Source organism: Mytilus edulis, chromosome 6, assembly GCF_963676685.1.
Source record: "Mytilus edulis chromosome 6, xbMytEdul2.2, whole genome shotgun sequence".
NCBI lineage: Eukaryota > Metazoa > Mollusca > Bivalvia > Mytilida > Mytilidae > Mytilus > Mytilus edulis.
In genome coordinates, this window is record NC_092349.1 from 90,160,754 (window position 1) to 90,285,813 (window position 125,060).

The 125,060-nt window shown below is 32.2% G+C and overlaps 5 protein-coding genes across 18 annotated transcripts; 3 read left to right on the plus strand and 2 right to left on the minus strand.

Annotated features, from left to right (window-relative positions):
- Positions 1-581: 581 nt before the first annotated feature.
- On the plus strand, positions 582-18,996 carry LOC139528862 (splicing factor ESS-2 homolog). Its single transcript, XM_071325079.1, has 7 exons — positions 582-776; positions 2,585-2,738; positions 3,975-4,097; positions 4,866-5,011; positions 14,194-14,670; positions 16,829-16,944; positions 17,541-18,996. Exons 1-7 carry the CDS (start codon positions 627-629, stop codon positions 17,854-17,856), a joined length of 1,482 nt encoding a protein of 493 aa, XP_071181180.1. The 5' UTR covers positions 582-626; the 3' UTR covers positions 17,857-18,996.
- Positions 18,997-25,551: 6,555 nt separating this feature from the next.
- On the minus strand, positions 25,552-42,293 carry LOC139528863 (WD repeat and SOCS box-containing protein 1-like). 7 transcript variants are annotated; one of them, XR_011665700.1, is made up of 10 exons: positions 42,008-42,293; positions 40,119-40,206; positions 35,689-35,869; positions 34,530-34,789; positions 32,774-33,006; positions 32,053-32,225; positions 31,521-31,634; positions 30,384-30,497; positions 26,230-27,104; positions 25,552-26,138 (listed from the first exon to the last, which is right to left on the minus strand). XR_011665700.1 is itself a non-coding variant. In XM_071325080.1 (9 exons), exons 2-9 carry the CDS (start codon positions 40,174-40,176, stop codon positions 26,930-26,932), a joined length of 1,308 nt encoding a protein of 435 aa, XP_071181181.1. In that variant the 5' UTR covers positions 40,177-40,206; positions 42,008-42,086; the 3' UTR covers positions 25,552-26,929. The 7 variants fall into 7 exon arrangements, 2 of the variants coding, with proteins under 2 accessions (XP_071181181.1, XP_071181182.1); XR_011665702.1 differs by adding an exon at positions 29,006-29,085 and having other exon boundaries at positions 25,552-27,104; positions 42,008-42,086; XR_011665701.1 differs by lacking the exons at positions 40,119-40,206; positions 42,008-42,293 and adding an exon at positions 37,531-37,666.
- On the plus strand, positions 41,653-49,332 carry LOC139528864 (uncharacterized). The gene is made up of 2 exons (XM_071325082.1): positions 41,653-41,760; positions 48,001-49,332. The coding sequence occupies exon 2, from the start codon at positions 48,052-48,054 to the stop codon at positions 49,165-49,167; it is 1,116 nt and encodes a 371-aa protein (XP_071181183.1). The 5' UTR covers positions 41,653-41,760; positions 48,001-48,051; the 3' UTR covers positions 49,168-49,332.
- A 5,566-nt stretch (positions 49,333-54,898) lies between these two features.
- Positions 54,899-120,259, plus strand: LOC139528865 (protein retinal degeneration B-like). 8 transcript variants are annotated; one of them, XM_071325089.1, is made up of 25 exons: positions 54,904-54,994; positions 66,282-66,309; positions 84,145-84,731; positions 88,236-88,286; positions 88,369-88,452; positions 91,567-91,770; positions 93,117-93,362; positions 94,240-94,599; positions 95,008-95,100; positions 96,077-96,121; positions 98,129-98,236; positions 99,196-99,327; positions 100,019-100,199; positions 100,617-100,824; positions 101,157-101,667; positions 103,812-103,982; positions 104,895-105,041; positions 105,965-106,113; positions 108,011-108,136; positions 108,632-108,748; positions 109,529-109,674; positions 110,308-110,457; positions 116,690-116,873; positions 117,334-117,462; positions 118,287-120,259. In XM_071325089.1, the coding sequence occupies exons 7-25, from the start codon at positions 93,281-93,283 to the stop codon at positions 118,617-118,619; spliced, it is 3,372 nt and encodes a 1,123-aa protein (XP_071181190.1). In that variant the 5' UTR covers positions 54,904-54,994; positions 66,282-66,309; positions 84,145-84,731; positions 88,236-88,286; positions 88,369-88,452; positions 91,567-91,770; positions 93,117-93,280; the 3' UTR covers positions 118,620-120,259. The 8 variants fall into 8 exon arrangements, with proteins under 8 accessions (XP_071181187.1, XP_071181190.1, XP_071181186.1 ...); XM_071325085.1 differs by lacking the exon at positions 88,369-88,452 and having other exon boundaries at positions 88,236-88,368; XM_071325090.1 differs by lacking the exon at positions 96,077-96,121.
- On the minus strand, positions 55,589-56,197 carry LOC139526748 (uncharacterized). Its single transcript, XM_071321913.1, has one exon. It carries the CDS (start codon positions 56,195-56,197, stop codon positions 55,589-55,591), a length of 609 nt encoding a protein of 202 aa, XP_071178014.1.
- Positions 120,260-125,060: the final 4,801 nt, after the last annotated feature.

Here is a 125,060-nt window from a genome sequence, read left to right on the forward strand (position 1 = left end):
TATATTCTAAACTTTCTATTGAACTAACATTTGTTTACCAGACATTTATTTTGAAGAAGTTATTTAACTTTGTATTTGTATTTGGAATAATTTCAACAAAATTTCTAACGTGAAAGGCTACTGTCCTGGCAGATTTTTTTATCTTTAAAAGTTGAAAAAAATATTAAATTATAGATTTTTAGAATGATTATTTCATAATCTTTATAATCGTACAAAAATATTATGCCAGACAGTTGTTTTGGGAAAAATATTTCAATTATAAGTAAACTTTTCTCGGCAATTTCAGCCATTTTTTTCATAAAATTAAACTGTCCTGGCAGGTTTTTTTTAACTTAGTTATTATTTATTTTTATATTTTTTGCAAATAATATAAGTAAATACCATGTTCTTTATTATGCAATTTAAATTTTAACAATATGTTGAGTAAAACAAAAGTTACAGATAAAAACGTATCGAAAATAACTGTCCTGGTTTTATCTGTCCTGTTAATAGACCTTCCCAGGAAAACAGCAAACGAGGCAGCGACCCAGACTATAAATTCTTACGGTCAGATGAGTGCTTTTCGCAAGATCAGATTTTGCGTTTTCATTAAGTTCTGAATTCACTTTGAAGTAAACGTTTGTAAAATGTCCAAAAACGTAGATGATGACTACCAGAAGACAAGAGCGCTTGTTAAACGTTTAGACGGAACAATATCTCTATCTCATTTACCAAACGATGAGGATAAAAAGTCCGTGAAAAGCCTTAAAGTGCTAGATGAAGAGACCTACACTAAGGTGTGACTAAGGCGTTAAAATTTATCAAAATAAACATTGATAAATGTGTTCAAAATTATCTTTGTTTACACCTAAAAATATTCGCGATGCAACTAAGAAATATGAGGCAGGCATTACCTGTGAAAGGGGACGAAGTCTGTATGATTTTTTATCAATTCAAACATATCTTAATTTTAACCCTAACCCTATAGCCGGCTACCACGGGTCTCGACCGCGGGTCAGTAAGTGGCCGGTAAAACGTTTCTGATTTTGGTTCTGTTGTTAGGGATTTTAGTTGTGACGTTATTTAAGTTATGACGTCATATGCAATGTAAACAAAGAAACGCTATCATTAAGTAACGTTTTTTCGTATCAAGGAATTATTAAAAATGAAATTGATATTGCGTTCCTTCCTATTTTATACTAGACTGATAAATATATATTTTAATACTCAAAGTTTCATGCAAACAAGACTGGAAAAACTGGAAATACATTGTAGATTTCTGCGCAGATGCGTGAATTAAAAACATGACATAAAAAAGTTTGAACAATTTTGAGTTCATTAGTGCAATGAAAATTTTCTGGAAAATTTTTCTTATTTTTTTTTTTTTTTTTTTTTTATTGAATTTTCTAGTGTTATTGGGGATTTCATCCCCATACAACTTAGTAAGCTGAGACAAGTTGTTTGTTCTTCTCTTCCGGGATTCTTCATACTCTCACTCCTCTTCACTATCCATCTTTTCTGAGTAATTGAGAAATGTATGTCACATACAAATTAAAGGTTGTATATATTGTCCCTTTAAACATGTAACATACTTATGTTATCACAGGTTTTTTTTATATTTTACCCACAATAACGACATGTATGTTATTTTTCTCTGATAACTTATTCAAGCGCAACCTTTACATATACACTAGTACTAAAAAAATAGTATCTACAATATTATAAATAAATTCAGTTAAAACAAACAGAAGAAACCCAAAAATTTGGAATGAAATTTCAAATCTAACAGATACCAAAACAAAAATATACTCATTGGTTATAAATAAACAAACAAACATATCTTTATATCTGACCACATTTATAAACATTGCATTGTATATATATATATATATATATATATATATAAAAGTCTAAATTGAAAACTACGTTCAAACCTATATATATACAAGTCTAAATTGAAAACTACGTATGTATATACACAACTCGTCTGAACATCAACCCAACAATGTTAGATCTGTAAATTTGCTTTCGCAAATATTTTGTTCTTCCCTCGCCGGGACTCGTACCCATGCTACTGAGATATCGTGACACCAAATCACCTGCACTGTAGCTGTCTGGATAGACCGCACAACCACCTCATCTTTATAAAAATGAAGCTTTCGGTGGCCGGTTGTTATCTTTCCACGTCAGTTTTAATCTAGCATCGTACTACAGTACATGATATATAAGGCATGAAGATGTTATACTTACAGGTCAGCTAAATTATCTATAGTAAAGGATCCTACAAATTAATGTAAGATACAGTCACAGAAAATAATTATATTAATAAGTACGTCTGGGCCAGTGACAACTCTACGACTATATATATGAGGAGGTGGTACCACAAAGTTATACCTTCTACCTAACTCCTCTAGCATGCATATGGAGTCTTGTCTACCAATACCTAATGATATGGGACCGGTTTTGGCAAACTGAAATATTTTCAAGCTGGTCTTTCATTATCATGATTATGATGATTATGATAAGCTAACATGCAATCTTTGAAAGGGGCATGAGAGGTGAAGTTAATAATTTTGAATTACCAAAAATATTGTTTTATTTATAGGATTTAGAAGACATTATAGTTAGAGATTTTTATCCAGAACTTTCAACCCTGCAAGAGAAAACTGAATATTATGAGGCATTAAAAAGTAATGATCTTGGTAAACTAAGGGAATTCCAGTTGAAATATGGAACAGAAGGAAGGCCCTCTTCTGTTTGTAAGTATTTGATTATAGCAATATTTTCATGTGCCAATGAAACAACTCTCCATCATAGGCACAATTTGTAAAAGTAAACCATTAAAGTCAAAGTATGGTCTTCAACACATAGTCTTGGTTCACATCAAACAGCAAGCTAAAAAGGGCCCCAAAAATTACTAGTTTTAACCGTTGAAACAGGAAAACCAATGGTCTAATCTATAAAAAATGAAAAACCAGAAACACTTACATGCATGAACCACATCAACAAAGTCAACCACTGAACATCAGGTCCCTGACTTAAGACAGGTGGAAACAAATGTAGCGGGTTTAAAAGTCTTAATAGGTACCAACATTCACCTTTACCTGAAACAAAAGTTTAACATCACAACATAGAAAGACATACTTGAGGTAACTACATAACATTTATAAGTCAGACTGTCTTTAGTATATAAGTATTGATAAAATGTGAGGATAAAGAGTAGGAAATCTATAGTAAGTATTGGAATAATTGTAGTAGTCATGCAAGGTTACAGACTTATACCAACCCATGCTTCTTAAATTTCTATTGGGACTAAAAAATTATACTTAAGGCCAAAACAAAACATACAAAATATTTTTAAAAATAAGCTTGTGCCCTGTGACTTTAAAAGTTTATTGTAATGACTGTCATTGTATAGGGAAAACATTTGTATGATTTTATACTATTAGCCAAAATTCTACAGTTGTCTTGTGAATTGCATTCCTCACAAAGTAATTCTGCTTCAAAGCCATCAAAGTCTATGAAATAACGAATAGAAACTGACAATACCACCACTACGAAACAAGAAGACATGTATGTGAGTGTCATCATTGATTTCTTGTGTACGGTCAAGCTCTGAAATTAGAGAACTATAATTTTAAATTAATACACCCAGATAACAAAATAAAATCAATTAGAAATGTGGGTGCCTTTACAATCTTTGTTAGTTATTTATATACTTACTATTCAATGTATCTTCACCAGCTAGATTTTATTTTCAGATTCTTGCAAATAACTAAGTCACATTGATATTTTTTTTTTTTTATAAAAATAAAAATAATAAAAAAAAGTCACATAGATATGAATTAAAAATAGCATTCATTGCTTGCACGTACATTTTGAATGTGTCAATTGTGACTTGATGCCATGAAAATTGGTGATGTTATCCAATCAAAATTAAGATACAAACGATGTTGCATAAGAATGATAATTTGTATGTTGTTATATGACTGTAGATAATACACCAGCAACCTTTGAAACACCAGAACCAGAAAGTAGAAAAGATTCTCCTAAACAACATTCAAAACAAGATCATGTGGAGAGGAAAATAGAAGAGACAAGTAAAGACAGTAAAAGTGGTAGGTTTAGATTTAGGGAGCTACCATTTGATTTTTATGGGGGGGGCTAGGATGAAATTTGAAAAAAATAGGCTGAACAGGAGTTTTGAGTAAAAAAAAAAGGCAGGATGAGAAACTTGTTAAAAAAAAAAGGCAGAATGACAATTTGTGTAAAAAAAGTCAGGATAAACTAGTAAAAAAAAAGGCAGGACCGAATAGAGTAAAAAATAAAAAGGCAGGACAGAGATTACAACTAAAAAAAAAAAGCAGGACAAAATTTTTCATCCTAGCCCCCCCCCCCCCCCCCCCCCCCCCCATAAAAATCAAATGGTAACTCCCTTAGGAGATAACTGTATTGTATTTTAAGTTTGGCCATCATCAAATGTAGATTTTACTGTCACAAATTGACCTAGCGACATGTTGCATTGTTGCAACTAAACCATGTGAAGTCATTTGTATACTAACGATCTGAAACATAAACACTAGATGTATTTATACCTTTCGTACACTTAGAATGGTTTCAACCTTGAAAAATTGAAGATTTTGAGGCTCCAAATGTGATTATCTTGTTTATTTTGTAACAAATTACATACCAAAAATATCTGAATTCAAATTGGTGGCTTTCTTAGTCACTGACTGGTAGAATGTGAATCTTACCCCTTCAAAATATTTGTCAACGTCCAATTAAAATTATCGTTACAAACAATCTGCATTAGATTATTACTGACACATGTTGTTGATCCTTAGATCAATACCTAGACAAGAATATCACTGCTATTTATTTTATAGGTACTAAGAAGTTATCATTAGACCAGTACCTAGCCAAGAATACCAGTGAAGATAATGCATCATTTACAGAGATACTGGAAGAAACCCATCAAAAACACAGAGATAAACACGCTTGGCTGTTTGAAAATGAAAATTCAAGAACTGAAGTATGTAAACGCAGCCAGAGAATCAGTAAAACCATTAAACAAGCAGTTGCCATATAAACAATGGTGCTACAATGTTTGCCATAGATGATAAAGCATCAGTCACCCATGTAGCTGCATCTTTTAATCAATGAAAAAAATATATCATTTATAGTGGATTGGGAAACAAGTTATTACAACTTAAATTAATCCCTTTCTACTTTGCGGGTGAAAGTGCTGCCTTGTAGCAGCATTAGCCTGCTCTTTTTCCAAATCTACAAGGGTGTCATTAATGTGCCCCTTCCAACAGACTGTTATTGTTTCCTCAAGACCATACTCGCAAATGGAAAATATTCATATATGAACAAAATGGTTTTTATAACTTTTGGGTATTCCAGGAAAAAAGTGTATGGGAGGGTTTGACCCCACATGCTATTTTGTTAATAGGTTATATAAGGGAGGATACAAATATAATTCTGTTACAAATTGAATGAAACTTTGAATTATGGGTGGAGTCATACAAAAAAAATGGATGTCTAACTCCCCAGTATATTTTCCTGGAATAGTCCTTATAATGATTTTAAAAGGTTTTAAAAAGATTATGTAACATAAAGCAGTAATACCAAATTTATATATGTTCTGGACCATATGAGTATTTGGACCATGTGTATACTCGTATGGTCGGACCATATGAGTATATACTTGTTTGGTTATTAATGGGCCAGACCATATGAGTATGTGGACCATATAGGTATTTTTTTAATAATATGCATTAGAAAACTTTATAAAAAAAACAACAATGATTGCTACATGCAATTGTATTATTTACAACTAAAATAACATTAATTATTGATGCCAAAATTAGTTTTCATCGATAATTGTATTCTTGCATGTATATGTATAGGGTGACATTTACTTCCACACAGTACCATAGCTTTTATTGGGTACTGGGTCATTCCGATGTGTCTACAGTGTTTTTAAAAAGCTCTAGATCTCTAATATGGTAACAAGACTGAAGTACATCATATCATCAGACAACTTTGAAAATTAAACTAGGGTCCTTACCAATGACCATTATTCATTTTAAAAAAACCAAAAACACGTATAAGTATATAAAATTTCATAAGTAGGCAAATTATTAGACTCTCTGTCCTGTCAACTTTCAAGTCAGTTTATAGTAAAACAGTTGACTTTTTGTGTAACAGCTTATTAAGATATTTTTGGAAGTTATCTTCCCAGATCCTCATTTTGCCATTCACTCGTAATAACATATCGGTTATTTAAAAAAATGTGTTTACTGTAGTTATGACCTAGTGATGAAATTTGCTATGTGAAACTGTTTATTTTATATTGTTAAGCTTGTTATTTTTATTTTTTAATGTAGTGTCTTTTTAATGACGTGTATCTAGAAGTAAACCTGTTAATTACCCTGACCATATGAGTATATACCCATATGGTCATGACCATACGCGTATGGTCCAAATACTCATATGGTCCAGAACATATATAAAACTCCTTAAAATAGTAAAATAATATGGATATTTAAAATTTATAAATTGTTTTTTGATCCATCAAATATCTGCTAACTGTTAGCCGTATTCATATGTTCTTTTTATTGATGCAAGTATAAGAAACTTTCATTGGATTTCCCGAGCAATTTCAAACAAGAGCTTTTTATACGACCGCAAAATTTGAAAAAATTTTCGTCGTATATTGCTATCACGTTGGCGTCGTCGTTGTCCGAATACTTTTAGTTTTCGCACTCTAACTTTAGTAAAAGTGAATAGAAATCTTTGAAATTTTAACACAAGGTTTATGACCACAAAATGAAGGTTGGTATTGATTTTGGGAGTGTTGGTCCCAACATTTTAGGAATTAGGGGCCAAAAAGGGCCCAAATAAGCATTTTCTTGGTTTTCGCACTATAACTTTAGTTTAAGTTAATAGAAATCTATGAAATTTTGACACAAGGTTTATGACCACAAAAGAAAGGTTGGGATTGATTTTGGGAGTTTTGGTTTCATCAGTTTAGGAATAAGGGGCCAAAAAAGGGCCCAAATAAGCATTATTCTTGGTTTTTGCACAATAACTTTAGTTTAAGTAAATAGAAATCAATGAAATTTAAATACAATGTTTATGACCACAAAAGGAAGGTTGGTATTGATTTTGGGAGTTTAGGTCCCAACAGTTTAGGAATTAGGGGCCAAAAAGGGACCCAAATAAGCATTTTTCTTGGTTTTCTCACCATAACGTTAGTATAAGTAAATAGAAATCTATGAAATTTAAACACAAGGTTTATGACCATAAAAGGAAGGTTGGTATTGATTTTGGGAGTTTTGGTCCCAACAGAATAAGGGGCCCAAAGGGTCCAAAATTAAACTTTGTTTGATTTCATCAAAATTGAATAATTGGGGTTCTTTGATATGCCGAATCTAACTGTGTATGTAGATTCTTAACTTTTGGTCCCGTTTTCAAATTGGTCTACATTAAGGTCCAAAGGGTCCAAAATTAAACTTAGTTTGATTTTGACAAAAAATGAATGGGTTGGGTTCTTTGATATGCTGAATCTAAAAATGTACTTAGATTCTTGATTATTGGCCCAGTTTTCAAGTTGGTCCAAATCGGGGTCCAAAATTAAACTTTGTTTGATTTCATCAAAAATTGAATAAATGGGGTTCTTTGATATGCCAAATATAACTGTGTATGTAGATTCTTCATTTTTTGTCCTGTTTTCAAATTGGTCTACATTAAAGTCCAAAGGGTCCAAAATTAAACTTAGTTTGATTTTAACAAAAATTGAAATCTTGGGGTTCTTTGATATGCTGAATCCAAACATGTACTTAGATTTTTGATTATGGGCCCAGTTTTCAAGTTGGTCCAAATCAGGATCTAAAATTATTATATTAAGTATTGTGCAATAGCAAGTCTTTTCAATTGCACAGTATTGCGCAATGTCAAGAAATATCTAATTGCACAATATTGTGAAATAGCTAAAAAAAAATTAATTAGAGTTATCTTTCTTTGTCCAGAATAGTAAGCAAGAAATATCTAAATGCACAATATTGTGCAATAGCAAGAATTTTTTTTAATTGGAGTTATCTTTCTTTGTTCAGAATCAACTTAAATCTTTGTTATATACAATATACAATGTATATTCACTTTTTACTACCAACTGATAAATTAAAATAATCTTTACCATTCAGTGATAACAAGCAGTTTTTATACGACCGCAAAATTTGAAAAATTTTTCGTCGTATATTGCTATCACGTTGGCGTCGTCGTCGTCGTCGTCGTCGTCCGAATACTTTTAGTTTTCGCACTCTAACTTTAGTAAAACTGAATAGAAATCTATGAAATTTTAACACAAGGTTTATGACCACAAAAGGAAGGTTGGGATTGATTTTGGGAGTTTTGGTCCCAACATTTTAGGAATTAGGGGCCAAAAAGGGCCCAAATAAGCATTTTCTTGGTTTTCGCACTATAACTTTAGTTTAAGTTAATAGAAATCTATGAAATTTTGACACAAAGTTTATGACCACAAAAGAAAGGTTGGGATTGATTTTGGGAGTTTTGGTTCCAACAGTTTAGGAATTAGGGGCCAAAAAAAGGGCCCAAATAAGCATTATTCTTGGTTTTCGCACAATAACTTTAGTTTAAGTAAATAGAAATCAATGAAATTTAAACACAATGTTTATGACTACAAAAGGAAGGTTGGTATTGATTTTGGGAGTTGAGGTCCCAACAGTTTAGGAATAAGGGGCCAAAAAGGGACCCAAATAAGCATTTTTCTTGGTTTTCGCACCATAACTTTAGTATAAGTAAATAGAAATGTATGAAATTTAAACACAAGGTTTATGACCATAAAAGGAAGGTTGGTATTGATTTTGGGAGTTTGGTCCCAACAGTTTAGGAATAAAGGGCCCAAAGGGTCCAAAATTAAACTTTGTTTGATTTTCATCAAAAATTGAATAATTGGGGTTCTTTGATATGCCGAATCTAACTGTGTATGTAGATTCTTAATTTTTGGTCCCGTTTTCAAATTGGTCTACATTAAGGTCCAAAGGGTCCAAAATTAAACTTAGTTTGATTTTAACAAAAATTGAATCTTTGGGGTTCTTTGATATGCTGAATCTAAAAATGTACTTAGATTTTTGATTATTGGCCCAGTTTTCAAGTTGGTCCAAATCAGGGTCCAAAATTAAACTTTGTTTGATTTCATCAAAAATTGAATAATTGGGGTTCTTTGATATGCCAAATCTAACTGTGTATGTAAATTCTTAATTGTTGGTCCCGTTTTAAAATTGGTCTACATTAAAGTCCAAAGGGTCCAAAATTAAACTAAGTTTGATTTTAACAAAAATTGAATTCTTGGGCCTCTTTGATATGCTGAATCTAAACATGTACTTAGATTTTTGATTATGGGCCCAGTTTTCAAGTTGGTCCAAATCAGGATCAAAAATTATTATATTAAGTATTGTGCAATAGCAAGAAATTTTCAATTGCACAGTATTCAGCAATAGCAAGAAATCTTCAATTGCACAGTATTGTGCAATAGCAAGAAATCTTCAATTGCACAGTATTGTGCAATAGCAAATATTTTCAATTGCACAGTATTGCACAATAGCAAGAAATATCTAATTGCACAATATTGTGCAATAGCAAGAAATTCCAATTGGATTTCAATTGGAGTTATCTTTCTTTGTCCAGAATAGTAGTTGAATCAACTTAAATCATTGTTTTATACAATATACAATGTATATTCACTTTTACTACCAACTGATAGATTAAAACAATCTTTACCATTCAGTAATAACAAGCACTTTTTTTACATTTTAATATTTTATGATGTATTTAAATGAGTAGTTATTGTTGCAAACTTCATTAGAAATTTGAATTGAGATCAGTTTTGAAATAAGGAAAAGGGGGATGTGAAAAAAAAATTGGGGGGTCAATTTTTTTCATTTCAGATTTCATAAATAAAAAGAAAATTTCTTCAAACATTTTTTTGAGAGGATTAATATTCAACAGCATAGTGAATTGCTCAAAGGCAAAATTTTTTGTTTAAGTTCATTAGACCACATTCATTCTGTGTCAGAAACCTATGCTGTGTCAACTATTTAATCACAATCCAAATTTAGAGCTGAATCCAGCTTGAATGTTGTGTCCATACTTGCCCCAACCGTTCAGGGTTCAACCTCTGCGGTCGTATAATGCTGCGCCCTGCGAAGCAACTGGTTTTACATCTTAATATTTTATGATGTATTTAAATGAGTAGTTATTGTTGCAAACTCCATTAGAAATTTTAATTGAGATTAGTTTTGGAATAAGGGAAAGGGGGATGTGATTAAAAAATGGGTTCAATTTTTCTCATTTGAAATTTCATAAATAAAAAGAAAATTTCTTCAAACATTTTTTTGAGAGGATTAATATTCAACAGCATAGTGAATTGCTCTAAGAGAAAATAAAAATTTTAAGTTCATTAGAACACATTCATTCTGTGTCAGAAACCTATGCTGTGTCAACTATTTAATCACAATCCAAATTTAGAGCTGAATCCAGCTTGAATGTTGTGTCCATACTTGCCCCAACCGTTCAGGGTTCAACCTCTGCGGTCGTATAAAGCTACGCCCTGCGGAGCATCTGGTTGATATTTAAAAAGTATTAAGTTTCGTTGAGTAAGTCAAAGGATGTGGCACATTTCTGATCGGTCATGTGTAAACATGCCTAGACCATTGTTTACTTGTTCAAGTTTGTATTGAGTCAATTCAAAAGGAACCTTGTATGGTAAGTCATGAGAGTTTGTAGTTCTCATTTCATTGGATTTTATTTGAATCTGGATTCTGTATCTTCAGTCATGGTTTATTGTCATTAAACATGTTAAATGTTTTGCATATATTTTATATTATTTTCATTTTAGTCAAAATGACATAAAGGCACACCATATCGCTATGTCAACAGTTTATATGTAGTATGCATATATATTTTCTTAGCATCTACAAATCATACATAGCTTCTTAAAATTTGTTTTTATACGGCCGTTAAATTGAAAAAATTTTGGTCGTATATTGGTATCACGTTGGCATCGTCGTCGTCCGTCGTCGGCGTCTGAAGACTTTTGGTTTTTGCACTATAACTTTAGTATAAGTGAATAGAAATCTATGAAATTTAAACACAAGGTTTATGACCATAAAAGGAAGGCTTGGATTGATTTTGGAAGTTTTGGTCCCAACAGTTTGGGAATTAGGGGCCAAAAAGGGCCCAAATATTCATTTTTTTGGTTTTCGCACTATAACTTTAGTTTAAATAAATAGAAATCTATGAAATTTTGACACAAGGTCTATGAGCACTAAAGGAAGGTTGGGATTGATTTTGGGAGTTTTGGTCCCAACAGTTTAGGAATTAGGGACCAAAAAAGGGTCCAAATAAGCATTATTCTTGGTTTTCGCACAATTACTTTAGTATAAGGAAATAGAAATCAATGAAATTTAAACACAAGGTTTATGAACACAAAAGAAAGGTTGGGATTGATTTTGGGAGTTGAGGTCCAAACAGTTTTGGAGTTAGGGGCCAAAAAGGGGCCCAAATAAGCATTTTTCTTGATTTTCGCACCATAACTTAAGTATAAGTAAATAGAAATCTATGAAATTTAAACACAAGGTTTATGACCATAAAAGGAAGGTTGGGATTGATTTTGGGAGTTTTAGTCCTACCAGTTTAGGAATAAGGGGCCCAAAGGGTCCCCAATTAAATTTTGTTTGAGTTCATCAAAAATTGAATAATTGGGGTTCTTTAATATGCCGAATCTAACTGTGTATGTAGATTCTTAATTTTTGGTCCCATTTTCAAATTGGTCTACATTAAGTCCAAAGGGTCCAAAATTAAACTATGTTTGATTTTAACAAAAATTAAATTCTTGGGGTTCTTTGATATGCTGAATCTAAACATGTACTTAGATTTTTGATTATTGGCCCAGTTTTCAAGTTGGTCCAAATTGGCGTCCAAAATTAACCTTTATTTGATTTCCACAAAAATTGAATTCTTGGGTTTTTTTGATATGCTGAATCTAAACATGTACTTAGATTTTTTATTATGGGCCCAGTTTTCAAGTTAGTCCAAATCGTGGTCCAAAATTAAACTTTCAACAAAAATTGAATCCTTGGGGTTCTTTGATATGCTGAATCTAAACATGCACTTATAATTTTTGTCGAGCCTGCGACTTTTGTCGCAGAAAGCTCAACATAGGGATAGTGATCCGACGGCGGCGGCGGCAGTGTTAGCTCACTTCTTAAAAGCTTTATATTTTAGAAGGTGGGAGACCTGGATGCTTCATACTTTGTATATGGATGCCTCATGTTACAAAGTTTCCGTCAGTCAGATGTCCAATGTCCTTGACCTCATTTTCATGGTTCAGTGACTACTTGAAAAAAAAGTTAAGATTTTTTGTAATGTTAAATTCTTTCCTATTATAAGTAATAGGATAACTATATTTGGTATGTGCGTACCTTGCAAGGTCCTCTTGCCCGTCAGACAGTTTTCACTTGACCTCGACCTCATTTCATGGATCAGTGAACAAGGTTAAGTTTTGGTGGTCAAGTCCATATCTGAGATACTATAAGCAATAGGTCTAGTATATTTGGTGTATGGAAGCACTGTAAGGTGTACATGTCCAACTGTCAGGTGTCATCTGACCTTGACCTCATTTTCATGGTTCAGTGGTTAAAGTTAAGTTTTTGTGTTTTGGTCTGTTTTTCTTATACTGTATGCAATAGGTCTTCTATATTTTGTGTATGGAATGGTTGTAAGGTGTACAGGTCTACCTGGCAGGTATCATTTGACCTTGACCTCATTTTCATGGTTCAGTGGTCAAAGTTAAGTTTTTGAGTTTTGGCCTTTTTTTCTAATACTATATGCAATAGGTCAACTATATTTGGTGTATGGAAATATTTTATGACCTACCTGTCAGTCGCGCAGGTTTTATTTGACCTTGACCTCATTTTTTACGGTTCATTGCTCAGTGTTAAGCTTTTGTGTTTTGGTCTGTTTTTCTTAAACTATAAGCAACAAGTCAATTTTATTTGTTGTATGGAAGAATTGTTAGCTGTACATGCCTACCTGGCATGGTTCATCTGACCTTGACCTCATTTTCATGGTTCAAAGGTTAATGTTTAGTTTTCTTGGTTTATGTTAAGTTTATGTGACAGTTGTAATAAAGCTTTATTATTAGGACTATCAACATAATATCAATGATTAGTAAAGAAGGCGAGACATTCCAGTGTGTGCACTCTTGTTATTATAGGCCCAGTTTTCAAGTTGGTCCAAATCGTGGTCCAAAATTAAACTTTGTTTGATATCAACAAAAATTGAATCCTTGGGTTCTTTGATATGCTGAACCTAAACCTGTATTTAGATTTTTGATTATAGACCCAGTTTTCAAGTTGGTCCAAATTGCGGTCCAAAATTAAACTTTGTTTGATTTCAACAAAAATTGTATATATGGGGTTCTTTGATATATGCTTAATCTAACCATGTATTTAGATTTTTGATGTTTGGGCCCGGTTATCAGATTGGTCCACATTGAGGTCTAAAGGGTCCAAAATTGAACTTTAATATTTAATTCCATCAAATATTGAATTCTTGGGGTTCTTTGATATGCTGAATCTAACCATGTATTTAGATTTTGGATATTGGACCATAATAGGTAATGTCCAATTTAAAATTTAAATTTTTAAGTTTAAGTTCTTAGACCACATTCATTATGTGTCAGAAACCTGTGTTGTGTCAACTTTTTAATTACAATCCAAATTCAGAGCTGTATCAAGCTTGAATGTTGTGTCCATACTTCCCCAATGTTCAGGGTTCGAACTCTGCGGTCGTATAAAGCTGCACCCTGCGGATCATCTGGTTCTAAATTGGTTAGCTTTACCTTTTGCTTTTGGTTTATACTGTGGATTCTTTTATTTTTACAGTTTTTAATTTTCTTCAATCAAAGAAAGTTTGTATTTTGGTGGATATTTGAATTCCTGAATTTGCTATTTAAAGTATACTAATAATTAAACAACCTTATAGAAAATTTGTAATAAGTTAAACATTTAAATTTGTGGTTCACCTGTACCACGAAATCCACGAATATTGGTATCCAAAGAATAATGATTATTCCATAGTAACCACTAAATCTAAAAAAAAAATGATACAATTTCCTACTTTTAGGAAGAGAAAGAACACCTAGCACTACCATCAGTTGAACAGCAAGCAGCCATTGAAGGGAACCATGATATAATCAACAGTTGGAAATATAAAACCAGAAATTCTCTGATGTATGTGCCCGATGGGGCGGAGTTTAGCAATGAGGAACTTGTCGACATGAAGAAAAAGAAACCAAGGAAAATAGTACATGACAACACACGCTTTCAAATTAACCCTTGGAATCGGAATAAAAGTCGTGAAATGATGAAGCAGGCTGCATCAGCTAAAGCAATGGCTAATTGTGGTAAAATAGGGCATGATGGGAAGGAAATCTTGCCTTCAGAATCCCCACAGATTAATGGATATGGATTTGTGGGTACTCCGTCACCAGCCCCTGGTGTAAACGAGTCTCCCTTAATGACTTGGGGAGAAATTGAGGGTACACCATTTAGGTTAGATCCTGCAGATGCTATAGCAGCGACACCTGGTCCTACGTTTAAGGTAAAGTTGTTAGGTTACTGTCATATCGATATTAACTAAATATTCTGAGATGTACAAGGTCTACTAGCATGTTAACAATGTGTACAAAACACTGGTTTTTTTTTACATGATAAACTTTTTTATCAAATAGAATTCTAGAAGAACATTTTTTCAATATAGCAACTTTCTTACTGGACTCTGATTTAAATGAATACACTGAAAGAACAACCTGTGAATTAGAACTTAGATTTTTGGACATTTATTGATATTTATATTATAAATCTCAAAAGAATATATTAACTTTCTTAAGATGTTTCATTTGTTAATAATTATATAAATTAATTAAAAGTTAGATATTGCAGTTTATTGATTTCTATGCAAATTCTTCTGGTCAGGGTACCTTTATGAGTACTTCTAAATATTTCTTTCATTTTTAAGTATGAAAATTTAGTATCTGTGTTACTTACATGCAAATATGTTGCATTGTCAATATTACTACAAGGTTTATAGATTGTAGACCATGAGTTACTGTCATGGGTGTGATCATGTGTGTCAATATTACTACAAGGTTTATAGATTGTAGACCATGAGTTACTGTCATGGGTGTGATCATGTGTGTCAATATTACTACAAGGTTTATAGATTGTAGACCATGAGTTACTGTCATGGGTGTGATCATGTGTGTCAATATTACTACAAGGTTTATAGATTGTAGACCATGAGTTACTGTCATGGGTGTGATCATGTGTGTCAATATTACTACAAGGTTTATAGATTGTAGACCATGAGTTACTGTCATGGGTGTGATCATGTGTGTCCGTATTTCAGGCTTTTTGGTTCTCAGGACTTATCAACAGTATGTGCATTATGTTGCTCTTGTAATAGAAAATCATAATCACAGCACACTACCGTAACATAAATAACATGGTAGAAAAATGAAGGGTTATAGATGGTCTTCTGTGGTTTATTTTTATTATACAACCCCAAAAATTTTTGTCGTCTGCGTTGTCGTCCGAAGACACATTGGTTTCTGGATAATAACTTTAGTTTATGTGAATAGATCTTTATGAAATTTTTTCAGAAAGTTCAATACCACAAAAGGAAGGTTGGGATGGATTTTTGGGATGATGGTCCCAACCGTTTAGGAATTAGGGGCCCAGAAGGGGTCCAAAACAAGCATTTTTCTAGTTTCAGGATTATACAGCATTGTTTAAATCACAAGTAGAAGGTTTTGGATTCATTTTAGGGGTTATGGGGCCAAAGTTAAGGAAATAAGGGCCAAAACAAGCATTTTTCTAGTTTCCAGGCAAGAACTTGTGTAACTGTATGGATCTCTCTGAAATTGTACCACAATGTACCATATAACTAAAGGGAGGCTGGGATTTAGTGTTGAGATAATTGCCCAAGATATGTAGGAATTAGGGGCCAAAAAAGGCCCAAAAAGAAGCATGTTTCTAGTTTCCAAACAATCATCATGATCATGACAATAACTTGTGTTTAAGCTCTCTGAAATTATACTACAAGGTTCAATACTACAATGGAAAGCATGGGATTGAGTTTAAGGGTTGTTGCTCCAAGGGGATTTCAAAAAATTGGGGGGGGGGGGGGGGGGGGGTAGGATTTTTTGTTAACCATTATTTTTCCTTTTTTTTCTTCAAAATTTCAAATTTTGAAATGTTTCAAAAAGAAATCTTCAATTGTACAGTATTATGCAATAGATTTGTTAGATCTTTGACCACATTATTTTGTGACAAAAACCTATATTATGTCAAAAATTTTATCACAATCCAAATTTAGTATCAAGCTTGAATATTGTGACCAAATTTGCCCCAACTGTTCAGGGTTCGACCACTGGGGTCGTATAAAGCTGCACCCTGCGGAGCACCTGGTTATTTTTAAACTGATGTTGCTGTTTAATTTAATCATTTAACTAAGACTGATAACGTATATCCTTGGCCAACAGAAAAAGACCAAAACAACCATCTAAATCAATAAAACACTACGCAGAAATCTAAAAATAGAACAACGCAAACTTTATCAGAAAAGAGGGTTGGACTCAGATGCTCCTATAATAAAAGAATGTTATTTCACCAACAATTAGGCACCTATAATCACTTTATTGCTATAGTGTATTGCAAATAAAAGAAGTTGCAAGTTAAAATGTTTTGTTTTGTTATAGATACCAGACGTTCCGAGAAGAGATGAAATAGCGCTAGAGTTAGCTGAAAAAGCCAGTAAAGCTCATAGAGATAAGAAAGAAAAAGCCATAAAATCAGTTCAGGCCAGACTTTCATCGTAAGTATTAAACTTGTATTTCAAGCAAAACTAACAAGGTAAATTTTAAATCTATTTTTTCAGGCTATACTTTCGACTATGAACTATAAATCTGTTCAGGCTAGATTTTGAACCTAAGTTCAGGCTAGAATTTCAAGGTAATTATTAAATTGCACTAAAACAAAAAAAACATATTGATCTTTTGATTGGCCTAATCTTTCCCGGTCTCTCCACCTATACACATACACATATGTCATTAAGTAACTCTTTGAAAGGAAAGAAGATGTAACCTTTGACCTCAGTGAAACAGCAACCCAACTACTAAACCATTTTAAAGACATGGTGTGTAACAATAGACAAATATTTAGGGCATTTTCCAATTGTAGGCAAATTATGACTAAATTTCTCACTAAATGCAAGAGAATTGTTGTCAACAAAAAACAATAAGATATATACATAGTATGCTTTGTCAACTTTAAATGAAATAATAACATAAGTGAAATTATGTTTTAATATTTTTACTTTTCCAATTCTGAAGTTAACTGACATTCATCATAAATAAAAAAAAAGTGTTTTTCTATGTCCAGCCTTAATTTGATTATCCATTTCTTTCACAGGCCAGCAGGCAGATTTGGTATGAGTACAACTGACCGTGTAGCATCAATGTCTCCTGCAGCACAAAAACTGGTCAACTCTCGATTCAGGATCCGTACAAATACAGATAAAGCTCTCAGAGACAGTTATAGTCCTTCACCGATACATAGACTACCAGGAGACAAAACTCCTGTCAGACTCACACCGACAAATACGCCAAAAAGTGTCAAAACTCCAAATCGGACACCTGGAAGTAAACATGAAGGAAGTGATATTACCTCCCTTACTGACAATCTCCTCAAATTACCAAAAAGGAAAACAGCTGCAGATTTCTTTTAATGTTGATGATTTTTATCATTTATTCCAAGAAATATTAAAATCTGCCAACGCTAAAGAAGTGGTCAATCATTTCAGATTGATTGACAGTAAAAATTTCTTTGTGAGATACCCTGAAAGAAATTTAAAGTGTTTTGTGGCAGGGTATGATGGAGTTGGCATACAGTAACAAACACAGTGTAGTCTAAGATCCAAACACATAGCAGACGTGATAGAAGGAAACATACAGTCTGAAATGAACAAATTACAGACATCATATTACAATCCAGTGTAACTTGTTAAAAAGATTTATAACGCAAAGTAAATTGAAATGCAAAGTAAATTGAAAAAAATTGAGCTATGTTTTATTAGTTTTATAGAAATTTGAAACTGCATTTAATAATTCTGTTGGGATTTATTATCATCTAACTACAGATCAATTATTTGCTACAAAAAGGAGTCACATGGTTTATAAGTAGAGAGGCAATGGTGGAAATGTTCTTTATCAAATACTTTCAAACTTCTAGAAATACCAAAATCTTGATACAGAAAAATAGGGGGCACTTACCTAAAACAATTGGCATATTGGGGGAAACAGCTGCTTTATTGGTGTGACTCTTTCCATGTGACCCTTTCCATTGTAATTTAAGGAGAAACTAGTTATCATCTGTGATTGCAGAGCATAGAATTCTTCTCGCATATTCTATGTCAAATCCATCAATATTTTGATATATAGCATTCCACCATGTCTGTTTATGCCACATATACATGAAATACATTTTGAGAAAATAATTATCAATCCAGATATTATTGCATTGTTTATTACTTAATTTGTGAAACTTTTTATGAAAGGACAAATATATAAAATTATTTTATGTAAATTTTTTAAATGCTGCATACAAGTTATTTTCTTTCAAAAGTTTTAAATGGATGACAAATAAGGTTATGTTAAAATTTTGTGTTGACAAATATTGATGGCTAAAACTATTTTACTGTCTGTTAATATAACTGCTAAAAACTGAATTTCATGTAGACATGATTCCGCTGTGATGTTATAAAATAGAAGCCATTTAAGGTGCTACCTTCAGTGTAAGGAGTCTTGAAAATGTAATTGCTGTAAAAAAAAAGATATCATTAAGTTTTTCAATAAAATGTTTACAATTTTGTGTTGTGGTATATTTCTTATATGAAAGGGGATAACACCTGGTGTACCAGTCGAAAAATCTGCAAGGTTTAATACCAATTATTAATTAAGTACTTTAGTGGTTAATCCAGAAATTTTCATACATGGGAGCATATTGACTACCTAAGAGGGGACTCCCTCCAGTCACACTTCAGTGACTGCCTAAATAACCAACAAAATTTCCCCCCTCCCTAAATCCGTCTCCTACTTCAATTTTAGAATTTGAATCAGAGTGAGGGCATGTGGGCAATTTTATTGTTTGTAAAATATGAAAATGATTTTTGTTCTGCCTGCAACTTTTGTTGCAGAAAGCTTTACATAGGGATAGTGATCTGACAGCAGTGGCTACAGCAATGGTGGCAGTGTTAGCTACTAGTAACTTCTTAAAAGCTTTATATTTTAGTAGGTGGAAGGCCTGGGTGCTTCATACTTTGTATATAGATGCCTTTAGGCTTATATTTGTAATGAAGTTTCAGTCTGTTACATGTCCATTGTCCTTGACCTCATTTTCATGGTTCAGTGACTACTTGAAAAAAAAGTTAAGATTTTTTGTAATGTTAAATTCTCTTATTATGAGTAATAGGATAACTATATTTGGTTTGTGCATACCTTGCAAGGTCCTCATGCCCATCACACAGTTTTCACTTGAACTCAACCTGATTTCAAGGATCAGTGAACAAGGTCAAGTTTTTTGTGGTCAAGTCCATATCTCAGCAAAAGGTCTAGTATATTTAGAGTATGAAATGATTGTCAGGTGTACAAGTCCAACTGACAGGTTTCATCTGACCTTGACCTCATTTTCATGGTTCAGTGGTTATAGTTAAGTTTTTATACGAACGCAAAATCAAAAAAATTTGGGTTGTATATTGGTATCACATTGTTGTCCTCTTCATGGTCCTCGTCAGTGCTGTCTGAAGACGGATGATTTCCAGATAATAATTTGAGTAAAAGTAAAATAGTAATCAATTAATTTTTAACACAAAGTTTATAACCACTAAAGGAGGCTTGGGATTGATTTTGGGGGTTTTGGTCCCAACAGTTTAGGAATTAGGGGCCAAAAAGAGGCACAAATAAGCATTTTTCTTGGTTTTCGCACAATAACTTTAGTATAAGTTAATAGAAATCTATGAAATTTAAACACAAGGTTTATGACCACGAAAGGGTCATTTTAAAACTTTTTGAACCAAAACTCCCAAAATCAAAACTTTAGGAATTAGGGTCCAAAATTAAACTTTATTAATTGCATAAAAAATTGAATTATTGGGGTCTTTGATATGCCAAATCTAACTGTGTATTTAGATTCTTAATTTTTGGTCCTGTTTTCAAATTGGTCTACATTAAGGTCTCGCATTTTTTTTACCTTGGACTCATTTTAATGGTTCATTAGCTAGGAAACTAGAATAAACATATTTTTGGTGTTCTATCAAAAAGTAAAAAAACAAAATACCAAATTCCAAGAAAATTCAAAACAGGTTGTCTGTTCACAAATGGGAATATCAAAAGGTCAAACACATTCAGCGAATGGAAAACAACGGTCATATTCCTTTGAACAGGCATTGCCTAACGAAGAAAATGGTTGATTAAACCTAGTTAATCTACAGTAAGAACAATAGTCTGACATCAGAGAAATGGGTTAACAATGAATATCTACATTTTTAGCTCACCTGACCCAAAGGCCAAGTGAGCTTTTCTCATCACTTGGCGTCCGTTGTCCATCCTCGTCTGTTGTTGTTGTCGTTAACTTTTTACATTTTGAACTTCCTCTAGAGAACCACTCAATGGAATGAAACCAAACATAGCATGAATGATCTTTATGAGGTGCTGACCAAGTGTTGATACTTTGTAGCCAATCTATCATCCAAGATGACCGCCAAGGGGGGGACTTAGTTTAACATAGGACCCTATGGGAAATGCATACAAATGACTTCTTTTAGAGAATCACTGAATGAAATGAAACCAAACATAGCATGAATGTTCCTTATTAGGTGCTGACCAAGTGTTGTTACTTTGTAGCTGATCCACCATCCAAGATGGCCGCCAGCGGGGGAGTTAGTTTAACATAGGACCCTGTGGGAAATGCATACAAAGGACTTCTTTTAGAGAACCACTGAATGGAATGAAACCAAACATAGCATGAATGTTCCTTATGAGTGGCTGACCAAGTGTTGTTAATTTGTTGCCGATCCGTCAGCGGGGGACTTAGTTAAACATAGGACCCTATGGGAAATGCATACAAAGGACATCTTTTAGAGAACCACTGAATGGAATGAAACCAAACATAGCATGAATGTTCCTTATGAGGTGCTGACCAAGTGTTGTTACTTTGTAGCCGATCCATCATCCATGATGGCCGTTAACAGGGGACTTAGTTTAACATAGGACCCTATGGGAAATGCATACAAATGACTTCTTCTAGAGAACCACTGAATGGAATGAAACCAAACATAGCATAAATGTTCCTTATGAGGTGCTGACCAAGTTTTGTTACTTTGTAGCCGATCCATCATCCAAGATGGCTGCCAAAGGGGGTCTTAGTTTAACATAGGACTCTATGGAAAATACATACAAATTTCTTCTTTTAGAGAACCACTGAATTGAATGAAACCAAACATGTTTATTCCTTTCCTTTTAAGGTGCTGGCCAAGTGTTGTTACTTTGTAGCCACATTTTTTCTTTTTTTACATAATTTCAAAAACCCAAGAAAAGTCAGGTGAGCGATACAGGCTCTTGAGAGCCTCTAGTTGTCATTTAAAAGAATATGTCCTGATATCTGATCTTAGGTCACCATAAGAATGACATAACAATTAATATATGCTCAGGTTGTACCTACAGTATAGAAACATATTAATTGTCATGGTGATCTTTGGTTATATCATTTTTAGCTCACCTGGCCCAAAGGGCCAAGTGAGCTTTTCCCATCACTTGGCGTCCGGCGTCGTCGTTAACTTTTACAAAAATCTTCTCCTCTGAAACTACAGGGCCAAATTAAATCAAACTTGGCCACAATCATCATTGGGGTATCTAGTTTAAAAAATGTGTGGCGTGACCCGGCCAACCAACCAAGATGGCCGCCATGGCTAAAAATAGAACATGGGGGTAAAATGCAGTTTTTGGCTTATAACTCAAAAACCAAAGCATTTAGAGCAAATCTGACATAGGGTAAAATTGTTTAACAGGTCAAGATCTATCTGCCCTCAAATTTTCAGATGAATCCGACAACCCGTTATTGGGTTGCTGCCCCTGAACTGGTAATTTTAGGGAATTTTTGCTGTTTTTGGCTATTATCTTGAATATTATTATAGATAGAGATAAACTGTAAAAAGCAATAATGTTCAGCAAAGTAAGATTTAAAAATAAGTCAACTTGACCAAAATGGTCAGTTGACCCCTTTAGGAGTTATTGACCTTTATAGTCAATTTTTAACCATTTTTCGTAAATCTTAGTTTTTTACAAAAATCTTCTCCTCTGAAACTACTGGGCCAAATTAATCCAAACTTGGCCACAATCATCTTTGGGATATCTAGTTTAAAAAATGTGTGGCATGACCCGGCCAACCAACCAAGATGGCCACCATGGCTAAAAATAGAACATAGGGGTAAAATGCAGTTTTTGGCTTATAACTCCAAAACCAAAGCATTTAGAGCAAATCTAAAACTGCTGGGCCAAATTAAACTAAACTTGGCCACAATCATCATTGGGGTAACTTGTTTAAACTAGAGGCTCTCAAGAGCCTGTATCGCTCACCTGATTCTACTTGGGTTTTTGAAATCATATGAAAAAATATAAAATTTGGCAAAAGTGACAACACAACCTCATTGATAAGGAAAGGAACATGTTTAATTTCATTCAAAAGTCCCCCACTGGCGGTCATCTTGGATAATGGATCGGCTACAAAGTAACAACACTTGGTCAGCACCACATTAGGAACATTCATGCCATGTTTGATTTCATTCCATTCAGTGGTTCTCTAAAAGAAGTCATTTGTATGCATTTCCCACAGGGTCCTATGTTAAACTAAGTCCCATGCTGGCGGCCATCTTGGATGATGGATGGGCTACAAAGAAACAACACATGGTCAGCACGGCATAAGGAACATTCATGCCATGTTTGATTTCATTCCATTCAGTGGTTCTCTAAAAGAAGTCATTTGTATGCATTTCCCATAGGGTCCTATGTTAAACTAAGTCCCCCGCTGGCGGCCATCTTGGATGATGGATTGGCTACAAAGTAACAACACTTGGTCAGCACTCCATAAGGAACATTCATGCTATGTTTGGTTTCATTCCATTTAGTGGTTCTCTAGAAGAAGTCATTTGTATGCATTTCCCATAGGGTCCTATGTTAAACTAAGTCCCCCGCTGGCGGCCATCTTGGATGATGGATCGGCTACAAAGTAACAACACTTGGTCAGCACTCCATAAGGAACATTCATGCTATGTTTGGTTTCATTCCATTTAGTGGTTCTCTAGAAGAAGTCATTTGTATGCATTTCCCATAGGGTCCTATGTTAAACTAAGTCCCCCGCTGGCGGCCATCTTGGATGATGGATCGGCTACAAAGTAACAACACTTGGTCAGCACCCCATAAGGAACATTCATGCTATGTTTGGTTTTATTCCATTCAATGGTTCTCTAAAAGAAGTCATTTGTATGCATTTCACATAGGGTCCTATGTTAAACGAAGTTCCCGGCTGGCGGCCATCTTGGATGATAGATCGGCAACAAAGTAACAACACTTGGTCAGCACCTCATAAGGAACATTCATGCCATGTTTGGTTTCATTCCATTAAGTGGTTCTCTAGAGGAAGTCATTTGTATGCATTTCCCATAGGGTCCTATGTTAAACTAAGTCCCCCGCTGGCGGCCATCTTGGATGATGGATCGGCAACAAAGTAACAACACTTGGTCAGCACCTCATAAGGAACATTCATGCCATGTTTGGTTTCATTCCATTCAGTGGTTCTCTAAAAGAAGTCATTTGTATGCATTTCCCATAGGGTCCTATGTTAAACTAAGTCCCCTGCTGGCGGCCATCTTGGATGATGGATCGGCTACAAAGTAACAACACTTGGTCAGCACCCCATAAGGAACATTCATGCTATGTTTGGTTTTATTCCATTCAGTGGTTCTCCAAAAGAAGTCATTTGTATGCATTTCCCATAGGGTCCTATGTTAAACTAAGTCCCCGGCTAGCAGCCATCTTGGATGATGGATCGGCAACAAAGTAACAACACTTGGTCAGTACCTCATAAGGAACATTCATGCCATTTTTGGTTTCATTCCATTCAGTGGTTCTCTAAAAGAAGTCATTTGTATGCATTTCCCATAGGGTCCTATGTTAAACTAAGTCCCCCGCTGGCGGCCATCTTGGATGATGGATCGGCTACAAAGTAACAACACTTGGTCAGCACCTCATAAGGAACATTCATGCCATGTTTGGTTCCATTCCATTCAGTGGTTCTCTAGAAGAAGTTCAAAATGTAAATTGTTAACGACGACGACGACGACGGACGACGACGACGACGGACGACGGACGCCAAGTGGTGAGAAAAGCTCACTTGGCCCTTCAGGCCAGGTGAGCTAAAAATGTGTGGCATGACCTGGCCAATCAACCAAAATGGCTGCCACAGCTAATAATAGAACAAAGGGGTAAAATGCAGTTTTTGGCTTATAACTCAAAAACCAAAGCATTAAGAGAAAATCTGACAGGGTTTAATTGTTTATCAGGTCAAGATCTATCTGCCCTGATGTTTTCACATGGATCGGACAACCCGTTGTTAGGTTACTGTCCTGAATTGGTAATTTTAAGGAAATTTTGCCGATTTTTGTTATTATCTTGAATATTATTATAGATAGAGATAAACTGTATACAGTAATAACGTTCAGTAAAATAAGATCTACAAATAAGTTTACATGACCAAAATAGTCAATTGACCCCTTAAGGAGTTATTGCCCTTTATAGTTAATTTTTAACATTTTTCATAAATTTTTGTAAATTTTTAGAAAATATTTTCCACTGTAATTACTGGGCCAAGTTCATTATAGATAAAGATAATTGTAGCAACAAGAATGTTCAGTAAAGTAAGATCTACAAACACATCACTATCACCAAAACACAATTATGTCATGAATTTATCCGTGTCCATTGTTTAATATGCACAAGACCAAGGTGAGCGACACAGGCTACACAGGCTCTTTAGAGCCTCTAGTTTGGTTAGTTATATTCTATTGGTTCCATGATATTTTTATAGTGGTTTTCTCATAGCTTTTTACATTTGGTGTGATGCTTTATCATTTTTATTGCACATCAAATTCTGTCAAATTTTTTTTAATAAAAGTATTTTTTTCAAGAAAACATATGAGAACTTCCTTCAAGTGAACAGGATTTACCATGTGATGAATATTCAACAACTTTTTGTTTATTGAACACTTATATTGAGGGTATCATTAAGGAACAATAGCTGATTGATATTTCTTGTTTTCCAGATATTTTTACATACAACATGACAACATGCATTGATTAAAATAAACACAATGTGGAGTATTAATTACTTTAATCACAAAGCTGTACAATTATTTACATCTATACATATGTATAAGAAAATATGTACACAGGCCAAAAAAACACTTGGAAAAAAATTGACATAATCAACAATAATATATAACAAATAAACAGAACAAATGACTTATAAAATAAAGGATTGAGGGAGTTTAAGAACTGTTAATGTGCCTCTGTTACTTAACAATACATCCAAATACCTCAATACAGAGATGGAATTTATCAGGGGAAATTACTCTTATTCAAGGTCTGTGGTTAAGAGCATATATTCTATTTCTTACTGAAATGTCTGTCTTCTGACCTGTGAGGAGCCGTACACATCATTCAGTTCTATGATTTCTCTTTGACTTTTAACTTTCAATTAAAGTCCTTTCTTCTACTTTAACCCCAATACATGTAACCTTTTGTTATCATTATGAAAATGATAATTTGAAATAAAAAAAAAAGAAATCCATGTTAAAAAGAGAAGGTATGATAAAGCCTCTCTTTTGGTCCCTTGATTTCAAAATTATCAAAAAATATTAAAAACAATCCTATTATTATAATATGGAGTTACTGCTTAAAACTTTTTGAATTAATGACATAGTTTAAAGTTGACAAAAAAGTCTTATTTCAAGAATTTTTCATTAAAACTGGTTTAACTGTATTCAGTAAACTGAAACAGTACCAGTGACCTGCCTTGTATCAGGAATAAATCTTATTGGGCAAAGATTTTTTTTTTAAAATGAAGTAGAAAATCTGAAATCAAAGCCAGGATTTTTTAAAGAAAAACTAATGGGAAATTACAGAAAGGCACTTTGTATATAAGAATTATGGCAAAGAGAAGGTCATCATGAATAAATTAATACAAATGTGACGCTTATTCTAAACTTGTAATAATTCTTCATTCATTTCCTTGATAGGTAAATACAATATTATTTATAAGGATGCCCAACCTTTATCAGACAAAGAAAATGGATAACCAATCATTATCTATATTTCAGACAAAGAAATATTATAAAAACAATCTCATTCAAATACATAGAATTCTTCATTAACCATTAAACTTCACAACTTACAGGTTCTATGATAAGACTGAAAGAAGAATAATAAACTAAAACAGGATGAAAAGAAATCACTAAATTATAACTTTGATGAACCAGACATAGTTATTCATCAGTTTCAATGCACCAAATACATAAGTTTTCAATGTGCCATGAAAAATATTCAATCCATCTGTTTTGTTTTTAAAGCTGTATCATAAGAGTTTCCCAATCACCTAGCTGCCCTCCAGAGTAAATCGGAGATTCTTTATTCTGAACAGGAAGTGGAAAACTAACAATATAAAAAAAGTCTGTTCAACATTCGACTGTTGTTTTATCCAGTCTTCGTGAAGTTGTGATACTTCAGATATTCCTTTATTCTGCATGGAAGGCGTAGGAAATCGATTTTTGTTGATTTGACATGATTCCTTATGACCATTCGACAGAGATGTTGGAGACGAGCTACTTTTGGTGGCGTCTGATAAAATCTGATCGTTCCGTCTTTATCCCTGTGAAGAAAAAAAAATATGGTTGAGAGACAATTCTCATAAGATAATTCTTTCAATAGTATGTAGGTATATGTGTGATATATGTCTGCTGCTTGATTCTAATCTTTTTAAACAAGCCACAGTCTTTTGTAGATGATAGAGCTTATGTTGTAGTATGTTTGTCAGTATGTCCAATCAAAATAAAGTTTTACTCTAACTTTATTTTATAATACAAGTTTTAAAAGGCTGAAGAAATAAAAGTAGCGGTCTGAAGGTGCCTGTAGGGTTAACCTGGAACATTGAGTATTAAATATGTCTTAAAGATTTTTAACCTTAAAATAATTTATGGAAAATTAAGCTTCAAATGGCATTGTGTATGGTTTTTTTTTTCAATTCCATTACTTTTGACAATTGATGATTATCAGACTGACACAAGTGATTACAATGGCTCAGAAGAACCATTCTGTCATGTGATGGAACTATATATTAACCCAGGTCAAAGATAGAGGACATTATTGATTCTTCTGTCCACTAAAACTCACTTCCATCAATACAAAAGACTGTAATTTGTTTAAATAAGAAAGTGAAAATGAATAAGAATTAACACAAAATTCAAGCAGTGGCAGTGTTACATTTAGGTTCAGTCTATGAGTTAAATTCTTTTTAGATCAATAACCTTGTCAAAACCTTTTTTCATACCTACAGGTACAGTGTAAGTTTTTCAGAAATTGTTTACTTTGTCAATTTCTTTATAGTATTTTATCAAAATTGAACAGAAGCTTTTTAAAAATATAATGGAATTTGATGAGACTGTCATCAAAGTTAGAGGGTTAGCGCTATAAAACCAGGTTTAATCCACCATTTTCTTCATTTGATTTTGCCATGTGATTATGGACTTTCCGAATAGATTTTCCTCTGAGTTCAGTATTTTTGAGATTTTACTTTTTATCATGATTAAAAGATTGAATCTTCAGAAAAGTTTGAAATTTTTTTTTCGATTTTGCCATATTTTCCAAATAAATGGACTGAAGCTGGTGGGTGATTTTCTCACTGGGTTGAAGTCACATTGCTGACTGTTTGACACAATTATTTTAACATTCTCAATTCTAATTTTTTTTTGCAGTTAGGGGTGAAATTTGGGATTGAAGTTTATAAGATATCTTTCAATTTCTCAAATCATCAAGTTGCTCAATCTTTATTTTTCTATGTTGTGTTTTGTATACTGTTGTTCGTTTTTTCTTTTTTTGTCTTTTCTTGGCATTGTCAGTTTATTTTCAAATTGTTTGTTTGAATTTGAATATTTCAATCCATTCATAATAGAAGAAAGATTCAGAATATTTTACTTGTATGCTCAATAAATATTTCATAATTTTACATTTCTAACTTACAGTAGTAAGTTGCCAGAGTAAAATGACAGATTGAAAGATAAAATGTATGGTTGGAGTTAACTCCCTTTATAAATACAAAATAACTATTCATAATGGATATCAAATGATGACATAGATAAATCTAACTGTAAGTTTGGAGTTAGGGACCATCCGCAATTGTCAACCATATTCAAATTATACAAAACATACACTTTTTCAGACCCCCCCACCCTCCCTCAAAAAATGTACATCAACTATTTTTAGAATTCAAGACAAGAATCAATCATTCTTAATAAAAAGAAGATCCTGTCTATTACAGTTAAGTTTAATATAAAAATTTGCATTGAAAATAAACTGAAACATGTTTGACTGTTTTATTTGATGACATTAGGCTGAAATTAAAAAAAAACGTAATGTTGATGTTTTAACCCCCTCCCCCCAAGTGTATGTTTCATACACTTTGGAAAATGGTTGACAATTATGGATGACCCCTTAACTCCATTTATAAATATAAATACAATAATACAATGGACATCAAATGATGTTTACACCAACCTGAACCTTTGTGATGATGCTGAGAGAAAGGTTTACTTTCTTCCAGCTTTCCTCACTCTCCGACAATCTACTGGGGCTTTCTGCAGAACAAACAATTAGTATAACACATGACCTTTGACCTTCAGGTCTAAAGGAAGTAGAATAACTTTAATTTAAGAGGCAATTTATCATTTAAATGTGAACAAAATTACACAATATCTTAAGCTTATTGAAATATAAATAGGGGTCTTTTATCTCTCACCTAATTAAGATTGACCACTTCCCCTCTATTCAAGACAGTAGTAATGCCCTTTACTGTCAGACGTCAAATAGTAATTTTAGGCTTCCTTTATCGACAAATTGGTTAAAAGTTTACTGTGATTCATTAAAATAACCTTATTGTGATTTGTCAGAGGTCTCAAATAATTATCAATGTTATTTTAGGAAAAAATTTAAAGTGATTCGTCAAGTTTGTTTAATTTTTTATCGGCTAAAAGAAAGTGTACATTTTATCGTCATGCACCAAAAATTACAGTTAGTGTCATTTGGCAAGAATTTTTACCTTTATTCATCATGAAGATACCCCCATTACGACCCCCATTCAATGAATTACATAATACTGATGATGGATGTAGAAGTGATGGCTATCATGACTGCCATAGGTTTTTTCCTATTTTTTTTATTTTTTTTTTATTATAATCTAAATAGAATTTTAAAAAATCAATATTTCAATTCAAAATAATATAATCATATGTTCATTTTTATCTTCTTTGTAGAATTCAGTTTTTCAACAGCGAAAAAAAATCTAGATTTTTAAGAAAAAGTATACATTGCTTTAGAAAAGCACAAATAATATGTGATTTGGATTTCGTTTAAAAGGTATGTGATAATTGATGATGAATACAAAATGTATGATAATGTGTATAAATTCTGTTCATTTTACCCAACTGGCATGAATCTACATAAATATTTCATGCCAGAAATTAAGAAATCCAATGAAATCATTTTCTGCCACAAGAAAATTAAATGTTCACCCACAAGAAGGCTGTAAAATCTCATTCTAAATTTTACATGTATTGTTGGAAATTAAATTAAACTAAATTAAATCTTGTTTTTAACTTCAATAACTGAATTATGATAATCTTTGATTCAAAAAAATATATTTAACCAAAAATGGCTTCTTATGTAAATTTCAGTAGTATCTACAATTAAATCATTTCTTTGAAAAAAAATTTAATGTCACTTCTATAGATAAACTGAATTCTACATAGAAATAGCATCTTAATATTCATTTCTTAACTGTTAAGAATAAATCTTTTATAATAAAAATATCTTCTGATTAAAATACAAATATATAATTCCAAAACCAGTAAATATGAAAACTTTAACATAAACCTACCCGACTGAGATTCGTTGACCTTTTGGTGAGAATGTGCAGTAAAGAGCATTCGCTTGCTCAACAACATATGATGGGTCGGTGTCATCTTCTTCTAAGTCCCAACATCGCACGTACCTAAAATATTTACACAAATAATTGTTATAAATTCTTTTATGTTCCAACATTGCACTTATTTAAATCATTTAGAGAGCAATCATGTTGTGGTAAGTGCATCAGACTACAAAAAGAAAGGTTCCTGGTTCGATTCCCGTCCGGGATGAAAATTTCAGAGACTGAATTTTTGGCTTTCCCTTGTCACCATTTGCATTTGGTGTGTATGGTGTGAGGAAATGATGATAGTCTGTTGGAAGGGGACGATAAATGTCTGACCCGTGTTAAGAGACAGCCATATATATCTCTTGCACGTTAAAGACACCCTTGTAGATTTTTGAAAAAGAGCAGGTTAATGTCGCTACAAGGCGGCACTCACACCCGCAAATTGGAAAGGGACTAATATAAGTAGTAAAACTTGTTTCCCAATCCACTATTAATAAATAAGTTTAAAATAGTTTAGGTCTATTCTTCTAACTAAAAATAATTGATATTCTTTCCAAGATAATGAGACCACAAATTTCACTAAGAACTAAAAATTCAGAGTTTGCTTCTACCAACAAATAGAAGTCCTATTATGATCACTTACATTCACTTCATTTTAACTTTGGTAGATAAGCTATCTATTTGTCTCATTGTGAGTTTTACCCCATCTCATTTTAATATATTTATTAGCATTTTTAATTGATAAAAGTTAAGATTTATATACATGTTTTGACTGTCAATTATTTGATCTCTGCAAGAAACTGGCAGATCCATATGAAGAACAAATAGTCATCTTTTGCTAAGTAATATTGTCATTGATTGATTTTTTATTTATTGACATATATCCCATGTCTCCTTTTGTTGAAATAATACAATATTGTTGATTCATTATTTTCATGGGTACCAATTTTTATCGATTGAGGAAAACTTGCATTTTCGTGGATTTTACCAAAGTCTGCATATATTCGTTTATGAAATTCATAACATTTGGTGGTTCTCCTGTACCTACGAAATTTGGTATCCAATGAATATTAATGAATCCACAATATACAAATGTCTTACCCATCATCATTAATGGTAAGGACCATCTGACCGTGTGGATGAAATGAGATTCCTCGAATGTAAAATTCATTGGCTCCGGCTGCAAATATTGGTCGTGGAGGAGGATACATGTGGCTGCAATTAAAAATATAAATCTTTTATAAAAAATATCCAGGAAATCATCGTTAGAATTTTCGATAGAAATCAATAAAAATTTTAAAGTAGCAGCAAAAGGAGTCTCATTATGAGATCTTGTCATTAAAATCTTGATATGAGTCAATAACTTTTGATTTCTCAAAAATATTGTTGCTAGATGTTATATTTTACAAAGATTTTACTATTGGCCAGATAATGGCTCTGATATCCTGTTTTTATATTCATTGTACAAATGTTGTACATTAAATGTGAGAGGACGTCACAAATGTTGTTTTAACTTGTGTCCAGTCCCTTTGGCTACTTTTGCAAATAAAATATGTTTAACATAATCTAAATGCACCAAACTCGGGAATTTTAAAATAATTCATTCATTTTTTTTTTTTAAAAGAACACCTACCAAAGTTCTTGAAGCGACTGTCCAGTATATACGTCCCATAATATAACCCTGGTATCAAAAGATGCAGTAGCTAATAAGGCGCCATCTGGTGAGAAACAACATCCAATAACATCATGGTAATGTCCATGTAAATGAGATGGAGAATAATTATTCAACAAATCCCATAGTATCACCTGAAAAATATTTAAATATGGAAAAATGAATTGACTGCTTTTTGAAATAAGTTATGACTGAATTCTAGATAAATAAATAAAAAAACACAGGTAAATATAGCATTTAGACAAACAATAATCAAATATCAAAATATTCTATTCATTATAAATTGTTTAGTTCAACACCTACATTGTATTTAGACCATTTCTATTTTAAGTTGGTGAACTATAGATGTGAATGTCTGCTTCATTTGGTCTCTTGTGGAGAGTTGTCTCATTGGCAACCATACCACATCTTCTTTATTTATATCTCCAGGTAAATTCTAAACACAGAGGGAAATAACAAAAAAAATCTGGAAAAAACAATATATTGTGTTGTATGTTTCAAAACACCAAAAGATATATTTTTTATCTGATATAAATAATAATTCTGTGCAATTTTGAAATTTCAGATTTGAAGTCCTGAGATCAGTTTCTGTTATATTGGCATCCTCATAAACCAAATTAGTAATAGACTTAAATAATTATCTCCCCTGAATCTTGTCTATTTTGACTGACATATAACTTACAGTTTTTCCACTGCCAACACTAGCAATCATACCACATTTGGGTGACCATTTAGTATCATACACCCATTTAGTATTGCCTCGCAGTGATTTATACATATTTCCGTCGTCGTTAAGGTCCCAAAATTTAATAGTTCCATCTCTGGACCCTGACAAGAGGATGAGACTTCCATCTGGAGCAAAGTTTAAACTTTTAACAATGTCTTTATGGTCTTTTAACATGAGAAGTAGTTTCCCTGCAATGATAAATATTACAGTTTACAGTACACAAAAGGTTTAAAAATCACTCTCGAAAATGATGATAAAGATTTCAATATGCAGAACGCACAAGATAACTTGAAAATCATAAAAATTGCAATAAACAGTACATGATTTTTGTACATATTGGGTTTTAAATCACAACTACATTTTTGTACTAGTGATTATAACAATACATGTATCAATAAACAGAACACACAGGTCTAATTATCTGTGAAACAGGTGGAATGGCCGTTGATTGACCTATAACACTCTGATTTTCAGAATACTGTGTATTGATTAAATTTAGTGAGTACGAATTTTTGTTAATACACTTTCGAGGATATTTAATTTTGTGGTTTTGCCAAAGTCTGTATACAAGACAATGGAAAATCTGTAATTTGTCAAGCATTTAACTCCACATAATGACTCCACATAGAGATATAATAAATACTGCAATAAAAGAGGCTTCGAAAGTGTAATTGGGGTCTGTTGAGTATAAACTACTGTGAATTCATTTATTTTTGGTGGTCATTATTAAATCAAATTTTGTGGATTGTTGAAAACTTGCATATTGGTGAATATTTGATTTCGTGGTTTTGTCAATCGTTGTATACACAGCCTCTTTAAAATATGTTATTCATCATGTTCATTTAACATTTGAATTTGTGGTTCACCTGTACCCATGCAACCAACAAAAATTGTTATACTATAAATAATAATGAATCCAGAATATATATTGAGGGTTTCATTCTTTGATTTTTTTTTTCTTTTCCAACTTTAAATATTTTATTTCACTACTGGTTGTGAACAATATCCCATTAGCGCTACAACAATGACGCTGAGGTTCCTCCCTGTGTTATTAATTGCTAATGAAACCAGGGGATTTGATTGGCAAAATATATCTTATATTTATATCTTGTGTTAGTTGCATTTTACAAAGTATTCATACGAGCACACAATACATATACATTATTCAGTGATCCTATATACTATATATAAACAATCATATAAAGAAAGAAATAAACAACAAAATGGATTTTTGTCTGTCATTTGTTTTGATATGACAAAACTAGTTTAAACCGAAAGTACAATGATCAAGAATGGTCAAGCATGGTTGGTCTCATGGCTTGGCAAATAATTTCATGAAAACTGAGTAATTTATTACAGTCATCAAGTTACTTATCAAATGTGTAAATTTTTAAACTTAGAAAATTGAATATTTCAGGTAAGTAACAATGAAGTATATAGAAAAGATAAAAAAGGAGGGTTTCATTCTTTGCTTTGTTTTGAAGGCAGTATGCATATGGTTGCATACAATTGCTTATATTCACCTAATTTGAAATATTGTGGAAAGTTGTCTCATGTGCAATCATACCACATCTCCTTATTCTTCCTGTGAGCTTAATTATAGTTCTCCTGCAATAATAAATATTTGAGCTTTTTCCAACAATTTGTAACACTCACAATTGATTTACAGATAATATATACAGTTTTCCTGTAAAATACACAAGTCTATTACCTGTATTACAGTCCCAAACTTTAATGTTACCATTCTGATGACCAGTGGCTAGTAGCAGACCCTCGTCTACTTTCAAATGTTTCCACGTCAAAGTATTATCTCCTTTAGTAGAACCAGATCCAAAGGCAACAGACCAAACAACTTCAACGCCATCTAAAATTCTAGTTGGTCTCTGTTCATTCTGTTGTTGTAAATTCCCATCCAAATGTAATGTTACATTCTCTGCATCTTCATATAATAATATGTCCTCATTTAACACTCTGTGTGTGGAAATAAAATAAAATTATATAAAATCAATTATCAAATTAAATGTTATAACAATTAGAGGAAAACTTTTAAACTTTATGGTCAAAGAGAAGGATTATGGTGTCATTAACCTTGTTCAACCCTGGTCATAGAGCCAGTCCTGAAACAGCATCATTATAATCATTGATAATTGGTTGCTTACTGTCATACTTGACATTTTCTGTATTTTGAGATTTAGAGTTGCAAGCAGTTCTTTGATAGGTTTTGTCTAATTTATTCACTCATGGCAATCTAGAGCTAAATATATTGTACATGCACCTAATTATATAAACATTGTTGACGTTTGTATTTTGACCTCTAAAGGTTATTTGGTTGTTTAGATCCGCAAAGAGATATTTACATAAAGGAAGTGCAAATTGATTGTATCTTTTTGCTTGCAAGATATTAAACTATTCTCATTTTCTTTCTATATTGATATTTTAAATCAACAGCTGTATGTAACATGTGCAAGTCATAAGTTTTTTTATTTTGAGTTTTTTGTTGAGATAATCATAATGTATGTGTCTCACTGAAACATAATATCAAAATGACGAGATGTGGTATTGATGCCACAAAAACATAAAATTGAGAATGGTAATGGGGAATGTGTCACAGAGACAACAACCCAACCAAAGAGCAGACAACAAAAGGCCATCACTAGGTCTTCAATGCAGGGAGAGAAACTTTTGCACCCAGAGGTGTGCTTAGCTGGCCCTAAACAAAAATGTATACTAGTTCTGCGATAATAGACATCATACGACTATTCATCAGAGAACAAAATCTTGTATGTAAACAACTAAAGCTAGGTCATCATAGCTGATTTTTCATGTTTCCTTTCGACTACACATACATGTATATAATATTAATCACTCACATTTTGTTTTCTCTGTTATCCCAGGGTACCAGTTCAACCTTTCCTCCACCACATGGCCAAGCAAAATAAGTATTATCTGGTGACCAGGCACAAGTCTTGGCACCTGACGGGGACCGGGTGGTTCTGTGGGTTATAGGTAATGTAAGGGGGTGTAACTGTACATCTGTCTGCTTGAGACGTTCTAAAAATAAAAATAAACATGATTAATTTGTTGGTTCTGTGGGTTATAGGTAATGTAAGGGGGTGTAACTGTACATCTGTCTGCTTGAGACGTTCTAAAAATAAAAATAAACAGGATTAATTTGTTGGTTCTGTGGGTTATAGGTAATGTAAGGGGGTGTAACTGTACATCGGTCTGCTTGAGACGTTCTAAAAATAAAAATAAACAGGATTAATTTGTCTGCCTTATGTCCTCTGTATTCTGCTTGAAACAACCCTTTTTTTTAATGTGGAATAACTTTGAATTCTGGAAAATTGATAAGAAAAGTATGATGAAAACTTAATAGGGTTGCATGCGCACATGGCTATTAGTCCATACTGAAATATATGTGAAAGTAAAATTAACCTCTAAGCAGTGTATGCATGCTTAACTCTGTTTAAGGTTTAGTTTTCACCATTCATTCTTTTCTATCAATTTTCAGAATTCAAATTTATTCCAGATTTTAATAATACCTTGTTTTGAGACGTTCCAAAAATTTAAAAAAAAAAACATGAACATGTGATTCAAATGTACAAAAAAGTAGTTCTATAATATAAGTTAGTTTGTAGTTCACACTGTACTATGAATATTTCTTTTATTAAATTGACTTTGTTATACAAGAATATAAGGTCACACTGATCACACAACTGATAAGCCAAGGACAAGGATAATCAATTAAAACTTGTGGTCCAGTCATTAAATCAATAGAACTTTGACCTCAATTGTTTTCCATTTGAGTGTGGTGTTAACAGTCAGGTAAGTCAAATAATATATGTATCCACGGCTCTGTAAACAATGGTAAATGTCTGTGTATTAAACATGTGTATAACACTAACATTGGTACATACAAACCAAAAAATGGTACTCTTTTCCCAATATACACCCCAAAAACTTAATCCCTCCTCCTCATGAACACCACAAATATTATGCCCTTTATGTAACATACATCCCCAAAAACTTAAACCCTCTAAAACCAATAACCACTCTAAAATCCTAATCCCTCACATGCACACCAATATCTCTGTTCCTCCTCCCCACATACACACCAAAATCATAAAGCCTCCACCGGGTACCTCAATTGCACATTAAAATCTTATACCCTCCTCCCCACATACAACCCAAAAACTTAAACCCTGTCCTCCTTATACCCATTTTAAAACCTTAAACCCTTCATCTCACTTCATGCACTTGCACAACAAAAACTTTCCAACTGACTTGCACATCAAAAACTTAAACACTCCTCTCCGCATACAACCCAAAAACTTAAACCCTGTGCTCCTAATACCTATTTTAAAAGTTAAAACCTTAGACCCTCCACTTCACTTGCACATCAAAATCTTATACTCTCCTCCCTACATACACCCCAAAAACTATCCCTACTGTTTCCCTAAATTATGGCTGTTAATTTTAACATTTTTAATATAATATATGCACATGTATGCATGGTGTAATATTTAATATGTTAACTGGAAAGCATAGGGGCAATAACACTGTAAACTTTCTGATGCAATATCAGACACAATGCAGTTATATAATTAAATAACATGTACACAGTACATGTATAAGTACAAGATTCAAATAAACTAAACAAAGTATTTACACACACATACACACACATGTAAGATATTCAATAAAGTATTTACCTCCTGTATCTCCTTTAAGAAAACTTGTCCTGGTCATTTTTCAATTTCTCAACAAGTAATATGACTCTTTACATGTAACTTTTTATAAACAATAACAACCTAATTCAGATAAAACACATATGACCTTGACTCTGATCAGACAGTACCCACATGACATCATTTGACATTTATAAGTACTAAGATAATACCAGTTTTGTCAATGAAGTAGGGATTATTTTTATCAATGAACAATCCTTACAGTTTTCCTGTTAGTATGACAGTTGTAGATCCCATAACAATAAAATTTGATATTTTTTTCTAACATGATACTAAGAAATTTGATGGTAGTGATTGAATGTCTGTAGAAATAGACACTACATGTAGTTATAGTAAATTGCCAGGATGAAGAGCAAGCAAGCTATCAATTAAATTTGCATAATTATTTTCAAAAGTCTAAAAATATTTTTTCTTAAAGTTAAATTTTGATTTAACGAACTTTTTTTATAACTTACAGCCTAACCATGCTAACTAGCAAAACTAGATCGATCACCACAAGAGCAAGTCATATTTATTTTCCTTATAATACCTGATTGTGAAAATATACCTTACTACATCCCTCCCTGTCTGGATGCAAATACACCCTGTCAGGGCTCACGCTACCAGGCGACTTGGGCGAAGAAGTCGCCCTCCCGACCGTCACTTCGCTTTCCCCGACCCCCAAAAGCGAAAACAAGTCGTCCTGGTCTTGACGAAAGTCGCTTTCAGTCGCTTCCGTCATCGGACATTTTCAATTTTTACCAAGTTGATGAAACATTAATTTTTAACTGATAATTAAAGAAATTCAGACATAAACTATTCATTTTCTTTAGAAAAGAGGTTGAAGCATTGTCTTCGCAGTGTGTATCAGGTTATTTGATAAAAATACAACTTTTTATCACTTCGTGCATTTTCGCAAGTTCCGGTGCTTGTTACTCGAAAACGTACATCAACCTAAATTTCGGCGGCAAAATAAGTTTGTTACTTCATTTAAAGGTGATAAAAGTTGCCTCCAGTAAATGTTTAATCCATTTATTGCATTAAAACCGTCATGTTCCTTTCCAAATAACTTGTCAAACATCATTTATTTTTGTAAATTTTCTTGCATTCTTCCGCCATTGACCGATTTCTAAACTACGGATCTGAACCGGACCAGCTATGACCGAAATCCGTACTTTTACAATAATTACTACGGACGCACGGATGGAACAGCTGACAGAAGAATATTGATCCCAAAGGGAAAAATTACGCATCCAACACGCATTAAGAGACTTTTGGTTACATCTAATTGATTGGTGTATATAATTCCCTATATTTTTTATGAATGTTTCAAACTATTGATTAAAGTTGCTTAACTCTGAGACTATTATACTAATATCAATATATTATGGCCCAGCTTAATAACTTTTATATTTTTTTTATGAGAAACACTGAATTTCATACACAAGATAATTTTTAATTAAATTGTAATTGATATAATTTCTTTACATTTTTAAAATAAAATTATTTTTTTTAGTGCTAGATATTTAGTTGGTAGTTTCTCACAAGAACCTTAGTAAAACTTAAACAACTTTTAATTTCAAATGTTACTTTAATTGTAATTTTTTACTCATATGAATTGAACAACATAAAAAGAACATTATTTACATATGGCCCTTTATACTATTGTAAAATCCAAACATTGTAGCGCACCCGCGCGAATGAGCACTTCTCTTTCAAATCTCACCACTTCTCCCTATCAGTTTCAAAAAGAGAAGTCACTTCTCCCTATAATTCTGAAGTAGTGTGAGCCCTGCCTTTTAAAACTTTGAACATGTAGTACATGTAGTATAGTAGAACATGTAGTACATTATGATACATATAATGAAAATTCCTATCACAGTATCTCCTATACCATTGTATACTAAACTTAACAAGAGGCCCATGGGAACATGCCTGGCTAAAATATGACATTTTGATATATATAAGTAAAGTCATGAAAGTGTGTGTGATACTTTTTTTTCAACATATATAGATTCTTCCACTGCCATGACCATGATGATCGACTGTATCGAGTGTGATACAATATTTATCCACTCAAACAGTTAAATTTTTAAATTTAAAACGTGAGGTTCACAGAGCATTTTAAATATTTAATTTTTTACTGCTGAGAGTGAATAAATATTGTATTGCACAAGATTTGGTGGTGGAATCTGATTCCCCAATTTTTATGATTTTTAAATGATTTTTAGACTAGTTGAATCCTTTCTTTTCAAATGATTTGCGAAAAACTTGTGTTATTTCTATGTGACGTCATCAGACATGGTCACCTTTTTATAACATCACAATAGGAGTTTCAGAGGAAAGTAATAAAATTTTACGCCATAATTGTATTTTGACCAATGAAGTTCTGAGATCAAACAATAAAAAATCAGTGGTTTGTTTGATCTCAGTACATTTTGTACTTCACATATGCTGATATCTGAGCAAGTTTGACAATAATAGATAGACTGATCATATCTTAGTTTTATTTGACAATAATAGGTAGAGTTACTAATAAATAAGTTTTGTTTGACAATACTAGGTAAACTTACTAATATCATCAGAATCTATACACTGGAACCCAGAAGGTCTTGAAGAGGTGGTTCTCATTTATTAGGTTCGACTGTCTTATCCAATGATCTGAAATCATTCAATGTTCATTTATTTATTAGGTTCGACTGTCTTATCCAATGATTTGAAACCATTCAATATTCAAAATTGTAAACAAAGTACTTCTAAGCTGTACACATTAAATATCATTATTAAAATGTATCTTATATAGTTTACAACAGTCTGTACCTTTAGTCACTATTTTTAGGCCCGAGACTAGTAAAATTTTATTAGGACTAGTAAGTATTTGCAAAATTTTGTTTAGACACATACATGTACATGTAATAAAAATGTTGGAATATTGGTCTTCTGACTGGTATATATTACAAAAGAAGCAAATAGTTTAAAAGCTTTTAATGGTAAAAATATACAATGTTTCCATACAAGTTGGGAATACTACAATGCAACTGTAACCTATCACTGTCATGACTAAGATTATTAAACTGTTGCTGTTGTAAATCAATAACTGTATCTATAATACTACTCTCAAAATAAACAAAGGAAACACATAGTATCCTGTTTCAAGATATATTTATATGTACATATTATTTATAATTATTATATATTTAGTAGTTGTTTGTGTAACACAATCAATGGGAATCTGCTCTGTTATAAAAATTATGAGCTAACCTTAGAAAAATTGTTAGAGGCATGTTTTTACATCTCAAAACTTGAGAATTTTAGAGATTGTAAAAAGTTACTGATACAAGTATTTTTTTATAAAATTAAGGGGAGATTATTTAAACATTATAAAAAAAACAAAATTTACTTAAACATGTTAAATAAGTACACATATACTGTACATGTATTATTATTTACTTTATAGCTTGCTGTTCAATGTGAGCCAAGGTTCTGTGTTGAACTCAGTAGGTCATACTTTGATCTATAAAGGTTTACTCATTACAAACTGTGACTTGAATGGAGAGGTGTCTTATTGGCACTCATGCCACTTCTTCTAAAATCTATTTGCAACTCTGACTTATATCCAGAGGCGGACTTGCCCTCCTTTTTAATGGGAAAAATTTGTTTGATTATATAGGGTATAAATGGAGCATTAAAAGGGGGTTCCAACTGTATGTCCCCATTCAAATGCATTGATCATCCCAAAAAAACAAACCCCTGACAACACCTATCCCCCCTTTTGGATCAGCCACTACACAATTTATCTGTATATGCTACTTAGTATATGGTAAGTAAATTAATTAGCCTCAAGTTTAAAATAATACATCAAAAATATAATGTAAAGAATTTTCAAAGATAAAGGAACAAATATTGCAGAGTACTGAACAAAATAGAAAGTACATAATTAGATTTTTGGCAAACTAGAAATTTAATTTAAATTGTGGAACACTTATATACATTATTAAAGTACTGTGCAAATGTTTAAATAATTTAAATGTCAGATTCTATTTTTATCAAGTTCTGTTTTTATCAAGTTCTGTTTGCATACATGTGCAATGATGCATGTACAATAACATATATTATAATTATGTAGGTCATCACCTCAGTGTCCTGAGAGAACTGCTGTGGATTGTGAAGTTTGTGTTAAATCAGTTTTAAGAAATTTCATGGAACAGATCATTTGTATGTATTTTGATTACCATGGCTGTAATATTAATTCCCTTGATATTACATTTCCGTCTGAAAATTCCCAGATTCTGATAAATATATTTTCATTTTGTATTGAAACGAAACACTTGTGACTTGAAAGTTCAATATTAATTTGTGACATTACGAGCAATTCGAATGTTTTTATTTTCTACAGATTTTTAACTTTGTTTTATCAACATAAATAAACAAACACATCTAACATGATAACCTGATATCTTACCAGCAATGTTTTTCTGTTTGCTATAGGTAAATGACCGACTTTTTTTTATACTAAAGTGTTGGTTTACTCATTGACACGTGACTTTTTTTATTGTGCGCTTCAATGAGATGATTTTATTTTCTCCTACACTATTTCATCAGTAAATTTGTTAACTTACACTAGTCTCTAATATTGTGTGTTTATTGCTTCCTTTTTTCTAATTTTTTAGCGAAATGCACTAAACAATTGATCATGAGATGAACACACTACAGATCAAAACTTTTGCACGTACTGGTTTCCTGTTTATAGCCCATAATCACCCTTATCTCATAATGTAACCCGACATTCCTCAGAGTAAACATGGGGGTGTGTCCGATGTGACCTTGAACGATCCATCGTGACACTTTTCGTGTTCTACATTTGTGGGGGTATCATACACGATAACTCGTTTTTGTATTTTTTCCAAAATGAAATTAACATTTCTATTCTTTACAAACTTTCTGATTAGATGTTCACACTAATCTTTACTTATAATTTTTTTTTTTGGGAGGGGGTTCTGCATGATACCTCGGATTACATGATACTATAACACATGTTAATCTTTGCTACTTAACTTTTTTCATTTTTGTTTTGATTCGTTAATCTTTATAGCGTACATATATCTATCTTTTCAATAACGGGTTTATTATAGTGAGCTATCATTAGATTTTATGGGGAGAGGGGCTAGATGTAAAGAATGCATGTCCTGCATTCTTTTTAGTATGCTTTTTTTTTATTGTTTACTCTTTTCGGTTCTGCCTTAGTTTATTAAAATTTAAATAAATTGTATTGTTTCTTAAGTGCTTATTGTATGTTTTATGCTCAACCTACGATAGTAGAGGGGCATTATCTGTTTTTCGGTCTGTACATCTGTCTGCATGTCCGTTTGTTTTGGTCATAGAAGTTTTTGATAAAAAATTAAATCCAATCAAATTGAAACTTCGTACACATGTTCCCTATGATATGATCTTTATCATGATTTTTAAATGCCAAATTGAGAATTTTTACCCCAATTTCACGGTCAACTGAACATAGAAAATGATGCATCCGTTTAGGCTATGAACACATTTTAGTTGTAAAATCATTTTGTCAACTTTATTATAACGGAATATTAATTTTTTGGCAACCTGTAAACTGTGACTATATCATTATGTTGTGTCGACTGAGGTAAAGTCTACAGTGAGAGTAACGGCCCTTAGCACTGAAAACGTCTGTTTATTTAATGTGAAAAACATAAATCCCTCGATAAATCCATACTGAAATCCATCGTTTGTATTTGGTCTACCAATCTGTGAGTTAGGTGCGCCAGTGGGTTTGTATTTTATACAAACAGGAGACAAGTCGTCGGTCACCAGAGGCGGATTTAGGGGGGGGGGGGGGCAGGGGGAATTTGTATAATCAGGGATTATGTAGAATCCCTCAAGTTTTCAGGGAATATGTAGAATTACTAAAATCATTAGTAATTATATATTATCCCTGAAAATGACCAGTGATTTTACATAATCACTGAACATTTGAATAATTATTCTACAAATTCCCTAATATAATTTCAGGGATTATGAATAATTTAAGGATTCTTTGTTTGATAAAAAAAAATATATAGACAGAACAAATTTATTCGTTCATAGTGTGTTAATTTACCTTTTTTTTATTGAGTTAAGCCTTCCAATTGATATTTTATCGTGTGTTTTTCTATGTTGTGATGTTATACTATTGTTTCAGAAAAAGGGAGAAGGTTTGGTACCATTAAAACGTTTAATCCCGCTGCAAATGTTTGCACCTGTCCTAAGTCAGGAATTTGATGTACAGTAGTTGTCATTTGTTTATGTAACTTATACATGTTTCTCGTTTTTTATATAGATTAGACCGTTGGTTTTCCCGTTTGAATGGTTTTACACGTCTAGTAATTTTGGAGCCCTTTATAGCTTGTTGTTCGGTGTGAGCCAAGGCACCGTGTTGAAGTCCGTACATTGACCTATAATGGTTTACTTTTATAAATTGTTATTTGGATTGAGAGTTGTCTCATTGGCCCTTATACCACATCTTCCTATATCTATCAAATTATCATTTTTTTTACTTTCATATTCCTTGCCAGATGAAATAATTTTGCTTTTAAACACAGAGGATGGTCTTAAAGATATAACCATACAGGGTTTCGAGATAAAGTTGAAGACTTCAAAATTAATAATATCAAGATTCCCTTTATAGCAATAACTTTACATATATTGTTTGCTTTTAAAAGCCAGCATCAAATGGATATTCATGTTCTATTTGTAAATCTACAGATAAAATTGAGAAAGGAAATGGGGAATGTGTCAAATCGACAACAACCCGACCATAGAGCAGACAACAGCCGAAGGCCACCAATGGGTCTTCAATGTAGCGAGAATTCCCGCACCCGTAGGTGTCCTTCAGCTGGCCCCTAAAAATATGTATACTAGTACAGTGATAATGGACGTCATACTAAACTCCGAATTATACACAAGAAGAGAGCATGTTTTTTGTGGTACATGTAAAACAAATGTGAAGAAGATCATGAAACATCTGTATTTTGGTGTTTTTTTGTTTTTTTTTCTCATCAAATGAACAAGAAATTCAAACAGAGAGAACTTACGCATCTAAATGTATAGAAAAACTAAGGATTGACAATTAGAACAAAATTGTAGAGGAAGCTGGAATTTGGTGTATATAGTGAAATTATAATTCACTTTTAGCAGCCCATCTGATTCTTTTTCGTTGTTGTTAAATAAGCATAGAAACATTGCTGATGAGTTGTGCACTTGCAAGTTAATAATTTGACCTCATTGAATTCGTATTCATGACCTTCAATTCAACCCCTAACTGGATATGGGTTACTATTATATTCAGCTATGAAAATTGTAAGGGTTTCGCTGAACCCATTGTCTCGTCTACTTTTGGTGTTAGTTGTAGGCTCAACAAAAATGGGGAAAAAATATTAAAATTTTCTTCTAGATTCTATCTTTTGACTAGTACTGTAAGAAGCTCCTGTCCAAATTTGGTAAAAAAACAGGATGGTTTATGAAATCTGATAAATATTTTAAAAATATTTAACTTCAGATGATAACTGGAAAGAAAAATTGCAAATTTTTAGGAAATATACAAAACAAGGATTTTTTTAAAACTTTACCTCTTGATATTATCTTACGATCAAAAACAGGCTTCAGTTTAAGTTTAGTTGAAATCCATGATAGTTTCAGAAAGTTATTAAAATAACACTTGATTTTATGTTTACAAAATTTACTTTTTGAAATTTATCTCATGATCATAAACGAGTTTCTGTTCAAGTTTGGTAGAAATCCATGATAATTTAAGAAAGTTAAAAAAAAATTTAAAAACTTTAACCTCAGAGTGAATATTTTTGTACCCTGCTGACGACAGAATGTAGGTTGGTTCGCTATGTCTCGCTTTTGCGACAAAAGTCGCAGGCTCGACAAAAAGGAAAAGAATTTCAACATTGAAAGTAAAATAAAAGGGATGGACCATTAATTTTACTTATTCAATCAACAAAAAGATCATTCATATACACTAAACTAGGTAAAAACGATGTTACAATTTTGTTGCAGGTATATAAGCTTAGGTTTGGAGGTCTAGAAAAACTTATAAAAAAAAGAAACACAGAAATATGAAAATGTGATTCTTATCGCCATCAATTTGTATAAATTTGGTTTTTTTTCTTCTGAAGAATGTCAGCTTTATCACTAAAGTCTGATAAAAGAAGTTGTAGTTAAACCTATTTTGTAAAGGGAATTTAACTCATGTCATTGGGCAAGTTGATAGGCAAAGTCTGACTGATGGAGATTTTAATTTAACAAAATTATGAGATTTTGAGAATTATCAAGATCATTTAACCATATTTTGCATAAACGAACGTCTATCATAAAAAAGAGCTACAGAAGTTGCCTATTAACTTCTCACAAATGTATTCCTCAATTTTGGAATAATATCATTGTCTTGCATGCTGAAAAAGATTTTGAGGGAGTTTCAAAACTTATAAAACAGCCATTTTCCAGTTTCAATTCACAAACACTAAAGAGTTCGCACTTTTGATGAGCCTTATATTTCTTAATCCTTTAAGTTAGCCTTAAAGATCCCTATCCCTTTACTTTCTTATTTGGTATCTTGAATTATGTCTTGAATTTTTAAACAAAAATATCAAGTCGGTAAATAGCTGTAAAAATGACAAAAAAAAGATATGATAAATCAATCATTTAATTTACAAACTTTTGACTCTTTTTTGTTGTACATGTAGTCTACAGGATAACATTCTTCTCAGACAGTGACAGTCGGTATTTTCGGTAGAATCTTCGAAACATAAGATTGCAAAAAGTGTTCAAAAAATTTCTAAACACAAGAGCTGGTTGAAGACGGATCGTTCTCATTATAAAAATTAGAAAAAAATGGTAGAATTGCAGATAACTGCAAATGAGATGACTATCTTCCCCGAGATACCAAAATGTACTATATAGGTCAACGTACAGTGTCTAAGTGTAATTTTGCATAAACATTCCTATTTTAACTTTTCATTAAGAAAAGCTTTTATTTTATTAAATATTTGAATTTTTCTTTTTCAATAATATTTTGAAGTTTTGTCACAACTGGACAATTAATTTATTCTTTGTTATATTCTTAAGAACATGATACTAGTATTAAGAATTATCTTTTCTTTGTCATATCTTAATGATAAATTTTATTATATAAGATCCTGTCACACTCTTTTGCCCAAATAGGTGTAAATTATTTGTTAATAACAATGTCTATGTACAATAGTTGCAATTAAGTTCCTACATCTCCAAGCAATTTAGTGGATAATCCTAATACGTAGTAACTTGAACTTTTGAGTTAGCCCAAGGATTAATAAGAAGAACCGAATTTCGATTGGTTGTACCTGCAAAATTGTCCAAATCTGTGAATTATCTTTAGTCACTGAATAGCGTCACTTGACCATTAGTTAATGTTTGCAGTGAATAAAGACGATTCTCAGTAAACAGATGATTATTTTCAGGCCTGTCAAACAACTCTAGCCAACAAGAGTATCTTGTCACAGCAGGAAATCAGTACACAGTCAAAGCCACACTGCCATCTGTCTGTCACACTCTTCCTCGGATTAAGCTCTACCACTTACAACCAAAAGCCAAGTTTGGCACTACAACATTTATCGAAACCTATACCACATAGAAATCTATAAAAGACGTCCCGACGACAGCAAATGTGAAACAATTCAAATTAAAATACCAATATCATTATGTACAGAACAATAAACAAAAAACAAATATGATAAACACCAACAAACGACCAGCACTGAATTGCTGATCCTTAATTAGAATAAACAATCGAATGTGGAAAATATGTTTGCTAGTGCCCAATAGACTGGAATTAAGGGCGAACAATGTGGAAAATTAGGGTTTGTTGGATAAGGGCAAACATTTTATTTTTTAACAGACCTTTTACGGACCCAAAATGACTTGTGGCAGGAAAAATATCAATTATAATTTTATACATCTGCGAAATAAGTCAAAGGTGTAAAAGCACCAGGTTGCGATCGATATTCTTATGTCATATTCAAATATAACAGAGAAAAAACACAAATCTTATCTAAAGTTGAGTTTATATTATTTCAGTAGTACCATAGATATAATGGCTATGGAGTAGTACTACCATTACACATGATGTTTCTTTGTAACCTTTGTTAGTCGTGGATTTATCAGAAAGAAGGGATTGTACTGTCTGTTTTAAGCCCCTTTTACTGATGATCCACTGATGATCCGACCAGCCTAATATTATATAGTTAGCACCTGACAATTAAATTTCATTGTTGAAAAAAAAATCCTACTTAAACATGCGAGACTTGAGTGACCTTTCACTCCGTGGTCGGCTTTGTCGTTGTCAATGTTTGATAAGACGTTAATTATAATAAATTCTGCAAACGAACTAAAATATATTTACTTTACTTTCAGATCATGGAAATTACCTGCTAGTAAAAGAGTTATAATATCTGACTGACAATAATGGAGATTTTGATCTGGGCTGTATGTTTCAACCTTGTGTCGGTATCTGTATCGAACCAGTTTGATCCGCACGTTTACCCAGATGTTGGACCTTTCTTTGAAGGCTGGTACATGAGGCTAATTGATTTCAGTACCAATAATAGCTATGGATTGTTATTTGGTCACGTCTTGTCTATCCAGTCAACCAATTCCTCCTCTCCCAAAGTACTGGCTTCGCTATTACACAGGAATCATTGCATAGAAAACAATAATACTTGCAAGCTTTACTCTAGCAACGTCGTTTGTCGGTCAAAGGATCTAAATGTGACAGTCCGGGACGCTCCTGTGATCAAAAATCCAGATGATAAAAGTCCGCCTCATTTCACATGGCAAACTCCGTTTGGTCTATTTACACAAACTAATAACATAACAACGTTTCACTTTGATTTTGGAAAATATATTTTTAGAGGTAGAATTGGACAACCTGTATCGTGGGGACCAGACGGGGAGGGACCTGAAGGCTGGATTGATAAACTTCCATTTGTTCCACTTCACTGGTTTGTATTTAGTCTGAGATCACCTGTCATTCAGTATGAGCTATTGAACGTTCAAACAGGACAATTAGTTGGGGGAACCAATGGCGTTGTTCATATGGAGAAGAATTGGGGGAACTCCTTTCCTAAAGGCTGGATATGGTCACAAGGTGTTTCGCGCCATAATATATCATTTGCTCTGTCAGGAGGACTAGTATCCTTAGGAGAAATAACAACCACACAGTATTTAATGGGATATCGTAATCTGGCCAAAAATCTCAATCTGAATTATCGGCCAGGGAATGCAATGTTTTCCGCTACACATAATGGCTGTGGTGGATTGTTTGAAATAAAAGTGTACGGCTTATTGCATGAAATTCATCTATCAGCATCAGCAGATTTGTCTACCTTTAGCGACTGTCTGTATGGTCCTGAAATAACCGGTTTTAGACAAGCGTGTATTGAAAGCTACGACGCTATTATCAACATCACAGTGTTTAAGAGAGAGTTTTTGTCTTTAAAGAAAATTGATACACAAATAATTAAGTTTTCAGCACTAGAATTTGGTGGAAAATACACGTGTAACGGGCAATGCCAAGGATGAATCTTGGTGTACATGCATGAAATACCAAAGCATTTGCGTAATGGAGAAGTGTACGTTAATGGACAGTATTTTGGAATTTCAGGAAGTTCGGACTGAACTGCTTCTGGAAATTGAAAAGATTGTGATATTGATATTTAAAAAATGAATTAAAGAATTAGAAATGTGTTAGTCGATCATGATAAATATGTCACCCTTCAAATGCATTAATCGTCAAAAAAGGGGGGATTCCATCCCCCACCCCAACTCCCCGACCCCCTGGATCCGCCACTGAACTTTAAAAGGCCCCGAAACGACAAGCGTAATAGCAACGAACGACAACCATTAAATAGCAGGTTCAAGGGGTGGTTATGATTTGTTGTTGTTGTTGTAGATTTTGTTTAGTTCGGCCTCAGAAGTTCTTTATTGTTCGGAGTTTATTAACTTTAATACTTCTTAAATCATTAACCATAACAATGCTAGCAAGACAAACGGTAGTTGAAAGTTCTTCAATTTGATTAAAATCCATGTATCGGAAATCATGTTCTCATCTATATATCTTTGGAGCATAATGGAATCAAAGATCTAATATTTAAAAGATATTGCATTGGTTTTCAACATCTTTGAACATTATATTTAGTCCAGTAGAATTAAAAACGATCCAAACTATTTTTGTTCTTTATATATATGTTGATGCCCGGTGCTGTTCGTGTTTTTACATTATTTTTTTTTATCGTTGCTGTACTTCCAGAACAATATAACAAAGTGGGATGATTCACTATGATGAAAACCTGGAACCTTTTTACGAAGAGAACAAATTGGCTTGGTTGACTGATGAAGATCTGGAACCTTTTTGCGAAGAGAACAAATTGGTGCGGTTGACTATAATGAAGATCCCTAGCCCGATATTCTAAAATAAATGAAAAAAATATTGTGCACATAGCCTAGCACTGGTGAATCGATATGCTTTTCTATCAATGTGTCGAAAGCACTGGATAAAAAAGTGTAAATAAAATTCCAAACTCCAAGGGAAATTTAAAAAGGGTTAGCTAGACAAAATATACGTTATATTTTATTTAACAATACATTGGAACGAATGGAAAACAGCTGTTACACTCCTAAGATACGCTTCATCCCATGATTCTCTCTGTTTTTGCTTACATGTTCCAAAGTAATGAATAACATAGTCGAGCGTTAAAATTCAATTCATATAGTAGCTTTATATATACACTTTCAAGTGGCTTCTTCTATTCACAGTCTAGTATTTCACACCAAAGCAAACACAAATTCAGTAACAACCTTTTCGTGACACGGCAGTCAGCGGTATTGGTTCACATGTTGCTTTTCTTTTTTTTAAAGAAAGCAACTTGTTTTATTTTAGTTCTGATTGGGTTTCAACTACAAACCAAATGATAATATCTCCCTATTGCATAGACTTATAGAGACATACATTTGTTTTGAAATGCTTTCGATTTGAGCAACAAAGCAATAACTATAGCTCAAAAACACAAGATTTACCCCAAGTCCTTTAAACATTTTTTTACATCATGCCTAATGGCTTTTCAATTGCAATGTTATCTCTCGGAATTATGTATTCCAAATACTTACTCTATCAAAAAAGTGTACTTCTTTGCTGTCAATTCAAGGCCATGATATTTTCATTTTGTGAATGCATTTTTTAGTCCGTCCAAACGTTCATTCATGGTTTCAAATTTTCTTAGTACTTAGTATATAATTAAAATTTAGACGTTAACGTAACGGAATGGCTAAAGAACCGTTGAAATGTTGCAGGGCTACAACAAACCAAATCTAGTACAATTCTATTAGGCCAAATTAAGTGGTTTCAGAACACAGATTTTTTTTGGTCATCCTGCGAAAGCCACTAGCAAGAACAAATGGTATGGAAACGCACAATTGTCAGAATCAAAGGAGCACTAGCTACGAGATCTATATAAAATCTAAATTATGATTTGTTTTTGTTCAATTAATAATGAAAGTGAAATAGTGAAATGATAATTCGCTTTTAGCAGCCGAAATGCTTCAATTTTGTCAAATTAAGCTAAATAACATTGATAATGAATTATTCACTTGCAAGTGAATATTTCGACCTCATTAAATCCGTATTCATATGAACTTTGATTTAACCCCTTTACTAGAGATGGACAACGCATGCATTTACTTGTATACTGGTTATTTAAAGGAAAAGAATGTCAACATTGAAAGTGAAACAAAGGTAAATCAGTTGATGACTGATTCGAGCCACAAAAAAATCTTTCTTCTACAGGTAAAAGCAATGAGAAACAAATATTTTAAATCTATAAAATAAAATTAAACAGACCTATAAAAATCCAATTGCACATTTTGGCTTAATCTATTTATATCTATATTTATGTTTACATCGCTTATATGGTCATCTGAGGTCAACTCAGATAGTTAATTATATGGATTCTATGGTGACCGGCTAGACCAAAATACACACGAAACGAAACTACATATAATTGACCATATGCTCTGTAAATTGCTTACTTTATACTTTTGATAGTTTGGATAAATCATGTATTATATTGACAATATAATACTTCCATGGATAAATGTTTTACATTGTTATCAATAAAATATGAGAGTTTAAGTCAAATCGGTGACTATGAATTTGACAGCTAGTGTCCCTTTAAGGTTTATACTTTGGTAATCAATCGGACATGGGGTAATGCAACTGTTTATAAACTTTTTTGGATTCGAGCGTCACTGATGAGTCTTTTGTAGACTAAACGCGCGTCTGGCGTAAATACAAAATTTAATCCTGGTATCTATGATGAGTTTATTCACAGATTGTTGGAGATTTAGGCAAAGCAGAATTTTAAGAAGGACATCGCTTTAAATGTTTTATTGTTGTCAAAACATAAATGAATACATTGAACTATTAATTATAAATAAACTTAAAATATATAATAATTGAAATCAAAGAATTGAGCATAACGCTTCTGACATCGTCTAAGCTGAATGAAACAATGGGATATAATATGTAACGTATCTGTTCAAGGCATGCAACAAATACGTTACCATGGGAAACAAATACGTTACTTGCATGATGTTTTCACCCTGAATTACAATACTTTAACATTATTTTCATCGTGAAGGTACAAAATTCAAAGTTCTTATTATTTCTATGTGTTAAAATATCTAAATTAATATATTAGCAAAAAATATATTAAACGAGGGAAGAACAAAAAATTGCGAAAGCAAATTTACAGATCTAACATTGTTGGGTTGATGATTAGACGAGTTGTATATACATGATGTACACAGCCATGTATCACTAATGATGTATTTTGAATCTTAGATATATATAGTTTTAAGATATGCATTATCTATAAGATATTAGTCTCTCATAATTCTTAATAGAATGGCACTTGTACATGTTTTAGTATTTAAGCTAATGATATTTTACTGTTAGTTTTGATATACAATATGTTTTATATGTGTTATCCAATATTTCATGTTATACGCAATATTTTATATGTATATTGGAATGTATAATGTTAAACAAGTGGAGAGACTTTAATAAACTCTATAATACTTCCTTGTACACACTATACAATTGTATCTAGATAATAATGAAAAGCATATTAATTTCCACACTGATGGATGAAAAATGTGTTACATTTTGTTTTAAAAGATACAAGTGTATTACTCTTTTTCTTTATTTCATTTGGTAAACTGTTCAATATTCGAGAACCTAAATATGTAAATGTTTTCTTTAAAAACTATGTTTTTGGTTTTGGAAGATTTAATAGTTTTTCATCAGCTGAACGTAAATTATAATTTTGATTACCAGTAAAATGAAAATTTTCTTGTAAATAGTTAGGAACCATATATCATTTAATGATTAAAACTGTGTTACACTTATGACTGGACCGAATGACAGGACCAAATCTTTATGTATAAACTTTTTTTCAACTTTAAAAAAAAAAAATATTTATCAAATGATGAAATCTTGTTATACTTCAAATTTCAGAAAAATATTTTGAGAAATGAAAGAGAAATTAGCAATTTCATTTGGTCATGACATTGTCGAGGATGGTCCTGTCAGTAAGCGATGGTCATGTCACGTTTTCGAATATTTTTGAAAAAAATCTATATTTTTCATAACATTTAGGTTTCAAAATATGACATATCATTTTATATTTTAAATCTGAGATAATTCCTTTGAAAAATAAAAAGGTTATTAGCATTTTTATTTGGTCCTGTTATTGTCGATGTTGGTCCTGTCATTATCAGAGTTGGTCATGTCACGTTTTCTTAAGTTTCTTACATTTTTTTAAAAACTTTTTTTCAAAATTTATTTATCAAATGATGAAATCTTATATTTCAAATTTCAGAAAAAATATTTTGAGAAATAAAGGAGCAATAAGCAATTTCATTTGGTACTGAAATTGTCGATGTTGGTTCTGTCATTATCAGAGTTGGTCATGTCACGTTTTCTAAAGGTTATTACATTAAATCTATATATCAAATGATTAAATCTTATTATATTCAAATTTGAGACCAATCCTTTGAGAAATGAAGAAGTAATTAGCATTTTTCATTTGATCCTGTCCTTCCGCCCAGTCATTCTGTATCTGTGTAAGGAATTCCCTCCTTTAAAGGAGCACTTCTTTTCAGAATCGGTTTAAAAGTTCACAATATATATTTACAGGACTATATATATCATTAGTGTAACCCATTAAAACTTCACAACATAGCTGACTTTTCTTATTTTCAACATTGTCAATTTTGTTTTTTGATGTCTATTTTTTTAATAGGCATTTTTAATATGTCTAATTCAAACAGCAAGACCTAATACATTTTCTTTGGTTTTATACATGATTTCAGAAACTAAAATAGTGGGCTTAATCTAAACATATTTATGTATAGTGGATTGAGCCCGAACAAGATTGCAACTTATATTAACCCCTTTCCACTTTGCGGGTGCGATTGCTGCCTTGTAGTGGCATCAGCCTGCTCTTTTTCGAAATCTACAAGGGTGTATTTTACGTGCAAGCGATATGGCTCTCTCTTAACACGGGTAAGCCATTTATCGTCCCCTTCCGACGGACTATCATCGTTTCCTCAAGACCGTACTAGCTAATGGTGTCGAGGGAAAGCCGAACATTCAGTCCCTGAAATTTTCATCCCGGTACGGGAATCGAACCAGGGACCTTTGTGTTAGTAGTCCGATGCACTTTTATTTATTTTTATCCTTATTAACTCAGTCACTGAAATTTTCATCCCGGTACGGGAATTGAACCAGGAACTTTGTGTTAGTAGTCTGATGCACTAACCACTACACCACGGCTCTCTCTAAAGAGTGGGTTTGTTTAAATTCAGATGCGTCGAAGACTTGGTTTAAACTAATCGACAAGCTTCTACAATATAGCATTTTATTTTTGGTTTTTATATATATTATTTGATTTTTTTTTCATATTTAATTATTTGAGACCTCTGACGACTGATGACAAGGATATTTTGACAAATCACCGTAACATTTTAACCAATTTGACGCTTACGGTAGCCGAAATGAGATCAAATGACTGTTTGACGCCTCATATATACACATATGTCTCTGATATCAGTACATTGATGGTTTTCTGAAACGGAAGAAGAAGAAATCCTTATTCTAATCAGTTCTCCTCTTTTTTTAATCAAGTTTCTGTCTCTTAATTGAATTTATCAATTTATTTTTAACTTTAAAAAAATGTGCGGGACGGAATACATATTTTGTTATTTTCAATGTTGTAAGCGACATTTCCTGATTTGTAATTCATGAAAGTGTGTGGACATCTTCATGCAAACAAATTGACCATTATAACAGGTAGTTATTAGTTCTTATTTAGTCCATTAGTCGTGGAATATACCAATAGATACGCAATAAAATTATGTAAAGTAATGCAAATGTTCAAATACTATAACCACCATGATTACGCCCTTGCACAAGGCTTGTGTATCCGACAACACCAGATCATGCAGATGTATACATTTGATTTGTACATCAAATGATAAAACATAACAGGACTGTATCAAACATAAAGTACTGGTGCGCGTATCATAGATGTTTTGGTTGGAAATATATATGGTATGATGACTAATGAAACAACTATCCACCAAAGTTTAAATGAAGTGGTCGAAAGCAAAATTTATTAAATAAAAGCCGAAAGGTGACCTATAGTTGTTGATTTCTGTATCATTTGGTTTCTTGTGGAGATTTGTCTCATTGCCATTAGCAATCATGTATATGTTACAGTGAATTTGTATAATCAGGGATTATGTAGAATCCTAGATTTTTCAGGGACCTCAATCCTCAATCTTATGGCCTTATGGCACAACTCTTCTCATTGGTGCATATTACGCCCTATGTGAATCTTCCTCCATGTATTTTCCTCCATGTACTTTAATTTTGTTATTGCTGTTACGATTGAGGTTGTGGATGTTCGGGTAAGTCGAAACGTCCTGTTTTTGAGATAAAGGCCGAAATGATTTCTAACTTCCGTTTATATTCTTCTGTGTTTTCGTGGTCTAGTCTTCCTAGCAGGGTGCATGTGTTGATCTTGCGTATTCCAATTTCCTTTGTAATTTGCTGGTACATTTCTTCTCTATAACTCTCGTAGTTGGGGCACTCTGTGAGGTAGTGCTGTTGTGTTTCCTTAATTCCACAGCTGCATAAGTCGGTGGTGTCTTGCCCTGTACGTTGTTTATAATAATTAAGGGTTGTGTAGCCAGTTCTAAGTTGTATAAGGATGCTGAAGATTTCTTTGGAAGGAAAGTCAAAGATTGGGATGTTTTTGACGTTTGGTGTTATATCAAAGAGGTCTCTTCCTGTGTCGCTTAGTTCCCATCGTCTTTGCCATTTCTGCATGACACTCTTGTGTGCACCTTGTTTTACGTCTTGAAGGGTAATAATATTGTTTTCTGGCAAGAGTTGTGTTGCTTCTTCTGCTGCTTGCTTTGCCAATAAGTCCGCTTCATCGTTCCCTTGAATATTTGCATGTCCTGGTGTCCATAGGATGCAAATTTCCATCCCTTTAGTTCTTAGGTCTTCGATGTGTTCTTTGATGTCTCGAATCACATCAATATAGGATTTGGGTGCCCAATTTAGAGTGAGAGTCCTACAGCACTTTGACTGTCAGAGAAGATCTTAAGTGTGGTGATGGTGTTGTGTAGTCTTTCCAGTATACAAAATTCCAGTACCATTACAATTGCTACAAGCTCTGCTAGTAAGATGGATCCTCTTTGAGCGACAGGTCTGTGTAGTCGTATGGCTGGTCTTGAGTCTTCTGTGTATATGATTGCACCAGCTCCACATGGTCCAGGGTTTCCCATGCATGATCCATCAGTGTATGCAGTTGCTTGGTCATTTGCTGTGTTGCCTATTAATGGCAAGGGAATATGTAGAATCACTAAAATCATTAGTAATTATATAATCCCTGAAAATGACTAGTGATTTTACATAATCACTGAAAACTTTACCTATTATTCCACAAATTCCCTAATATAATTTCAGGGAATATGAATAACTTAAGGATCCTTTGTTTGATAAAAAAAAACATAGACAAATTATGATTTTTAGCTCACCTGGCCTAAAAGGCCAAGTGAGCTTTTCTCATCACTTGGTGTCTGGCGTCCGTCGTCCGTCGTCCGTCGTCCGTCGTCGTTAACTTTTACAAAAATCTACTCTGAAACTACTGGGCCAAATTAAACCAAACTTGGCCACAATCATCATTGGGGTATCTAGTTTAAAAAATGTGTCCGGTGACCCGGCCAACCAAAGAATTGTTAACCCTCTTGCTGCCAAGTTTTTTTCTTGCTTTGTCGCGCCAAAAGCATCTTGATGTTTCTTATCTGTGACGTTGCAAAACTTGTGCCTCTCTGTAGAACTGCGCTTTCCCGCCGTCCATAATTTTTCCCGCGTCAATGTAGCCGTAATTATGAAAACGATGTTTAAGTGATTTTACGGAAGTTAAATATGCTCTAAGATTGTCATAAACGATGGTTTTAATACAAGATTATTTAAAAATACAACTTTTAACCTTGGAATATATTTTTTTATCTTTCTTGTCTTAAAATAAAGTGAAAATAATATTCCAATTGCTATACTAGCTTTAAAGGTGACTTTGTTTTATCTTTATCAAGTGAAATGCATATTAAATTAAATGATTCTTAAACACCTATAAAATAGTAAAATATTTATTCTCGTTTTTTTAATTGGTAATTGGTATAAATACTGTAAAAAAGTCTCTCAAATCATTATATAAACGGCAAAACAACGGCACTCAATTAAAACGAAAATAAAAACAAAGCGTGTACAAATTAATAAAAATAAATAAAATCTCCGAGCAGCTGTTCTATGATTCTATGAACTACTTCTTGTTGTTAAGTATCAAACGTGTCAGATTAAAATTATCATGATTTCAATCCTTGTTTCGGTAGGCGAGGAAATATTTTTTATATAAAAATTATTTTCCATATTCATTTTACTTATTTTTTAATCATGTTTATTTTAATTTTGTTCACCACTTATTGCTCAAAATTTTAGAGGATACGAATTAAAAAAAAACATAGTAAAAACGAGGAAAGAATAAAATGAATTTCTATTGTCTACAAATGAACCTGTATCAATAATAATTCATTTTCATTTACTATGATAAGTACACACTGTAATTGACATACACGAAATATCTGTTAATTGATAAATTGTTCTCTTCTCAATGTTCAGTGGCAAATATTTCATGCAATATTAAGGACGTCTGAAATTCAATATACAATAAATCTATTGCTCAATGAGTCCTACAAAGTAAAAGATCTGTGGTGAATGCCAGAAAAAAGAGGTTGCCACTGGGAAAGGATATCTATGATATATATGATAGGAATAGAAATCAGTGTCTACTACTAATTTAACATCCCCATTTCGAATGAAAATAAACATTTTTAAGGCAGTGCTTCCATGATGAAACAGGTTTAAAATGCATTGAAATATCGTATGGCAATACAAGTACATCGGTTAACATGTGTGTACTTTTACAAAAAAAAATCCTAACTGAGATTTCAATCGTGATATTTGAGCCCTAAATAAATTATCCAGTTCTTTTAAATAAAGCGTGTATGGTGTATTGTGAATGAATATTAATATTTAACGTAATCAAGTATAACAGTTACCTTTTTTATGATTATTTATCAGGGATAAGATTTTTGATTTATATAATAGGTCTATGAGATATTCTGATTGATAGATGTACGAAAAAAAAACGAAAAACAAATTTCTCGAAAGAATGCAACATAGTTTATATTATAGTACTAACAAGCTTATGATCCTGTATCATTTCTTGACATCCGTTTTAAGTATACTTTTAAAGCATTTTATTCAGTTTGCTTCATTCCCGCCAAAATTGCCCTTTTGACGCCGTATTTTGACGTTGTCAGTGCCCCTGAGTATTGTGACGTTACAATGGACCTTTGACGTTCTACACAATCAACAAGATTTTTGTGTAGAAGCCATAAATGTCCCTTTGGCAGCAAGAGGGTTAAACAGGTGAAGATCTATCTGCCATGAAATTTTCAGATGAATCGGATAACCCGTTGTTGGGTTGCTGCCACCGAATTATTAATTTTAAGGAAATTTTGCTGTTTTTGGTTATTATCTTGAATATTATTATAGATAGAGATAAACAGTAAACAACAATAATGTTCAGCAAAGTAAGATTTACAAATTAGTCAACATGACTGAAATGGTCAGTTGACCCCTTTAGGAGTTATTGCCCTTTATAGTCAATTTTTAACCATTTATCGTAAATCTTAGTAATATTTTACAAAAATCTTCTCTTCTGAAACTACTGGGCCAAATTAATCCAAACTTGGCCACAATCATCTTTTGGGTTAGTAGTTTGAAAAATGTGTCAGGTGACCCGGCCATCCAACCAAGATGGCTGCCATGGCTAAAAATAGAACATGGGATAAAATGCAGTTTTTGGCTTATAACTCAAAACCCAAAGCATTAAGAGCAAATCTGACATGTGGTAAAAATGTTTATTAGGTCAACATTTATCTGCTCTGAAATTTTTAGATGAATCGGACAACCCGTTGTTGGGTTGCTGACCCTGAATTGTTAGTTTTAAGGAAATTTTGCTGTTTTTCGTCATTATCTTGAATATTATTATTGATAGAGATAAACTGTTAACAACAATAATGTTCAGCAAAGTAAGATTTACAAATAAGCCAACATGACCGAAAATGGTCAATTGACCCCCTTAGGAGTTATTGTTCTTTAGACATGTTAGAGTCAATTTTTAACAATTTTCATAAAATTTGTAAATTTTTACTAACATTTTCCACTGAAACTAATCGGGTCCGTGTAACACTTATCAATTCAAAGTTTTAAAAAGTTTTGAAATTTTAGATTTTTGGAATTTTGATCAAAGTTTTAAAATATCAAAATTTCAAGTTGTGTAAAAGTTTTGAAATTTTGAAATTTTGACCAAATTATTAAAATATTAAAATTCTAAATATCGTTTGTAAATTTGATAGTTTAGGAATTTGATCAAACTTTTAAAATACTAAACCTAACGTGCAATTTTGATTATTTCACTTTTTGAAAGTTTGATTTTTTTAATTTTTGATTAAAATATCAAAAATAGAAAAGGGGCGAAAAGAGGGGTACCTGTAAACACTGATGTAAACACGGCTCTGTTAACAAACAGTCTTAGTTATAATAAATAGCACGAAATATATCAAATAATTTTAATTACAAAATAATGAATTGAAGAAGCCGGGTTTCTTTTATGAAACATAATAGACATCACATGGGATTACAGTATCCTGAAATTTTAAGGTTGTGCATTTACCAAAAAAATAAATAATTAAACCTATCTAAACCGGAATCAAATAAGTTGATTTAAATCTCTTATATAAGGTTAGCGTTTGACATAAATAATTCAGAGCTATTTGGTGTTCCCAGTGCCCAACATTTAGAAGTATCAGTGAAAACTGCCCAACTCGCAGTAAACCAAATAGTATTATTCGCCTGATGAAGGTAGATCCAGAAAAAGCGCTTCGGTCGCATGCAACTTTAAACGTTTTGTTTTCTTTTTTATCGATTGCATGACGATAATATATTGCCCTTGATGATTTATTTCAGCTCCAAGAAATGATACGGAAGGAATAAACTTACTTTTCTACATTGGCTAGAGGTATAGGCGGAGGGCTGAGATCTCACAAACATGTTTAACCCCGCCGCATTTTTGCGCCTATCCCAAGTCAGGAGCCTCTGGCCTTTGTTAGTCTTGTATTATTTTAATTTTAGTTTCTTGTGTAAATTTGGAAATTAGTATGGCGTTCATTATCACTGAACTAGTATATGTTTGTTTAGGGGCCAGCTGAAGGACGCCTCTATTGCGGGAATTACTCGCTACATTGAAGACCTGTTGGTGACTTCCTACTGTTTTTTTTTCTTTGGTCGGGTTTTTGTCTCTTTGACACATTCCCCATTTCCATTCTCAATTTTATTAATGCATAGCGTTGTGCTAGGCGTACTTCAGCTGGCCTCTAGACAAAAAAGTGTACTGGTTCAGTGATTATAGACGTCATACTAAGCTCCGAAATATAACAATGAACTAAAATTAAAATCATACAAGACTTAAAAGGACAGAGGCTCCTGAATTGGGACAGGCGCACAAATGCATCGGGGTTAAACATGTTTCGTGAGATCACAACCCTCCCCTATACCTCTAGCCAATAAAGAATGAAAAACACACAGTTATACGAACAGTAAAACGCACTTTAAAAGGAAATACATCTCCTATGTCAGAATAGGAAACAAAAGAAACTAATCAAAATGACAATGATAATTAATTAACAAAGGACTACTATATATAAGGCTAGCAGTTACTGCCATACGCCAGCTCAAGACCTAAATTAAACTAATTGAAAGGTTTTATATGTCTTCATTATGCACACTTTATCCCTGTTGCATTTATTGCTAATTTGTTCCGGAACATTCATGAAATATTTGTCACTGGCAACAAAAAATCGATAATTTAAAATAGGTGGTTTACATACAAATTACGAAAAAACGTAGGATTCAACTGCCTAGGACAAAGAAGCCCTTATAGATGGATTTTGATATGTTTTAACTTCACTTTGGCCAAAAACCTCTTCAATTGTTTCTGTTCTTATTATGCCCCACCTACGATAGTTGAGGGGCATTATGTTTTCTGGTCTGTGCGTCCGTTCGTCCGTTTGTTGTACCGTCCGTTCGTCCGTCCGTCGGTCCGTCTGTTCGTTCGTCCGTCTGTTACACTTCAGGTTAAAGTTTTGGTCAAGGTAGTTTTTGATGAAGTTGAAGTCCAATCAACTTGAAACTTAGTATACATGTTCCCTTTGATAAGATCATTCTAATTTTAATGCCAAATAAGAGAATTTATTCCAATTTCACGGTCCAGTAAACATAGAAAATGATAGTGCGAGTGGGGCATCCTTGTACTGTGGACACATTCTTGTTTTTCTTGACTTTCAAATTTCAGTTTCAGCGTTCCGTAGGTAAATTTTTACTTAAAATTCAGCGTTTTACATTGTACTGGTTTTTCGAGAGCAACATCCGTGTATTGCCAAAAACGGAAAAATGCATCATGCAGCTGAGAGTGTGGCTTCTCTGTACACGCCCCATTCTGACTGGATGTACCTGTCTGTGTTCTTTTAGTTTGCTCAAAGTCAATTGTCGTACGATAACTTAAAAATGCTCAAATAACAAAATGCAAATACAGAACAATAATATTCCTAATACAAAAAGAATCCCTTTCCTTTTATTTACTATTCAAAAACAGTGGTTGATTTAGGACCCATAATGGAGCTACGTATATGATAACCAGTCCAAACGTTGTCTATAAGGGAGCAACCATTTAACTTTAAAAGATTACCATTTATCGCTGATATAAACTTTTGAAAAGAATTTACAATTCTTAAAATGCCGAAACCTACAAATGGATAGAAAAGCGCTTTATGTAGTACAGCGGCAACTATTACATAAAAATGAATGCTGAACATATTGTTTATGGTATACGTTTATATATATGATATGAATGATTTCTACTTTTACAAAACCATAAGCTATAAGTTGGATATAAATGTTTACTTTATTTGGCCTTTTTAATTTTATTTGACTTCATTTGCCTTTTTAACTTAATTTGATTCGAGCGTCACTGATAAGTCTTTTGTAGACGAAACGCGCGTCTGGCTCAAAAACCGGCAAAATTTATATCCTGGTATCCTGGTATTCATCTATGATGAGTTAATGTAGATACCTGGTAACATTATTTTGGCTCCAATCTACTAATATTTGATCTTAGTACATGTACTCTTAATTTCAGCGTAAATAAGATATATATATATCAAAAACCTCCAACATTGTAGACTAGCACAACCTTATAATTGGGACACCATGCATTCAGTATTCCTACCGTACCCAAAAAAATATTAACTTAAATCATTGATACAAGGCAATATAATTATGATCGTCATACAACCGATGAATATGAGAACATAACGTTAAAAGTTACGACCAAAGCGTTTTTCTGGATCGACCTTCTAAGGGAACGCTGAACATGGCCAACAACTTACAAATCAAAAGAGATAAATCACCGTGTATTGAGCATTTTTATTGCGTAGAGTTCAGTAGAAAATATATATATACAAATGTACATGCTCAACCTAATCATACTATTTGACCTACTGTGAGTTGTTCAGTTTTTACTGTTACTCCTGTTTCTCCTAAAATATTGGTGCTAGAAAAACCAGCAAGTAAAATGGCCAATATCAGAGCCGTACGTCTGGTTTTGAAATGAATTCTCTTCTTTTGAGAAATATTTATTTTGTCATCCAATTTTTCACCGCTTACAACTGTTTGTCTGGTGTTTTATTTCATACATAAACTTTTAAGTATCAGTATGTTTTCAATTTGTATTGTTTCTTTCGTTCCGTTTTTATTTCGTTTCGCTTTTTACAGATACCCCTCTTTTCCCCCCTTTTCTATTTTTTATATTTTAATAAAAAATTTAAAAAATCAAACTTTCAAAAAGTGAAATTATCAAAATTGCACGTAAGGTTTAGTATTTTAAAAGTTTGATCAAATTCCTAAACTATCAAATTTATAAACAATATTTAGAATTTTAATATTTTAATAATTTGGTTAAAATTTCAAAATTTCAAAACTTTTACACAATTTGAAATTTTGATATTTTAAAACTTTGATCAAAATTCCAAAAATCTAAAATTTCAAAACTTTTTAAAACTTTGAATTGATAAGTGTTACACGGACCTAATCGGCCAAGTTCATTATAGATAGAGATAATTTTAAGCAGCAAGAATGTTCAGTAAAGTAAGATGTACAAACACATCACCATCACCAAAACACAATTTTGTCATGAATCCATCTGCTTCCTTTAATATTCACATAGACCAAGGTGAGCGACACAGGCTCTTTAGAGCCTCTTGTTTACTTTCATATTCCTTGCCAAATGAAATAATTTTGCTTTTAAACACAGAGGATGATCTTAAAGATATAACCAACACAGGGTTTCGAGATAAAGTTGAAGACTTCAAAATTAATAATATTAAGATTCCCTCTTTTTAGCGATAACTTTACATGTTTGTTTAGGGGCCAGCTGAAGGACGCCTCCGGGTGCGGGAATTTCTCGCTACATTGAAGACCTGTTGGTGACCCTCTGCTGTTGTTTTTTATTTGGTCGGGTTGTTGTCTCTATGACACATTCCCCATTTCCATTCTCAATTTTTTTTGTTTATTAAAAGCCAGCATTAAATAGATATTCATGTTCTATTTGTAAATCCAAGGAGCATGTTATTTGTGGTACATGTAAAACAAATGGCGAAAAAGATTATGAACATCTGTTTTTTTTGTTTTTTGTTTTTGTTTAAATGAACAAGAAATTCAAACAGAGAGAACTTACACAACTAAATGTATAGAAAATTTAAGGATTGACAATTAGAACAAAATTTTAGCGGAAGCAATTCCACAGGGTGAAAAAGGAAAGGGAATCCCAAAAAATATAATGGTAATTGTTCACCAAAAGTCTGAAAAAGGATATCGCCTGGCAAAAAAAAAGACATGGTATCTTGCCCGGACCAGTTTGAGGTTGCTAATTCCCTTTTTTTGGGGGGTACCTACAGATGTTTTTACTGAACACTTTATTTCTCTTGGGTGGGTCATAATATCTGATTCAATATGTGAAGGAAAGGTTTTTTTTTAAATATGGATATTGTGGTAAAAACAGATATGAAGCATTTTATTTTAATATATTGTGTTTAACATTTTAATATCCATTTTCAAAATTGGGGTTATCATTTTGATATTTTGTTCTTAACATTTTACAATTTATGTTTATACAGTGTAATGCTGTTTTAATATGATTTTATAGCATACATTAATTGACTTTTATTCATTTTCTTTATGAATAGACTATTTCTTCATTTCAGTTATTATGTATAATTAAGAAATAATTCATGGAAGCCATAGATTTGTTGGAAATTTACACATGGCCTGGGCCGTGATATTCGAATTTTATCCTGAGCGTTAGCGAGGGATAAAATTAACGAATATCACGGCCCAGGCCATGTGTAAATTTCCAACAAATCTATGGCTTCCATGAATTATTTCGATTCTAATAGGACAAATACGATCATTAAAAAACTGAAGCGATGATGGGTATACCGTGTATGTGGCTGTTCTATTTTACCCACTGTTCGATAAAATTAATATAAAACAAATCTAATAAACCTGCATGAATGATTTCTTAACTAACCGCTAGAAAAAAAAATGTGATTACTTTTTTCACTTCTCAGTAAACCCAACATTTGCAATTTTAGATTTGCATTTTTTATCGTAAGCTACCGTCAAATTCACTGTTGACATGTTGTAACCAAGGAGCCGCCATGTTGACTTGCTGAAATCAGTAAATGTGCGAATATTGCAATAGAACAGAAAACAAGCAACACCTACCTCAATACTTTATTTTAATGCAATTGTATCCGAGTTTAGAAGGTAAACGCAATAGAAAAACCTTCAGCTTTGACGTTTTCATTCGTATGACGTCATGTTTTGAAATGACGTTAATGCGCAAAAATCATTACTGGAATTTCGCGGAATTTTAATTTGTTTTGTTTTTGTCCATTTTTGCGTTCTCTAATGTGTAAATTCTTTTTGTTATGCATCAGAATCAGAATAAATGTTCTGTAGGGTTTTATTCAATTGTAATTGACGTTTTTTCTAGTGATTATACATAATCCCTGAAAACTTTAGTGATTATATATAATCCCTAAACTGGCCAGTGATTCTACATAATCCCTGAAAATTTCAGGGATTCTACATAATCACTGATTGTACAAATTCACTGTAACATATATACCACATTTTCTTCTTCTTCTTTCTGTACTGCATAGTCAGCTATAAAAGGCATGCATTGTATAGATTTTCTTTTAAACATCAACATTAGCATTTACACTATGCAAAGAAACCGTGTAGGTGATATATAAGAGCTGATCCCTGTGAAAAGTTAAAAAAAGTCCTTTTGATATTAAACTTTACAAGAAATGTTGTTTTATAGTCTTAAAATATTTTTGGAAAAAATGATTACAACCTTTGATTCCTCAAGTATGTTTTACTCATTTAACATCTTTGTATAAGCCATATTTCCTCAATAGTATCTGGTAACCTGTTTACCTTGCTCATATCTTAAAGTTCTAAGTAAACAAAGGAACTCTTTTTACAGCTACAGTAATCAAAAATGTTATTCCATATCCTTTTATGAATGTACATAATACATCTTGCATTAGGATGTGTTCATTTGAACAACGTTAACTTGTCATTTAAAAATCAGTAAAGGATTGTCAAAAATCAAAAGAATTTCTATTTTTTTTCTAATTTACCCCTACTTTCATAATTGAATTTTATTGATTGAATTTGATGATATTTAGAGAATAGTAAGATTACCTGAGGTTCTTACTATCTGCTGACTCTAGAATCATACCATTGTATAATACATCAAGATAAAAATCAATCAGCCTTTCGCTTAATTACTGATTTTTGTCATTTTATGTTACAGTCAAAGAGAAGAAAGAGTATAAGTGAAGGTAGGAATAGATTTTATTTTTATTATATATGTTGTATACATATGTTTTACAGCCATGGCAAATGTTCTTGTCTAATGGAAATCTCAAGATTACTAACTGTAAAAGATCTAAGACACCTTGCCTTCAATATATATAGCTCCTGTTTATAAAAATCGTAAGATTTTAATTTTCATTTCTAGATTTGAATGTATGTAATTAATCTTATCAAAAATTTACTTTGACTTTTTAATATTTTTTTTTACAACAAGAAATTCTTAAATTTTGGTTGGTCAAAACATGCATATAAATGCAATCTCTTTGTTGTTTGCCTTTTATCTCAAGAATTTGGAACAAACAAATCTTGCACAGATGTAACTTGTAACAAATTAGAGGCTTTCAAAAATTACCCTGGAGGCTGGTAAATACAATGTTACAGCAGTGTTGTGAAAATGTCAGGCAAATGAAATTTTATTGTCCATGATATTGAACATGAAGACATTAACTAGTATTAACTACAGACAATTACATGATCATCATTTCACATAAATTTATGTCATGTAGTCAAAAGAAATTCCAGAATAGAAGAAAATATGAAAGATTGGATATGCTATAGATCCTTTATTATTCGTCGGACACCAATTTTCATGGATTTCCTTGGTATGAGTAAATCACAAATTTTAATGTTTAATCAAATAAGACATTTATTTTTAGAGTGTATATATTTGCATGCTGACTAATTTTGGGAAAAACAGTTTTTGTCAATCCATGAAAATTTGTTCCCACCAAAATAAATCAATCCACAGTGTATATAATCACCTGAGTACAAGAAATAAAAAAAAACACATGTATTAGAAGTTATATCTATATATACCTCTGACTAAATTACAAAAGATGTAAAGACGACAAATATTTGATCCAGTTATTAAAATAGAAGATGTTAATCATGTTAATAAAACAAGGAATCATCTTGTAATCATAGCAACACTATAGACAAGGACAGATGAAAGTTTTCCATTGCTGCTCAATTAACAAAATGATTGTATTAATAATCTAAGCTTGGCATCTATCAGTAAAGTAATTACTTCAAAATAAACTAGGTATAAAAATATTATTCTGCAGAAGAAAACACTTATTGTAACTTTCTCTTGTCAATTGTAATATAGTTATGTAATTAGTGGTTTAACTTTATGTACAAAGAACACACAGGTACATGTATACAGTAAATATTTTTATCAGTTTAAAATTATACCAATGTATACTTATAGTAAAAGTTAAATGTCAAATTTTAAAAAGTTCTGGACACACAAAAACCTAGAAAGAGCTGTACAAACTAAATTACCAGTGGAACCTCTTTTCACATTTTTATGACTTTGTGTATCAAACCTGAGTTCACCTCTAGTTAATTGTTCATGTTGTTATTAGTTAATTCTACCACAACAGAGCCTATAATTTACTTGTTAATTTTCCAGGTCATTAGAAATAAGAAATGTTTAGGTTTGCACTCATTATTTCAGTAATAATAAATGTTTTTTAAGTGAACCAAGAAAAACAGTATTCAGGGAGAGTTATACAATTTCCATTACATGACTTATCCTATAATGGTCATAATGGTATTGGTCTTTCACCTAGGCTCTACCAAGGATTTGTATAGTAAGACTATACAAATCCTTGGCTCTACCATTAATTGAAATCATTTGATAACATTTTAAATTTAAAATATTCATTGTCTGTCCATTTGGTTGATTTAAAGAATATATACTCGTGTAATTTTCTGTCAAACCAATAAACAAATCATGCTAATTTTATTTTGACCAGTACAAACTAACATAAGATCATGGAGATGTAGGGTATTTAATAACTAGCTGACAGACAACCCATGGTCATAAAATCACAAAATAAGCAAAATGGCAGATATTTAGCAACTCTGACCTGTACAAAATTACCTTTAAATTCAACTTTTCTGAACCTAAGCATTTTATGTAATTTTTTCAAAAGTGTATTTCAAAGCGTTAACTAATTCACTAGGTTAATGCACCACTAACAAATGAAATCCAACCAATGACTGGACATACAAACAACAAAATTAATGACTATACTCCTATAATATATTGTGATAATGTAAAGTTGTTAATCCCCCCCCCCCCCTTCTTTTCCCTGTCCGATATGAACTTTATATAATCCAATTGCCTGAGTGTCTTTGCATGAACAAGTAGTGCTTGAACTGTTATATCTTATCTGTGTTATAGAAAGAAAAAATATTTTCTCAATAAGAGAGGAAAATATTGTGCCTGTTAACCTTGAACTGGTTCTCTGTTGTATTGTTATTGTCCTTGCTTGTTTGTCCAACACAATACTGACTGGTACATTTCAATCATTGAGGAAATGAACATTTAGGTCTATTTGTTACAGTGCCATTTATAAATATAATAATTGTAGCACTGACTGTGAATTAATTAACACAAATTAATTATTTCTGACAGAGATTTTTGTGTGGAGGTTTTTCTCGTCATTGAATGTTTTAGATCAATAACTGCAGCAGCAGAGTGTATTCCCCACATCGTAGATAGATCTTGTGGTATTGATCTAAGTTTAAATATCACTGTATGATAATGCCTGTGTCTACATCTACGATTCCATTGCTGTAACTTACAATTAGATTAATTTCTATATATATAGTATATAGTGTTAAATCTGTTGTTTTATGGATTATAGTTATTATTGTGAGGAATAAACAACAATCTGTTTTGGTAATGTATTACAATTTTTCCTGTTTGTTTACATTTTTCTAATGTCATTGATTTTTTTACTATCTACATTAAATGAGAATGGGGAATTTCAAAGAATAATAATTTATTTTGTGTTTTGTCATGTTTTCCCCAGCAGCTGTTGTTTTCTAAATACAATCTGTTGTTAATGTTAAATTCATTGACCTTTTATGTCATAGTCCATATACTGTAAACTTCTCAGATCAGAACCTCCTTTGGGGGGGGGGGGATTCCAAGCACTCAAAGTACATACTGATGCAGTATAGTCATATTATCCAGGGGTGGATCCAGCCATTGTTAAAAGGGGAAATAGGGGGGGGGGGGGCAGTTCCCAACCCAGGATAAAGGGATAAAGGGGGTTCCAACTATATGTCCCCATTCAAATGCATTGATCAACCCAAAAATGGGGGGGGGGGGGGTTCAAACCTCTGGACCCCCCTTCTAGATCCACCACTGTCATATTTTGAATATATATATAATATGCTATGGTTTCAAATAGGAACAGAGTGTCAAAGCCAGGGCTGCAATTAATTGGACTTCCCCAGAATTCACCACTGGTTAGATTTTTTGCTTATTTTTTAAAAACCCATTCATATAATTATTCTTGCTTTTATGAAAAAAACATCATTCAATTCATAAATATTTGATGTTAAAGTTTCCCCATTAAATTCTCTCAAAGTTAGGACCCATTACAGCGGCACTTCTGTATTTTGAACTTCAGAATAAAGGAACCTTATTACCTCAACCTTACCACTCCCTTTCCCAGTTTGTTTTTGTTTTCTGATAACTTGGCTTAAGGTGTTACAGGGGACATGCAATTACCAGGTGTCAGTTCGATCTATTTAGCACTCTCCTGTGTACCATTTTTTGCCAGATTTGTATGAAACTTATATCATCAGTAATGATTAGTTTAATGGCACTGGCTACAGTTACATGGAAATGTAACAATAATAAAAATATTATTGTTACATTGGAGACTAAATGCCGGAATGCATGGTTGGGTAAGGACCTGACTAATTACGAATGTAACAATAACTATTGAGGCTACGGTTACATAGCGTTATTGTTACATGAAAAACAGCAATGTCACTACGATGAGACTTGTAATAGGTACTAAATAATAAAAGTTGAAGACATTTATTTTATATTTACAATACATACAATTATTACATACAATTTTTTTATTTTTTTTTATTTACAATGACAGTTTCTACATATCCCGTAAGTGAATTTTGGAGTATGTTTAAGTCCGACACATTTTTGACGAAACCACTCCAAGCAGCCATCACCATGATCACACACCAGTGGTGCCGCTTTGTGAACGTAGTATAATTCCATTCTGCGATATTCCTTTTAGAAGATAAGGCAACATTTAATGTTTGCCATGGTTCTGGTGAGAAATACTTTTTTACTCTAGCAATGTTGATATTTTTATCCAATATTTTGGTTGGAAGCATGTGATGGAGTTTCATGTCGTCTTTCAATATGATCGCATTGCTGTCCATTACGGATTTTAGGTTTACCTCACTTTTAGTATCCAACTTAGCAGTTAGTAAACTGTAATTTGCTTTGGATGTATCAATTTTTTTTTAGAGCTGCGTTCGTATCTATAGCTGTATGCAATTTGTGTCTTGATATTGTTTCAGTTTCGTTTCAAACGCATCCCAAGTTTTAACTTTTTCATCCAAAACAAAATTGGTAATAGGAATCTCTTCATCCATTGTTCAAAGTAACCCTAACCCTAACCATGATGACAGTAATAAGAGTAGGTGTGCAGTTAAACTATTTAAATACCATTTGTTGAATGATGATATGTATTATTTATCATTATTACAAGTACTATATAGTACATGTGAAAGAATTAAGCAACACAACTATAGAAGATTTAATTGTAATAAATCTAGCATGCATACATTGCTGTTTTTCATGTAACAATAACACAATGTAACCGTAGCCTCAATAATTATTGTTACATTCGTAATTAATCGGTTCCTTACCCAACTTTGCATTCCGGCAATTAGTCTCCAATTTAACAATAATATTTTTATTATTGTTACATTTCCATGTAACCGTAGCCAGTGCCTAGTTTAATTGCCCTTGTCCCTTGGATATAAAATATGCCCAATGGTGGGGGCAGGGGAGACATTGGAACTCTGTTCTTTTATTAAAAATTTGTACCTAGTAGATGGAAAAAGGTATTTATAAGCCCAGTAATGATCACACATTGTCTTTTATGTCACAGGAAACGATTTAAGAATACTGTGGTTTATTTTTGTAAAGTTTCTACATCAGATGTAAAAGTCATCACTCATCTTGGCTTAATTTTATATGAAAATGTCCCTGGGTCAGCATATCATCATTCACTGCACTTTTCTGCAATAGTTCAAATTTGAATATAGTTCAGATCTGGCCTTGCGGTCATAAAACTTTCGAGCACAATTTTTGTACTCAGACTCGAGAATCAACCAATCAAAATGCTTGATTTCATGTTTCGAGCATGATTTTTGTGCTCCGAGCACTGAGCAAAGTTTTATGACTTCAACCCCCGATGATTTTGTGCAGAGTTAGACTTAGAATATTCATACAAATAATCAGTTTCCACCATTTTTTTAGGCATGCTTGAAGATATTAACTTGACATTTGATATATAGTTTACACCATGACAAGTTATAGATCATGTTAGCATTTTTTCCAATTCAATGAATTTTTAATTGGTAGGGGACGATAAGACTTTAGATGAGACAGCAAAAGGGATGTATGAACTTTAAATAGGGCTCTTCACGGTTAGTTTAGCCATATTGGATGGGGGTCAAATTTTCACAATGGAAGTAAAAATAGAGTGAAAAATACGGGAACATCATTTAAACAGAGCAGTTGCTTGGAAACATTCATAGGATTTACCATACTTTCATACTATTTCCACTTCTTTCAAAAAAAAATCTGCCCCTATCTAATATGGCTGAACTAACCGCGAAGAGCCCTATTGTTTACAGTTAGATAACTTACTTCTTGAGATGGATTAACATGTGCTTGTTTTAATCATTTAGTAATCAACAGGTGCTTATGTTCTTATCATAAGTAAAGCAGGTTAACACAGGTACTTGTAATGTTTACATTTTCTGCCAGAGTATTTAACACAGAATTTTGTTGATTATATTTTCTGTCAGAGTTTTTAACACAGATATGAATAACAGGAGATGTCCGACACGAAACAATGCAGAAATCAAAAACAACACATATACAAGAAACATTGTTTAGTATGAAATAGTATACATATTTTTTAAGGGGCCTCCCGTTGGGGGAGTTTCTCGATACATTGAAGACCCATTGGTGGCCTTCTACTGTTGTCTGCTCTATGGTCGGGTTGTTGTCACTTTGACACATTCCCCATGTCCTTTCTCAATTTTATTAAAGTGCTTTTTATTTTTTTAGTCTACATTTCACAGATCACATAGTCATCACATACATAGATACCTTAAATTGTTTTGAGATCTTGAAATAGTAACTGTTCACTTGTTGATAGATTATCAGTGTAAATGTAATACTATATGATTTGAGGATGGATGATAATGATATGAAGATTATAGCTTGTATTTTGGGGGGGATTATATAATATGCAAGAATTTGCAGCAAAAAATCATTCAGCAGATTTTTACAAAGTTATCTCTCTGTAGTGTTATGTACCACCTTAAATACAAGATATTAACTTACTTAGTATAGTGACAATTTTATAGTTCTTTAAAATCCACATCATTTAAACTCTGTTTTATAGTTGTTTCATTTAATTAGCAATCTGTCAAAACCACATCTTGGTATTTCACATAATACAGTTTCAGGTTTCGAAAAAATGTCAAAATAGCCTATTGAACTTTTTGATTATGTAGAATTTCTATTGACATCTAACTTGTTCCAAATACAGATAGAATCTATAAATGTATAATGACATAAAAAGATATCCGAATTATAAAAACGTTTGCAATAGTATTGAGTGAAATCTGCTTTAACAGAACTCTGGTCAATAAGATATATATCTAAACTAGGTGAATATGTACATGATAGAATATTTAAAGGAAATTTGAAATTGAAAGGATTTGGTGAAATTTCTTTTGTAAGTGAATAATTGAATAGACAAAGACAAATTATCCAAGGTTATTTAGATAACAAGATTACTGGTAGGTGGAATTTTTATGGATATATTTAGGATAAAGGTAAAATTTCAAAAATTATAACATGTAAACAAACATTATAGGTGGTAATTAATGTCTAATCAAATAGGCTAAAGATTCCTATCAAAACTATTAAGTGAGTTTTTGTTGAGAAACCATTTATTATTCCATTACTGTGTTGATGTTTTCTGATTAACTTATAACAATTACTCGCATCACTTATTTTGTCTTTGAACTATTTATCCCCCCTCCATTCATTCTCTGACCTAATCAACGCCTGATTGAAAATGAGAATTAATGGCGTTATTCCAGTATGTGGTTTCCCCAAAACTCTTTGAACTATTTACCCCCCCTCCATTCATTCTCTGACCTAATCATCACCAGTTTGATTTAGAATGAGAATTAGTGGCGTTATTCCAGTATGTGGTTTCCCCACAACTCCCATTGCTAACTTAAATCTTCTGTAGTTTCATTGATCTTACAAAAACTTAGAGATAATATGTCTAATTCTAAATGCCAAAGTTCATACTTCCAACTTTTGTGCTAATTATAGTATTTATTTTGGTAAAATGTCAGAGTTTAGTGTTTGCGGAAATGTGTTAATTTATTTAGATTTAAGATATTTATTTCATCTAACGGATTATACTTTCTTTAAAGATGATAAAAAGTTTAAGTGAATTAATTGTTATATGCAGTAAACTGAAATCAGGTTGGTTCTATAGAGTTAATTTATTTCCTACTCAATAGAATAGTATTGTACAAGTCCAAAATTTATTTTCAATGATTTAGGAAGGTTACTATCTCTCGTTTTAATCTTTTAAATCAACGTTTGGAAAACTATCCATCTTTTGTTAAATATAAAACAATTTTGTCTAATTAATGAAACAAAGCAATAAGCTTTTATAGCATAAAAGGTTTACAATTTTAAACATTATACCTATAGTCATGTCTGTTTGTTTTGCTCACAGATTGTAATAATGTTAGTGCAAATCACTGGAATTCTATTAGGCTAGCTGTCATGTACAAGTTAGAGGTTTAGCTAGCTATAAAACCTGGACAATTTTTAAAACTTTTTGTAAATCTTCAATTTAATTTTAAGTTCAAGTATGACATTCCCTCACAAGTTTCTTAAAGGTTACAACAATTTTTTATGATTATCTTTTTTTAATAGAAAATGTTGTGATAAAATAAAAATGTTTTCAAAGTGCTCGAATATTAGAAACATGTATCTTAGTGAAATGCACATTTCCTGTATATATATATAAGTTCAAAGAGGAGTAAATAACTTTTTCATCTTGTCACGGAATGTTACATATATAGTAAATAAAATTAAGTGTGAAATACTTAAATCTTCGTATCTCCTTCACAAAATGCTGAGTAATGGTGTTTGTAAACGTCCCAGTGTACTCTGAGTGTTTTAAGGATGTTTGATTATGTCACGTTTTGGAATTTTTGTCAGATTTTCGAAATCCTCTGGATTTATCTATTTGAATAAAAAAATTTGCCCATGGACCCCCATTTTTCTTTTTATAAATCTTTTACATGTATAATTATAAGCCATGTGTAAAAGTCTTATATATTTTTATTTATTTTTTAATAGTTTTTGAGAACTTAAAATAACTGGTCAATGATAAAGCTATGAAAAATCAAGAGAGAACATTTTCCCGCCAAAATTCCAATGGCTTAAATATCTCGAAAACAAACACATTGACCCCTATATATTTTTTGCTTTTTTTTATTTCTAAATTAATCCCCTATCAATATATACTAGTTTTATGGAAAGTTATTTATTTTGAAACTCAGAGCAGCATATATATCCTTAATATCAGTTTCAATTTTACCAAACTACTGTAAATTGAGAGTTTTTGTGTATTTAATATTGTCATTGTTGAACAAATGACACAAATATGTCAAAGATGTCAAAGATGTGACTAAAAGATTTCAATATATCGCAGCATACAGTTATTTAAGTCTGTCAAATAAGAAAATGCAAGTTTATTTTAGTGAATTTTGTTACCTTCCCTGTCATAATTAATTGAAAAAGGCAGAACAAAGTTGAAGCAACATTTATGTTTTATTTGTTTGTGTGGTTGCTGTTCTTGTCACCCTCTAAATACTAAAATAGGAATTTATACACATATTTCATGTATTTACCAGGTATATTATAAATGCTTGTCAAAAGTTAAAAATAGATAAGTTTGGATACATTGCATATTTGTTATTTGATTTTAATTACTGAATGATTTAAATCCTATTTCTTAATTATTATGAAAGTAATGTTTTTGTTACCTATAGATAATACTGTAAAAGTTTTTTTCATTACTTTTATATTAATTCTGGATAAAACATGTTTTTCATACCTTGAACTTTGTTATTATTTAAATTATGTACAGATTTTTTGACCCCATTTTTCGTTAGCTTACATTTTTGAATTGATGTGTGGTATGTAAACAAATAAGATATTTTAGATTATCTTTACACGATTATACTGCATTCATATTGGACTTTGAACTATTTTTTTGTTGTGTTTTTTCCTTTGAGAAGGTAAGGTTTTTTCCTTTGTACTATAGAAGAATGGTATCACTTAGACTTATAATGTATATAGTTTGGTGAGTTTCACAATTGCTGAATAAGATAAAATATTTTTTTTTCCAATTAAAGGACCCATGTTGAGAAAAAGAATTTAATACAATGATTTTTATTAATTGACACAAACAATTTTGACAATCATATAGAAATATGAACATGATGAATATAATCAAACAAAATTTTAGGATTTAAGTTATAATACAGCCAGTCGGTTTTACAACAAAACTTAGGACTTTAAGATTGATCGTATGTTGTGTACTAGCTTGGGATAAAATTCTTTGTCGTTAGTTATTTTGTGAAACTGATTCCAGATTCATAAGCATTTGTTGTATTATTGCATACGGTATATACAATACAGTGATTTGGTATGGTTGCCATTTTACCAACTATACCCCCAAAGAACACACATGTTTAGCCTATTTTAGGCTTGTATGGGGGTGATAGCTCTATACTTGATATACATATTGCTTTACTAAACATTTTGCTTAAAGACCAAACAGCCTATTCATTTCTACCAGTGATTTTTCCTTAAAATTTTGTGTGAAGGTATTTCATGATTTGAGGAACAAAATATGATGAAAAAAATTGGGGGTCACCGACTTAGTTTTGTAGCTATAGCAACATCAGTTTCGTGTTTTCCCGAATATTAACATAATATGTGCTTGTTATATAAACTCTCAAAAAAATACTATATATCAAACCCACAAGCATAATTTTTGTTTCACGTTAAACAGTAGATTTGTATCTATCAAATACAGGTTCAAAAGTTTTAGACTCGTATTGTTTTGATCTTTAAAAATGTGATTTATTTCATTCCCGCCACAAATAAAACGTAAAAATGAAAAACGTTTCCAGTATTAAAAAATATCTACCAGTGATTTCTTCATAATAATTTCAAGAAGGAAAGTGCCATGTGTACTCTTCAAAATAAAGCAATAAAAAGCGTATGTCACCGACCTTTCAAAAAAGTTATGAGTAATTTTCATGTTTTTTTCTCGTTCATTTTGAAGAAAAGAGTTGTCTTTCTTCAGAACATTGCATCTGACGTCATAGTACAAACTTTCCTTGCTGGCGCACTATTTGAAAAAAATCGCAAATTGGACGTTTGAAACCCACATTTAAATTTCCAAGAATGACAACTATATTCACCTACTTTATTATCCGGTAATAAAAGAGATTAAATGCATGTGTCAGTATCAGATCTTACGATGTTGCCGCACAATATTAACCTTCAGAAACACCATCCGTCGGAATGGAAAATTGTTTAAAATAACCTTTCACGCCGCTTTTGTTAGGAAAGTCTGTTTTTGTCCTCTGTCCCACATAAGCAAAATGATTGAAAATAAAAAAAGAAATGAAAGATGGCACTGGCTAACTTACAGAGTATTTGGCTATACCAGACTAGATGTGCTTGTTTCTTTTTCGCGTCAATTTCAGAAGATTGCCGTAACGAACTCATTCGGTACTGTTGAAAGACGGACATACAAAAGCATGAACAGAGTTCTTTATACCATTATTTTTCCCGACCTAGGACGAACGTTTAGAAATTATTGCATCGAGTTTGTGAATTCATTATTTTAGAATATTTAAGATATAAGGAAATTAAAATTATAGGTATAATATATGAATGAAAGTTTTGATTCTAAAACGTTATACATCTATCTTAAAATACAATCCTTTTATCACTACCTCATGTGTTTTCAATAAAAGAGACAGTAAATATAAAATACAAAAAGTTTTTGATTCAAAAATTAATTTAGAAATAATTTTCCGTTGAAAACTACAAAGTAAGATTTCTCCAACAGGATAAAATATAATAAATCTAAATTGCTCATTTGGGAAATTAAAACAAAGAAAAGGTTGTTGCCGGCATTGAAAATAAATTTGTTTTCAATCTTTCCAGTCACACTTGTAGCAAAATGAAAAGAAGCGATTTTATGTAAGATATTATTCTTGGAGCAATTGTTTTTGTCATAAGTTAAACTTACAACAATTTAGTTTTAAACACCGAAAATTTTGATTTTAATTCACATTCACATTCGCTGAGTATTAGTTTTATTAATACTTTTTGCCTTACAGCTAATTTCATAATGCCCATAAATCGGGCAAAAAAACCCTTTCACCTTACCTGTACACAATCGGCGCAAACGAAAGACAAAATCTACGCAAGTGAAGAAGAAAAAAATGAAATGCAGATCGACGCAAATATAAGACAAAATCTAAGCATGTGAAAGAAAAAAAAATGAAATGCAAAACGGCGCAAATGCAAAAAGTCGAGATCAAAATTTATATTTTATTATTTTTATTAGAACGAAGGTTAAATATAGTGTAGTATCTTATGTGTCCATTTGTGTTAAATCTCCACAGGATATTAAAGAAGCGCGACGCACAATAATTCCTCTTTTCTTGGGAGACGTAGCGTACCTACGTAGCGTACACCATGTTGGAATCCGTGAAAAACGCGAATTAGGACGTTATAATTTGACGTTTTTTCATTGCTAGAAACAACGTCATAGAGCTTTTATGTCACTACCAAGTTACGTTAGCTGATGCGCATAAACAATAGGCTGTTTGGTCTTTAAGTCTCTGGATGATATTAGGACAATTTTGAAAATTATCATTAAAGTCATTATGACAAAAGAAAAGAAAATTGATTGCAAAAACATGGGAAATAAATATAGGAGAAGTAGAGTTTTTTGTCGAGCTGGCAACTTTTGTTGCAGAAAAGTTCAACATAGGGATAGTGATCTAGCAGCGGCCGTGTAAGCTAACTTTTTTAAAGCTCTATATTTTAGAAGCTAGATAATCTGGATACTTCATACTTTGTATAAAGATGCCATATGTAATGAAGTTTCCGCCTTTCATAGTCCATTGTCCTTGACCTCATTTTCATAGTTCAGTTACAACTTGAAAAAAAATAAGATTTTTTGTAATGTTATTTCTTTCTTATTATGAGTTGTAGGATAACTAGAAGGATAACAATATTTAGTACCTTGGAAGGTCCTTATGCCTGTCAGACAGTTTTCATTTGACCTCGACCTCAGGGATCAATGAACACAGTTAATCATAGTCAAGTCCATATATCAGATACTATAAGCTAAAGGTCTACTATATTTTGCATATGGAATGATTCAGATTGTAAGGTGTACATGTCCAACTGGTAGGTGTCATCTGACCTTGACCTCATTTTAATGGATCATGTTAAGTTCATGTGTTACCTGTAGTATAAAGCTTTATTATTCAAGACTATCAACATACATCAATGTGGTTATAAGTAAAGAAAGCATGTGTGCACTCTTGTGTTATTGAGTGATCACTGATAAAGCTTAAAAGATTTAGGTACAAACTATTTTCTTGCACTATAATGTACCTGCATGGCATTCCATATTAATTGTATACCTGCTGTTTAACCATGTTAATTCGTGTAATGAGTTATGTCGTCATTCATAAATCATCTATTAACTACAATTAAAGTTGCATGGCTCCATTATCTAAAACTAAATGCATTTCTAAAATATAATAAAATCTACATTTAAAATAGTATCTGAGTAAAAGAAGGGCAAAGTATAAACTCTTGACTGGAATGGACTTAACCCTACCAATGGACTGGGTTTGACTATAAGACTGACTTGAAAAGGTTTAAAAGTGAAAAAAAGAAAAATATCCATATTCTTTAATGTAAGTCCATTAGTCCATTCAATGAGTCCTGTCCATTCCTATCAGGAGTTACACGTTGCCTTAAAATAAAAGAAGTGAAGAAAACCTTTCATGTATCAGGTGGTTTTCGTCAAATTGGTAGAATTTTAATGAATATTTATTGTTAGGTTGAATATGGACTATCTATTTATGTTAAGGTAAATGGTTTTTAATTAGTGTTCTTAATGATTTTAAACTTTAAAATTGGATACTGCTGATGAGTATATATTTCAGACCATCTTAAAATAAATTAATTTAAAGTTTTATCCATTAATTTCTTACAATAGGGTAATAAGTTTTGAAATATAAGTATCCATTTACTCTGAATACAGGATCACAATGTTGTATCTGTAATTAAATGCTTGGCGCATTTTAATTTAAGTTTTGTATACGAGTCGATCTACCTTGATGAGTTTCAGACTTAGTTTATGTTTGGTTTAGCTGTGCTGGTTTTTGCTGATATTTCAGGCTTTGGTCTTCGAAAATAATAATTATAAAGATATGAACCTGAATCTTTATATTTAAGCCTGAAACTTTTAATTTAAATAGACCTTTATAATTGTTATTTGGGAATCTGCAACCCTTAACCACACTCAAACTATTCCTTTGTGGCATCAGATATTTTCAATGGGACTTCAAAATTTAACTGAAACCTGTGTGATGTCCAGTAATGGCAGACATATAGCAATAAGATGTGTACTAGATTTCATGACTTCTTTTTTTGATTTTTCAAAATGTTTTCAAACTGGCATCTGAGGTATCTCACATAACTTCTTACTTTGTCTCACTTCTATTAAACAAACAACATGCAGCCTGTTTATTATGTCTGTTTAATGTAATTCAAGTTTAAATTGTTTGACAAAACTACATGTATATCCATTTTAACTTCAAGTTGTTTTACATGTTCTTTTGGTTTCAAGTTTTACTTCAATTAAAAATGAAAGAGTTGTTGAGTGGAGTGCACTCTAAACCTATATACATAAATAACCTATCATTGAATCAACATCTAAGCTAGCCTAAGAGTTATGATCTGTCTCTCTCTTCATTGCTGTGTAGAGAGGGGGCTGGATCATATCCCTTGGTTAGAGATAATGTAAGTCAAAGGAGAAGACTGCTTGTTTTTATTATGCCAGTAGCTTATAGCTAGTTTAAGCAATCAATGGAGGAGTTCCTAACTAGAGCACTATTAACTTCTTCTGCCCTTTCATCTTTTAGGAATATAATTTTTAGGCTTTATAAGAGAGCAGTGCTTGTTTTTATCGTACCAGAAGCTATTCTGTAATCAATGAAGAAGTTCACAAGCCAGAGCACTATTAAGATGGATAGTTTTGTGAATCTATATAGTGGTACTATTTTAACAACATATATGCAATGTTGAAAAAAACAACAACCAGTAGACTGAATTTTTTTTTGTTAGAGGTTAAATATTAAAAATGAATTCCTTCCTTCCCATCTTATTAATCATTAAGAGACAACAGATATTGGCCTATCATTAACAACCAAACTCTATAAACCTTGAGGAAATAAGACTTAAAGTGCTGTATGTCACTTGAGGGGAGGAATGTAGTGTATGTCAGATGATAACAAATTAAAAATAGAATGGCAGGTATATAAATTAATGTGAAATTTATGATATTCTTAATTAGTACATAATTATTTTAACTTTTTTTCTTGTAAAAAATCTGCTGATTATTGGAAAAACCAAAAATATGATTGATACAGTTTATACATAGTATTATAGTTTTCATCATCACATTTTTAGCTCACCTGGCCCGAAGGGCCAAGTGAGCTTTTCTCATCACTTGGCGTCCGGCGTCCGTCGTCGTCGTCGTCGTCCGTCGTCGTTAACTTTTACAAAAATCTTCTCCTCTGAAACTACTGGGCCAAATCAAACCAAACTTGGCCACAATCATCATTGGGGTATCTAGTTTAAAAAATGTGTGGCGTGACCCGGTCAACCAACCAAGATGGCCGCCACGGCTAAAAATAGAACATAGGGGTAAAATGCAGTTTTTGGCTTATAACTCAAAAACCAAAGCATTTAGAGCAAATCTGACATGGGGTAAAAATGTTTATCAGGTCAAGATCTATCTGCCCTGAAATTTTCAGATGAATCGGTCAATCGGTTGTTGGGTTGCTGCCCCTGAATTGGTAATTTTGAGGAAATTTTGCTGTTTTTGGTTATTATCTTGAATATTATTATAGATAGAGATAAATTGTAAACAGCAATAATGTTCAGCAAAGTAAGATCTACAAATAAGTCAACATGACCAAAATGGTCAGTTGACCCGTTTAGGAGTTATTGCCCTTTATAGTCAATTTTTAACCATTTTTCGTTAATTAAAGTAATCTTTTACAAAAATCTTCTCCTCTGAAACTACTGGGCCAAATTAATCCAAACTTGGCCACAATCATCTTTGGGGTATCTAGTTTAAAAAATGTGTGGCGTGACCTGGTCAACCAACCAAGATGGCTGCCACGGCTAAAAATAGAACAAAGGGGTAAAATGCAGTTTTTGGCTTATAACTCAAAAACCAAAGCATTTTGAGGAAATCTGACATGAGATAAAAATGTTTATCAGGTCAAGATCTATCTGCCCTGAAATTTTCAGATGAATCGGTCAATCGGTTGTTGGGTTGCTGCCCCTGAATTGGTAATTTTGAGGAAATTTTGCTGTTTTTGGTTATTATCTTGAATATTATTATAGAAAGAGATAAACTGTAAACAGCAATAATGTTCAACAAAGTAAGATCTACAAATAAGTCAACATGACCAAAATGGTCAGTTGACCCGTTTAGGAGTTATTGCCCTTTATAGTCAAATTTTAACCATTTTTCGTAAATTAAAGTAATCTTTTACAAAAATCTTCCCCTCTGAAACTACTGGGCCAAATTAATCCAAACTTGGCCACAATCATCTTTTGGGTATCTAGTTTAAAAAATGTGTGGCGTGACCTGGTCAACCAACCAAGATGGCCGCCACGGCTAAAAATAGAACATAGGGGTAAAATGCAGTTTTTGGCTTATAACTCAAAAACCAAAGCATTTTGAGGAAATCTGACATGGGATAAAAATGTTTATCAGGTCAAGATCTATCTGCCCTGAAATTTTCAGTTGAATCGGTCAATCGGTTGTTGGGTTGCTGCCCCTGAATTGGTAATTTTGAGGAAATTTTGCTGTTTTTGGTTATTATCTTGAATATTATTATAGATAGAGATAAACTGTAAACAGCAATAATGTTCAGCAAAGTAAGATCTACAAATAAGTCAACATGACCAAAATGGTCAGTTGACCCCTTTAGGAGTTATTGCCCTTTATAGTCAATCTTTAACCATTTTTCATAAATCTAAGTAATCTTTTACAAAATCTCCACTGAAACTACTAGGCCACAATCATCTTTGGGGTATCTAGTTTGAAAAATGTGTCCGATCACCTGGCCATTCAACCAAGATGGCCGCCACGGCTAAAAATAGAACATAGGGGTAAAATGCAGTTTTTGGCTTATAACTATGAAACCAAAGCATCTAGAGCAAATCTGACAAGAAGTTAAATTGTTAATCAAGTCAATATCTATCTGCCCTGAATTTTTCAGATGAATTGGACAACTGGTTGTTGGGTTGCTGCCCTCCAATTGGTAATTTTTAAAGAAATTTTGCCGTTTTTGGTTATCTTGAATACTATTATAGATAGCGATAAACTGTAAACAGCAATAATGTTCAGCAAAGTAAGATCTACAAATAAGTCAACATGACCTAAATGGTCAATTGACCCCTTAAGGAGTTATTGCCCTTTATAGTCAATTTTTAACAATTTTCATTAATTTGGTAAATTTATGTAAATTTTTACCAAATATAGTTCTCTGTTACTAATGGGCAAAGTTCATTATAGATATAATTGTAAGAAGCAAAATCGTTCAGTAAAGTAAGAACTTCAAACACATCACCATCACCAAAATACAATTTTGTCATGAATCCATTTGTGTCCTTTGTTTAATATGCACATAGACCAAGGTGAGCGACACAGGCTCTTTAGAGCCTCTAGTTATGGATAAACACTTAACTCTCCAGAGAGCATTTATACAGGAAGATGAAATATGCCTCAATTCCTTTTTGCCATGGAGTTGTCATTTTCTCTTTGATGTATGAGTTTTGAATGTTGCATATCCCTTGGTTATTAATTCTAATTATTTTTTTATACAAATGTAGATCGAAGATAATAAATATACAAAAAAAAAATCTAATAGTTCTGGGAATACAGTATATCTGGGACTATCTGACTATTATACTAATAGTATAATACTCACTGTCCCAGAGTAAATGTAACAGTATAATATTATATATTCCTGAATAGTTTAATCAGTAGTTATGCTTCTTTATTGAATTAACTGTGGATTATTTATTATTCATAGGATACCAATTTTTGTGGGTTTCGTGGAAACAGGTGAACCAAGAATTCAAATGTTCAAAGAATAACAAATTTTATATAGACTTTGTACACATAAATTGGCAAAACCACAAAATCACATATTAACGAAAACGCAAGTTTTCCTAAATCCATGAAAATTGATACTCACGAAAATGAACGAATCTACAGTAGTTTCATTTAAGAAATCATTAATAAAACTTCTTTTTCTACTTCCAGGTTTATAACTGATAACAACAAAGGAAAATGAAAATGAAGATTAAAATGATTAGAAAAAAAGTTTTCCAGAAAAGGAAGAGATAAAAGGAAGATTACATGACATTTGTAAAAATGTTAATTATTTTAATAGAGGATTATGGTTTATGAAACTTCAGTAATATACTTCTCAGAAGGAAACCATAGTTGGATGTAATTAGTTTAGTTTAAGCAGAACATGCAGTATAGTTTGTCAAAATGTAGCTGTTTGGAGTTCTACGACAAAAGCCATGTGATAACTATGGAAGCAATTGTTTATTTATATGGATATTAAAAAAAACTTTAATCAACCAATCACATTTAAGATACATGTACATGTATTTCTGAACTTTAAATGACATAGTGACATAGTGGAGGATTTAATTTGGTTAGGATTCAAACACAGACTGATTATTTATTGACTAATCGGAATATAGACTAAATGAATCAGAACAAAGACTGACTATTCATTGACCAATCAAATTGCAGATACAATGTTGGTGAAGGAATATAGAATAGCTTTGCCTATGAGCGTTGAGGAGTACAGGATAGCACAGTTATATATGATACAGGTTAGATATTGTATAGTCTATATATAATAAAAGATGTTGTATGATTGCCAATGAGGCAACTCTATACAAGAGACCAAATGACACAGAAATTAACAACTATAGGTTACTGTATGGCCTTCAACAATAAGCAAAGCCCAACACCACACAGTCAGCTGTAAAAGGCTGTATAGTCTTGTGAGAATTATTATTATAGTCCTTACTTTAAAACACAAAACCTAATAGACAAAATTAATAGTTGGTGAGAACTAGTACTATAGTTCTTATAATAAAACATTAACCTAAGGGACCATAGTCTGTGAGAATTATAGTCCATATATGATAAAATACACACCAATTAGACCATTTTTGGTCCATGAGAACAAAAGAACTTAATGATAAAACACAAACCTAATGGACTAATAGTTTGTGAGAACTATAGTACTTGCAATTAAACACCAAATAGACCACATTATTCTGACTCCAATCCAACTTTACTAATGAACAGTCTTTACTCTTATTCCCTTTATACCACTTTTGTCATAACCAAGCAGCAAACTCCACTCTTGTTGTGGTTAAGCTGAATAGGGACTAAACTCAAGACCTGCCCCACTGGGGGCCAGCTTGCAATTACATTCATGCAAGACCATTTAAAAGTGTTATCTGTACATTGCTTGTTATTACAAAATGAAGAACTAAACAAACTACTGTTAAGGTTTGTTAATTTTTTCTTAGTTCAAAAGTGTTAAACATAAATTAACAACCCTATCAGCATACAATTTTAATGTATAATTTTGTTAGATTGCAAGGTATACAGTAAAATAAGAAATGTTTTGTTTCTCAATATTTAATTTCTAAATATTTTAATTTTTAGATCTATTTGACCTTTAGAGAGTCTGAGAATCAGAGAAAAGAAAAAATCCCCAAAATACCTATTGAACCTAAGGTTGAATTTCCCAAGAAACCATTAAGTTCAAACTATGCACTAGAAGATTATGTATATATAAAAGAAATGACATTTCAATCGATGAAATGCAGACAAATCCATGACATTTAATGAAATTTTATTCCAATATTAGACTCTAAGCTTGATGTCTGCACTCTGCACCCACACACATGCAGTTTACAACTACAAATGTACTTCGTAATAGGAAAGGATATTAACAATTTGTTACAGAAATGTCAAAAGATATATCATATTCACAGTCTCTTTGACACATTCCTCATTTCCATTCTCAATTTTAGTAACATAAAAATATATATATATATAATATATCATTGTCACCGAAGAAGGCCATTTGTTGAGCCGAAATATTTGCAATTATTGTATAATTTATATCATCTGTTCAGTTTTTCCATCTTTGTGCAATGATATTCAACACTTTTTAGTGTTTTGTTTTCCATCTATTTATCGGTATTGTTACACAATCTTTCAGACTCATATAATTTTTCCTGTTTGTGTAGTATTGTCAATTTTGATGATCCAATACCTATTAAGTTTACTGGTTGGTAGATTCTTATAGACTCTATGATATATCATTGTATATAGATCTGCAAGTTCAGTTTATATATATAGATAAGCTAAGAAACTATAATCTAGTGGTTGTATTTGGTAGTTGTTTGCTGTAATATGTTTTTAACTGGGTTTTCCAATCATGCCAATGGAAATACAGTTATTGATTATAGGTGGAACTTGCTGAACAGCAGGTAGGCATTGTTTATACATGGCTCCAGTTGTTTCTGTGCAATCATTTATAAAATTAAATAGAATGAAAAATAAGGAATGTGTCAAAGAGATAACAACCTGACCAAACAGTAGAAAACAACCCAAGGCCACCAATGGGTCCTCAACCAAGCGAAAACATATCCTACACCCAGGATATGTTCAACTCATCAATGCTTTTCAAAATTTATCATTTTGTTACTGCTGACAAAAATTGGGTTCACATTTGATATTAAAAAGATTTTCCATTTTGACATTCAGGTGTCCTTGATTGATTAGAAGATGACACTGTATGTCATTTCCTGACAAACATGAGTTATGGTCCTTGATTGATAAGAAGATGGCAGTGTCATTTCCTGACAATCATTAACAAATGTTCAACCAGTGCTTTTCATATTTAATCATGTTAATATTTTCCTGCTGATGACAAAATGGAAGAAATAATCGATATTTACAATTTTCTTTTTTTTACTGTTAATGAGTTATGGTCCTTTATTGATGAGAAACTGTCACTTTATGTCCTTTCTGTGCAATAACTTAAGACATGTTCACCCATTCATTTTAATACATGTACATGTGTATTGTAATGAAAGATGATTATTTGTTGAGGTTGTGGAGTTTTGCCACTAATTAATGTAGATGAAACTTAGTCTCCTGTCAGCCTCATGTTGTTTTATTATCATTGTACATGTAGTATAAATCAAACTGTTTTTTTCTCTCTCCTGCTTAAGAAAGTGAGACATAGGTGTTTCTTTTAGTTGTGCAATAAAAAAGAAGTACAATGCACATGTATGAAAAAGTCCAGGAAATATCAGTTGCAATATAGTTTTTACACATTTTAATAATATTTGAAATTGGTCTTTGATTTCAAGATTTTAAATATCATAACTATCATAACTATATAACTAGTTACAAAATAAAAGAATATGTTATGCTTAGCATGCTTAGTGTACATGTAAAACTTCAATGTTTGTATCTACCAAGACTCCCACATTACATTTGTAAAGTTCTATATAAGCTGATATAACATGCTAAATAAGAATCAGCTCTATCCTCTCTGACAAAGTCTTTATAAATATGATTACTTTGTATTACTAATCAGTAAGCTTGATGTATCTGATTCGAGGTGAACGTGACATTTCTATCTCTACAACAGATCCAGTTTCTTATAGTTTAGAAAATATCCATCGCCATGCATTAAATATTTGCCACTGGACATAAACAACAGACAGCAATTAACCATATTGATTTAAAAAACAATATACATGTTCCTGTAATATGCTTATTTTAATATAAATCACAGATACAGGTGAAGGATTTACTTTAACACCAGGAGACAGACATTGACCAGACACCAACCTAATGACAAAAATAACCAAAATAACAGGCTTTTGAGTATTTGTGAAAGCAAATTTACAGATCTAACATTGTTGGGTTGATGTTTAGACGAGTTGTATATACAGAATGTACACAGCCATGTATCACCATCACTGCTGGTGATCCGATGGATAATTCTGTTGCAGAGTTGTCTCTGGTTCAGACGCACTTATATATACTGTACTTATATACAAAATGTATTGTTATGGTCTCAATTGATATTATCAAAAATATAAATAACATTGACAATATTTGATTTGAACAGTTATAGATCACCATGTCTTAAAAAATGAGCAAAATCCATACCATACTGTAAGTCAGCTTTAAAAAATGCATCATGTTTATTATTTGTTCTTAAATAAAACATTTACAGTCAATATTATACATATTATACAATGTAATCTTGATCTTGATTATTTTGTTTTTAGAAAAAGAGTCGAGATGAAAGCTCTGGTGAAGGTAGTGGTGTTGAAATTATCGTGAATGAACCGTACACGGATGGGCCAGGAGGGAACGGACAGTACACATATAAAATCTATCACATAGGATCACATTTACCAGGTAAGAATGAACCGTACACGGATGGGCCAGGAGGGAACGGACAGTACACATATAAAATCTATCACATTGGATCACATTTACCAGGTAGGAAAAACATTAGCCATTCCAGAGCACTTGAGATCAAACCGAGTTTTTAGTGGGGTTGGTGATGCTAAGTCATTAGTTTTTCATGTTGAGTTTTGTTTACTTAGTTTGACTGTGTTTTTTTTTTAAAAGTTATTTAGGCATTGCTTTGTCAATTTGTTCTTGACTTAATTTAATTCCCCAAAACATTATAATTTGATCTTATAGTAATATATAATTGTCATATAGATATATTACATATTTCTGTAAAAGAGGAATTAATAATAATTTTGTCATTTGACCGTGAAGTCATCAATGTTTTGTCATGAATTTATTACTCCTTGAAAATAAAATTTTATTAAATTATAAGAAATGGCTGTAAGATTTTTTCCATCTTTTTAAAATAACCTAAAAAAAAATGGATGATTCAGTGTACACCACAATGTTGATGGTATTTCTTCATATCAAGACAGTCATCCCCCTAAAAAAAATCCCTTGTATCACTATAACGGACCAGAATAACATGCCACCATTAAATTGTTATTCTATATTTAGTGATATAACCTGTAAGTATGAAAGGGTCACAGACATTGCACATGTTTTGGCTACACAATTCTAATGCTTTGTTAAAGTCAAATGAGCTATATAACTTTTATATTGCCTAAAAAACATATTGTCCTTAAAGAAGTCCTGAATGAATGTGAAGTGACGCTAGTTGTAGTCATTCATACACTGAAGTTAAATCATCAATTATTGATTGCTGTTGGGTTGCTGTCTCTTTTATATTTGCCCATGGTTTCTATGCTACCAACGTGAGGATTTTATTGATCATTTTAACAGCAAAAGAAACTGCTTATAACCTTTATATATACAGTTGCTAAAAGAGCTTTTGACTTTTTTATGCAAGAGATTTTACCTCTGATCGAAGGTGAAACTTTCCAAAATTCCAAATTCCTCAGTAATCTAGAGCTATGCGTACTATCGTTGCAATCATTCTTCAGAGATGCTATATACTCTTTCCTTATAACTTATTGTAACTTGGTTTTCTTCTCTGACTAAATCTGTTTCTCAAGGACAAGAAAAAAACTGAGATTTGTGAAAAATTTATGTAAAATCTGACAACAGAAAAACCAATACTAAATTCTATGGTTGTTCATGTCACATATATTTCACTCAGCCTTACCCGACACAAAACTGTTTTTCTGCAATATAAAATAATGGAATTTTTTTATGAGAGACTGACTGAATTGATTGTATTGTCAATGGCTCTAAATATAAAATTGAATTATGACAGAGTTAATCAGTACATGTTTAATTTATAGGCTGCACATAGTGTACATTAAATCTCTTTATCCTATCGATTGGCCATCGTAAAGACACAACTCTAATCAATCTAGATTTGAAGAGATTAAATGGATACAGTGTTTATGCATGAAAATATCCTATGGTTATTAATCTATATATACATAAACAGTAAAACCTGTTTAAACCGAACCTCTTCGGGACTTAAGATTTTGTTCGGTTTTGGCCAACGTTCGGTTTTATCAGGTTTACATTGCAAACAATTTGATATGACAGTGCTTTAGGAAATGTTTAGTTAAGACAGGTTTTCAGTTTATTAGCAGGATTCAGTTTAGCCAGGTTTCACTGTATATTGGTCTTTAGATTAGTTTAGTTGATGGATGACTCTAAAGTCAATAGTTTTTGTTATTAATTTGCATAAAAGATTTTTAAGATCAAAATTCTCCAGGGCAATATAAGGAAGATTTATATTTTAGGTTATTTGCTAATATTTATATGAAAAAAGGATAGTTTGTTTTCATTAATTATTATTGGCCATGGTTGGATACCGATTTTCATGGATTTCATGCATGGGTTATAATACAGTCTACAGATGAACCACAAATATGAATTTTCAATAAATTATGAATTTTCTATAGACTTTTATACAGACTGTGGCAAACCAATCACCAAGGCCAAATCCTCCCAAAAATATTTGACAGTACAACAGCTCATAAGACCAATCACCTTAACCCTAATCCTCTCTCTGACCTTAGTTTGACCTTGAAACTTCAGTATCAAATCATTGCTCTTTATAGGTTCACCATTAAACCATATATCACTACATCCTTAAAATGGCTCATATTTTAATCATCTCATGCAAACAAAGGGAACATTGCTTTTTACTAGATTAACACATTTAACTGGACTAAGAATGTGTTATATCAGGTGTCAAGAAGGCAATGACCCTTCTTCAAATCAATGCATTATACTGATTTCAGACAATGCTCTTGGTGAACAAGCATCAACTCATTAAAAAACTCATCAATGTGATCAAATTCAGATCATTTAATTTGGCTTAACTGCAAACTCAATAACCCACACCTCTGAAGTAGGAATTATGCTATCATGATTAATTTTCAAAGGAATATATATTAAAATGCTAGAAGTAATTAAAAAAAGTACCAATCTTATTAATGCTTAATTATATCCTATTGTAATTTGGGCATAAGCTAACAAAACTACATTTTATTTTCGAAAGTTTTACTCTACCATTCAAACTTGAGTCTTATAAATACCATAAAAAATCTATGCATATTCCCAATTAAATTCCATTCTCAATTTTATGATAATAACAGTCATCCATTACAAGTGACAAAGTCAAAGTAATCCATGTACATTCCAATAATCCATTACAAGTGACAAAGTCAAAGTAATCCATGTACATTCCAATAATCCATTACAAGTGACAATGTCAACTGATCTCAAAGTAATCCATGTACATGCCAATCATACGTCATAAGCTAACAAACATCATAAGCCTACGAGGAATTATAGCTTTCATTTGACTTACAATTTAAGCTTGACAGTGCAGGCAGTGCTACCTTTGTGTCGAAGAAACATAAGTTCAAGTCAACAAATAATTACAACTGTTATTTGCAAATCTAAAATTGTTGAAAAAATATATCAGAAAAAGTATTTCCAATTTGAAATTTTCCATTTTTGTTATTGTTGATCAGTTCATGAAAAATTATTATTATATTGTCTGACAAGATATTGTGAGGTATGTAAATCTAGCCTTAATACAATCCAATTGAATTTTTAATCTATAAAAATTGTATATTATCTTTTCAGGTTGGTTCCGAGCTATATTACCCAAGTCTGCACTGAGAGTGGAGGAAGAAGCATGGAATTCTTACCCGTACACCAAAACACGATACCGATGTCCATTTGTCGAGAAATTTCTTCTGGAAATAGAAACAAAGTATTTGAATGATGGAGGATCACAAGAAAATGTCTTTAAATTATCTCAGTCTGATATTAAACAAAGACAAATTGGTAGGTTTTAGTTTATTGGTGACCAAATGTTTAATCTATTGGTGATCATATGTTTTGTCATTTCGTGGGGTTGATCTGTTGGCTTAAATATTCTTAATTGTACTTGTAATAAGTTCAGTCTAAAACTGATTCAACAAGGAGTTGTTAGATATAAGAAGATGTGGTATAGTGCCAATGATACAACTTTGCATCCAAGTCACAATTTGTAAAAATAAACCATTAGAGGTCAAAGTACGGTTTACACAAATGAGTCATTAACAAAACAACACAGGAATACAAAGACATCTCAAATATAACAAACTGTAAAATATGATGAGTTTTTATATTGTGAATTCATTAATATTCATTGAATACCTATTTTCACAGATTTAAATGGTACAGTGGAACCACAAATTTAAATGTTCAACCAATTACAAATTTATAGGAATATATATACATAAATTAGGACGTTAGTTTTCTTGTTTGAATTGTTTTACATTGTCATTTTGGAGCCTTTTAAAGCTGACTATGCAGTATGGGCTTTGCTCATTGTTGAAGGCTGTACAGTGACCAATAGCTTTTGATTTCTGTGTCAATTCTGAAATAACTCTTGTGGAGAGTTGTCTCATTGGCAATCATACCACATCTACGATAGTAGAGGGGCTTTTTGTTTTCTGGTCTGTACGTCTGTTCGTCTGTCCATTCGTTCGTATGTCCTTTCGTCAGTTTGTCCCGCTTGAGGTTAAAGTTTTTTGTCAAGGTAGTTTTTTGATGAAATTAAAGTCCAATCCACTTGAAACTTAGTACACATGTTCCTTATGATATGATTTTTAACCGGATTTTTGTGACAAAAATGTTGGTTAAATTGATTTGGGGATGTACGGCAGGCGGCCGGGCAGTCGGGCGGGCGGGCGGGCGGGCGGCAACCAAATGTTGTCCATGCATTTACTTATGAACCGTTCAACCAAAGCTTTTCAAATTTTAATATGTTGATACTGATGACAAAATGGAAGTCAAATTTGATATTGACGTTTTCACTTTCACCGTTCATCAGTTATGGTTCTTGTGATATTGGCAGGATACAAATAAATGTTAATAAATCCGGTTTGCTGTCGTTGTGACAGCCTCTTGTTTAAATTTTAAAGCCAAATAAGAGTTTTGATCCCAATTTCACGGTCCACTGAACATAGAAAATTATAGTGCGAGTGGGGCATCTGTGTATTGGGGACACATTCTTGTTATATTTGCCAAAACCACGAAATCAAATATCCATGATTATGCAAGTTTACCTAAATCAACGAAAATTGGTACCCACAATAATAAATGAATCCACAGTTCTATATAAAAATAGCCATTTTGTATTTCAGATTATCTGGACATTGTAAAAGACCCTATATCTAGTGGGGACTACAGAAAAGAAGAGGACCCCAAGTTATATAAGTCTACAAAAACTCAACGGGGTCCATTGACAGACACATGGTGGAAAGAACATTCTGAGGGGTTAAAAAATCCATCCTCTGGAAAAGCTATCATGACTGCTTATAAACTTTGTCGTGTGGAATTCAAATATTGGGGCATGCAGAATAAGATAGAGAGATTTATACATGAAATAGGTAAACAGACATTTATATAATAAACAAGATAAAAAGATTTATAAAAAAAACCATTTGATATTCATCATGAAACAATAACAGAGATTTTTTACAAGAAATAGGTAAAATATATTGTTGTTAGAACTGTTGAATATTGTTTTATGCTACCTCAGGACAAAATAGCTAATATATTGTAATACTAATTAATTGATATAAGTGTGTCACATTTTTATTGTTATTTAACATCTGCAAAATTTGTAATATTTACACATAAAACATCAATAACTAACCATTGAACTCTGACAATAAGTTTTAATGACTAAGATCATGCCAATCCTAGCTGTATATATATATATATAGCTTGTTGATAGTTTTGAATGAATATAATTGATTCATAATGAGGCACTAGCTGTCAAATTCATGTTCAATAATTGACTCAAATTCTCATTTTTTCATACTAAAAGGTATATCCAAATTATAAAAAAAGTCTAAAGTAAACAATTTACAATGCATAGACTTGATAACATGTATCAACATTTTGTGCATATTTTAGTCTAGACACCATCTAGTTAACCAATGAGTTGTCCTCCGAAGACTGCAGACCATCATATGACCTGATAAACATAAATACAGATATAAATATAGATAGCAAACAAAATTAAAAAAGGATGTAAACACATGACTATTGTTGAACACTGGATGTCTTTTGATAAGTTGTGATGTTAAATTGCTGTCTGGTAGATGAACAGTCCCATCTCCTTTTATTCATATCATACTGATCAGTGTAGAATTCTGCATGTCATTTAATTATTTGTGTCTATAGGTTACTGTCTCATTAATAGTTATTCTTGATGTCTTTTGATTGATGCATGATCTGAATTGATGCTACTTTTTACAGGTTTGAGAAAGACTATGTTGAGAGCACATAGACAAGCTTGGTGTTGGCAGGACGAGTGGTATGGGTTACAGATCAGTGATATAAGACGTTTAGAACTAGAAACACAGAGGGCGCTAGCAGAGAAGATGGGATTTGCCAGTGAGAACGAGGAAGAAGAAGAATCGGATGATCAGGGCAATACCTTAAAACACAATTCCACATCTTCTCACGATGAACGTCCAAAGATTCCGATCTCCAAGTCAGAAGACACAGTGTCCACTTCGTCTGACAGCAAGTTAACAGTTCGTTCAGGGGATTCCCCTGCTGTGATGAAGGAACATAGATCTCTGTCTGCTTCCTCTAAATCAAGATCATTTGGAAGTATGTACAGTAATTCTACACGGAGGAAAACAGTTTAACAACAAATATTTATTTTCCATATACATTTGATTCTATTCTTAATATAGATATTCACGATATTTGTAAAATAAATTTATGAAAGGATATATTCAACTTCTCATGTATATAAATCACATAGTGCAAGTTATTTTCACTTTAGTATTGGTTCTGATATATATATTCCTTTTTGAATGTCAACAAAAATTTTATAAATTGATTTTAAAATGAAATTTATTTTAAATTGTCTTACTTGAATTTTCATTTCTGGCCCTTTTATATCTGACCATACCATATTTGAGTTTTGCTGATTGTTGAAGGTTACCTTTTGCATAATTGTAGATGCCGCATCTTCAATTAACATAATAAAGGGTCTTCATTTTTATGTTACAGGTTCTGCTAGAGAGATATCTACAACTAGAATGTTTGAGAGTTTAGAAAAGTTACAAGAATCCAGTTCTGATGAAGAGTTCTACGATGCTGAAGGTAATTTATAGCATGTTATAACTGTACATATTATTTATTAGGTTTATGCTGAAGGTTTTGTTGATTCTTCTTTTTTTAAAGAGGTTATCTTAACCATGATAACATAGACAAAGATCTACCTATTGTTTAATGGTGTTTTTTATCGTGTTAAAATTTTATATAGTCAGTGTCAAATTTATTTGTAATGATTTATTTTCTTGTTTTTCTTATAAATGTAGCATGTTGTGATGTTGTAAAGCTCCTATCATATATATTAATATAGTCCTCCTCAGCTTTTATTTTATGTATGATTTATTTTGTTTTGATATATTTTGAGAGCACTATCATTGATAATACTGCTTTAAAGTGTTCATGAATGATTTATTTATTTTCATCTACATGTATGTTCTTTGGTCTTTTAATTTGTTAACAGTTGTCTCATTTAATAACAATCTTACCACATCTTTTACTTTATATATGGTCATGTATAAGGTTACTTCAAAATTCATCATGAATGATTTATTTTATTTCATTTTCAAGAAACTTGTCTCACATATTTTGGCTTTATATACTGTTAAGCACTGTTGATTCATAAATATTTGTTGGATACCAATTTTCATTAATTTTGTATGTAAATGTGAACCCAAAATTAAAGATTTTCAGCATGGAACATTTTTTCTATAGACTTGTACACAGACTTTAGCAAAACCTAAAAATCATTTTCAAAAAAAGTTCAATTTTTCCTCAGTCCTGTAGAATTGGTATCCTCAATATAGATAAATCCACAATATAGCTATGATTTGAAATTATTGTCAGCATTTTGTTGCATGTTTGTATCAACCTTGTTTGTGTGGATGAGTTAAGAAGAATTTACCATGTTTACCTAATTTATTTGTAAACAGCATGCTTTTGATCTTATTTTTGAATGATACAAAAATAGAATTATTTTGTTTGTTTCCTGCATGTTTTTCTTTACTTTTTGTTTGAATGATTTCAGAGGAATTAATAGAATTTTATTTGTCCAACTCTACAGAAGACCTATGTAAGTATATGTTGTGTTCTGAACTTGTTTCTGTTTTTGACAGCTTGAAATATTAAAAGTTTGAGCTTCATTTACTTGGAAGGAGCCAAGCAATTTAGGGTTAGGGTTCATTATAATAACCAACTTATTTTCACAGATACTTTATTTGGCGTTTAGTTCTTTTTAATCCATTTCACAGCGATTTAATTTCACGATTCTGAAATTGTCTCATTGCAGATAGATAAGGAAACATCGAAGTTTTACATTTTCACAGCGTTTTATATTAGCATTATTTTTCTACTCGCAAAAGTCGTGAGAAATAAATTGCTCTCCAAAAATTAGTTGGTTTACAGTATAATTGTGTTAAGGGTATTGGTGGATTAACATTTAAGGTTGGCTATATGATGAGAGTATAGGCAAATGATCAGGTTGTGTTTAGTTATTTGACACCTGTATGGGCTTGGTCCCTAAAGTAAATGAAGGCAAAAAGTTGACACTTGCAGTATTTTGAAAGATATAACACTTATTGTTGAAGCTGATTTCAATAAGGCATGTAACTTTTGAGTTGTCATGGCTATTGCTTGGAATGAAATAACTACAACTTGAAATTCAAAATTAATGATTTTTTTTGTTTAACATTAGATTGATAATAAGCACATAAATTCAGTTCCAGTGGAAAACGATCAGTGTGAACTTATTTCATAGATATTTGATTTGAAACAAACTTCAGTTCACAACATAGTGTAGTTTAGTGTGTGACATTAACATATGATAATATATAACTAATAATACTGACACTAATATCATAGTAGCAACACAGTTAACATTAGCAACATATATTTGATATTGGAATAGATCTGCCAAAATTTCCAATTTATGAACTGTTGACCTGACTCTAGAAAGCCTTTATCATATATATATGAACTTAATCATGCTAATAGGGTTATAAAGGCATTAGTTAAAATATATACTCAGTCTAAGGTGAAGGGGGATGTCTTCTGTTATTGTAATTGAATTGGATCATCTTACTTTCATTTAAGAATATATGGAGATTATACAAATTCTTACCATTGTGTTTATACTTTCATATTTTGACTGGGCCTCAGTGGCCAAGTGGTCTAAGTAATTCTACTACTGTAATTACTTGCCAGCTTTCAACACAGAGGTTGTGAGTTCAACCCCGCTTGTGTGGGTGCACTCTACTCCAATCTTAATTGAATTAATGGAAAAAGCACAAAAGTGTCATTAAAACACTAACCATCAATCAATCATATGTTGATGATTTTCAGTTTCCCATTTATGCATTTTTCCAGTGAAAAAAATCATGTCATTTTCATCATCTGACGTGAAGTAAATCATTCATCAAAGCATATGACGCATGAGTAGGATTAAAACAGCTCAAACAAATCATGATGTTGCATGTCTATCAGCTAACATATGAATATATTCTAATTTTTCCAGGGGTGTGTAATCAAGGTGCTTGAAGGACGTCATATATTAGAATTTATCTTATATCTGTCATATTTGCATGACTGCACATTATATGTACTATATTTTGGGGATTTGGAATCTGGTACAAAAAATGTATTCCCTAATTGAAAAAATTATAACAGATAGATAGAATCTAGCATAATTTGGTTTCCTCCTTTCCCACTTCTTGCAGAATTAAGAGGACAGTGACAGTTTAACCAGGAGGAAAAGAAAGGGGTTGTTGTTCTATATGCTTGTAAATATCTGTTTTTTACCAAGCTTTCGTGTCACTAGGTAAACTCAATTGGCAAAAGTTAAATCTTCATTTTATGTGGGCAAAGCTCAAATTACAAGTTACAGTTGTCATTTTAATGGGAACTCAATATTGTTAATAAATAGAAATGTGATAGTGTGAGTTCTCTGGACACTTGTGTTCGTGTTTAAAATAAATTTGAAAAGGACCTGAAACTTACATTTATTGATTGATTGTTGTTTGGTAAATGCCTAGAACAGTAATACAAGTTACATTTATTTATAAACTAGTGTATATACTTTCAGATGAGAGAAGTGCTGACCCCCAGTTATTGAGATCTTCACCAATAGATGTACAGTCCTTGAATGATGAGTTTGCTGATGCTAGATCTACTATATCTCTTGATCCAGCAGGTTTGTTCAAAACTTATTGTTATTTTGGGATTTGCTACACTTGACCCGAGAATCTGCCACACTTGAACCAAGAATATGCCGCACTTGACCTGAGAATCTGCCACACTTGAACCGAGAATCTGCCACACTTGACCCGAGATTATGCCACACTTGACCCAAGAATCTGCCACACTTGACCCGAGAATCTGCCACACTTGACCCGAGAATATGCCATACTTGACCTGAGAATATGCCACACTTAACCAGAGAATATGCCAAATTTGACCAGAGAATATGCCACACTTATACAACAATCACTTTTCATTTGTGGTGTAAGACAATTTCTATTGTGACTTAAAAATTTTACAGGAACCTTTGTGATGTTTAGTAAAAGTGGACAAATAGCAAATATGCACATGATAGCACATAGTTGCCAATCTCTTATATCAAAGATCTCTGGATTCACAAATCATCCCCTGGATAGAAAAAAAAAGGGCAAAGATATCTACAGTACACAAAAACATTTTTACAAAATAATTTAGACATGCAGAGACTAAATACAAATTTACATATACCTTAGACTAAAACTAACTAGAAAACATCTAGTTGAACAGCAATTTGTATTTTTTAAGTTTGTTGGCTCCCAATGAGTCTTTATCTGCTATTGAGGATATATATTTAATAATATTGTCTTATTTTGGTGTTTACAGCTGATTCCATTGACTTTGGTTAGCTTGCTTGCTAGCTGAACTGTGAAGTCATTATTAGGTCAGGTATACTACCCTCCTTTTGAAGTATCCTAGTCCTACAGACAGATAGATTGATTATCTGTCGGACTAGTCTACTTTATTAAGTGGGTAGTTTACCTGACCTAATAATGACTTCATGGTTCAGCTAGCAAGCAAGCTAACCAAAGTTATTACCTTTGCCTATATACTCAATGAAATCCGCTGTAATGTATCTGAATTGTTTTATTTTAGATACTCCATTAGAAAGAAGGATGGAACAAATTCGTCAACATTACAGCATTGACCAATCAACACACCCACATACATCACCGCCAGACTCAGCCAACTGTAAATCTAGTATACTATTTATGGTGCTTCATGGAGGTAATATATCATTTGTGTAACCCCCAACCCTCCCTCAGATATATTATATAGGATTACAATTTAAATAGTAACTTCTAGATGTTCATTTTTGTTGAGCCATGACTTTTGTTGAAAAAGCAAGACACAGCTGTAATCCTACATTCCAATCGCATGCGCCGGCGCCAGCCACAAATATTCACTTTTAGATTTATGTCTTAAACTATTCTGGATTTCTACCAAACTTGGACAGAAGCTTGTTTATGATCAAAAGCTAGTATCTAGAAGGAAGTTTGTGAAAATTTTGTACCTGTTTTTCCATATTTTACTTATAAATGGACTTACTTTTTCTGCCAGTTAACATTACATTCGCTCTGTGGTTAAAGTTTTTAAAACATTTATTTGATTCATAAACTATCCTGGATTTTTTACAAATTTGGACAGAAGCTTCTTGCAATCAAAAGATAGTATTGAGAGGAATATTTTTATTAACCTTTTCCTCATTTTTTGTTGAGATTGCGATAAACAGCAAAAGTAGGCAAGAGACTTGATTCAACAGAACCCTAACAAATTTTTTGGTAAATCATTAACTACAAATAGATATAACTTTTTGATAACTTTTTGTTGTTTACCATATATCTATTTAATCTTACAACTTATTTCATTGTTTGTTGTCTACAGCATATATATTGATTGTCATGTTTTATTTCTATAGGTTGTCTTGTGGATACACATGTAGAGAACCAGCACCCCTCCAAACGTAATGACTTTGTGACAATGAAGTCTTCATTTGAAAGTGTTATACGTTCACATTATCCTGGTGCTTATGGACACATCGCATTCAAACTGGTCCCTTGTCCACAGATTTGTTCTGATGTTCTGGATATTTTAGCAAGGTAATTAAAAACTGTGTTTCAGCCTATTTGTTGGGGGGATTTAGTATCAGGTTTTTTATTGTCTATAGATTGAAATAAGATCAGAATTGATAATAAGCATGATTAGTCAATATAGTAACCAAAATGATTAACTACAAAACATTTGCTAAAGATACCACCTTTATTAAGCAAAATGTGTGTTATAATTTAAAATAAAATAACTTTTCCTCTTAAAATAGGTTTCACTATATAGAGATAGTACCGTCCCCCTTAAAACAAAACACAAATTACATGCTTACTTTTCTTGGGATATGAATGCGGTATTTTTCTTTCAAGCTCTGTTGTAAATTGCTGTCATTGATAATTGTCATACTGATTACAATGTATTGCATGATGACATTCAATGACAGTTGACTGTTTATTTATTTATTTTTACAGTATAACGCCATTTTCCTTTGAATCTCAGTCACCAAACAGTGTGGATGGACCAATATGGACACAAGAGTTCGTTCCCCTTGGTGCAATAGCATTATTTGCTAGTTCTAATCCTGATTACCACGAGTGTGTTAATAAAACAGTGTCTAAGGCTAATATAGTGTACCAGGAATTCTTAACTTCAGATGAAGGAAAAGGATTTAATGGACAGGTAAATATAAAATAAAGCCAGGTCTTAAGGTAAATGACCAATGGTCAAGGTAAGTTGTCAATAAAACCGTGTCTAAGGCTAATATAGTGTACCAGTAATTCTTAACCTGAGATGAAGGAAAAGGACAGGTAAAAATAAAGTAAAGTCTTTTCTAAAGTTAAATGACCATTGGTCAAGACAAGTTGTTGATAAAATTCAAGATTGGTACCCTTAAAATTTAATCACATTGAGCAAGGGAATCAAAAATTTTGCCAAACTATAGAATTGCCTAGAGTCTAAATGACTTAGTTTGATATCTTAAAGAATATTACATCTTTATTTTAACATTACAGGTTTGTTTGATAGCTGATAGTACCAGTTCTGTGTTAGCGTATGATGCCCTATGTCAAAATCCTTCCTGTATGAGATACCTTAGTACATATGACAGTCGTGAGGCTCTTCCTGAAGTCGACTCTACGACATCGTTCAGGAGAGAACGTTCAAAAACAGAATCGTCTAGTGCAAAAACAAACATAGACACAACAAGACAATTGAGTCACAGTGACCCAGATTTAACATTAAATAGTCCTAATGTAAACAATCAGTGTAGCAAAAGTGATATTGTGTCAATAGATTACAAAATGAAAAGGACATGTTCTACAAGAGATCCACCTAATCACCCAAGTCATCAATCATATCTAAATGTAAATGAGAAAGACCCTTCAAGGAGAACTAGTACTGGCAGTAATTTTGAAGGGACTTATTTAAAATTTGACTTTGATGTGTCCGACATGTTCATTCTAGGATCTCCGTTAGGACTAGTGTTAGCTTATCGAAGGATGTATTGTGGTGAAGATAGATCTTGTAAGTCTTTTAATGTACTATAGCAAGGTTTCCTTCAGCTGAGGTCGAAGATATATTTGATCAATCATAGTTGTGTCATTATTATTTTTATTAGAACTTATTAATATAAAAATAAGAAGTGGAATGGTTCTCAATGAAACAATGATCCAGTAGAATTAAGAGGTAGTGGTAGTAAACAATACAGCATTTAACATGATTGAATATAATGAGCAAAAGAGGTTGCTTCTGAGACCATCTCCCAAACCAACATTAACATGATTGAATATAATGAGCAAAAGAGGTTGCTTCTGAGACCATCTCCCAAACCAACATTAACATGATTGAATATAATGAGCAAAAGAGGTTGCTTCTGAGACCATCTCCCAAACCAACATTAACATGATTGAATATAATGAGCAAAAGAGGTTGCTTCTGAGTCCATCTCCCAAACCAACATTAACATGATTGAATATAATAAGCAAAAGAGGTTGCTTCTGAGACCATCTCCCAAACCAACATTAACATGATTGAATATAATAAGCAAAAGAGGTTGCTTCTGAGACCATCTCCCAAACCAACAATAACATGATTGAATATAATAAGCAAAAGAGGTTGCTTCTGAGACCATCTCCCAAACCAACAATAACATGATTGAATATAATAAGCAAAAGAGGTTGCTTCTGAGACCATCTCCCAAACCAACAATAACATGATTGAATATAATAAGCAAAAGAGGTTGCTTCTGAGACCATCTCCCAAACCAACAATAACATGATTGAATATAATAAGCAAAAGAGGTTGCTTCTGAGACCATCTCCCAAACCAACAATAACATGATTGAATATAATAAGCAAAAGAGGTTGCTTCTGAGACCATCTCCCAAACCAACATTAACATGATTGAATATAATAAGCAAAAGAGGTTGCTTCTGAGACCATCTCCCAAACCAACAATAACATGATTGAATATAATAAGCAAAAGAGGTTGCTTCTGAGACCATCTCCCAAACCAACAATAACATGATTGAATATAATAAGCAAAAGATGTTGCTTCTGAGACCATCTCCCAAACCAACAATAACATGATTGAATATAATAAGCAAAAGAGGTTGCTTCTGAGACCATCTCCCAAACCAACATTAACATGATTGAATATAATAAGCAAAAGAGGTTGCTTCTGAGACCATCTCCCAAACCAACAATAACATGATTGAATATAATAAGCAAAAGAGGTTGCTTCTGAGACCATCTCCCAAACCAACAATAACATGATTGAATATAATAAGCAAAAGAGGTTGCTTCTGAGACCATCTCCCAAACCAACATTAACATGATTGAATATAATAAGCAAAAGAGGTTGCTTCTGAGACCATCTCCCAAACCAACAATAACATGATTGAATATAATAAGCAAAAGAGGTTGCTTCTGAGACCATCTCCCAAACCAACAATAACATGATTGAATATAATAAGCAAAAGAGGTTGCTTCTGAGACCATCTCCCAAACCAACAATAACATGATTGAATATAATAAGCAAAAGAGGTTGCTTCTGAGACCATCTCCCAAACCAACAATAACATGATTGAATATAATAAGCAAAAGAGGTTGCTTCTGAGACCATCTCCCAAACCAACAATAACATGATTGAATATAATAAGCAAAAGAGGTTGCTTCTGAGACCATCTCCCAAACCAACAATAACATGATTGAATATAATGAGCAGAAGAGGTTGCTTCTGAGACCATCTCCCAAACCAACATTAACATTTCAGTGCTAAAGTATTTAACAGTTTTTTAGCAGTGATTTTCCCTACCTATGAGATTTTGGAGAGTACTGTATTGCATTAAAAGCTTCCTACGTAAAACATATATTTTACTGTCACAAAATGACATGAAGCAGAGCTAGGTAAACAGATATTCCTAGCAGTTGAACAAAGTTTACTTAGGCCAAGCTGAAAATACAACACAGTTATCCTCATTACATTACAAATGAATTGAATTTGACTTATATTGTACAATATGTATTATGCTTTGTTTCAGTTTCTACATACAATCCAGAATGCCTTCAGCTACTTTACACATTTTAAGCAGTTATAATTTATGTCTCAGTTGCAATGCACATTCCTTGCTAAATTAATATATTACAATAAATTATGCTTTATTTCAGTTTCTCCCTACAGTCCAGCATGTGGTCAAGTCTACAACATATTTCATAATAGTGACCCATCAGCATTTAGACTGGAACCTTTATTAAACAACACATTTAGATACATACCACCTGTAAAAGTTTCTAGATACTCTAAATACCCTCTAGGTGATGGGGAACCAGTCCATGTGGGTAAGTCCTGGAACCAATAATTTATAGTGTAGTACAAAGATCTACAAAGGGTAAAAAATACTAAAGGGGCACTAAAAAATATATTGATGGATAATATAATTCAGACAGAGAAATATGAACAGAAAACAATATCAACAAAACTTTGATCTTTACACAGAAAACTAAAGATTGAACAACAAAACTTTATGTTAACCAAGAGAAAATTTGAAATCATCGAGGGCAGGTTTTGCTGCACTATATATATAGTTAGTAATTATTACCAGGGAAGCCATGAACCAGGATTTGTATGAAAACAATATGAATAAAATATATTTAAAATCATATATACAGCACTCTTTCAAAATAGAATATATATCTGTATGTATAGGTTGAAGCAGGCTTGGTATGTGAACCTGTGGAAATTTATCTTTTTGTGTCCTTATGTTGTTGGCTGGTTTTAGTATATATCATGCCTATTTTTATGCACCTGCCATAGGGGAGGGGACATTAAGGGTCACCCTTGTCCTTCTGTACGTCTGAATGTCCTGAAATTGGTTTTCGTTCTCTAACTTAAGTTTGCCTTAACCAAATGCTAGGAATCTTACACACAATGCTTCTTACTACAAAACACTGATCATTTTTTTTTTATTTTGGTTGTGTCACTTTTTTCTTTCTAGAGTTATGCTCCTTTACAAATACAAAAAAAAAAATGCTAAATATGTTACCATTCTCAAATTTAAGTTTGCTTCCACAAAATGTTATGACTCTTTACACAATGCTAATTACCACAAACTTCAGATCAAGAATGAATTTAGGTAGTGTCACTTTTATTCTTCTGGAGATATATCACTTTAAAACTTTATATGCATGCGGCGGCATCATTTGTGTCCCATTTCCCCTTTTATTTTTATTAATATCAATGTTTATTTTCAGTTGAAACAGTACAGAGTAATTTATCCTTGTTTCTCGGAACCAGGAAAAGTTCCAGTGGCCATATTTTACAACGACAAAATAGTATATCTAGTGTCGTTAGTAATATGTCTGGAATGGGAGAGAACACTATGTCAGTTTTAGCCAATGGTAGGTAACACATTTTCTAATGCAACACCCTTTGTAACGTTCATCTTGATTGGATAACATCCTCTATATTCATGGCATGTAGGTTTTAATGAAGTTTTCTATCAGTTTCATTAGAAAGGAGATAACAATATTGTATTTTAAGCTCAAACGACATCAATTGATGGATCTGATGGTCGCAAATACCCTTTAACTTGCTCCAATAACACATCGCCAGTATACTCTATTTTCGACCATCAAATCAGCAATTGATGCCGTCAGAGCTTTAAATACAATATAGTTATCATTCCTAAATATGTCTGGAATGGGACAAAACAAGGTGTCAGTTATATGTCTGAGAAAAGTAATTATTGTGTGTTTAATTATAGCTCATAGTAGGAACTCATTGTTCATGTGTGGTTCCTATGAAATTTCCATCACATTTTATTCAGAAATCACAAATTATAGAATCAAGGAAATTGGTATCAATCTTTATGTGAGCATAATATGTTCTTACACATAATGACTGTGTATCAAAATTTCTCAGAAAACTGGAATCTGTATGCATGATATACAATGTATTATGTTATGATTTTTATTTTCCATTGCTTCTTAATTTTGTATGTATACAGAATTCTCATAAGGTTTAATATCAGTTTGCGGAGTAACACAGTTGAACTTAATTTTTTGTTCAATAGAATTTAGAATAGAACTGAGGAATGTGTCAAAAAGATAACAACCAGACCAAAGTTCAGAAAACAGCCATGGGTCTTCAACACAGTGATTAAATCCCCGACCTGGAGATGGGCTTCAGTAAGCCCCTAAACAAAAATGTGTTATAATTCAATGAAAATGGATGTCACACTAAACAATTATAAGCTAAAGCTTAATTTTCTAAATTTCTATAATATATATTTCATATTATTTATTTGGTATTTTTGTTTCAGTAACTAGTAAATGGTGGGGAAACAAGAGGATAGACTTTGAGTTATACAGTCCAGATATCCTACATTCATTTCCTACATCAGCATTACCTCCCCTGTTTCATGCCAGTTTCTGGGAGTCATCAGATTTAGCATCGTTTATCTTAAGACAGGTGAGTTATCTCCCATTGTTTCATGCCAGTTTCTGGGAGTCATCAGATTTAGCATTGTTTATCTTAAGACAGGTGAGTTATCTCCCATTGTTTCATGCCAGTTTCTGGGAGTCATCAGATTTAGCATTGTTTATCTTAAGACAGGTGAGTTATCTCCCATTGTTTCATGCCAGTTTCTGGGAGTCATCAGATTTAGCATTGTTTATCTTAAGACAGGTGAGTTATCTCCCATTGTTTCATGCCAGTTTCTGGGAGTCATCAGATTTAGCATCGTTTATCTTAAGACAGGTGAGTTATCCCCCATTGTTTCATGCCAGTTTCTGGGTGTCATCAGATTTAGCATCGTTTATCTTAAGACAGGTGAGTTATCCCCCATTATCATGCCAGTTTCTGGGAGTCATCAGATTTAGCATCATTTATCTTAAGACAGGTGAGTTATCCCCCATTGTTTCATGCCAGTTTTTGGGAGTCATCAGATTTAGCATTGTTTATCTTAAGACAGGTGAGTTATCTCCCATTCATCATGCCAGTTTCTGGGAGTCATCAGATTTAGCATCATTTATCTTAAGACAGGTGAGTTGTCTCCCATTGTTTCATGCCATTTTCTGGGAGTTATAAGATTAAGCATTGTTTATCTTAAGACAGGTGAGTTATCTCCCATTCATCATGCCAGTTTCTGGGAGTCATCAGATTTAGCATCATTTATCTTAAGACAGGTGAGTTATCCCCCATTGTTTCATGCCAGTTTTTGGGAGTCATCAGATTTAGCATTGTTTATCTTAAGACAGGTGAGTTATCTCCCATTCATCATGCCAGTTTCTGGGAGTCATCAGATTTAGCATCGTTTATCTTAAGACAGGTGAGTTATCCCCCATTATCATGCCAGTTTCTGGGAATCATCAGATTTAGCATTGTTTATCTTAAGACAGGTGAGTTATCCCCCATTGTTTCATGCCAGTTTTTGGGAGTCATCAGATTTAGCATTGTTTATCTTAAGACAGGTGAGTTATCTCCCATTCATCATGCCAGTTTCTGGGAGTCATCAGATTTAGCATCATTTATCTTAAGACAGGTGAGTTGTCTCCCATTGTTTCATGCCATTTTCTGGGAGTTATAAGATTAAGCATTGTTTATCTTAAGACAGGTGAGTTATCTCCCATTCATCATGCCAGTTTCTGGGAGTCATCAGATTTAGCATCATTTATCTTAAGACAGGTGAGTTGTCTCCCATTATTTGATGTCAGTTTCTGGGAGTCATCAGATTTAGCATAGTTTTTCTTAAGACAGGTGAGTTATATAATCTCCCATTGATCATGCCAGTTTCTGGGAGTCATCAGATTTAGCATCGTTTATCTTAAGACAGGTGAGTTATCTCCCATTATTTGATGTCAGTTTCTGGGAGTCATCAGATTTAGCATAGTTTTTCTTAAGACAGGTGAGTTATATAATCTCCCATTGATCATGCCAGTTTCTGGGAGTCATCAGATTTAGCATCGTTTATCTTAAGACAGGTGAGTTATCTCCCATTGTTTGATGTCAGTTTCTGGGAGTCATCAGATTTAGCATCGTTTATCTTAAGACAGGTGAGTTATCTCCCATTGGTCTGTGCTTGTTTCTAAGGTTCACCAACCTTAACGAATTTATACTTATTCTTTGAATTAGTATTTTGGAATTTATTGGCAAAGGTTAACCAAAAATTTAAATGTTAAATGAAATACTCATTAGGCTGATATGCAAACTTTGTCAAAACCACAAAATACAATTTTTCCTCCGTTCATGACAATTGGTTTCCACGTATAAAATGAATCAACAACAGTTATTACTGCTTGACAGTCTAGAGTTATCATATAGCCAAAGGAAGAGATATCATAAGAACCATTATCTGTTTTTTCTCCAGGTTTTGCGACATGATGTTCTATTGAACGAAGCAGCAGAGAAGTTAAGTTTATTACCAGACTCTGTGATGTCAGCCAAACAACCAAAGGAAAAATGGTTAAAAAGGAGAACAACCATCAAAGTCAAAGTAAGAACTCTGATCTTATTTGTTATCCTTAAAATAAACTAATCTGATTGAACATGTTAAACATGGGCTTAATATCCATGTTTTTTGTTGTTTGTTGACAAACAGGTGACAATCGTTAAACTTCGTCTTCAAAACACAAACTTTAATTACCTGCCATATTTTCACAACAACACTGACCGATTGAAAAAAAAATTGACGATTATACGAAATTTATGCGAAAAAAAAGATAAATTGTTCACAGAAGACTGAATTTATGATGTTTGTATGCATTGGTTCAAGAATTGGAATAACCTTATTTTTCACCGGTCACTCCTTTATTATGACTTTAATAATTGTGTATTTTTCATGTAATGATAAACTTTATAACTTATTTCTTACACTTTATAATACAAGCATAATGTCACAATATTATTAATCTCAGATTTAGATACAATTTGAATTAACCAAAAATAATTTGGAGATGATGTTAATTTTTCAATAATTATTTTGTTTTAGAATTTACAAGCCAATCACCGTGGTAACGATGTAATAGTGGTTGATGGGAAGGAACAGGCGATCACAGCTAGATTTATGTACGGATCATTTGATGTCACTTCCTTGTCGGGAGAAAAGGTCAGAATATTTCATATTTTTAGAATCATTTCTTCTTTCCCTCATTTTTGTGCATACCCGTAGCCAGGGAGGGTTCGGACGAACCCCACCTTGAAAACAAATAAGCACTGTCAAAGTCAACGTTCTGATCAAATTGTAACCGTTAAAGTCAAGTTCCTGAGTCCAAATAACTCCCCTTGGAAATTCCTGGCTATGGGCATGTCTTGTATTATAAGTTAACTTTAATTTTTGTGTATTATAAGTTAACTATGACAATAGTAGTCATTTATGAAAATGCTGTTATTCCTGATTTTGTGTCTCCGATTCTATGTTAGAATTTCTCATTTGTACAACAAAGGTAGACATTGTATTGAAGACCCTAAAAAAAGGTCTTTAGTGGTAATGTGCTACTCAAAAGTATTGTTTATCATCTATGTAAGGTATGATAATAGCAATTTTGTGTACTGTATTTAGGTAGAAATTCATATGTAGAGATATAAGAAGATGTGGTATTTATGCCAATGAGACAACTCTCCATTTAAGTGACAATGTTTCAGAAGTAAACAATTGTAGGCCTTCAACACAGAAGTTTTATGAATTTTAAGTAGATGCACGTATGTAAACACAGATATTTTGTGTATTTTAGGTAGATGTACATGTTAACACATGTTTTGTGTATTTTAGGTAGATGTACTTGTAAACACAGAAGTTTTGTGTATTATAGGTAGATGTACATGTAAAAACAAATTTGTGTATTATAGATAGATGTACATGTAAACACAGACGATTTGTTTATTTTAGGTAGACGTTCATGTAAACAACCAATCTACAGGAGACTGGGAATATCTAGGTACTTCTGTAACAGACAAACATGGAAGATTACAGTTTACTGTACCTAAAGAAAAAATGTTACCTCAGGGAATGCACCCAGTAAAAGTGGTTGTCAGGTATGTGGTATAACAGAAAAGTAAGGGATGTAGTAGGATTGACAATGAGACAATTATACATCAGAGCCATTGATGTAAGCAACTGTAGGTCACAGTACATATAGTGCCTTTAACAACAAGAAAAAATCCATACTGCTATAAACATATGTGATGCCTTATTTTAGGGGACAGGGTTAATAAATATTTAGACGTCTATTTAGAGAAATGTTTTGTAAATATAGAAGATCGACATATATGATGTACCACAGGAGAAATTTTTACCTCTAGCAAATTATGAAGTTTGATAAGTAATTATTCTTCACTTCCTATATCTATTGTTAGTAAAGAAAAAAAATAAGTTTCGCTTTTAATTTTGTTTTAGGGATGATTTAATGAACAATCAATCAGTACTTTTCAAAAATTCATACACATATGTAACTTGAAATGCATGATATCATAAGTTGTTTTTGTGTAATAGAACTAATCACATATTCACTTCATAATTAAATACAATCATACAATTTCATTAATTTCTACTTAAAGTTCAAATTGAGGAACAGCAGCATATACACACTTTCATGTGTATGTGTATCTATAGTTTTGTACTACACTAACATAAAGCACTAGTAATGTATAGTACTTTTCTCATTCCAGAGGAGACCATACCTTTGCGGACTTTTTCCTGTCTGTGTTACCACCTAATACTGACACAGTTGTATTCAGTATAGATGGATCTTTTACTGCCAGTGTTTCTATATCAGGGAAAGATCCAAAAGTTAGAGGAGGGGCTGTTGATGTCGTCAGGTAATTATTTTATATCTCTTATATTTATGGCCTTGATCTTACTGATCATGGACACGACTTTATCATGTTTATTTCTCATGGTTATGGCCTGTTATTGATCTTTTTCTACAATTTGAACATTTTCCTTTTGATCTTACTGCTTAATATTTTTAAGATCATGGACATGACTTAAAATTTGAAAATATAATTAAGCAAAGACGTCATGTATCAGTGCAGCAATGTCAAGTACTAAAGTTCATCTGCATCAATTTATCATAATTAATGAAATGCACTTGACTTCGTTCATACAACCTGATAAAGTCGGTATCAGAATAAAAAAATAACAAGCTATAATTTGAACTTGGAATTATTTTTAATTATGGAATTTGCATAACTTCTTGTGCTTCAAATTTTTATCAAATTCCATGTTTATTTAGTATTATAATGTTTTGAGCTGTTCATAACACTTTCCATACACTGTATTTTGTATAGAAAGTGTTGTGCGCGGCACAGTACATTCTATTGAAAATGTACTATCTTCTTTGTAATAGAAAGTGTTGTGCACAGCACAGAATATTACACTACAGAATAAACATAGAATTTATAAAATATTTTAAGCACAAGAAATTATGCAAATTCCATAATTAAAAATAATTCTAAGTTCAAATAATAGTTTGTTAAATGCATTATCTTATATTTATCACAGTACTGAGCATTGGATATGAAAATGTAATACGAAATGTATGTTAATTTTGTTTGAATTATTCAGCATCATGAAATAATATTGGGACATTTTCATTGAGTTTTAGTTAGGTGCGTTTTTCAGACACATAAACAGCAAAATTGTTCAGCAATGTAAGTCAACTTGATCAAGATTTGTCTATTAACCCTTTCCAGAGTTATTGGCCTTTAAAGTAATTTTTTCACAATTTTTTGTACATTTTTGTAAATTTTTACAATTTCTTCTGAAACTGCTGGACCAAATTCATTATTGATAGCTATAGAGAAGAGATCATTGTAAACAACAAGAATGTTCATTATGGTAGAATCAACAAACAAGTCATCATTTTGTCATGAATTCCATTCCTGTCTCTAATGGGTGTCCTTTGTTTAATATGCACACTTTGTTTAATTTGCACATAGACCAAGGTGAGCTCTTTATAGCCTCTGGAGTCAAAAATTATCACTGTCTAAACATAATGATAGATATTTTTTAAGCAGTTAAGCTGCTTTATGCGAGCACCCTAGATTTATGTGCTACCCAATAAATGCTGAAATATGTACCACTTTTATTATCTGGCTGGCTATCATGTTATTTATAACTAATTGGACACTTTTTTCATACTTTTTATTCTGAAATAAAAAAAATATTACCATAAAAACGTTAAATGGTCGTCGATTTTCCCAAAAGTTTTGAAGTTGCACATAGGAAGTAGTGCTCAATAGAAATCCTTCTATAGTTTATTATTCCCTGTGCTTTTGGTTAAGATGTCAAAGAACAATTGTATGAAATATTTGATCGCCGAAATTCTATCAAGATGAGTCGATTACATTTCCCAAATTGCAAAAATCGTAGGAATATTGTTTGTCATCGATACGTATTACATACGTCAGTAGTCTATTAATCAGCTGATATAAGTTGGCGGCAATTTCAAATTACATAGAAGACGAAATTTACGTACCTTTTAAATTGGGAGGATTCTGATGATACATAGGTACTTTATTATTAATCATTTTATTCGTTTTTTGTCTGAAATGATTGAGATTATTTAAATCATCTTAATTCAGTGATCTCAAATGTATGCTCATTTGTATTCTTGTTAATATTATTCCGTTATCTCGCAAATGACCTCCTTCATGCTTGTCAAATAAAGTTGTTGTTATTGTAGTTTTCTGATTGGTCTGAGTGTTCTCCCCAGGCCGTTAAAGGACCATGGGCCCGCGGTGTATAATTTTCTACCGCGGTGGTGTTGTTCTTGCCGCGATGTATAATTTTTCTCCGAGGTGCTAAAGTTTTCGGTAAAAAAATCGTAAATCGGTAGAGTTTCAGACGACTTGTTCAATTTTAGATGAAATTTTAGATGAAAATTGACCAGTTCTAACCAGTTTAATCCAGTTCTGACAAGTAGATTGTTTACACCACGTGATCGAATTACCTTTTGAGGTTAACCTTGATGATTGGATTTAATCGATGTACATGATTCTTTTGTGTTTTAATTAATTAAGAGATCATAATTTTTATCACAGACTTGTGAGGGACAAGCAGACATTTGTTAATGAACTCTATTACGCCAGTCTTTAGTCAAAATAATTTGCCTGTTGGAAATTAATTGTGGAGTTACTTCCCCTGATTTTGCTTATTACAAATAAATGCTCCTCAAATATAAGTTCTCTTTGAAAATAAAAATAGAGTACAAATTGAATGCAAAATTATATTAAAATGTTACATTAAGGATAAAAACTTTCTTAGAACATACCAACAAAAATGTTTTGCAAATTATTTTTGAGAATCATACTTTTATTGATGCACAGACATATTATATTAAATAGGTAGTTTTTTTCAACATTACAATTATCTGACTGTGCATGGCTAAAATGCATTCTGCCATATATATACACTGCGTTACTGTTAAAAATGAAAAACAGTAATGTAGGATGGGACTAGAAATATGTACTAATAATAAAAGTTGAAGACAATTATTTTATATTTACAATATATACATTTATTACCTCAGTTTATTACATACAATTTATTAACTGTAATTTTTTATTTACAATGACAATTTCTACAAATTCAGTAAGTGTTTTTTAAAGTCTGACACATTTTTGATGAACGAAATTTCCTCCTCCACTGATACGTGTACAAACAGAAGTTCTTAGTATTTAAGGGACAGTTAGAAAACTTTGCTTTTGATGTATATGTATCAATTTGCGTCAAATTGTATAGCTGTATGAAATTTATGGCTTGATATTGTTTTAGTTTCATTTTAAAACGCATACCAAGTTTTAATGTTTAATGTTACATACTTCCTAATCTTGAGTAGTATCTTTAAGAACATCAAAACCATTAAAACGTAAAACTATTCAAGTTATACACCATTTGTTGAATAATAATATTTATTTTTTATCAGTATCAGGGGCGGATCCAGCCATTTGATAAAGGGGGGGGGGGGTTCCAACTATATGCTCCCATTCAAATGTATGGACAGGTGCATTTATAATGTGGCGGCTTAAACATCTTAACTGGCACAAAACTCTCCCCTAACATTGGACAGTGTATGTGTATAATCTCAAACATTGAATCTTTATAAATATAAATTGGAAATAACTTTTGAAAGTGGTAGGATTGCATAACATAAACATTACTGTACAAGCATTATTCATGTTATTTGATATTTTAGAAAAAGCTGAGAACAATGCCTCAGATAAATATTTTGACTAATTTTTTACACTATTCATCTGAACTTGGCCAAGTTTGCCTTTGGGTTTTTGATTGACTGCCTATAGCACCCGTTGGTGCTTTGATTATATATTTCCAGACATTGGCAGGACCAAGGTTATTTAATTATATATGTCACAGCTCGCCCAGACATAATGATAGATATTTTTGTCGAGCCTGCAACTTTTGTTGCAGAAAGTTCGACATAGGGATAGTGATCCAGCGGCGGCTACGGGGGCGGCGTTAGCTCACTTCTTAAAAGCTTTATATTTTAGAAGGTGGAAGACCTGGATGCTTCATACTTTGTATATAGATGCTTCATGTTACGAAGTTTCCGTCAGTCACATGTCCAATGTCCTTGACCTCATTTTCATGGTTCAGTGACCACTTGAAAAAAAAGTTCAAATTTTTTGTAATGTTGAATTCTCTCTTATTATAAGTAATAGGATAAATATATTTGATATGTGCGTACCTTGCAAGGTCCTCGTGTCTGTCAGACAGTTTTCACTTGACCTCGACCTCATTTCATGGATCAGTGAACAAGGTTAAGTTTTGGTGGTCAAGTCCATATCTCAGATACTATGAGCAATAGGGCTAGTATATTCGGTGTATGGAAGGACTGTAAGGTGTACATGTCCAACTGGCAGGTGTCATCTGACCTTGACCTCATTTTCATGGTTCAGTGGTCAAAGTTAAGTTTTTGAGTTTTGGTCTTTTTATCTAATGCTATAAGCCATAGGTCAACTATATTTGGTGTATGAAAATATTTTATGATCTTTATGTCAGTTGAGCAGGTTTTATTTAACCGAGACCTCATTTTCACGGTTCATTGCACAGTGTTAAGTTTTTATACGACCGCAAAATTTGAAAAATTTTTCGTCGTATATTGCTATCACGTTGGCGTCGTCGTCCGAATACTTTTAGTTTTCGCACTCTAACTTTAGTAAAAGTGAATGGAAATCTATGAAATTTTAACACAAGGTTTATGACCACAAAAGGAAGGTTGGTATTGATTTTGGGAGTTTTGGTCCCAACATTTTAGGAATTAGGGGCCAAAAAGGGCCCAAATAAGCATTTTCTTGGTTTTCGCACTATAACTTTAGTTTAAGTTAATAGAAATCTATGAAATTTTGACACAAGGTTTATGACCACAAAAGAACGGTTGGGATTGATTTTGGGAGTTTTGGTTTCAACAGTTTAGGAATTAGGGGCCAAAAAAGGGCCCAAATAAGCATTATTCTTGGTTTTTGCACAATAACTTTAGTTTAAGTAAATAGAAATCAATGAAATTTAAACACAATGTTAATGACTACAAAAGGAAGGTTGGTATTGATTTTGGGAGTTAAGGTCCCAACAGTTTAGGAATTAGGGGCCAAAAAGGGACCCAAATAAGCATTTTTCTTGGTTTTCGCACCATAACGTTAGTATAAGTAAATAGAAATCTATGAAATTTAAACACAAGGTTTATGACCATAAAAGGAAGGTTGGTATTGATTTTGGGAGTTTTGGTCCCAACAGAATAAGGGGCCCAAAGGGTCCAAAATTAAACTTTGTTTGATTTCATCAAAATTGAATAATTGGGTTCTTTGATATGCCGAATCTAACTGTCATGACTGTGTATGTAGATTCTTAACTTTTGGTCCTGTTTTCAAATTGGTCTACACTAAAGTCCAAAGGGTCCAAAATTAAACTTAGTCTGATGTTAACAAAAATTGAAATCTTGGGGTTCTTTGATATGCTGAATCCAAAAATGTACTTAGATTTTTATTATGGGCCCAGTTTTCAAGTTGGTCAAATCAGGATCTAAAATTATTATATTAAGTATTGTGCAATAGCAAGTCTTTTCAATTGCACAGTATTGCGCAATGGCAAGAAATATCTAATTGCACAATATTGTGAAATAGCAAATTTTTTTTTAATTAGAGTTATCTTTCTTTGTCCAGAATAGTAAGCAAGAAATATCTAATTGCAAAATATTGTGCAATAGCAAGATTTTTTTTTAATTGGAGTTATCTTTCTTTGTCCAGAATCAACTTAAATCTTTGTTATATACAATATACAATGTATATTCACTTTTTACTACCAACTGATAAATTAAAATAATCTTTACCATTCAGTGATAACAAGCAGTTTTTTTACATCTTAATATTTTATGATGTATTTAAATGAGTAGTTATTGTTGCAAACTCCATTAGAAATTTTAATTGAGATTAGTTTTGGAATAAGGGAAAGGGGGATGTGATTAAAAAAATTGGGTTCAATTTTTCTCATTTGAAATTTCAGAAATAAAAAAGAAAATTTCTTCAAACATTTTTTTGAGAGGATTAATATTCAACAGCATAGTGAATTGCTCTAAGAGAAAACAAAAATTTTAAGTTCATTAGAACACATTCATTCTGTGTCAGAAACCTATGCTGTGTCAACTATTTAATCACAATCCAAATTTAGAGCTGAATCCAGCTTGAATGTTGTGTCCATACTTGCCCCAACCGTTCAGGGTTCAACCTCTGCGGTCGTATAAAGCTACGCCCTGCGGAGCATCTGGTTGTGTTTTGGTCTATTTTTCTTAAACTATAAGTAATGTGTCAACTATATATGTTGTATAGAAGCATTGTTAGCTGTACCTGTCTGCCTGGCATGGTTCATCTGACCTAGACCTCTTTTTCAAGGTTCATTGGTCTTTGTTTAGTGTTAAGTTTATGTGACAGTTGTAATAAAGCTTAGCTTTATACTTAGGACTATCAACATAATATCAATGATTAGTATAGAAGGCGCGACATTTCAGCGTGTGCACTCTTGTTTATATATTTCCAGACATTGGCAGGACCAAGGTTATTTAATTATATACGTCACAGCTCGCCCAGACATGCAACATCGTAAAGTGGTTTCATGGTTAGCAATGCATAATTTTCCACATGGCATGGTAGCATTCATGGAAGGTATCACTAAAGACCCACTTAGACAAAAGTTAAACTACCTGAAGGGACTACAAACAGATGTATGTACTAATAATATTTATCTCATTGCATTATATGTAAAGATGAAGCAAAACATCATATCGGACAAGTATAGTTTGAATATTGAATTGTGATAAAAAGGACATAAATAAAATGGAAGTCATGGGTTATGCATGGTTGTTTGTAATTTTATTTCTATATTTTTGCTGACTTTTTGGAGATTTGTAAAATTCCTTATTACTTTAATTACCAATGGAATAACCTGTGAATATAAAGGGAACATTTCTTCCAAGAACTTCTTACTTTAAAGTAAAACTATGTTTTGTATGCAACTATATACATTCATATATTCATGATATTTGTCAGCACTCTCCCTGATGAAACATGTGAAAGGTCAAAAACCAAAATAAAACCTGTAGAATTTGTTATATCTAGTTAAAAATAGAACTATTCCATTCATCATCTTCAAGTTGTGTATTAATATATTATATTTGGCTGTAGGCCCAGATAGTATACAGAGCAGCATATGGCTCCAGTAAAGATATATATGTCTATAAAGAGTTAGGTCTGACTGTAGCACAGATATTTATTGTGGGAAAAGCTTCAAAGAAAGATGCATCCAAGGCACAGGTATGTCCTATGTTAGATATTGAATATATTTTGCTAATAACCATCTCAGTTGTCACATGGTAGTTTGTCGGTCTACATTGTGGGATGTGATATGTTTGATCCTTATTGTCAAGCCAAAGATTTATTTAGGAAATGAGTAATTACTGATTATCAGCTAAGCACACATTATTTAGGAGAAAGTGCAAGGACTGGACAGTTGAGAGTCAGAGTTATATGTAAGGGTAGGGTGGCATGTCTTCCTGTTTTTCTGTGTTGTTATTTATGAATAATTGGAGTAAAATAAGTTGTTTATATGTCCATGAGACATATAGATAAGAAGAGGTGGTATGAGTGCCAATGAGACAACTCTCCATCTTAGTCACAATGAATGAAAGTAAACAATTATGGGTCAGATGATGGTCTTCAAAATGGGGCCTCGGCTCACACCGAAAAAGAAGCCATAAAGGCCGCTTGTGTGAAACAGTTCAAACTATGAACCCAAAGATCTAATCTATACAAAAAAAAAAGAAGAAATGAGAAACACTTATGAACCACATCAACAGACAACAACCACTGAACAACAGGCTCTTGACTAAGGACCGGTGCATAAAAAAGCAGTGGGTTTAAGACAGCATGACAAATCAATTCAAAGACATCTCATAGATTGTTTGGTATTGTTTGACAGATTTACAGACATATGTTGCACATTATTTGAAAAAACTTGCTTTTATTCTGTTTGATTAGGTTTTCTGCCCAAGGTTAACATGCCATATATATATCACCAAAGTATTTAATTACCATCTGTGTGACCTATTTCTTTATAGTATTATTCAATAACATTCCAGGTTTTAGCAGATGGTTATGGTGCACATTTAAATGACTTATTAGCAGCAGGATCTTTACGGCCTGTCTTAACTAATGCCAGGATAATCCGACGTGGCTGCATAGCACATCCAGAAAAATCTGAGGGCAAAAAACAATTGAAACGATCCTCTTCACATAATCCAGCCGGAAAAGATGGCAAACAATTGGAAAACTGTGCTTCACAGATCCGAATCACTGTGGGAGAACATGGGAACACTGTGTTACAACCAGGACAGACTGATTACGGAGGGATAGTCCGACCTCGAGGCTCATCACCTCGGTTAATGACTAGTATAAATGATAGCAAGAGATAGCATCTCATGTAAATATATATTGTGCCATCTCATGGCATGTGATTTGTTGGTAACATATCTGGGTACTGTGTATCCTGGTTTTATCCCTATGGTTCAGAATCAAGTTATCAGATTTGGCACTTAAAAGAAAGCTCGATCAGAATTCAAAGTAAGGTTAAGAGAATGTATTGTTTAGAATCATAGTTGAATTAAATTGTTAAGCTACTACATGGGTTGTTTAAAGACCTTTACTACCCATGAGTGTATTGTAGTGATTGTTTTGATAGATCGGTACATTGGTTTGTAATGACGCAATACATGTTAAAAACTCGGTTGGATTAGCATTCTGTTTACATTAATTTTTTAATTGGTGTAGTTATGGATTAAAAAGTTTAAAACCCTTTCATCTGTTGTGTCAACCTGTAACATTTTGATATTGTCACTTGTATATAATTTTTGACACAATATCACTTCATATTGGACCTTTTAGAAATTACATTTTGACCAATATGTTCGAGAGTTTAAATGGAAACAACAATTTTTTTTTCACAGAGACTGAGGTTAAAGAAATGAAAATGTTTGCCTTCAAAGAATTGAACTTGACAAGGAAAGTTACAGTCGATACTACCCTCCTTTCCAAGTAGCCTAGTCCAACAGACATATAGATTGGTTATCTGCTGGACTAGTCTACTCTTAAAGGAGGATAGGTTACCTGACCTAACCATGACTTCACTGTTTAGCTAACAAGCAAGGGTACATTGACCTATAATGGTTTACTTTTTATACGACCGTTATTTGGATGGAGAGTTGTCTCATTGGCACTCACACCACATCTTCCTATATCTATTAGCAAAGATATTACCTTTGGCTACACACTCAATGAAATCGCATGTATCATTGATAAGATATATTTAAATTGTATAAGATAATATACATTTATCATTAATAAACTCGTCATAGATACCAGTCCATAATAAAAAACAATAACTTGCATACATACAGTGCCTTTATTATGGAAAACACTGTCAAAAACATACACATTGTTAATTCTTCAGCAAGGAGGCATTTTAAATAGTCTGCTGCATACATATATATATATATATATATATATTTGTTCAGACATAATATTTTTGATTATATTTTATGTGGAATGTTTTTCAAGTTTAAGAAGAAATAACATTTGTAATAACTTTTTTCATTAACCACAGTTTTCAGCATAATATTTTGTAGTAAATTTTCTATTTATTTGTATTCAAAGTTTATTATGATAGACACAGTTTATAACCTGTTAGTAGATTTAAGATATGTAATAAGTGTGATATTTTGGGTTTTTAAAGAATTTATTTTTACAATTATTTAATGATAGTTTATTTTCTAAGAATAGATAAATATTTTTAAATTACTTTGTCAGAATTTATTGTTACTTGAAAATTTTGATATAGAAATAAGCAAATATTTAATTTGTGTTTGTTTGTAAATAATTTTATCTCATATACTTGGTGACTATGGTATAAGAGTTATGTTTCTCTAACAAATACCTTGAACAGTAATACAATGCACTTCATCCTATGCCAAAAAAAAACATAAACAAAAGTATAAAGCGTTGATTTCATTTAAAAAAAAAACCATCAAAGTTATTGTTTTTACAAAAATAAGAAAAAGCTTGAAACAATTAGCATACATGAATGTAATAATTGATAACATGTGTTGATAACACACTCACTCCATAACAGCAAAAAGAAACATCCCATTAGTTTAGCTATTGAAACTCCTACAGCATCAAACACATGAGAATTTTTGTCACCAAAGGGACATAACCATGAAGAATTTCCTCAATTAGCCTGCTTATTTTCATTCATAGGTTTTTCATTTAGAATGTCTTATTTTCCTTATAATTTTGTTGTAATCAAGTTTTAGACAATCATTGTTTATGTTTTGTGGACTTTCTGTACTTTTACCATAAACTTGTTGAATTTATTGGTTATATTCAGTGGTACATATTTTGTACAATTCTCTCATTTTTAGTCTTTCAATACATCTTGTACTGTTTTTGTACTCTTTTGTTTCATTTCCCATCAATGTTTATTATCTCTCTCCTGTCCCTCATTTTCTTGGGGAGATACCATGATAAATCTTGTTAAATTTGTGTTTACAGAAGGATAGTGTCCTGTTTTTTTTCTGTGAGCATAAATAAGATTCAAGTATTAGAATGATAGACTTGATCTTTGTTTTTAGAATCCTTCATGCCCAAAAATGTTAAAGCAACAATTGTTTTTATCCATGCCTCTGTCATTGCCAGCTTGTCTATATATTCATACTGAGTGTAATTGTTCATGGTAAGTTAAGGTGCCTCCTTAATTTTTTTTAAATGTGTCATATTTATCAGTTAAGGATGTACTTAGGTAAAGTTAGGTAAAAATAAATAAATTAAGAAATTAAAATTGTTACTATAAGCTGGTAGGGCATCAATTAAGGATAAAGATAAGCTAAAAATATTGATAGGTCATGGACCTCCTTTTCGAGATATTTGAGATTTAAAATATGGCGGGAAAAGGCTGACTCGGACTTTTAACTTTATGTTAGCATTGGTATTATTTGGGTCTCAAAACAAAAGAAAGAAAATCAAGAATCTTCTAAAATTTGGGTAAATGACCTTTCATGAGCTATTTTAAAAGTCTTGTATGAAAAAATAAACGGGTGTTATGGGGCAAAATATTTTACATTGTATTGTATAGAAAAACACCAAGGAGTCCGAACATTTGACACAAATTCAAAAACCTCACCTAAGTACATTCTTAAGAATGAAGTAAAGAGAAAAGCAGGACACAAAATTACCGTATTTCTAGTCTTTTTGTATCAATTGAGTAACATTTTCATTTTTATTAAAAAAAAACCTCCTTGAAACCATTAACTGTTTTCTATGTTTTGGGCATTCATTATTTCTATATGTACTGTCTTGTTATTAATTGTATGTGGAGTTGTATATCAGATTATAATTCAATTTAAACCAATCTTTTGATTGTTTTAGTTACAAGAGTTTTGTGTTTCATCTCCCTTAACAGCATGACATATGTGCCATTGGATGTAAAGCTGCTTATAATCAATCTTCTATTTTATATTGGCAAGATCAACTAAATTATGATATTGAAAATACAATTATTATAATTATTTTCTTTTGTAGATCTTCTGTAAAAAAAATAGCATGTAGGGAGCTGAAACAAAACGCTTGTAATATATGTACGCCAGACCTGTGTGATATTTGCTATTAAAGTATATTGTTACAAAAGTGTTAATTCTGGTACATCTAAAAATAGATGTTGTGATACATATTTGTTGTTATTTGTATGAAAATGAAATATATTGAATAGATTCTTTTAATTAATAAAATCAATATGGTGGTAAAAACTTATGTTTTGATTTACACTTTAGCTATATTAGAGTTTCAATGGGTCACATTTGTCAATATAATGGCATTTATGCGACTGTCACACAAGTGAGATGTTTAGCTAGCTATAAACCAAGTTCAATCCACCATTTTCTACATTAGAATATGCCTGTACCAAGTCAGGAATATGACAGTTGTTATCCATTTGTTTGATTTGTTTTCAGCTATGGATTTTGCCTTTTGATTAGGGATTTGTCATTTCCTCAGAGTTCAGTATTTTTTGTGGTTTTATATTTTTTCTATGAAAAGCCAAATTCTGCCTTATTTGCGATTGTGGTACCATATTTTGTGCAAATTAAATTGTTCCTGGAGTAGTCTGACATCCTGGTCAATCTCTGTTTTGCCTTGTTGGTGAACTTGCATACAAGTTTAATTCGTATTGCCTAATTGATTACCTTGATTTACATTTACACAGAGGACTTAGTTTAGTAGTTGTGCTTTGAATGGTTAAAAAATTTCCGTAACACTGTTATGACCATATAAATCTAGTTCCATTCAATTTATATATTCAAAAATTTCTACTGTTATCTTAATGATATTTTTTCTTTTAATAATCAAAAAGTAAAATCACAAAAAAAATGAACTAAAAAAAAAATCAAAAAGGAAAGTCCCCAATCAAATGGCAAAATCAAAAGCTCAAACACATCAAACGAATGGACAACAACAGTTATATTCCTGACTTGGTACTGGTATTTTCTTATGCAGATATGGTGGAATAAACCTGGTTTTATAGCTAGCTAAACCTCTCACTTGTTGCATGAAATTCCAAGTTTACTATCTGCGCCTGTCATTGATATTTATTATATAAGAGTCTCTAAAATTGAATATATTACCTAGAATAGACGACTCGGAAGTGATAGTAAATAGCAAAAATACTTTATTTATAGTATATGTATGTTCAAAGTATATAGAAAAACAGAAAACAAAAATAACGGACTTTGAAAAAAAGTGGGAGGGTTAACAAAAATTGTCCTGTCACCAAATACCTATTACTTTTTATACCTTTCCTGACTGGATTCTCCAGTTAGAAAATCTTTAACAAAACATTCATCCTTCAACAGTACATACTTTCAACCACGTTCTAAATGCCCGTGATTTCACGGGTGTGTTCTATTAAAACTTTAAATCAGAAACTACACAAGTGTATGTCACCTTGATGATTTTAATTAGTAAAACAAACAAACTATCAATTTCTCTTTGTGATGAAGACCCATTGGTGGCCTTGTGCTATGCTCTGCTCTTTGTTCGGGTTGTGTTCTCTTTGACATTTTTCCTGTTACCATTCTATTTAAAAACAACTAAAATGGTGGATTAAACCATTGTTTACAGCTAGCCAAACCTCTCATTTTTATGCCAGTCGTATAAAATTCCATTACAATGAGAACGATGTGTGAACAAAACAATTGGACATAATACATAGATACGTCGAAAATAGGGATACAGCAGTCAATGTTTTGTTATTATCTTAATCACTATAAAATCAAGCAGATATATACTCTCAAATCGTACTTTCTTTTTAATTTGACCAGTTGATACTATTTGTTATTATATGTTAATATGGATCTTGTCTATATACCAGCTTTGATTATTTGGAATAATACTTATTTTCCCTTTTTCGTACTATGCACATCAAAATTATTTCATTTCTCCTTAAATATTGTTCCTGTTTTGTACTGAAAGTTTTATCTAGCTCTAATCGTATAGTTTTATTGTTGATATTCACCCCATATGTACCAAATGTTAGATTAGTTTTTTTTATATTAAATAAATTTCTTGGTATTCCTAAATGAAAGATCTTATTCACAGAGACGATCAAGAATACCTAATGACAAAATTATTTTATTTACCGGACTTTTTGTGTAAAAAATTCTCCACAAAATTACTCTTATATATACTGTAATATTATTAGAGGTGTTCCTGTCTATAGGAAGCTTATACAAAGAAGAAGAAGTAGGATATTACGCAGCTTTTTTCCAAATGTGGTGATTTTCTATAAATTGTTTAATATTTCACAGTGGTATTTTACTTTAACTTTGTTTATACCTGTTTATTTACTTTTGACCTTAATTATTTATCCCTTATCAATTTTATTAACTATGAATTTGCATTCAGGTATCGAAGATCAAATTTATTCGTTCATTGTGTGTTAATTTGCGTTTTTTGATTGAGTTAAGCCTTCCAATTGATATTTTATAGTGTTTTTTTCTATTTTGTGATGTTATACTATTGTTTCAGAAAAGGGAGAAGGTTTGGTACCATTAAAACGTTTAATCTCGCCTCAAGTGTTTGCATCTGTCCTAAGTCAGGAATCTGATGTACAGCAGTTGTCGTTCGTTTATGTAGTTCATACGTGTTTCTCGTTTCTTGTTTTTATATAGATTAGACCGTTGGTTTTCCTGTTTGAATGGTTTTACATTACGAATTTTGGGGGCCCTTTATAGCTTGCTGTTCGGTGTGAGCCAAGGCTCCGTGTTGAAGGCCGTACCTTGACCTATAATGGTTTACTTTTATAAATTGTTATTTGGATGGAGAGTTGTCTCATTGGCACTCATACCACTTCTTCCTATATCTATATAACCAAACATTTACCATGACACAATAACATAATGACCCGATGTACATTGCCACGTCACATGCAAGAAAGGAACACGGCGGACAAAGCCCATAAGCAAAAAGAAAAGATAAGAATACAGAAATTATCATAGAACAATAACATACTGGCAGGATGTCTAAGTACAGAGTCACGTCATATTTAACCAAGAAACACAATAAAAAAACACACAGAAAAAGCATATGAGCAAATATTAAAGACAAGAATACCAAAATTTCTCACAGAACAATAACGCAATGACGGGATGTAAAAGTACAGAGCCATGTCAAGTAAATACCATCAAAAAGAACAGACTAAACAGTAAATAGTGACAAATAAAAGTATACTTTAATGAGACATTATCAAGATAACAAGCAACGTCAGAACCCAGAATCTATCCTTCAAGACTATCACCTATTATTTGTGA

Bases quoted from the DNA above. Each gene is read 5' to 3' on its own strand.
- LOC139528862 (XM_071325079.1), top strand. From the start codon at position 627: ATGTCCAAAAACGTAGATGATGACTACCAGAAGACAAGAGCGCTTGTT. The intron at 777-2,584 runs GTGTGACTAAGG...TTTTATTTATAG, and splicing joins ATGAAGAGACCTACACTAAG to GATTTAGAAGACATTATAGT. The intron at 14,671-16,828 runs GTAAAGTTGTTA...GTTTTGTTATAG, and splicing joins CACCTGGTCCTACGTTTAAG to ATACCAGACGTTCCGAGAAG.
- LOC139528863 (XM_071325080.1), bottom strand. From the start codon at position 40,176: ATGAGAACCACCTCTTCAAGACCTTCTGGGTTCCAGTGTATAGATTCT. The intron at 35,870-40,118 runs GTAAGTTTACCT...TTTTATTTTTAG, and splicing joins TATAGATTCTGATGATATTA to AACGTCTCAAGCAGACAGAT. The intron at 32,226-32,773 runs GTAAGTTATATG...AATATTTTTCAG, and splicing joins GTGTTGGCAGTGGAAAAACT to GTGATACTATGGGATTTGTT.
- LOC139528864 (XM_071325082.1), top strand. From the start codon at position 48,052: ATGGAGATTTTGATCTGGGCTGTATGTTTCAACCTTGTGTCGGTATCT.
- LOC139526748 (XM_071321913.1), bottom strand. From the start codon at position 56,197: ATGGAAATTTGCATCCTATGGACACCAGGACATGCAAATATTCAAGGG.
- LOC139528865 (XM_071325083.1), top strand. From the start codon at position 84,654: ATGTTGGTGAAGGAATATAGAATAGCTTTGCCTATGAGCGTTGAGGAG. The intron at 94,600-95,007 runs GTATGTACAGTA...TTTATGTTACAG, and splicing joins TAAATCAAGATCATTTGGAA to GTTCTGCTAGAGAGATATCT. The intron at 116,874-117,333 runs GTATGTACTAAT...ATTTGGCTGTAG, and splicing joins TGAAGGGACTACAAACAGAT to GCCCAGATAGTATACAGAGC.